We start from the raw sequence: 119,004 nt of genomic DNA on the forward strand, positions 1-119,004 counted from the left end.
TGTGCGTGTGAGCATGTCGCAATTGCGTACATTCAATCACAAGAGGCACAAGCTGGACGAAATCAACAACGAAGATTGGAACGGAGACAAGCGCGCCGGTTCATAAGGTGGGTTCACACGAGGCTTTTTATTGCGCGCAATCGTTGTCTCTCTACTGTTGTCCCTCTATTGTCCCCGTGTGAACAGTTGAGACAACGTTGATGGGACAATGGCTAATAGTTGTCCCGACGGGACAACCATTTGCCATTGTCCCGTTGCAGTCACGTGATTTTCCTGAAGTAGGCGTGACCTTCTATTGCGCGCAATAATAAGCCTCGTCTGAACCCACCTATAGTTAACACACGCAGAGTAAATGACCGACAACGTCAACAAGTACATCGAGCATTTACGTCGCTTCTTTCCTTTGTCTCGCATTCGAGTACGAGCCAGATATTGAATATTCCGCTCATCCGAAAGTGATGATTGGTGTTAAGAACAAAGAATGTCCCCACTGTCATGCGCTCAAATTCAAACATGAGTCAGCCGGGATGTGTTGTGCATCAGGAAAAGTGCAACTACCAGAAAATAAAAAGCCGAGTCCTCGATCGAATGACAACGACGAAATAATGCGCTACAAAATTGGCCGGTACATCAGCTCCAATGAAGCTGTCTGGCGTATCTTTGGTTTCTCAATTCATGAACGGGGCCCAGCAGTTATACATCTAGCCGTCCATCTTGAAAACGGTCAGCGTATTTTTCACCAACGAGAGAGCAATTGCGCGTGCCATAAATCCACCAAAACTCACCGAATTTTCTGAATTGTGCAATCGTGCGGATACTTTTGGTGCCTTTGCACGAACACTGCTCTATTCCGAAGTACCACGATATTTCACATGAAATCAAACAAAAAATAAAATGGATGCCCCGCAAGCAAAGCACACCAATTGATGCGTGCCCCGGCCTATTCAAATCAACACTTTGGGCAGAGTATATGCAGTCAATCCAAGGCATACTGTGTGCTTCTATCTGCGACTGTTGTTGGTTAATGTCACCGGTCCATTTGTCATTCCAAGATATATGCAAAGTGAATTGACAACAGTATCCAACATATAAAGATGCATGCCTTGTACTCGACTTGTTCGAAGACGACAATCACTGGGACGATATGCTTGCTGATGCAGCATTTGGGTCTACAGCAACACAAATTCGTTTACTATTCGCTATACTGTTGACTACATGTTTCCCGGGAGGAGCAGACACGTTGTGGGATAAGCACAAAGATTCAATGACTAACAATATATTGCATCGAATTCGTACACTGTGCAATGATCTAACGATTACATTCATCGCCACTATGTACAATGAAACATTGATTGCTATCGAGGATCTTTGCATTGTCATTGCCAATTTACCACTCAGTCATTTCGGTATGAGTTCTCCAAATCGAACTGCATCTGATTTAATGGACACCGAAATGAATCGTGAACTGCAGCACGATACTGCAGAAATGGTAGCGATTTTTACTCGCAATGTCTCATTATTGACCCATGAACAAAAAATCATTTACGCCGCATTATGCTGGCAGTTTCGGCGGGACAAGGTGGATTCTTTTTTTGGATGCACCAGGGGGAAGTGGGAAAACATTTCTCATTTCGCTAATTCTAGCCGAAATGCGATCTAATAATGGCATCGCATTGGCCGTTGCATCATCTGGCATTGCAGCAACTTTATTGGATGGAGGCAGAACAGCTCATTCAGTATTTAAGCTGCCACTAAATATTCAAAATAACCCAGACGCAGTGCGCAACATAAAAAAAAAAACAATCGTCCATGGCCACGGTACTGAAAAAACGCAAAATTATCATTTGGGATAAATGCACTATAGACACAAACATTCTCTTCAGGAGTTGAACAGACCATTCAAAGATATAAAAAACAACAACAAACTATTCGGCTGCATTCTGTTGCTTCTTTCAGGTGATTTCAGACAAACACTTCCCATCATTCCACGTTCAACGTACGCTGATGAGATCAACGCTTGCTTGAAATCATCATTGTTGCAATATTCTACCATAAATGTGCTTATTTTCCGCAATAGCATTCATATAGATTTCACAAATCTTATAGCCGAGAAAGAAGCCCATATTTTCAAAATTATATCATTATTGAAGAAATTGATTTTTATGATATACTGAGAAATGTAGACAACGCTTCCTACTGAAATGATTTTAATATAATTAAATTTTAATAATTTTATTGGAAGATAAAATACGAATATTTTTATCATACAAATGAAAATTAGCATGACAATCGAAATTTGATATTTTTTTGGAGAGGTTCTGATAAATCTGTATGCCGAGACTGATTATTTATAATTTATTATTGAAATAAATAAAAAATCTTGATATGCCGATAATATCGATTTATTTTGGATGATATAATCATAAGTAAGATCTCCCAGCTCATTCTCTAATAAAGGTGCAGTTCTCATGCATAAAATTTTAGTCCTTGGACAAAAGCGTGAACGCCACGAATGTTCAGCCTTCCATTTTTTCAGAATAACACTTGTGCTTCCTACAATAGTGAATCTTAACTCCCTGTGAACTTAGCTTTTAATTATATAATTTATAAAGCATTTCATTTTATAAAGTGCAAAACTAGATATTTATTATTTATTCAAAGCGTTTTCATAGCTTCGCATACACATTGTAACTTTAATTCTACAATATTATTAATTTTTTTGGTTCCAAAACTTCTAGCTGTTGTTATTCCAATAAATATATTCTCTCTCTATTAACATAAAATACTGTTACAAAATTTTTTCTTCTACAAATACAAGTAATCAATCGCTAGTTCAGCAGCTTGCTTGCTTGCTGTCTAATCCTCTCCAAAATCTGTTACTTGTCGACGACTCCGACTCTCACACACGCAACTTCTGACGATCCACAGAACTTCTTCTGACGCAGCTTGATGACGGGGCGCCTAGCCCCGGCAGGGGCTTATCCCCGGTAAGGAGAGACTTCACAGTTTTTTGCTGTCTATACTTTGCCATGGCCGTCTTCGACGAAATTTGGAGATGACGAGTGTCAGGACTCATTGTGATTGTCTGATATTAGGGTGAGGGTGGGGGGGGGGGGTACGCTGCCGTTGGGCTTAGTAAGTTTTTACTGCTTGTGAGTTAGAATTGGCTATTGAGATACTGTTTAATTTGAGTTTGAAAAAATAAAAGTTAGAAAGAAAAACTAACGGGCTGAGATAAATTAAAGTAGTATATTACGGGGTCTTCAAGAGTTTGTAGAGGGTTTATATTTAGGGATTTTAGCTATTGCTTCATTTTCATTCTTATCCATGCTTTTAAAGAAGTTAGTGGCTAGATTTTTAATGAATTTTTTAAGAGTGGGATAGTTTAGGCATAAGTACATATTTGTATTGGGCATATAGTATTTCATATTGCAGAAATTTCTAATTAAGTTATTTTGCTGGCGTTCAATAAGTCTAAGATTAGTCTTGGCAGCATATCCCCTCACAGGGCAGGCATAAGTTAATACTGGACGCAAGTAGGCAGAGTAAATAAGCATTTTATTTTGTCTACTCATTTTGGAGTTTCGAGAAATTAAGGGATAAAATTTACGAGTTAGGTCTCGAAACTTTTTAGCTGTGTAAATAAAGTGGGGTTTCCAAGTTAATTTACTATCTAGAATAACGCCTAAATATTTGCATTCCTTAGACCACGGGACAGTTTGATTTTTAATTTTAACTGGGGAGAAATTCCTTTTACAGTTATTTTTATTAAAAACTATAGCTTCAGTTTTACTAGCATTTATTTCAATTTTCCATTCGACGAACCAGTCCCCAAGAGATTTAATATGTCGGTTTAAAGCTATGGTAACGAAATTTTGATTTTTGTTTCTAGCTAGTATTGCAATGTCATCAGCGTACATGCACAACATAGTGTTAAATTGCTTGGAGATATCATTAATAAACAAGGAAAATAAAATTGGCCCTAGTTTAGATCCTTGAGGTACACCTGCAAGAATAGGTTTTACTTCAGAAAATTCATTGTTTATCTTTATTTTAAAGGATCTGTAACTGAGGTAAGAAATTATAATTTTGATAAGGTGTGGGGGTATGTTGTAATTAATTAGCTTGTATATATAACTTCTTCTGACGCAGCTTCAGAGTGCTCGTCTTTTATAGTTCCGGAAGGCGGGGCTAGAATCTTCAGACCAATCAGGATGTACCTGGGTGTATCTGGGTTATTACTGGATGGATCGTGAAACTTCTCCAACTTTCCGGTATTATCCATTTAGTCGCCAAACTCGCCAAATTTATCACCAAGCCGCCAAACGCTCGCCAAGTTTGTCGCCAAGCTCTGAGGTCATTGACGCAGCACCCGCTCAGCATGCACAGGACAAATCTTACAACTTTTTTTCCCACGATGACACTATTCATGCCGGGTAGCAAAATTACAGATTTGTAACAATACAATAATACTACCCTGCTTTCTTTATAAATAAAATATGATCCCATTTGCTATTTTGATCTTTCAATTGTTCCCAATGGAATCAAATATTCACATACGTCATGATAATAAAAAAATTAAATATAAATCTACTCTAATAATAAAGATGAATAATGTCTGTGTTGGCGCTTTACAGGCGAGGCCGTTTAATCTACAGCTACATATCTGGCACCTGTATACTTTGGAACATGTTCCTCGGAGTGATTGAAATTTAATTATAATTTTAATTAATTAAAAATTAATCAGAATTTTGATGTTTTTCGGTGAAAACTTCTGAAAATATTAATATGAAAGAATAAATCAGCACCCGATTTGGTGAATAAATTGAAATAAGAATTTTTATATGTTGTAGCTTGTTGATTTAATTTCTGTAAATGATTTTAAAAATATTTAAAACGAGGACTTGAATAATTTAAAATCCTCGCTGGTTGGAAAGGAAGATTCGGAAACTTTGAAGGCGGAACATATTCCACAGGAAATCAAGAATGAAATTAATATTGCATTTTATCAGAAAGGAAATTCTAATAGGGAAACAAATTAAGTAATAGTAGAAAATGCAGGCGTGTTGGGCACAAATGATTGCATTGTTTTTCAGGACAATGTATTCTGACAAATGCAACAGTAAATACTTCTCAGGAAGAAGCAGATTATTCTCTTATTAGAATCCGGTGAAAGAGAATTAGGAATTAGTTTTGGGTACGGAAACTCCAATAGGCTAAAGTCGAAGGTTATTAATAATATGCTATGTAACAAGAAATCAGAAATTGCATGTAAACGAGTTAAAAGGTTCCGGTCAAGTGATGAAAGTAATATGGGGAAAACATGATCCATCTGAGTTTGAACTATATGGTTTCTTTTCTTTTGTGAAACCAGAACTTCCCCCTAGTTATTTAATCTATACTATGTACTATTATAAATGTGAAAGTTTGGATGGATGGATGGATGTTTGTTAGTCACGACAGAACGGTTAAACAGAATTGGATGAAATTTAGCACAGAGATAGATTATAGTCTGGAATAGGACATAGGCTACTATTTATTCAGGTTAATTGAGTGGTTAATTTTTTATTAATTAAAAACTAACTATCCCGCCAAAGATCTGAGGCCAAATCCCGGCAAAAATGAGTAAGGTTTCAGTTTTCTTTCCCACACTAATGAGGTTAGGCTTTTCGAGCGATTATTTCAAAGGATTCTGTTTATTTTCTTGATGTTTGATGCATTTAAAATTAAACATTGTTAATTAATCGATCTTTAGTATTCATTCTGAAATACTTTTAAATTAAAATAAAACAGATTAAAGGAAATTAAAAATTTCTGCGCTACCCCAACTGGCGTAGAAAATTCACGCATTTGCGTTACCCCAACTGGAGTTGAAAATTCATGCATGCTCAGTGTGTTCTGATTTTTGACAACTGTGTTTTCATTTTAATTAAAAGTTAAAAAATTATGTGTATTATACTGTTGTAGCTATCTCAATCTCGATCGATAAATAAAATAGATTTGACTTGATTTTAAAGAAATACGGACTCGCTGTTTTGTTTTATTTCAGGTTACAATGTAAATCAGTTGTTTTTAGGTCAGTTGTGTGTTTTTGTAACTAAATGGTATTCATGTTAATTATATATTTTTCGCATATGCTTATAGTTTTAAGTGCATTAGTTTTTAGGTTAGTTTTAATTTTTTAAAATTTGTTATTATTTGATAGTTTTTCAAAATGCCCAGAAAACACTAATCTAATCTTTCGAAGAGGAGTAATAAAGCTCGGGCTATGAAAGTAGCTAGAAGACCTGTTTGCAATTTTATTGAGCAATTGCGGACTTCAAACCCCCTTCAGCTGTGGGATAAATACAAAGACGCTTTATCAAAAGATATCGTGCATAGGCTGGATGGCACTCACAATAACCTAATCATTAATGAAGCTTTGGTATTGATTGAGGATAAAATGATTTCCATATCTGGAAAATGTCTCACTGATTTCGGCCTACCCTCACCGCAGCGAAGAGGGGAATTATCAAGCGAAGTTGTGAAGGAGCTAAACTACGAAACCGCGGTTTTAGAAGTGCAGGTCAATAAAATGATACCACGATTACTTTCAGAGCAGCGTCAAATCTACGAAACGATTCTGAACCGAGTAAATAATGGAGAGGAGGGATTATTTTTTCTTGACGCACCAGAGGGTACGGGTTAGACGTTTGTGCTGAATCTCCTGCCAGCCCAACTCCGCAAGGACCACAATATAACTCTGGCTGTATCTTCCTCGGGCATTGCTGCAACTTTGCTTAACAGTGGCTATATTGAACATTCCGTTTTCAAATTGCAACTTAATCTTGCAAGCGAACATACCCCAACATGCAACATCACCAAAAACAACGACCGGGGAGTCCTTTTGCAGCAGTACAAGTTAATAGTATGGGACGAGTGCACAATGTCACACAAGCATGCATTAGAGGCGTTAAACCGCAGCCTGCAGGACATCGGCGGCTTTGCCGTTTTGTGATTTTAGACAGACACTGCCGAGTGTTGATCAGACCGTCAGTTCTCATGCATACACATTAAAATTTCCAAGCGAACGAAGTCGCGGGTAAAAGCTAGTGTTTGATATAAATTTAAAGTTACGATATTGCACTGGCGTGAACCAGGGGAGGATGGTCGGAATCGAACAATGGGTCGTAGTTTTGAGAATTTTGTATATATACAGCTAATCTACAACAAAAAGTAACTCGTATTACTTCTGCATATTGTGTATATCCTAATGAAATTTTTGTATGTATTAGTAAGTTATATATTATTATTTCAAAGAGATTACACCAAATTTACGTATTTCTGTCAAAAAATATTTACCGAATAATTTATTAAAAATTGCTATTTTCTTATTGCGTGTTTTGAAAGTGCGTGCTAATTTAATATCTGTATTGACAAATGGATGCAATTAGTTCAAGAGACATAAATTACTTATCTACCATGGTATTTTTCTTTGATATGTTTTTTAAGGTATAAATAATTACGAGTATCAAAATTAATTTTGTGAATTTAGATATTCATAACAATGACGAATTAATTTGTATATCGAAATTACAATAGTGATTATAAAAAGATAATGATAAATATAAACAAGGGATTTATGCAAATTTATGTTTGAATATCAATTTCCATTAAATTATGTACATTTGATCAAATTAACCATATTAACGATGAAAGATGTGATATTTAATCCAAATGAATGATTTATGTTGAATTACCAAATATATTTTGATAATAATATGATTGAATAAGTTAAATTAATTGATCAAATTTATCAAGCTAACCATGCAACATGTGGCATTTAATTAAAATGAATGAAATATGTCTGAATATTAAATATATTTGTGTGCATTTTGATCAAATTGATAATAAGAATTATGTAATACAAAATATTTAAATTAAACCGATTTACGTGGTATTCTTCCGAAATATTTTAATGAAAATTATTTGTGTTTTTATTTGAGCATGTAATCCTTTACCAAAAATTTCAGGAGAGGTTAAATATAAAGTAAGGTGGGACATTTTATGTGCTTCTTCACAAATTACTTATGATTAAAGAAATTTTTTAGTTTTTAAGATAGAACTAATTAGATAATTTTTGATTTGCATAAAGTCACAGTTTGCTTCTTGAATCTGAAACGATAGTTCATTAAAAATGAAGTGAAATGTGAATTTAAAACTCTTTATTGCATTAAAGTTTCCTAAAGGAGGAGGATGCTGTCCTGAAATGAAGCTCCATAGCATTGGATGGATAGTGTGTGTTTATCCTCTCAGGTCTGCTGGGGGTGGGAGGTTATCATGTGGCAAGAGAAGAGAGCCACATGTCTTCGATAAGGGATCTGGAGAGTTTCGGAAAATGTGAAACAAAAACGTCTTGGAGAAACAATTCTACTTGGAGTGAGAATTTCAGAGAGAATGAAGCTGGAGAAGAGTATAAAAACTTAATTTAGAGAAAAAGATTTGTTTAGAAAATTATCCAAGGATTTAAGATGATGATAAATTAATAAGCTGTTAATTCAAAATAAAAAAGCTTAGGCACTATAGAAAGTGTCAGAAATGGTTTAAATGCTTCATTAATATAAAAATTAGGAGCTTTTATATTATCACTTAGCAAAAGATTTCCTCATTGTTTCAGCATGAAACTTAATAAAACATTAAATAAAGATATTTTTTTTTGTTTCATATATAGAAAATAATTAAAAATATTACTTATTCAGCTCAAATTATAATCATAAGCTGTAATATTTTTACATAAATATTATCATTTTTCAAGAATTCTACTTAATTTTTAAGAATTTTTTTTGTTGTTGTATATTACAGTAAATTGTTCATACACTTCTTTCAAAACTAAATTTCTATTGCATTCTGATATTAAAAATAATTATTTTTCCTAGAAAATCACAGACTTTTAGAAAAAATTTTGAAAACTGTCTTTGTTAAATAGCAAAGTGTAAATATAATTTTGTATTCAAGTTTTAAATGATTTTTGACAAGTTTTTTTTTCTGATCCTTCCCATTTATTCAATTCTAGAAAATTTTATATAATTTATTTTAACAGTTAACTTTTAAAACGAATTAATAAGATAAAAATATCATAGATATAAGTAAGATTATGGACAAGATTTATTAAAATCCCTCTACATAAAATTGAATTTGTTGATATATAAAATAAGTAATATTAATATGTTTATATATATTTATTTCATATATATTTAATATATGAAGGAAGTAATATGAATTTATAAAAATTGTAATTCTTTTTAGAGCAAGAAAGTCTTCCTATTATAATTCAATACTTAAAAACAAGGGGGTTGGAAGTTATGTAAGGTTACTTGCATATAAAAATAGAAAAATACTATGCCATATCTTGTTTCAGTATTTAAAATTTAAGTATGCAGTTAAGTTCAGTATTTAAATGCATGATTGCATTTTGAAGCAACAAGGGCTTCAAAAATAAAAAAATCAATTATCAAAAGAAAGTAAAAAATCCATAAGAATTTCTTTGTATTAGAAACAAAAATAATAGAAACAAATGACAAATATTGAGACTTAAGGGGAAAAAAAAAAAAGAAAGAAAAGAAATCGAGAGAGAAAGGTTTAAAAAAGAAAGAACGAATATTTAAACAATTCAATGCAAGTGCCTGATTTAATAAAAAAGGATAATCAAATAAGCAAGAAGAGCAACTACACTTTTTCTTAAAGAACTAGCAAAATCATGAAATGATAATTAGCTTTAAGAATTGAAGTTTATTAACATTTTAGTAATAATTTGGTAAAGCAATGATGTTTCATTGGTTGACAAATTTAAACTGATAAGGCACTAGTGCAATTGACCAGGAATATTTTCTCTACACATAAAAACATTTAAAAAATCCCTCACTTAACAAAATACCTTGCACCCATGCTCAGTGTGTAAATGTAATGGTTTTTGTTTCATTAAAATCCATTTGCAGATAAAAATGAATTGCATACATCACTGCTTAGATATCTTTAATTATACTTCAATTAGTAATATTACAGATCAGGATAACAGCAATAACACAGCATTTGTACAGAAAATTTACACAAACAATATCTAAATCCACAGATGGAGGGAAAATGTCATCTACAAAACAAAACAGAAGAATGTCATGATTCCTTATGTATCACATACAAATAAAATTTAAAAAAAAAGAAAAAAAAAAAAAAGAACTTGTTTCATCTAAAGAAAACTAAAAATCAACAAGACAACATAGCTGCATCAGTTAAATATGATTTTTATAATATCTAAACATTTAAAAGTAAAGAACTCAAACATGGTTTGGTGTAGAGATATAACTACATTGGAATATGAATGAATAAGTTACTTTAAAATTGGCACATTCTCTTTTCTGCTACAATAATGAGCAACTTGCTACTCAGCTGCAACAACGCAACTTTTAAATTCACTTGACAGTTAAAAGCTTCACATTTTTCTTGAAATGCAAACAGTGAATGCTTTTGTCACAAGAAAATAAGTTATAAAATAAATAACTGTATAAACTTTATACAAGTAATTTACATAATTTATAAAATCTAATTAACTGAAATTTAACACATAATGTAAAGAATTATTAGACCAATGACTATTTTCATATGATTCACTTATGCTTTCACAATATGTACTATTTCATTTCATTATGTATCCAATATATTTAAAATAAAAAAAATCAAACACTTTCTGATATAACTGGGAAACAAACAAACCATTGCATGTACTGCAGTGAATCCCCTTTATTGTTATCTTTTATACATGGTCAATTAACAAGTCCTCTCAAATTCAAATATTTAGGAATTAAAAAAATGTATATTCCCTTTTTTTAAATAGATATATATTTTTTCTTTCAAACAACAGTAACAAAAATTAAGCACAAATCCATATTTTCTTTCATTTGTATATTAGTTTTAAAATTAGGAGCAATAATAATAAGAAAGGCAGATAATAATAAAAATATCCTTTTTCAACAAATATAATTTTACATCAATATTTATCGACTGTTACCATTCAGAAAAAAATAATCTCAAATATCCCATTAAAGATAAAAACGGGGGAAAATTCATCTCAATTTAAAAAGTTTAGCTTTCTTATGTAAAAAGTATAATTTATTTTATTTTCAGTTTTGATAAAAAAGAAAAAAAAAATACATATTTAACAACAATTTCATATAACATTCATTTTAGGATAGTCCCATTCAATATAACAGGGATTCACTAATTACAGTAAATTAAAATTTACTGTTTTTTAAAAACAGATAGTAAACTTTTTGTTTAAAAAGAAGGTAAATTTCATATGCATTTTTCAAAATAAGTTGCGAAAATAAAGTAGGAGGGGAGAGGATATATGAAATTATAAAATGATTAATATTGGTACTTTGACATTCATAAAATGTCTAAAAACATTAAAAGATCAATAATAACCATAAAAAAAGAGAAATCTAATAAGACATGTTTTAGTTAAAAATTAATAATTTTGCTTTGAAATAAAAAATACAATGGCAGTACAATTGTGTTCTTTAAGCAATAAATAACAGCTACAACATTTACATACATACAAGTGTACTTAAACATGCACACAGAGAGATTACTCTAAGATAAATATCTCTTATTCCAGATATACTTGCGAGATATTAGTTTCCGACATTAAAAAAAAAAACATAAGCAACGTCATCTGTATATACATAGAAATGAAGTGTAAATATTTTTCTATACTTAAATTTCTACCCATGTACAATTGTAAGCTTTTATCCAAAAGCTTTACACTTCAAGAGATTCAATTTTAATTCAGTTGAAAATCAGTGAAATTGTAAATTCTGCTAAATTGAAACTAAATAAAATGTATTAGAAATTCAAAAGGAAATTTAAAATGTCTGGAAGAAATAAAAAATTTTAAAATCTCATTATATTTTATTATAGCTTACTAAATACTAATTGAATCTCATTAAATCCCTAATTCATTTGAAAATAGGATTAATAACAAAATGAGATTTAATTTAACTTTCTTAATTAAGTTACACCAAGAATAAAATTTTTCCGAATTAAAAATATCATACAAAAAATTTTAGTATTAAATACACTCAATAATAATACATAACATATTTAGAAATACAATAATATTAAAATTAAACTCAGTTCATTTACTTTTTCAAAAATGATTTGAATATAAAGCATATAATTAATTTATCAATAAACACAGGACCTAATTAATAATTCTGATGTTTTTTGGAACAATTTCTCATGAAATCTTTTGGCAAAATGCGCAATTATACTAATTTAGAATTTGTGTAATCTGTAATACTAATTCAATTTTGTCCAAAAATACATAAGGCATCAGGCCCGATTCTGACAGGTATGTGAGCAAACAGTCATAGCAGATCTCAGTAACATGCAAGTTTAACACAGAATTTGTTTCTCCACATCAAATGTCAGGAACTTGCTCCAAAGAAAAGTAGGCAAGCTAAATTGTGGCAGTCCCAGTATGCAGCATATCAAACAAAAGATTCTGTACTGCTCAGCACTTGTTTCTAAAGACTGTTATTGTTAAATCAATGAAATGGTAAGATATCAGTTGGCCTTTTTTTTTTTTAGGATGTTACTGATGAACTAAAACTTGCTGATTAATTTAATGATTCAATTTTCTTAACCCTAAGAACCTATCATTTTTTTTGACATTAAAAGAAATAAAACTATTTAACTGCATATTGAAGGGACAACTATTTGATATAAAATATTAGAAATAAAAAAAAATCAAGCCTTATTCTTTGAATAATTTGAGGAATTAATAACAGCATTCAATGCCTTTTGATAGATTAATATCCAAAATATAGCTTTGTACTAATGGAATTAATTAACATATTTTGTTAAGTTGTTATAACATGGTAAGATTCTAATTAGATTTCCACATTTAAGCTACAACATTTATTCAATATTTAGAAGTTGCATTTAAAGATTTACTTTTAATAAATTACAAATATAATAACATAAATACATTACAAATTCCACATATTTCATAAAGGTGAAAAGGAGAAATAGGTCAGCATTCATCATCAATGATTTGTTGTTGTTGTTCTTAGTGTATTATAGAATTTAAGTTAAACTTTAAAAATACATAATTAAAATGTCACACTGATAAAATAATGAGATATTCAAATTTCAAGAGCATAATTTAAAAATTGCAGCAAAAGGTAAAGTTTGTATATTAAAATAAACTGCCAAAAAAAGTCCACTTAAAGAGCATTAAAAAAGTGAGAAATACAACCTTTTTCTTTGAAAATGAAAACATAAAAATCAAAATAAACTATGAAATAAAATAAAAAGATTAAAAAAAAGAGTATAAAAATTAAAAAAAAAAATGGCATACTTCCATCATTGTAGTTCAATTAATATTTTAAACACTAATCTGAGCATTTTATTTTATAATCACTTCATTTAAAAATTCACAGTGTGATGTTTGGCAAATGTCTTATTCTCTCTACCTCACTCTATTTACAGACTGAATATTAATTAAGATTTGTTCTAAAAATAAATCTCATAAATACGATTCATTATTTATGTCAATTACTTCAAACCTGGTGCAAAATTCTAATATTATAAGCTCCAATGTATGCAAGATGTTGTATTAGTATTAACTTGAAAAGTTGAAACTATGATTAAAAGCAATCTACCATCATTGAAGCCATTTCTCATAAGAAAAATGATGACTAACTACAACTGGTGATAACAAGATTTTGACGTGAATGCATTTTTGTAAAACACACAATTTCAGTTCTTGAAGACATAGTGAATGCTCTAAGTAGATATTTGTGAACCACAGCAATTTCAGCAACAAGATTGACTTCATGTGGGACACAGAACTGTAAATAAATAAATAAATAATAATAATGGTATTTAAAAGTTAATTACAAGGATAATAAAAATAAATTAAACCATTAGCACAGCAAGAAGTTTAAATAATTAAAAATCAAACAACTATAAAGCTAAAACAATGAATCAATAGAAATACTAAAGAATTTAAAAGTATGTATGTGCTATCAGTTAGATTCAAACAAATTTTGAAAAGATTCAGTCATCAATAAAATTTTAAAAGTATACAACTAGCCCTATTGTCAAGCACTAAATTAAAATCAAAATATAGATAAATAGAAAATTGTTGATTCATGCAATCCAAAAGTTACAGAAATTTCATTTTCAGTTAATAGTCAGGGAATTTCTTTAAAAAAATTTGTCTTTTGCATTAACATAAAATGTAGAGTAAATATGCTCAGAATATACATAAAAAAGTAATTCAAATTAATGGAAATGTCCGCAATTAAAACCAAGCTAAAAGGAAACAAAAACATCAAATATTTTTATCCCCCCCCCCCTAAAAAAATCCCTCAGTAACAGTATTTTTCATAATTCACCTATGCACATGTCCAGTAGAAAATGAAAAAGGCATAGATAATAAATTTTTTTTATTCATTAAGAATATATTCTAGTATTCTTCAAACATTTAAAAAAAATACTAATCTTGATAAAAATATTACATAATTTTACCTTTCAAAATATAATCTGTCAGTAGAGCAGGTACAGCTGGATTATCTTCATTGATTGCTTTTAAAACTACAGGAAGGAAAGTATTAGAGGTTATAACAAATGTAAATAAATTAAGAGATTCAGTATAATTTTTGTGAAGATTAATTAATTTTGCCAAAAATTAATCCTATGAGGTTAGAACAGATTATTCATTTTTTCCATTAAATTTCTATTAATTTATCTGAAATTAATTTGATTGATAAGATGATGATACTTCTTATCAATCAACTGTTAAGCTATTGAAATTTTACATTGAAAAAGAGAGAGAAAGAGAAGGGGATGGAAACAAATATTTATGAAATAAAATTTTAAAATTTAAACTACTTTCTCAAATAAAAATACACTTTTAATAATTTATTTATGTTATTGGTATTAAATGTCATTTATGCAAGTGCTAATTTAAAACAAATGTTACAATTAGAAATTTATTAAACATTGGATTCCCATTTCAGTTTGCATTAAATAATATAAACCAGGTCTTCCATGTTTAGAATAACTTGGATGAAAATCAGTTTCAGACAAAGGGACAAAAAAAGGATATTAGAAAAAAGCAATATTGTATATATATATATATATATATATATATATATATATATATATATATATATATATATATATATATATATATATATAAAACAAAAACAGCCTAATGCATGTAAACAAAATTTTTTCATTTTAGTATGTATATTTTGTAATACTTTTAATTGAGCTAATAAACTGAATTTTTTTTAAAAAAAGAAAATATTATTTGAAATAAAAAATGATTTTACTTTACCTTTAAAGATTTCATTAAGATAAACTTAGGAAATCATTTACTGAACAGACAAATAATCTATATCACACAATAATGCAATTTTTTTTATACTTCTATCATATATTCATTAAATTATAAGGCTTTTTATAAAATTTCATTTGACAGTTTTTAAAATCTAGGGGAATGAGGAAACCAACAGTAATATTAATCGATGAATGAAAGAAGCAACTCAAGATGTTTAAAATGTTAAAAATTTGTAGCATTTATGATGATTGCTTATCTGAAACAGACATTTTAGGACAAAAAGTAACAATTATATAATAATATTTTAATAATTAACAATTATATAACAATTTTCCATACATTTATAACTGGCAAAAAAAAAAACCAAAAAACAATCAATTATGAATATAACATCTAAATATTTTTATTTTTTATATGTCTATCTATCTCAACAAAGAAATCGAAATCAATGTCATGTTTAAACTATTGGGAAAAAATTTAAAGAAAGGTGATAAATCAAGGAACTTAAAATGTTCACAGCTGAGGAATTTTCTTACTTTTTATCAAAATTTGCAGCGTTTGGTTGTTAGGTGGTCCATTTTCAATGCTATAAGGAATGACAGTAGTCAGGAACTAGAAAACAGGGAGGAAAATAGTATTTCAAAACACTTTGTAGAAATTAAAAGAACATTTTAATATATTTCTTTTAAAATACATTTAAAAAATATACCTAGCTTAAACAGCAAATGATTTTAATCTTATCATATAATATTGTTAGTACCTAAATACAGGTATAATTTCAAAAATTAGCTTAAATATATTAAAAAAATAAACTGAATAGTAAAAATACCATTAAGGCGATTCTTTGTTAATAAATAGGAAATACACACATAACGATGAATACACAAAACATTTTTGTATATTTATGAAAATGTGATTTTTTTTTAAAGATATAAAGATAGGAAATGGTAAAATTTTAAATAAATCTTTGATTTTTAAGTGGCAAATATGATAAATTCTAAATTTGATGATTTCATATTAATTATTTAAATTACAAAGGAATTTTCAGATGGAAATACGAAATAAAAATATATTTAAGTTATTTTTCAAATATCAACTCATTTCTAATATGCAACCATATTCTATGGTATTGGGTTTCAGTGCAAGCAATATTATAAATTAATCTCATTTATAATTGAGAGAAGATTAATATTTAAACATAGAACTGAAAACAGAAACAAATTATCAGTAGAAAACAGATAATAAGTGGCAATAATTGATTAAATGGTGAAGCACTTAAAACCGTTTTATTCATTAGGCTGAAACTATCCCATATCAAAGCTACAAGACATTACTCAACAAACACTGAGAAACTGACATTTTTAAAAAAATATTTTCTTGCCATTTTGGAAAACTTACTTATTTCATTGTTTTCTCATACATTTATTTAATATTGGTTGAATACTACTTGAAATCACTTTACATGCAAATCTAGAATAGTGCTTGTTATACATAAGTATATTAACAGCAAAAGAAACTTATATGGAAATTAGTATTTCCTTTGAATTATGGCAGCAATAATTTCATGTAAAATAGATAATTTGATGTAATTTTTTGATGAAAAATGTAGTTAATATAATAACATTTTATTTAAGCAGAACAGTTATAAGATAATTAAGTAATAAACTCTTCAGCATAAATAAAGCATATATTTCTAAAAGCATATTTTTCAAACATAACTATGCTAATTTTATATAATATACCTTAGCATCTGAACTGTTCCCTGTAGAAGATCGCCCTCTCCTCTTTTCTGTGCTGTGCTGTCTCTTCTTATTCTGTATTGTAAGTAAATATGAAATGAAAGTATTTTTAAGTTCTTTTTCAAATTCCAGCTCATCTCTTAAAGCCAATTCTTGGATCAGAACTTCAGAATTTTCTTGAATCATTCTTTCCAGTTCCAAATAAACCTCATTCAGCTGGGCATTTGTCAAAGTTTTTAATTCTGAAATATATATAGACAATTACATTTCTTTATTATGTTAAAGATATACATATTAATTAAAAAAACTCACAATAATGATATTGTCAATAAACACATGATTTCGATGAATACTTGCTACTTGTTCAAATATAAAGGATCACAATAAAAACAAGCAACCAAAAAGAGAAATCAGATGCTTTAATTTCTCAATATAGAAGCAAATAAAGGAAATTTTTTTTGGAAAAAAAACTTTAAAAAAATCTTAATTAAACCACATTTAAGAATAATAAAAAAATAAGACTTTAATGATAAATATAAATAAAACCATTTTACATAGTTATCTAGAAAAGTATAATGACATAAAAATATATCCATATAATGAAAAAAACACACAATTTTTAAAGCAGTTTCATGGCCGAAGACAGAGAAGACACTTTGAATTTTTTTTAACTTCGCTTTATTCCATCCCAAGAAACATATTTTGTATACAAGAAGTAAGGACAAACTGACGTCTGTTCATAAGCGAAACAAGAGCAGAAGAGAGAAATATTTATCCTCAGTCGCTATATAATGTGAGATTCTGATAGGAATTTCTTTACATGTGTCGATTTAAGTAAAAGAAATAAAGGTATCTTTTAAAAGAATTCACTTAGCTTGACAGATTTTTATCCCTTCACTTGGCACATGTGAAAGTGCAGATTAACGAAGTTTTATCGAGTTTGTTTAGTATTAAATAAATAAAAAAGGTGGAATTGGATCAGGAAATATGAGAACATTTTAGAATTAAGTTAATATGGGTTAAATTAAGATAAAAATCAGGAAATTAATTAGGATTTTAAAATATTATTACATTCGTATATATATATATATATATATATATATATATATATATATATATATATATATATATATATATATATATATATATATATATATATATATATATATATATATATATATATATATATAAAGGCTAAATCAACATAACAAATATTAATACAAGTGAAAAAAGAAGGAAAACAGAAAATTTCATTACAAGCATTGTTCTATACAATTTCAAATGTATATATAACACAACTCATGGATTTAGAACTTCAAGATAACTATAAATTATAATTAAAAATTCAATTCATAATAATAAATCAAATTACACACAAAAGAAATCTTGAAAATTCATTTCTACTGCTTACTTTCTTCATATAATATGGAAGAAAATGGATTTGTTTCTTTCTGCTCTATTTCACCATCAATTTCATCTTGAGATTCATCAATAGGAATTTCATCTTGCTGTAAAATGAAACAATAAAATAGTAGTAAAGGTAAATGCAAGCCAAATAAATAAACTTATAAAAAATTGGCACTATTCTGAATTCTAAACAAGGGAAATTCAAGAATTCCTTTGTTTTCAAAACACACAAAAGATATAGAAATACATAAAAACGTGTTGCTTTTCACTGCCGAATTTGCAGTCAGTCTTGTATTACTAAATATAGAATTTTATTTTACTTTAGTTTTATTTTTGTTGACATATCAAGCAGACAGTATAAGACAGTTATAGAATATATTATTCACTATGGCTACATTCTTGAAAATCATTGTTATATTTAAAAGTAGTTGATGCATTAGAAAAAAAATCAGGCTCTAAACCACAGTATTCGCCAAAACGAAATTTATTTAATTTCATGGAACTGAATTTATAGTCTTAATGTATGAAAAAAATAATATGTCACGCCCTAACTATGAGGTAATCAGTGGTTTTCAATACACTGTCGACTTGATTTGTCACTGATTATATATACTACCTATACTTTTCCGACAGACTAAAAATCGGGAGAAAAACTGCATGCAAAAATTCACAGCATTTTCACCTGCATTATTTCATCTATTTCTTCCAGCACTTGTTCTGCAGTGAACATTGGCTCTTGCTGTAAACTGGAAATGATTAAAGAATGGAGGTCCAAATCTTTGGCAATTTCATCATCAGAGACATCCAACTCGTCTCCCGATTCTCGATCCTGATATTGGAAATCGCAAATTTAAATCACAAAACTAAGAATAATATTAATGAATCTGAGTTCCAAATAAAAAAAAATAATAATAAAGTACTTACCAATTTTTCATTTAAGTTAAGGCAGTTTATTTGCATTTTTCGTGTATATGATTTTGACCAATCTATTGGAAGCATATTCCCGAAATTTCCCGTTAAAGTCCACCACATTCTGAAAGAACATTAAAAAAAATTATTTTAGAAGACCAGAAAAAAATGGAAAATATAGAGTATAATATCCCCCGAAAAAAGGAAAAAATAAAAATTCCTTAACGTGATCATAACAGGGATAAAATTTATAAATTAAAAAAAAAAAATCCCTGTAAAAGCTATAAGGCGAAAAAAACAAAACCTATCGCGCATAATCATTTTTGATTATATACTCTTGATGCAAATCGGAAACAATTTATGAAACGAATTGATCATATTTAAAACTGATTTAATTAAGATAGTTAAATGATTTTTCAATAAATTTTTATTCTCAAGGAAACTTGCAGTTAACTTGCTTATAGCTCAATTAACTAAGCCAAGCAATAAACACTCATGCAATCAATCAAACTTGTGACTAACTCAAATGTTATAGCATACATAAAAAAACATAAAGCTTACATTTTTTTTTGTTAGGCTATTTTTATAAAATAGATATTACTTAAATCAATAATTTTGTTGAATTTTATTGATTATTCCAGATTTAATATACAAATCTAAATTTACTTCTGAATTTATTATTAAAAATGCTTACTTGTTATAAAGACAGTAAAGTAAGAAAGGAAACGATTTAAAACAATGATTTAAAAAAAGAAAAATAGATTTGGCAATATAACACCATCATAAAAGAAATGAAAAACAAAGAAACTATTTTTCTGTCTTCTTTTGTAGTATAGTTGAAAGAACGATGCATTTTTTTGCATAATTTTCTTGACCAGTTAAACTCAAAATTTGATATATAATCATTTTGATGCCAACATACCATATTTCACTCCTTTAGATTGTGTTCCTCGGTTATCATGTTCTTTACATATGGATAGAAAAACGGACAAGTCTATTCTTTGATGGATTCAATTTTAAAATGATTTAATATCTATACTTTTGATGTAAAAATTATGCTCTAAAATCCACTGGTCTAGCTTGATTATTTTTGAATTTCCACATATAAACGAAGAGACATATCGTCAAACAAACATCATGCCCAAGGAATTTGTTCTGAATTAGAATCTCTATAATTTGAATTCAATTTTAAAAAAAATGATCAAATATCATTTCTCAACTTTGTTGCATCTTTGATTTATCCGCTGAAATGCAATCAAAACACCAAATAGATAGACTATACTAGACGGATTTCGTCAAAAATTTTACAGAAATCTACAATTTTTGCTATAAAGATCATATATCAAATTTTGCAAGTTTAGCTCGTAGTATTTTGGAATTATCATGTACAAAGACATAATTCCAAAAATAGTATTTTCAGTTGCAGTAGTCTATGAAAATTCAATAAAATTTCAAACGTTTCAAAATTTTTTGACGATTACAATATTTTACTCTTTAAACACATCATGTATTAAAAGAATATAAAGAAGTCCATGCTAATAGAACATAAAATTGTTTGTTAATTAATCTTGGTTTTACACAATTGTTTAGAAATTATAAACTATTAGATAAATTAGATTGTATGACGTGAATGATGTACTTTCGGGAAATTGAAATTCATATCTAGGCTTCAAAATTTCTTTAATCATTTTTAAGGCATTTTTTTAAGTCTTTTTTTAAATGAATGGGTCAAAATTTTCAGATTAGCCCTCCTTTTTTTACATAATAACCAAACATTTAAAAATCATTGGGGAATCAATAACAGGTTTTCCCCTATTCGCTTTTAGAAGTACAGCAAGCAATAATTAAAAAGAATATTAATGAAAATAAAGTGTATTTTTTAAAATGAAAAATGTTTTTTGACAATCAACTAAGAACTAGATAAATCTAATACATCAATAACGCCAGCGGGGGAAAAAAGCATTTATTATTTACATTCGCATAGTGCTTAACCCCCCCCCCGTTTCTTTTTAAGCAGTACATAAGGATAAAAAAAAAAAAAAAAAAAAAAAAAAAAACTTTAAGCGCGGAGATCGTAAAACCAGGCAACGCACATTTAAAGCTTTTAGCAACTCGAGAAGAAACTTTTCCAAGTGAAAGGAAGAAAGAAAAGTAGACACGAACACAGAATAATAATGAATGTTTAAAGGGTGCTTCTTCGTCACGTCTCTCCATAAAGTGCATAAAGTGAACACATTACAAGTATAATAAAGTCAGGTAGAAAGCGATGCTACTTGTTATCTAGTACGTGTTTTGCCTTACCTAGAAAACTCTACAAAAATGGTCGAAACCGAGGAGAAGATAAAATTCCAATACAAGCTCTCCAAACGTCAAGAAATGGAAAAGAAGTATGGAGATATCAGAATACATGCAAAAATTCTGAATCAATTTAAATGACAATTTTCGATAAATTTTATGATTCTTATTGGGAATAATAAATTTTTATGGGACTACTGTTTAAATAAATATAGAGTATTATTGTTTTATGTTCATAATAAAATCTCAAAAGCAATAAAAAAACACTATTTCGTATTTCACAATTACTTTCTGTTGAATACTCACTCACACTTTCTAATGCGATTGAAACTTCTTAAAGAATAATACATTTAAGACAGAATATTTTTCTTACTTTTCAAAATTTAATGCCGAATCTTTCTTAGTTCCAGAATAAGTCAATAAAGTCATTTCTTTTAATCTTTTATTAAATTTTGCAATGAGACTTATTGCTGAAAACCAAAATGTGGCCCTAAAATTATTTCTTTTCATCCTTTATTAAATTTTGCAATGATATTTACCGCTTAAAGATGAGAAATGAAACGACAGAGAGATATCTGAAAGAACCTATTCGAATCAGCCTATTCAATCAATTCGTTTTGTTGACTTTATTTATTTTTCACTTAGTAATTGTCAAAGTTGACGCCAGGAAAAAATTTCAAAAGTTAATATTGAAGGATTTTTTTTTCCCTCTAAAGAAACAAGTCAAGTTATCGCTCTTTCAAAATCAAAATGAAAACTTTTTCAATTGTTTTCTTCGGAAACACGACTTAATCAAGCTATCGATTCTTGAAACTAAAAAAAATATTTTATTGACAGCACAAACAATATGATGACATTGTCAAAGAAATTTTAAATTTATGCACTTTTTTCTAATTAATATAGGAAATACAATTTATATGGGACACAATAATTTTACGATGTTTCATGTTTATTTATCCGAATTAAAACAACAAGGTAATCCAGAAATACAATATATCCAGAAAAATGTATATATATATTACATAGTTATTACACAATAAATAACAGACATCAAAGTTTCAACAGCTATAGAAGTGGGGTGACAGTTATAGGAAGTTTTATAATTTAAATCAATACAATCTTTTTTCATTTTTTATAATTAAAAATTTTACACTAACACAATACTTTTTCTTTAATTAAACAGTTCTATTAAAAGCGATCTGATAACTCTTGTTATACAGTGGAGCATCGAGAATTATCAATCATCTGGTTTAATCTGATCTTTAAGAATGCTATGAACGATGAATATTTTAACTTCCCAGAAGAAAACTTATGCTATGCAATCAAGAAATACTGGCGATACAGAGTAAGTAGTACGTCCAACAGGACGGACCAGTTATCATCTTGACGGGAAGGTGAATTCATGTGAACAGATGGTTAAGTCAAAGAGGAGTTTTACTCAGGTCCACACCTCACATCAAACAATGAAACTACGCGACTAAATTGGCATAGGTTTTTCAAAGAATGGAGCCAATTCACGTTTACGTCATAAAAGTTACAAGATACGTGCCAATTCATATTCGGAATCTATTGTTTTCCATAGCTGTTATTTAAAAAATATATTAAAACTACTGTTTATACGTGGTTTTATTGTAATCTCGAACCATTCGTAACCATTGAAATGATAAAACACTTGGTTTCTATGACGCAAAGTTTCAGTAATGGGTGATTTTCAGAGACAAAGAAAACTGAAAACTCGAATCCACTGAAAAGAGAGATCACCTTTAAAGAATTATAAAAACTGTGATACTGATATTTTGATTCCGGAATTATTCACAATTAATGAATAAAAAGAATAAATTATTCCATTTTTTTTTTAAAGACGTAAGAAAATCCATGGCAAAACTTCGCAATTTATTTGTCAAAGCACTTGTGAAAAAACATTCAAAGAATATAATGCTGTAATTCGATATATAATGCTAATGGACAATCAGGGGGTTAAACACCAAATAACGATTTTGTTCAATGAAACGCCAACTTGCATGCTCATAAACTATATAAAAAAAAAGAAAAGAAAAATTAAGTTAATGCATAATATTATGATACAAACATTGAGTATCATGATACTCAAGATATGCAATAAAAATATAAAGAAAGTATAGTAATAGCGCTTTGATATAGAAACATGAAATTTGTTATGGTGCTTTACCTCAAATTTGTTAATTTCTATCAAATTTTGAGTAAAATCCGTTAAAAGGAAGTCTGTCTGTCCGGCTGTTCGAATATAAGTGAACACGATAACTACAAAACGAAGAGAGCTGGATATATAAAATTTAGCGCACTAATTTAACATCTACAATATAGACACCTATCAAATTTTGAGTCAAATCCAACAACAGATTGACTATATTTTGGTCTGTTTTTTCAAATACATTCAAACGCCATAATTCGAAAACGTAATGACTTAAGTATATCAAATTCGGTATGGGATTCTGTGACCACGAGAGTAGTTTTGCATCAAATTTTAGTTTCGATCGGTCGGTAAGAACGTGCCTAAATTGCCACTCACACAGTTTACTTAAATTATGTTTAATCCTTTAAAAAAAAAATTTTTTTTGAGAAACTATGAGAATATCAAAACTCTTTCGTGCATTTGGATTTAAATTTTTTTTGGGAAAAAAAAAAAAAAAAAAAAAGATGGGTGCGAGAGAAAAAAATTGTGCATTATAAGGTTTTATATGAAATGGATAACCTTTTACATTCCAAATAATTTACTCGTAAACCTTTATTTAGGGATTAGCTGAGGTTCAGCGGAATGCCAATAATAAATAGATTTTAACTTTTTTGACGCAACTTAGGTTTCAAATTTTGCTTACAAAAGTGAAGTATCAACCAGATTTTAATTAAGTTCTTGCACAAATTTTTCGTTATTAAAAAACATGAAAATTTTATCCTGAGCAACGTGTGGTTTATCAGATAGTTTTATAATAAAAAAAACACACTCCTCAACACAGTGATATCTATAGCAAATATATTTTTTTTTAAAAACTGCATTCATAAGAAATAAATTTCAGAAATATTTCCATGAATAATTTTTAAGTATTCAGAAACATAACGAATCAAAGAAAGATTATTTAATTTTTCGCTTCGATGCACTTATTGCGAGAAAATCCGCTCTCGCGTTGAGCTTGAAAAAACTTGACCTTCAATTATGATGAAATGCTCTGTACAGATACATGCAACGTAAGTGAAACGATTTACTTGAACTAATTTAGAAATGCCATGATAGTTGAGAAGAAAATTGAACCACCGGAAATTTCCACTCAGCAAATAACAATGCATCAAACGCCGCCGTTTTATATTTTTAAGAACTTTTACCAAAAAATATTAAATAGTAATATTGAATTTATCATAAATAAAAATTAGACTGATTCTTAAAAATTAGTTTGATATCTACCACAAAACACTCTTATTTATTTAGTTTCATTTTCTTTATTAGCTACAAAAAGTCTATTGATTACCAAAGTGATTGAAAGTAGATTGCTACAGTATCCCACTAATTACGCTATTTATGTAATAAATACTAAGGAAACCAGCTGTCTATGCAAATAAATTTCAAAAATTATTAATTTTACAAATGCTGCCTGACCCAGTTTAAGAAAAAAATTTGCAACAAATTTGCAAAAGATATGCTATAAAGGCTGAGCCATCATTTTTATTTTGAATAAAACATAAAATTTTCTTCCATACAGAAAACTATAAAATATAATATTTTTTAGCAATTTTCTGATAGAAGTAAGACTACAGTACTTTTAAAGTTTTATTTTTCAAAGAAGAATAGTAACAACAACAGGTTGAAGTACAATTTAGAACAGACATAACTGGAAGGACCATGCAGAAAAGAACGAGCATAATGGATGTTTTTCATAAAACGTATCACCGATCAAAGATGAAAGCAATTTGAAAAATAAAGAACTGAAGGGGGAAAAAAATCTTAATCCGATTGTTAAAAACAGTATTTAAATCAAGGAGAGAAATCGATTTTGGTCAACTTAAAGCTGTAACATGGGCAATAAAGATAATAAAGTAATATCATTTGTGGAAATCTTTCTTCACTTTTAACTAGAGATCTGACATCGAACCAGATGAACTTAAAAACCAAATTGCGAATTACCTAAATCAGCTATTTTATTTAATGTAAAATAAATCTATAATTTACAATAAATAAATAAAAAATTGCAAAACAGCAGTAATAAGCAAAAATAAACAATCTCGTTTTCCAATAACATCCTCAGCTTTTATTTATAGGAACGGTTAGATAGTTTTTTCCAATTTTTACAAAATACTTAACTGTAACTAACACAATATAAAGAAATATTTTCTTTTGTATATATGACCTGATAAATTACTTAGAGAATTTAAAAATTCTATAAAGTTGAAATTTAGTACCGACTCTAATCTCAAATAACCCGTATTTCCGACACTCATCGAAAAATCAAAACCAATATAATCTACAATTGTTCATAATATGCTTTAAAAAAAAAACTAATATTTCATTTCAAGGTATGGTTTCTATTTCCAGGTGGTTTCAAGGGTAACAATAAACTAAGGAAATAAAAAAAAAAAAAAAAAATGCAGATTTTTTTTTTTTTTTTTTTGAAATTCTTCATGAAATAAACATCAATTTTCTTAATTTAAAGCTGAATAATTGAACTCCTGGAAATAAAAATTATTATTTTTTTTTTTTTTGAAACTTAAGTGCTTTATTCACTCGTTGCTGAGGCAGAACTGCTTCAAGTTCCTAAAACAAAACATGCCACCTAATTAGATAGACGAGTAAAATCTAACCTCAAAAGATTAAGATCCTAAAAAATAAACTATTTTTTTTACTATCATAATTTCTTATTGTTTACAATTTGGGAGTATTAAACTAAAATGGATGATGTTTACAATAGCTTCGATATTTGAAGCCAACCAGATTAGTTCGGAAAACCTTGAAAATTAGTGAACAGAAAACATTTGGCGTTTATAGCTAGTTATTAGCTCTGCGGAGCATCTTTCACTTCTCAATGTAAACAAATACTTTCCACTTATTTCAGCAGCTCGATAGACATAGACGCCAGTTCGTCACATGATATACAACTTCGAGAAAGGGAAATTTCTATCTAGGCAAATCTTGGGAGATACGATGGGACAGAGCCTTTAAAAATAGAGAAATCCCTATTCTTATTAACAAAAAGGATTTTTTTTCCTATTAAATATAAGTCCCCTAAATAACTTCCAACTTAACACAGAACGCTCTAGATATCGCAGAGATGAGGTTCAACGAGCGAGAAAAAAATGTCATAAACAAACTCCCTGGCTAATCAAGGACGTCTGGTTATGAGCCTACACGAAACAAAAATAAACATATTCGTAGGAAGGTATAAAGGATTCTAAAAACTATCAATAATTACAAACATAGTATGTACACAAATAAGAAGAATAAAAATAGGAATTCGGGTCCAAAAGTTTAGCGACAGGGAACGTTGTAAAGACAAAATATTACAAGGGGACTGAAAAATTAATACTTAAGTCACTGTGCATCATTTATCTGTATCAGAAACCGGAATAAGAATAAAATACAGGGACAGTCCCAGCAGATTAAGAATGTAAGGTCACTAAAATTAAAAGTTTTGGCTTACAATGATTAAGCAACATTACTTTTGTATATAATGCATCATAAATTTATCACCCATATTCGGGTGATGTGAGTAAAACACGCCTATGTTTAATTTATATCCTTATTTTAACACGCTGTTCATCTTATGATTTGTGTGTGGTTACCTGCTAACCAATAAGATATCCTCTTTACAAAAATTGAGAAAGCAAAGAGTATGCATCTTAATACGTAAGAGGCAATCATGGCAGCGAACGTGTTGATGAAAGAGAATTGCTTTGAATAAGATTTGGCTTATTGCAAAGATGTTCATAAATGTAGAATTAAAATGGAAATGAGACGTGAAAATAATGATTAAACAAAGATAATAAAAAATTAATAACTATCCAAAACAATTAGAAAATTCTATTTTTTTTTTATTAATATACATTGTTTTAGTTATATGCTGAATGATAAGTAGATTTGAAAATTTTGATTAAAAAATAAAAGGGAAAACAAGAATAGCTCTTATAAAAAGCTAAATTGAATGAAATTTTTATAAAGTGCAACTATATAAGTAAAGTAAAGAAATATACCTGCAAGTAAAAATAATGAAAACAAAATATGTTTATTGCATTAATGTAATGATGCTTAATGATATAAAAATACATGCATATCATACTGAAAATCCTTTATAAGATTGTTATTTTCATACAAAGTGTACAAATATGAATGTATGAACAAAGTGAATTATATCATCTGTCTACATCTTTTATTTCACAAAATAAATATTTTTATGATAAAAAAACAAAAAAACAAGTGACCTTTAGAAAGTGTCATCATAAAGTATGGTTGAGTTCTGACAGCCAGACAGCTTTAAAAGTTCTGCATGTGCACTCAACATTGTTTGGTAATTTAACATGGTTGACAGATTTATTGGGAAATGATACTGTTGTGATATTCAATTTTAGTTTTTATTCATGACAATGTAGCAGAACATTTTTTTTTTTTTTGAAATATAGAACATTTTGCTTTTGAGCCAAAACAAATTTGCTTGAGCAACAGATCCCAATTTACAGAAACATGCGATAACAAACTATGCAATATTAAAGAAATATGAATTCTATAAAAAATAGTCATGCTAAAATCAGAGAGACACTAGAACAAAACCATGAAAATTAAATAGATATATAATCAATAGAAAAAGATATCATTAATAAGTTGATTGCAGATGTATATTACTTAATTATCAACATATCTGCAATATATTAAAAAATATTTTGAATTAATTTATTTATCAGACCAAAATTATGAACAGCTGATAAATGAAAAAATATTTTTATCACAGTATTGTTAAAAAAATTGCATTGAAATTTTCATATATTAATATTATAATTTATATAAAGAAGAGGCAGTTGCAGTTTCATCCATGCTAAAAGACAGAATTCCAGAAGTTTTATATATGCAAGAAACTTGTACTCGTATTCATGGTTATTTTTATTATTTTTAATATTTCATACAAAGCTAAAACTAATGTGAGGTCATGTTATTAATCTGAGTAAGTATAAATTATTATAAACCATCTATTATCAATCAGTGTCAATTTCATAATTTTTGTAATGAAAAATAATTCTAAAGTTTTGATTCAATGCACTATTTTAATTTTTATATACAAACCAGGGGAAAACTTAAATTCTTTGGAATATATAGATTTTTGACAAGAAACACAAACAACAATACAAAATTCATACAATTACAAAATAACTTCTTCCTTCAACAACTAACTAGTTGACTTAATATTCATATATATTTTTTGTAAACTGTTTATCCATCCATCATACAAAGGTAACTGCAAAGTGCCAGCCTATAACAAGATGTAGATTATTTAATCCTTTCACTTCTAAAGACATATATGACCTACTTGAAGTTTTTTTAACACTAAAATTTCTACCAAGATAAAAACTATTTTAAAATCCATAATAAGCATTTGTTTAAGATCAATCCATTTGTATACATTTCATCTTTAATTAACTAGATGGCACAGCTAATTTTTCTGTGAAGCAGCAGAGTGCAATACATTGGCCTCCAGCCAGGGCCTTCAATTGTACCTCTTGAAGTAATGTTTCCTTGGAATTTCTATAGATTATTCTCTTTGTAGAATAAAAACATGAATGAATAAAAATAATCATTTTTTTTCTCTTTTTATAATTTTTAATTAAACAAAAATAAGCTAAAGAAAAATGAGGCAAGAAGGTAAGAATTTAAAGTGATTTTATACTTATAAAGTAGGAAGCAGGATGTTTAGAGGGTGGCATTTGTAGAAATCCAAAAAATTTTGCGGATCAAGCCTAGGTAGGTTTGATGGGAGGAACATTACAGACTGTCTGCATTCTGAAACTACAGCTTATTGATTTATTTAGGGTTTAAGAGTAAGTTAATGATCATCAGAGCACAAAGGGTTTGGATTTTTTTAAAATTAATTAATTATTATTGTTACATTTATTATTAATTATATAAACATTACAAAGAAAGAAAGACTAAAAATTATTACTTGAAAAGAATGGATATGGGATGTTTGCTATTTCTGGTGAAGGTGGGGTTGTAAATGGGAATTTTCTTTATTATTGTGTTTTTAATTTTGTTTACGTTTTCATATAATTGTTAGACAGTTTGACAATGAATTTTTTTATACTAAGAATTTTAAGAGCTTTTCTATTTTCTACATTTCTATAGAACCACTGTGATCTGACTAAAAATCCATTATTTTCTAAATGCTTTTGATCTGTTATTGTATGTTCACTAGTTTGAACTATTGCTAGCAGGGTAAATGTTTTCTTGATAATATTGAAGAAATGTTGTAAATATATAAATAAGTGTTTTTAATCACTAGTAATAGTAAAGTATTATGCATTAAAATGCAATTGTTTGATTTTGAGCTTATTATGTTGCAGTCTTTATTTTTAAAAAATATTTGAAGGGGAAAAGAAAATCCGAACAACAGCTTTGTTATATATAGAAAATATTCCCTTAATATTTACAGAAAATGAAATGAAGAAAAAAATCATAAATAAAAAGTTAAATAGAAGAATAAAATTCTTATTATTTATTGATATAATCAGTACCAAATGGTAAACATTTTAGGAGAAAGTTTTTTTAACCAACTGTAAAGAAAATCTAAAATATTATTCACTGTAAGTAGCATAAAAATTTCTTATTCAAGATTTAACATTTGTTGAGTGCCAATATCAAAGAAATTATAATGCACTTAGAAAGGCAAACAAATTTTTCATTAAAAACTAGTCAATAATAAATAAAATAGAAGAAAATTAAACAATCAAATGAATAAAAATATCACAAATAAATTTTACTATATTCACCTATATCTTTTCCAAGCATGAAAAAAATGGGGAGGAATAGTGTGGGATTAGAAAAAATATTTTTATAAATAATACTTTTAAATTATTACTTTTCTATACAGTGATCATATATACATAAACTCAGAAAAAGTACAAATATTTATTTTAAAGATAATTATCAATTATTATCTAATAAAAACTTGGAAAAAATACCTGCTTCAAATTATATCATATATATATTTTTTAATAAAATTATTTATTTGTAAAATCAGTAAAAATGAAAATAAAAGGGAAAGAAATAGAACTATGATTTTCAATTTTAATAACCCACTAAAAATTCTCATAAAAGTCATTATACATCTTATAATGCAATACCATAATTTATCACATTTATTATGCTTATTTACAAAATAAATATTTCAGATAAACTGTAATTATAAGCAATATATTTAAAGTATATAAATATATATGCAGTATTACACATACACACACAAAAATGCAAAAAAAGTATATTAAGTACTATTACCAAAAGAGAAAAATAGATTATTGCAAATCTCTTAGAATGCATCTTATTTTCCATAAAATTTAAAATGTCACTCAAGATTGTAATGTATTATAAATTTTCAAACTAATATTTGTAAAATTTTGAACTAAAATTACTAATTAAAATTAATAAATAAATTTCATTGCCTGGGAAACAAATAGATTGATTAAAAATTCTGCATCTTTAGATTTTACAGACTAATTTATAAATGTATATATTTAATACAATGTATATATTTTAATACAACGAATGTATCAAAACTAATTTATGCTCACAAAAAATTTATATTACTTCGGGAAATTAATAATGTTTATTGAGATAATATATAGAATTAAGTTTTGATCATCTAATTGAAAGATACAATAAAAATTTAAATTGGTGGGTTAAAGGAAGATTATTTTCCCTTCCCCCAAATAAGAAGAGGAGTAAGCTTTATTATTAAAGATGCTGCTGTTGACATATTTGTTGAAAATATAATCGAACGCAAATACAAATACATTGTCGTTTATTTTATCAAAAATAATATATCCAGAACTGAAAGCGGTTGATTCCTTCAAGATATGTATATTTTAAAATATTTCATTAATAAAATACGACAATTTGTACAAAAACACAAGCAAATTATTGCACGGAAAAAATGTTTTTTATATACCTGCTTCGAAAAAGCAACTGTTAATAAAAAATTTTCAGAATATTTGGAAGACCAAACTATAAATACAAGAAATTTGTATTGATCCCGATTCTGTAACCCAAATGACAACAAATATCTTAAACATTTCAAAAGAGGTCAAGGATGCTAAAATATTGATTAAAATATACATAATTTTTAAAATCTGCGAAAAAATGTCACTAATATGTAAATTTAAGGACAGAAAATACACATTATTAATAGAGTTCCATTTAAATGTAGATAATCAGTGTGACATGCATTGAATATAGCTTATGAAAGCTATATACTAAAAAAAAATTAAATTAAAAAATACTTACTGGCAATCATTCATTATTTCATCCTGTGTTCGAATTTGTACTGGAGCAAATTTTTCCACTTTTTCTTCATAATTACAGAAACACTTGGTAATTTTCTCATCGAAAGTGTTGACTAGATCTTCAAGTGAAGTAGAAAAAGTTTCATTAAAATTATTAGAGAGTCCATTCTCGTTGTTTTCATTTTTTGGTAGATCATTTTTATTTGAGTTCTCAATATCCTCTGAGCTCTGGAAATCACCAAAATCCGACCAATCTTCAGTCATAGCTAACGGAGCCTCAACAGAGAGCTCCGCCATCTTCCAATCTCGCATCCTTCTTCTCTTACTTTATCGTAAATAGACGAGAAATAGCGATATCAGCTGTAGTGACGTAACTTCCGCTGCTGACCTAAAACAGGAAGTAGTTTTGTTATTTCGTTCAATAATGGCAATGAATTCGAAACAAAATGAGTAAAACATTACACACCCACAGTAAATCAAAATTATATGAATGAAAAATTTTTTAAGAAAATAAAAAGTAACACATACATCATATCCATTAAAAACAATTAATTTTCTGAATCATTCAACTACTAAATATTTTTTAAAAAATTATAAAACATTTTATTTTCTAAGTTTATTTATAGCTATCTTTAATTAAAAATTTCCAGTTTAAATAAAACACTCAGTTTAAACATTTACACATTATTCCACTATATTTTTCGATTGAATGTTATTAAAGAACATGCAAGAAATATAACAATATTATTGCAGGAATTTTTTTTTTTTTTAGAAAATATAATATTAAAAAAAAAAAAAATCCATAAATACTAGAATCTTTTTCAACTCTTTCAGTTTTCAAATTGAATTAATTCTAATAAGTCATTTATTTGAGAAGTTGTTTTGTAAACCTTTCTTAAATTAGAGAATGATGAAATATATACATTATGTTTTATTCGTTATCATTATTTAAATTACATATTTTGTGCCTATGTTTATAACTGAAACATACCATATAAATAAATGTTAATCACTGAAATTAAAAATCATACTGTCTATAAATTGTTAGCTATTTAGGTTTCGAGATATTCAGAAAACTTAAATGAAAAAGCAGTTGAATAAAATAATATGTATACACTATATACATAACAATAATTGTATATAGTGTTGATATACAAACTGGAATAATATTTTTTGTGGAATTAACTTACAACAGCAAAATGTTTTAAATTTTATGTAATTTTTACCCCTTAATAATGAGATGAAAAATCAACAGTTTAAAAATTATTCCATTAATACCAAATTCAATATCATCTTTTTTAATAAGAATTTGGGCAGGAGAAATTACATACAAAGTGATTTCCAATTGTGCGTGAAAACTTTTTGAAAGGGTAGGCCTACGCAAATACTATTCAGGATGAGATAGTATTCGGAAATGCAATCGCAACGTTGTAGAGGGCATTGTTAAAGAACCAGTCAAATGTTCAGGCATAAAAAGCATCAACAAAGGCCGACAAAGTAAATAGAACGGAAAGTTTTACAAATGAATTGGTAACAGATTTTCATCAAGCATAAGGACATATTGATTCCAAAGGAAGAGCCACTGTGCGTTGGAAGTACTACTCGATAAAAATGTATCATTATACACAGTGGAAGATTTTGACAATATGAGACCACAGGCAAAAATGAATATATGAAATATTTTGAGTATATTGATAATAAGAACGTGAAACGAACTAAATTTATTTGAGTTTTTTACTTGATTTTATGCTTGTTTTCTAATATCATTTTATAATTTGAGGGCAATTTCTGTACGTTATTTAAAGCACCTATATCTTTTATTCCTCTTCATTTGTATAGAAAACATTCTTTTTATTGATACTATATATATATATATATATATATATATATATATATATATATATATATATATATATATATATGCGTGTGTGTGTGTGTGTGTGCGTGCGTGCGTGAGTATGTAAAAAAGTGATTTTATGAACAACATTCAATCTGAAGCAAGAGACATGGAGTTCCTTAACGATTTTTATTCTTTATATTTTCAAGAAATTAGTCCAGTTTTTATATATTATTAAGATTATCTGTCCAAGCTATGGTGAATACGCTGTAGCATAAGAATAGGTAAGCAGAAAGTAGAAAAGAAAGAGAGATAAATTTTTTCGAATTTATATAGCTTTAGAAAAGAATCTGCGCAGCGTTTTGATACCATTCCGTGATACCCAATGATACGGCGCAACTTCTAAGTTAACGATACAGGAAAAATTTTTTAGAGATTAGATTGATTATTTATTGTAACACACACACACACACACTCACAATTTATACATATATTGGCTGTGAATTGATCGTTTGGGTTTTGTTTTTTTTATCTTGGATATATATGCATATAGTTAAATAGGTAAAAAAACAGATACAGTTCTTTGTTAGCCTTCATTCTTATTTTTTACTCTAAACACTTTTATCAAATCATATAAAAGAATGAAGCGACAATGATTTCTTTTTATCTTTTAATTCGGATGGACACAATAGAGTTCAAACTTTCGAATTTTATATTAAATGGGAACAAAATTAAAAAAAATATACTTAATAAATATATTCTTTTTTTTTCTTGAATTATGTTAAGAAAGGGAGCATATTTAATTTAAATATCAGGAATGGCCTCTCCACAATTTTCCAGTATACTCTCTAATAAAGGTATCATCTACCTCCCACATAAAATCATGGACATCGAGCAATATCTTCAACGCTACAAGTGCTCAGATTTTTATGTTCAGATACCCACATATAAGTTTTGGGCTTCATTACATGGTGAAGAAACCAAATATACATTGTCAATGCTTTCTTTTTAATCGATTGAAATCAAAATTTAACACAGAATGCAGTTTTAATATCACGATCATATATCGAGTTTCATTGCTCTAATGATCTCATTATATTTTTAAATTATCGCGTTTACATGTATGGAAAAGTATAGACCGACAACGGTCAACTCTTTGAAGGATTTAATTTAAAACAGATAATTATATAACTTCCGAAACAAAATCTGTACCCTGATTTCATTCGTATAGCTATTTAATACCTATCGGGCTCATTTGTACTCGAACAGCCAAACAGACAGACTTTATGTTAAAAGATTTCATTTTAAATTTGATAGACATCTACAAATTTGTTGTAAAAACTACGTAAATGTGTTTGAGCTATTGTTTTCACAAACTTATAGACAGAAGTAATTCCTAAACTGTCCTTTATGGACTCAGGGGAGTCTGAAATGTTGAGATTAGTCAAAATCTGGAGTTGAATTTTCGAATATTTCAATACTTCCTTTTTGGGTACTTCGTTGTTCTAGTAAATAAAAATGGGCTTCAATTCCTAAATCACTAATTTTTTTTAATGAATTATAATAAGTTTTATCATAAAGAGAGAATTGTTATGGTAAAATTTTATATTCTTAATGAACTTCGAACTGAAATAAACATTGTCAGCTTTCTATAACCCGAATGGCATATTCTATAATCTAATCTGATAAAGGAATATTAATTTCAAATAACAAACAAAATTAAATTAAATTTTAGAAGGAGATAAAAAAAATGCTTCATTGAATAGCTTTAATATGTTTAAAAAAATTGAAAATAAAATTTTACAATCAAAAAAGGACATTGAAAGACTTTAAAATATCATCATTCTTGCTTTTAATTAAGAAGATTTATCTATAATTCTATAATAATACCACTTTTAATAAATAAGCAAGACATTTAGCTTATACAATTCCGCAAGTAATTCTTGACTTTTTCAGAACAGAAAAAAAGGTCTCTCTCAAATTGAATTACAGATTCAGCATGGCTCTGCATTATATTTCAATTTGGAGATTGAAACATCAACTAAAATACGTTTACATAGCATTACTATGAGAAGAAGGGACGTAATTATTGCTGTTGATGAGTTATCTTTAGTAAACATTGGATCATTAACAAAAAAAATTCAAGTAATTTGACCACAATCAATTGGTTATCTTGTGATGAAAAAGAAATTGAACGGGTCAAGAAAAATTAGATGAAACAATTTTGACCGAAAATCTTATTAAAGTTAAAAATACGAAAAATAATTTCTTTACAATATTCTTTATAGATAGCTAGAGTAATCCATAAATTGATAAATAAAATTTATTTAAATTTAATTAATTTAAAATTAACAATTAATTCATAAGAGTTAAAATAAAGAAAAAATTTTTTCCATAGTATCCTCATACCCAGCTTTTGACATATTCCTGAAATCACCTATAATAGCAGTACGGGGGTGGGGGTGATTAGCATGAATTTACATAGGTTTAATGAGGTTGAATATCAGGATAAAAGTTTATCATCGTTTCCGTGAAATAACAACAGCGAGGTCAAGAAAATTTAGATGTCCTGGGAGTCAATATCTTAGGAAGACTTACAAAGACTTGAGACAAACTTTCGCTTATAAGTTCCTCCATAAAGTTAAAAGTAATGATTTAAGAATACTATATCTGTGGCTTAATTTATTTTTTCTAAGTAATTTATAATGGCTGGAATCCTTTTGTTTATTTTCAACTCTGGACGTTGTTTCAATCAATAAAAATCTCTGTTTTATCACAAATGAAATATTTTTTAAAATTTTAAAATTTATTAAAATGAGTGAAATAACAAAGGATGATACTATTCTAAAATATTTCCTTGTTTTCTACTCAGGGAATCCATAAAACTCACAAATTAAAACCTTATTTAAAATTTATACAATATTAACGCACTAGTAGCTTTTGGCGACCAGCTGATCCTGCTAGGGTATTGATTATATTTAATTCCGATTAAATCGTTTAGATATATTACCATGCACATGATTCTTCCATATTTTCAGACACTATAACCGTGATACTTAAATTGTCTTACTTATATTCTCTTCATTATCTACATAAATCTTTTTATTGGAGACCAGTCCCATGGCATTACAAGGCTATTAAAAACGTAGCTGTATGGTTCACCCATCTTCTAAATTTCGCGATATTATAACTTCATTCTTTTTTTATTCGTTTTGTAAGCCACACAGATATTAAACAGAATCCTTCTCCTTTAGTTTTCAACAACAGAAGAAAATCACATGGTTAAGTATTTTTGAGAAAACAATGAAAATGATTTGAAATTCAGGACAATAATGTATTTTATTGTTGGATATTAAGCAAAAAATAAATAAATAAAAAAATAAATAAATAAAAAAATAATAAAAATTCAGAAAGAAAGAAAAATTGCACGATTCTTAAATAAATATCAACAAAAACCAATTTTTTAAAATTTTTAAACTGTGCGAAATTTATTTTTGTGGAATAATATTTTCCGAAGTTATCGCTTAAAAATGCCAAAATTCAGCTTATTATTATTTAATAATAATTTTAATTAAAGATAATATGTGCCAAATTTGGTAAAGTGCTAACACGCACACACACCACACACATGCGAGCGCGCATATTTGTTATTAGTAGTGATAAAGATATAAAATATTCAGAATTCTTTTGAAAACAATTAAATTTTTTATGCAGGCAGCTAACTGAAAAATAAGTTGTAAGAAAAGCAAATGCATTTAAAAATGCTACTTCCAATCGCATTAATTTAATTTACTTGTAATCTTAATTAAATAAGTTTTATTGGGTTGATTGCAACTGGAAAAAAAAACCCAGTTTTGGAATGCTAAAGACGTTTTTTTTTATGGAATAAAGGGCGGGGGAATGGGCAGAAATGGATAGGAACAATTACTTTTTTTTTTGTTTTTTGTTTTTTGACCTTTTTTCTCGCAGTAAAGGTTTTTAGATTTTCTTGAAAGACAAAATATCTATTAAGTTTTTTCATTTTTTCATGATGGGTTTTATTCATGATTATATTCTTGTATAATTATTCATGATTATATTCTTGTATAATTATTTCATGATTATATTCTTGTATAATTATTTCATGATTATATTCTTGTATAATTATTTCATGATTATATTCTTGTATAATTATTCATGATTATACTCTGAAAACAACGAAAGATCTATGTGTACATTTTTAAAGAATCTCTGTTGCTTTTTGAAATCCCAAGTTGATGAATTTGTAATATATAGTGTCAGCAATTTATTTCCGGCTTCAGAGAGTTTAATATGTATCTACTTTTTAATTCAAGTAAAATCTGATCAACTTAAAATGTCACATTTATTTGGCATTTTATATATTTTTAAAGTAACGTGTCACTTATAAAAGGCATTTTATGCAAAATTTTAATAACTCTTAGTTATAAAAGTAAATGAGAAGATTTAGTAATAATAATCTTAGCAAAGTCATTTTTATTTACAATATTATCATTGATGTTATAAAAAAAATCATTTACATGAGAAACTGCCTCTTCTGAAAGAGCAATTTATCTCGTATGCACATCTCTAGTCCAAAGACTTTACAGTCAGCAGTGAGCTAATATTTCTCCTGGACTGTATTTAAAGGTTCCACTCCCCCCTACCTGTATCACTACGTACTTAGGATTTCTACTCCCTCCGGAACTAATCTGCCTGTTTTCTAATCCTGTAGTTTGCCTGTTTTTAACTTTACTTCCCTGTCTTCTAGTACAGCTTTACGTGTGATGACTAGATAAGGGAAGACTGAAAAGTTAACTCAAAGGGAAAAGAAACTACTGTTTACCCCCTCTCCTTCCAATGACCGGAAAAAGGAAAGAAATACTTACCTATTTCTTCTTAAAAATTCCCATTTTAGATTTTGAAATTTCATTTATCTGTATTCTACTGTTTAGGCTGAAATCAGTTCAAAAACTTTATATGAGCTGCATTTTTGAAATGTTATCTGATACACGTCTCAAATTGCCTCGAAGTCATTTTCATCGATAAACCAAAAATAATTGTGTTATTATTTTCTATATTTCTTATAAGTGTCATGAATTCTTCGAAAATCGAAGGGTAACGAGCTCATCTTATCAAGATTGTAGTATTAATGTTATTGTAAATAGATAAATCACAAAGAGGGAAAAAAATGTATTGTTCATATATTGCGAAATATTGCTAAACAATTTATCTAAAGGAGTTAGAAAATAAATTCCGAAATTCAATAAACAACTGAAACTTGTTTAGTCTGGTTAGCTAACTTGCTAAATTATGTGAGAAAACAAACCCGTTTTAAAGTCGTTTCAACATCATCTGACTCAACCCAGCTAGTTTACACTAAAAGTCACAGAAAAGTTCTTTCAATTTTGATTTAATGATTAAAATCATATTACCTCTAAGAATTAATTTTGCGTAATTAAATAGCTTGGTAACGAATTATTTTTGTTTTATTAACTTTTCTCTTTCAGCCGGTACAGATGCTGTACCAGAAGATTTCTTTCACTAAGAACAGGTTGGTACTCTGCCGTAGCATACTAGTAAATCTAATCACACAATAGATTGCTTTATTCTCTAGTTCTATTGTATCAGCACAAATGTGATGATTAGATTTATTTTTACATCTGAAAGATATGAATAGGTGATACCATACTAGGTTGAAGGGTCGATAAATCTTTACATCCAATGATTTAAACATGGGAAGGCACTTGTTTGTTTCTTTGTTAGAATCCTTATACTATTAAATACTCTTAGTGTGACGATGATTTTTGTTTTAATTGTGGATCCTTTAGGAAAGAGATATTCTTTTAACACGAGAATGGTTTCTAGGCTATCATATCTTCTGTAAATTGCGTGATCCAAAAATCGTTAAAAACATTCTACAAGGAAAACCGTTTGGATCATTAAAAAGCAAAACAAAAACTTTATCGTTCTTGCTGTGTGCATGCTGGAAACAATTGTTATTGTTAACAGACAATGAGAAGAGTTGCATAGTGGCTTCATTTACATAATATGTTTTATAAACTGCAAGAAATTTATTTCCAGCATATGCGAGAATGGTCATAATAGATCGATTGTATTAAACGAAAATGGCAGGAGTAGGCGTACGAAAGGACCAGGGAGCGAAATTCTCTGGTTATGAAAATAATTATATTGTAGAATTTCTAATGTTTCCCAAATGGTACTTAAACTTCTATGTTCTTTTTATTCATGTTAAAATTAAATATAAACTAATATCATTTCGAATTTTACAGTTTTTTTTAAACGAAAAATTTTTTGACAAGAATTTAGATCAATGATTCTCACCTTTTATTACAAATTTTTTGTATAGTAGTAAAAAGTATTTGATACCAATTCGCTAAGAATTTTAGAACAATAAATAATAATAATAATAATAAAAACTTTTCGCTTTATTCATGCATATTTCTCTATCCTTAAGGATTAATATCTCTGGAAGACAGCTTTTTTCTTGTTTTGTAAAATCGTGTTTTTTCGGAGAAGATGTTTAGATATGAATCACATACTGATTACATATGAATATTTTTCAATATCTTACCAACATATGAACTGGTCATTTAAATAAAAAATGAATGCACTTAGTTACAGTTAGTTATAACATGTTATTCGAACCAATTTGCTATTTTACAGTATTCAGTTTACAGTTTATCTATCATGATTTATATTTTTGAACTTACACTCAGTTTTACCATGGTGAAATCGGGTCCGAAATATCACTATATGACATTGTCAGCAAGAGAGCAGATAGAAAAGCTATAATAGTTAGGTATAAAGAATTTTTTTGTATGTAAAATCGCGTTTTTTTAGAAAGACATCTATATAGATAAACTTGAAAAGCAAAAATATTAAATATAAATACATAAGTTAACAAAAAAGAAAAAAATGAAAAGCGTGATTCGAAAAAAGGATTCTCAACACACGCGTTATTTATGTTGTTTTGACCACTATACTACATTTCGAAGCGGGAGTTGAATATACTTATTCTAATACTTAGTTAAAAAAATATTTTGTGTGTGTAAAATCGCGTTTTTTAAAAAAGACATCGATATAGATATACTTAAAAAGCAAAACCTTATATAAATATAAAATTTCATCCAAATCGTTGGAGCCGTTTCTGAGATACACGAAATAAATAAATTAATGTATATACAAGAAATAAATAAATGTAAATAAATAATAAATAATATAATAAATAAATAAATGTATATACAAGAATTGCTCGTTTAAAGATTTGCAGAGTATATCTTACTTCAGTTTGCTTTCAGTAATTAGTGCCATTTTTTAAAAAAATGTCTCGATTTTTGTTTTTTTATACTATTTTTTTATTTTTCATTTTACCCTCCATCTCTAAGAAAATGCACCCCTCCATTTAAGAATACAAGATTTAGATTTTAAGCATAATTTTATAGAATATTTCTTATATTAGTTTGTTAAAGAATAGCACATTTCTTTTGTTCTTATTGCGTCATAATTTCAGAAAACTTGGGACCCAGAGGAATCATAATTTCACCTTTTCTAAGTTAGACAGCAAAATTTCTAGACCTTCCATTAAATTCAAGATACATCCAACATTTTGCACAGTGTACGAGTTGTCTGTCCCTTGTTAAAAGCTTTTCGCCCCTTGAAATCCTCTTTTTGGAAGAGAACAACGAACTTATGCGGCAAATGTTGCCATAGCAGCCTAACAGAAGTTTTGAAACAAAAGCTAATTCGCTTACCGGTTCAGTAACTTCAACAGAAATAAGTACTTAAGGCAATTTTTATAGCTTTTTGGAGTATCCAGACTACCGCGCACGATCTAAAACTGTCCACACGTACAAAAAACAGAAGGGATAAAATATACCATCATAAAAATGAACAAACTTTGTTGATGCCACAATTCTTTATGGCGGAAATATATCTTGTGTAATGATATAGCAGTTATTTATTGTTTTTGAAAAATATTATTTTTTGTTAAATACACATAAGAAAAAGCAGACTAAAAATGTATTTGAAATTAAAGGTTCAGCAAAATACATTTAATAAAAATTATAATGGGTTTCCGTTTGGTAAACTTTTTTGTATAGTAATTTATTTTAAGGAATAGGCAAAATTTTATTTTGTAGTGTTGTTCATATTATTATCGTCAACAGCCTAACTAAAATTAATAAGCTTTATAAATCATCTTTAGATTATATCCTGTAATAATATAACTGGTAGCTATTACTTTTCAGTTTTTGCTCCATAGTCCTTTAATTCGTTGTTTACTTATCAGATATTTTTATTTTCTCAAATAGGAGAAGTATGATAAGCTTAAAAAATTCATTTGAGATTCAAATTTTGAGACCTGCATTGATTTTGTAATTTTGTATTTCACTAAATAAAAAGAGGAATTTCATTTGTGTGTTTGTTTGTATATTGATAGAATAATATATATGCTCATCACCAAAATGGCGAAATTTGGTTTCACAGCCAAATTACAGCTCTGATTCAATTTCAGACCATTTCATCAACAGAAAGAATCATTTCTATGATTACATGTTTAATTGCCTTAACGATATTAGGAAATGCAATATTTAGAAAGATTTAACATGTAAATTGCTAGTTATATTGACTGAGCAATATGACATACATTCCTAACCACTGTATTTAATTAATTGCCGTGTTGCAAAATAAAAAAAAATCTTGTACACATTTTAAATTTTATGTTTATTTAAATGCGTGTCTTCATTTCATTTCAATCGAATAATTAAATAGATTTTGTATATTAAATGTTTGATTTTCTGACGATTATTCTACTTTTCAAGAAACAGAAATTTAGGGAAAAATATCTGCATAATCACAATGTCATCATTAAAATGACATTTTATTTTATTTTTTAATTCTAGATCGCTTATTGCGTTATCTTTTATTGCCTACAAAAGATTTCTAATTTTTAAACTACAATAACTTAAAAAGTTATCTAAAGAAAATATTAAAATTACGAAATAAAAATACATTAAGGACAAACCATCATTGAAAAAGAAAGATAATTTTTTTCATTAATGCTAAGCGAGAACTTTTGATTTTACAACATACTGATACAACCAGCTTTGGTCAAACAATGTAAATAGTATATAATAATTTGAATGTATATTAGAAAGTGGGAGCTAGAACACTGTCAATTTTCGTTTTCATGGAGACGTGCTTTGCTCGAATGCCGCACAAATTTTGGATGAAAGTTATTCATAACACATTATTCAAAGTGATTCACATTAAATGAACTGATTCAAACTTATTCACTTTAAATGAAATCCCTGAATTCTATAGAATCTCAAGTACTGTAATCATTAATCTCAATTATATAAGAAAAACGTAACTTTTCATTTAAAAAGAAAACAATATTCAAAATTCTGATGAACAATATTCGATACTTTTATTTTTTACATAAAAAAAATTTCTTCCCTTTCTTCTTTCGAAACACATGAAAAAGTATTTATTCAATTCAATACATAATAAATTTCAGAATACATTTAACAAATTTATTCAAAATACTGCATTACTTTGAAATATTATGCAGAATCTGTATGATTAATCATAATATACTTTACTGATATTGTATAATTTAAAATTTACTATATAAACAAATATAAACCAATAATAATTTTACAAAAATTGATTTTCCGATGAGTGCGTGGATCGACATTAAAGTTATTTTCTAAAACTTAAAGCAATACTTTCATTAAAGCGTTTTCAAAAACACATAAAAATAAAAGTTTATGAAATGCAAAAGGATTAAAATATTTATTCGCATTAATGCAATATAATAATTTAATTTTAATAAACGAAATAAGTAAAGAAACAGTAATGAGTACCTGAAAAAGAATCATTAGCAAAATTTGGCAGTAATTATAAACTTCATACTTTTTCTCTAATTTAAGCAGGAGTTCTGACACTTTTCCCACTTGCCACTTGAAGAAAATAATGAATACCGGGACCCTTTCTATGCAGAGATAATTGTTTTGCACTCCTCAAGCATGCATATATTAGGTAAATGAAGTAGCTCGTAAAATTTTAATTAACGACTGACATAAAGAAACTCATCTGAAATATATTCATTAAGAAAAGTTTAATGAAATGGTTCAAATAAAGATGGCTTCCCGCCTTGTTTACATAGTATTGAAAAATCTGACAGAAAAAAGCAGAGGCAATTAAAAATGTATGCTGGGGAGCTCAATTAAAGTCAAGAGCAACAATTTTAGGAGTGCTGCTAAAGAATGCATGAAAGAAAATAGTTAAATCTGTGTTATAATGCAACATGGGACGAATCTGTCGTTAACTATTCTAGTAAACTGGTTAGTTACGACACTATCTTCTTGTCGAGAGACAAACCGGAATCCCGAGGAAAACGTTAAAATAATTAAGTAATACAAATCCTTAGGTGTAGTTTATTGCGAAAGTAATACTATTTTTCCTTCCGAATTTTATTGCTTTTATTGTGTGGAGGAAAGAAGATGACCTTGGAAAAGGACAGCTCCTACATAGCCAAGTCTGTTACTTTGAATATCACTTGTTGATTAAATTTCTATAGATTCAGTAGTGTTTAAGAGAAGACGAAGATACCTTTTTGAAATCGTTTTTTGCAATGCTAAGCCAAATTTATATCTCTTTTTTTGTTTTTGCTTTTAAGGACCTCACTTTGTCCGTTCTTCTAAGACTAATCCATTAATTCTGAATCATATTTAAATTTGTTATACGAAAGGACACAGCTTTATACAGGTAAGTGAATTAAATTTTTCGTACAATAAAGATAGGTCAAATACTTTGAATTGAATTCTGAAAATTCAACTCTTTTATGATATTGTTTTCCTAGTAAAAGAAATTTCAAAGATGTACCCGAAATCTATATTAATTTATTTCTGAACTTGGAAAATATATAGTAAGCCCTTGAATTGATTCTGATAATACGAATGCATTCATCGTTGCTACGATATACCTATTCACTTCACTATCTACTGAATTATTATATGCTTCAAAACAATGAGACTTAATAGGTTAGAGTTTTGTAGAACTTAGCGTATTTTTTAGAACTTTAACAAGGAATTTGATTGCCTGTAATCCACTAAAAATGCTTTCTTAAAAAATTGAAATTGAAATTTTTTTCATTTTATACTTTCTTATGAAATAAAAAAAAAAAAGAAGGATCACTTGATCTCTGAGTCTTATAATTTTTTAAATTAGTGTTTTTCAAAATAGACTTCCGCTATTTGAAATCATATGCATGATTAATTTTAGCGGCTATATCATAAACATAAAAAATATGCAAACATTGCTTTTATATGAATATTTTTGAATATTATTCTATATTATGTTATTGTGATATTATGCTATCACGCTATTAGAAATATAATTTTGATTATTAAATTTTTTACACTATGCGATAATACAAAAAGCGATGGCGAGTTAATTATAAGCATGAAACTTTTTATTTTTATTTTTAACGTATTTAAAATTATAATTAAACACATTTTTGAGCTTAAAATCAAAATAAATCCATATAGTAACATTTTAGGTACTTCTGACCTTTGTACTACACCTTTGAGCTTCAACGAATCAGTTATCCAGATTAATATGGCGTTGGCTTCGTTAGCATGAGTTTCGATACTCTGCATAAATTGACTAACGTCATAATTTTTCAAAATCAGTCTGCAAGAGGAAAAACTTCTTTATCATATTAATTTGATAACTTTTTTTTCAATAATAAATTGCATGATTTTTGCTTTCTCGAATATAAACATGAAGTATTGAAATCCTCAAAAAATACGATGCCAAAATTCTGCTGATTCTTCGTGTTTAATATATCCCAAAAATTTTGGTTTTTTTTTTATTTGCTAAGAGATATAATCGACTGAAATTCGATACATTCTTCATTTCTATAAAGGTAGATATGTGTTGAAATTCAAACACGTTCTGTTAACAGTTTCATTACCTATCCGCTTGTATATATGTGAAACTAACTAACAGAAAAAAAATTCCCCTGAACTAGATGAATAAAATTGGACTATGTTGCTCATACTAAATTCTTAAGTGAGTATCAACCAGCTAATCAATTTTGTGAAAGCCTAACCTTCTATTTTACTTTCTCGTAAACGTAGTATAGAGAAAGTATAGTAATCGTTAAAAAAATTCGATCTCGAGATTTTGACGAATCTCCATGTTTTAGATCTACCCGAGTTCGAAAAACACATTTTTGGAAAATGTTCGCCTGTCTGTGAAAAAGATAACTATAAAATGATTGGATACAGTCTTTACATCAAATCTACAGATTTCTAGTAAATTTTGAGTAAAATCTTTTCAGAGGAGGTCCGTTTATCCGGCTATTCGAATATAAATTAACACGAAAACGAAGAGAGCTAAATAGATAAAATTCGGTACATTTCTTTAACATCTATCGTATAGACACATGTCAAATCCAGTATGGGTTGACTGCCTGTATGTCTGTACTTTCAAAAACATGCAAACGTGATAATTCAAAAACGATAACATAATATGTAAAATTTGATATGGGATTTTGTGAATAGTAATTTCGGGTTAAATTTTGGCTTCGATAGGTTGGTAAGAATGCGTTTAAAATACAAATTCAAATACTTTCAAACCCCATACCAGTGATTAATCGCCAAATAATTCGCCAAGTATGACACAATAGTTATAGTAAAAATGCTAAATTCACGCCAAAAGTTAATATTTCGTAACTTGTAGGCCAATGCTATGTAAGGCGTTCTCTGGCGTGACAAGTTCATTAGAGTGTATGTGAGAAAGTTCTGGGAAGACTGCTGTTTTTTTTTTTTTTTTTTTTTTTTTTTGTGTGTGTGTGTGTGATAATTTAAAACCGATGTGAGCTGTAAGATCATAATTTAGTTTAATAACAAGGATAAAAATCTCTATAAAATTGTGAATCATGTCGGTCGATGGAAAGAATTACTGTTAGTATTATACCATATTGGATTCTTCATGAAGCTAAATGTAAAACATCTATAGAAGGGAGAATATTCCTTTTTTTTTTGTTTAGAATTTGAACTGTTCTTCAACCTCTGCTTTTATGAGTCTTTCTTTCTTTCTTTCTTTTTTCATTAAAACTCAAAAGCAAGAAGCCCATTGTTGCAGTAAAGTATATATATATATATATATATATATATATGTAATTATATAATCTTACAAATTTAAAATCTCACCAAATATCATAACAATTTCAAACATTATCTTATAAAATTTTAATTCTGTCTAATCCTATCAGGATCGATGATGTCATTTGATATCATTGGAACATTCTGCCCCGATATGCCGATGTTGATATTTGATAGAACATGGATAGAAGAAGGATTTGTACATGAATGGAGATTCAATTATTTGTACATAAATTCAATTATTTTAGACGCAATTAAGGTATGTGACTACATTTGAGATGATTCTTTCGAAACACGTTCGAAAATTCTTATAATTTTGAATGATGATGTCGCGTGCACATTACCATGGAAAGTGGGTGCAGTAGCTTCTGAGGGTAAGAACCCCTGAGCAACCGAGGACAGAAGTCTGACTTCTAACTCATATGAAGATGAAACTCACACATTCGCTCGCATAAACCCTTTTTACAGGGGGGCACATTTACACACTTCACAGATAGAACACAGATGAAGAACAACCATGCCCGAACAGGTTTACGAACCCGGGACACCCAGATCACGGGGAAGACGCGCTACCCCTTTGCCAGGATAATTGCATAAAAGGTTTGAAGAAACAGCTATGGAACCAAAATATACTAATAAAGTGGCAAAAGGTTTTTAAAAATTGGAAAAAAAGGTTTTTTTTTTTTTTTTTTTTTGGCTAAAATAAGGTATAAAGTGAAAATTCTCTAATTTAGAGATTTATCAAGTGATTTGCTTAAAATTTTGCAGATAAGAAACAAATTATCTAGTTTTTTTACTAAAAATTAAATATTGGCGTTCGACTGATAAATAGCACGAAATTTTCAATTTTTTCACATTATGAAGCACTAAAACAACTATTAAATATTTCTAAATGAATAGATTACTTATTCTCAAATTCAGGAACTGCAGAACATATTAAGAAATTATTATATCAGATTTAAAAAAAAAATTATTTGCTTTAATAATGTTGCCTTATAAATTAAAAATTGCATTAATTTTTAATTCATACGGTTTTTCGTAAGAAAATTCTATCAGAGATTAAAATTTGAGAAAATAGCATTAAAAATATGCAAACACAAATATATAAACCAGTAAAACTTCACCAAAAAATAAACTTAGAAGCAAAATAAGGAAACCTGTTGAAGCACTAAAAATACTAAATAAAAAAAAATCATAATATGGCAAAAATCAACTTTTTAACGTGGTCACCTACCTTAATTAATTAACCTGAAATAAATGAATAATTTCAAAATTGAAATATTCCTTGGTGTTTTTTTTAGTATATATTTTTTTACTCAAAATTATATTTCAAAACAGAAGGAATTAAATATGAGTGAGTTACTCCAAAAAACAAGTGAGACACCGTATCTAACTTCATGGAAATATCACAGCTTAAAAAAAAAAAAAAAAAACTATGTTAAGAAGTGCATTTCAAAAATTAATCAGATGATACAAAAAATAAAACGATCGATCGTGCCTTTCAATCTAGACTACGTCTAAGATATTTTATTTCAGTGTCAATAAAAACGTCATTTCACGCCTTCTGATGTGTCACTGTTTTCACAGGAAGAAATCATAATGAAAAATGATAAGAAACGTGAAATTCTTATCGGAGCACTTGCTCGAGATTTGCGAAAGTGATGAAAGAAAGAAGCTTTTGAATTGAACAATTCAATGTGTTTATTGTCGCAATTTTTATTTTATTTTTTATGCATATTGTTTAATGAAGTCTTTGGCGCGTTCGATATTTTGCAATGAAGCCAATTTAGATAATGCAGAAAATTACTTCGTTTAAAACATGATCGCCTGTTCAGAAGGATAAAATTTTGAAGACATATAAGTAAATAACATTTTATTAGAGAAACATTATAATAAAATTGTTTTCAAATACAGTAAAGCATCTTTTATACTTTTTTTTTATTTATATTTCATTTTATATAGTAAACAGTTTCAGTTCATTCATAACTATCGTGATAGCTTTTCGTTTATATGACACAAAGGAAGGAATGAGGTTTGTTTTCCGGCGTATGCTCCTGAACGGATTCTTAGCTTGTGCCGGGTTCACAAAAATCAAAACTCGAATATCACAAAATATGACACAAAGTTCTATCATGTTGTTCTTTATTGAGTTGAAGAAGATTGAAATCTTCTGGGAGCAGAGACCCCTTTCTTGGAGTACACTAATGATATCAAGATTTGGAATTATTTACAGCTTCTCGCTTTTTACTTCTTCGCTTGGAATATTGGCTTTTCTATATATTAAAGCTTTAATACGGATTCTTTACTTAAAATTTCAGCTTTTTTTTTTGAGAAGAGAGATAAATATGAATTTAATGGAATCAGTATACAGTATTCCCCCGACTATCCTGCCTAATGTGGCGGAAGGGTACCAGACAACAAAAAAAAAGCCGGATAGACCGGAGTTCTATGAATTCATTTCTTTGCCCACCAATGCCAGAAGGCAAAGTTTTTATGCCAAAACTCACTGTAATAATACGTATTTTCTTATTGAGTACTAAGCCCTCCATTTACCTCAATGTGAACACAGCCGCGGCCAGGTGAATCATAGAAGCAGTTGCCGTTAACATGTCTAGTTAAAATAGAAGGCACTGTGGTAGTTTATATATGTTTATATACTGCACTCCACGTTTCAAGAATTTATTAAAGAATAAGTTAAAAGATATAAACTGTTCATATTTTAACATAAATTCTGTAATGCCCAACTTAAATGCAGGAAACAAACAAAACATTAACGTAAATCGTAAGCCTGGTTCTTAAGAAAATTGACTTAAACTGATTTTATTTTTCATTGTTAAATGATTACACAGATATGAAAAGGTAACTCTATAATAAGAATTAAAACTTACAGTTTTTAGGTTTTGAGAAAGTACTTAATAGATGACTTAATAGACGCCTTGCCTTCCTCGTTTAATTACGATAAAAGAAAACTAGGTCGGATAGTCGAGAACAAGATACATGGGAATGTACTGTGCTACAAATTACTGCGGACAAATTGAAAAAAAAAATATTGCACAATGAAAAAACAGTGGAAGCAGTAAGATCTAAATGCTCTTTTTTCTATTTAAAAAAATAAGAATAAATGTGCTAATAAATCGATGTTTAAACAAATCATTTCATGCTTACTTAATTAAATGTTAAATAGATAACGCCAATTCGATTTTGGAACCATCTGTACATCTTGCTAGAGACAATTACAAACATACTCTAAAGCATCATCCAAATAAATATTAAACGACATTCTCAGTGACGTGTTACTCAATACTCAGTGACGTAATTGTAACTCAATATGATTTGATAAGATTTCGGATTAACTCTTTTGAATCGTTGTTAGGAATTATCTCAATAACTTATGAAACAAATCGCGATATTCTTTATCATAGGTATTAAGATTAAATTTGCTATTAATTGAAAATTTATACTACTTCACTAAAAAAAAAAAAGTACAATTTTTTTTTTCCAAGTCAGAAGAAAATTTTAAAAAAATAATGGCCAGGAAATTTATTTTTCATAATATTCTTTTCTTTCATTCTTAACTTTAGAAACATTTATAAGAAAAAAAATTTTAGGTCAAAGAGATACTTAAAGAGAGTTATTTGACTTTTTCCTTCCTAAAAACAAATGACATAAACTTTGAAATAAATAGAGAGAGAGAGAGAGAGAGAACTAAGTGAAAATTTAAGTACTTACTTTCCTAAAAAAACAAATGCAAATCAAAATGATTTGGTCCTTTCTTTCTCAGAGTTAGTTTTGTAGTTTAATTTCGTTACTTTTTTATAAAATTCTTTTACGGTGCTAGAATTTGTAAAGATATAGTCAGTTACTCAAACAAAGAGCGAATATTTTATATAATAATAATTTTTGAAAACATTTTCCTTGTCTTTTTGATTTTTTGAAGCCATTTTGTTAAACCATAGAAATTATAATTAACGGGCCAAAATATATTATCAATTTTAAAATCTTTTTTAAAAGATTCAAAATAAATTAAATTGTAGATATTATACATATACTGCATCTCTATTAATAATGAAGTAAAATCTGTGTCTGCTTGTATGTTGACAGTCAACAGTCCAGATCGTCTGATCTACAGCTACTAATTTTGGCACAAATATATATTGAATAATCTGATTGGGCATCGCGGAGGGATACTTTTTTGAAATCTTCATTGGAATTTCAACCAATTAAAATTTAAGACAGATTGATTTAGGCGTTTTTCTTATATAATTTCTAAATATATTGTTGCAGAAAAATGATATTTGCACCATTTTAAAATTCGAAAAATTATTTTTTAATGAAATTAATTTAGTTATCGGGCAATTTTTTTCTCCATTTTGATAATTTAAAAAAATATTTTATTGCGTGATTTTTCATAATACATTTCATTATTGCAACGAAATGTAAACCTTTTTCATTGCTTCATCAAATGTTTAATAGCGTGATTTCCTTTCATTCTTAAAGTTAAAAAAATATATTGTTTATTATTTGTTCAATTTACACAAATAATAAGAAAATGAAATTGTAACATGACGAAAGATAATGTGTAATTAGATGATAAATTAATTGGCCTGTGAAGTTTTTGATGGCCTAATGGTATCATGGAACTTGGTATCTATTTGGAAGTTTTATGTACACAATAACAAGAACATGTGTAAGGCTATTAAAACAATACGACTTTAATACCTATAACATATTGATCTTTAAAAATATTTTGCTAGAAGTATAATGAAATATCAAATTATCCATTATAATTTAAATTGATATTAAACACAGCCATATTTCAGGCTAACCAAAAGCGGCTATTAACATTAGAATCAATTACAATGTCAATTCCCATAATGCCTAAGTCATATGATAAATGTTAAATATGAATGTCATCTGACATTAATTAATGTCGAAATTGTGAAATAAAAATTTATATTCATCAAAAAAATATACAAAAAAAATTTTATTATAAGAAAAGCCCTCTCTTAAACCTGTTTTAAATATTTTATAGATTATTAGAAGAATATCTGATCAGTTAATCAAAATTTCTTACGTTCCACGAACAGTTCACTTTCTTGTATTTCATTATTTCCAGTACTTTTTAATATTCACTCTTCAGATTCTAAATTATTCATATCAAAAAGTCTTTCTAATTATAGCTTATTCTATATTGATTTTTGAGTCATAAGCAATGAAAAGCATAACGGTAGAAATACGCAGAAATTTACTTCTAACAACAACAACAACAAAGAAAAACTAAGCTTAGCCATAAGCGTTTGTTTTTTAATGTAAAAAACTATAAATCATAAATAACTTTATCAAATAATAAACTAATACATAAAGATTTTTTTCTATTATTTTTTTCAGTAAAGTTTAGAAATTCTATTATGATAAAATTATTTCAGATTATGTTCGGATACAAACATGTTATATATTGATAGATTTATTTGAAATTATGCTGAATTTGTTTTTAGAATGGTAGAAATGGATTCGCTTGCTTTCCAAATATTTTTGCTAGGAAAAGGAATGTTATTTGTATACAACACAACAGGAGCGTTGCTTGCAAAGTTGTATGTAATAACTGAGGCGCTATTCAACATTGTCAGAGGTAAGAGAGTTAGATTTTAAATTAAAAAACAAATCTTCTAAACGAGCCTATACTTTCTAACGGAATCTTTTACGGACCCCAAACAATATCATAACAGCAAAAAACGAGCATTGCCTCTGTCAAACTGAATTTGCCCTCATATTCACTTTGTCTCCACAAAACCCAATTTTCAAAGTCAGACGCAAACGCCTCTCTATGCATAATGAATGGGAAGCCTTAGAACAGAAGCTTCCAAGTCATTTTCTCTCAACAGACAAGTGTTTCTGGTGACTAATCAACACGGTAGTCGTTAGAACGGAGTTGGGGGGATGCGCAACCACCAGCTGAAGCCTCATATGGTAGTCATTGAGTCAGCTGCGGAGGATGCAACTCATTTGGAGCGATATGGAAGATAATCGTCTGTTCTGTGCTCCCCCTTTTCCCGTCAGTCTCGTTAACCTCTTCTGCTACAGTTACAGTGAGTCAAATGTTCCCTTTTTCCGGTCGCTCAAGTGGTGGATGGTTTTGAATGGGAAGTTTCAAGGAGATGGGAACTGTTCAGATCGAAAAGAGTAAGAGGGATTCTTGTTGATATATGGAGGAGATAGGGGTTGATGGTTAGGAGCTCTAAACGAGCTTTATCTGAAACAGAACTTTGAAATGATTCTAATTAACAGAGTGTAAAGATATTTATCAGAAAAGTTATTTTAATATAGACCATTAACAGCGCCTTTGTTTTGAACCGTCGAATTTTCATTAATATTGTCGAAAAATGGCATTAATAGATCGGCATTTGATTGTAAAACACATCACAATAAATGATGAGTTTCAATTTTATTTTTTTAACGCGGATAAAAGTGAATAAATACAAATTCCTTACTAAATGGGAAGTTTAGGTATATAAATGTTTCCCTTTAAAACAAGAGTAAGGTTATTTTGTGATGATTTCACCATTTTATTCTGAGATAGGACGATGAGGATGAAAAGCGTGATTAAAATAAAACATTTTGGAAACACATTTTTTTTATAATGATCCGAAGTTTAAATTCTGCCACAGAAGATTATAATGACAAATAATTTTGAGGAGGGGCACAAGGCCCTTCAGAAAAATCAAATTTTCGTATTCTTAATGATGAATATAAATTATATATAGCTAGGAAAATTATAAACCTCAGTCACCACTTACTCATGTAAGAGGGTTAAGCGATGATAGGGATTACACCAATTACTCCTACAATTACGCTCACCATTTGCCTTCTACTTACGCAACACGGGTAAGTTCTGTCTAAAGTATGGATTTTTTTCATCCCCCATTTTAGTTTCGACATTATAATGTGAAATTAATGTGTAGTTTGTTTTACTTCTTCTTGTGTACAGCCGACCATCTCGCCACCACTGAATGTAGCAGTATCGACAGGATTTGTTATGACCTACTGCTAAATTTAGCATAGTCCGTCCATAATACTGACCAGTTCAAGCTGACATCCTCTTCGAGGCAATTGACCCTTAGCCACAAAGTGGTCAATAATTCAATAAATTTCGAAAAGATGATTTTAAAATCACGGAATTCACTTGCAGGCGTAAACCAAAATAGTAGAATCAGCAACTCCTTTGCCTTTTCAACATTACGCCACTAGTAGGCTTCAAAAAATTACGACACGTGAGTTTACTGAATTTCGAAAATTTGATTTCGAGTTCAAGGATAGAAGACATGATTTTGAGTAAGAGAGAACAGGTATAAACAAAGATGAAAGATAAAGGATTATAATTTTCCTATTCTCATATTCAAGAAGACGGCGATGGTAAGAATTCAAATAAAGCCATTAGAATTTTATAGCAGTGCAAATCGATTATTTGTTAACGTTTGTCATATAGCGAAGAAAATAGCGCCTGGAACTAAGTATTTTTTTCCCGCTCCATCTCAGCTCCATTTGTCATATTATTATATCAGATTAATTTGTCATATTGTATTTAAGCATTAAGAACTTAAAATGACTACAGCATATTGTTTTCGCTGAGCCTTCTTGTAGTTATTGTCTTCCTGTAGTTTACAGCATTTATACCTTTTCTTTCCCATCCCTCATTAAGCAACTGAATAAAAGTCGAGAAAATGACTGTAATATGTTCGCTTTCAACGCATAGTAAGCAAATAAATTATTGTATAAATATTTGAGTCTTTATAAAAGTGTACAAAAATAATGAAAGCACTAGTTATCTTGATTGAAAATTTTGGATTGTTAGTTTTCTATTAAGGTGTCAGCAGCCAAATACGTGCATGGTCGCTTAACATTGTATAAAAGGGTAGCTTTGAAATCGGCGATGAATTGTAAAGCTCGGTATATTGTATTTAAGCATTAAGTAGTATTTTGGCCGAAGTAATGCACACAAAATTTAAATTATATTAAACAAACTAAATTCAATTTTAAATTCTTTCCTATTATACTTTTTATTCAAAATGCTCGTATTTGTTTTAAGGCTTTGTTAAGTTTTTTTTCTCTCTCTCTCTTTTATGAATAGGTTTCGAGTATAACTAAATTCTCACTTCATCAAAAATCCAACTATTGATATTTGTCACTACAAGCTTAAAACTTAATTACATCGATTTGATAATGAAAACTGGAGCGATGTCCATCTATTTTTAAAATAACTTTTACTTCCCATTCACAATTCTTTCTTAATGTTTTTATTCGCAACTTAAAACATCCATCTTTATTCAAACGGCGGTTCTAGATTGGAACTTTTCCAAATACGCCCATGATAATGATACGGGCCATTGATCATTATTGATGGTCTGCTCTTGAACTAAAAATAAAAAGGGAATTTTCTTTAAGCACTTTCAATGCCTCCAGTTACGACTAAAAAAATAAGATGATTGCTTTTTCCTTAATTGATTAAGATCTCGAAAGAAACAATGTTTCAATGAAGTATGAATATTCTACTTTGACTTTATTTTAGAAATGAAGTCAAAGTGAAACAAAATAAACAGATTTGACTATGAAATGATTTCTCTTTGTTTCAAAATGAAAAATTGTAACTTTCAAAATCTATGATTCTTTACAACACGATATGTTTAAAAATTTTTCCCCCCATCAAAATTGTGTAAATTAGTGTTAGCAAGATAATAAAAGTAGTTTTAAAAATTAATCTTGTGAAAATTAAATTTAAAATTAAAATTAATTAAGAAGAAGAGATATCTTAATTAAATTTATGCTAGTTAATTTTGTTGTATCTGATCAAGAAAAGCTAATAGATAAAATTGTTTCATTAAAGCATTAATAAAATGTTTCACATTTTTGATTTTGAAGGGACTTTTGAAGGGAATGATTTTAATACAGATCACCATTCAGCGCAAAATTAACTTTTAAAATCTTCTAAAAGTTAATGTTGCAACAGGCACAAATAAAAACGATTTTAAAAAATAGAATCTTTTGCTATTTTGCTTTCAATTATAATATTAAATTCAATAAAAATAATCTTTAAAATATCTATTTACTCATATTCCGTAAAGTAGACTTCCTACCCTGTCATTTTTCTACTCTTTGGTTCTTTTTTTTTTTTTTTTAATACTGAAATAACTTTTTTCTTTAATTTGATTAACCACATGATACTACTCTCATAATATTAAAATTTAATTAAATTAATATATTAGTTGATAATTAAATTCTGAAAATATCAAAATAGTATATTGATACTGCGAACGCTTAAGTGAACATAATTTCGAAACTCTAGCAGATTAAGAAGGGAATAAAAAAACTGATTATTACAAAATTCCATCATTATAAACAAGTTAAACAAAAATATATAATAAAAATTCTATATAAAGCTAGAATAAAGAAGTCTAGACAGGAGCAGGTTGTTAAATAGTCTAGAATGTTAAACCGTCTTATTATGCGCATCAACAGTGCTTTCGTCTTTAGAGTAAACTTAAATAATGTGAATCACTGTTTTCAAGTTTGTGCGTAAATGTAACCGTACCATGCACACGCACATAAATATTTTCGGACATTGCGAATTTTACATGTATACTGTTTCGGAAAGTTTTTTGAAAAATAATAAAAAGATCGAAATGAATTACATTTAAACATTAACATGCAACAAATTAAATATTTTATTTGATAACCACTCGTTATTTAATGTCCTAAAGACGATTCATAATATTGTCACGTAGGTCCTTTAGCGTGGAACTCAATGACACACGCAAGAAGTAGAGCTAAACCAATTTATTAACTGAACTGAGAATACAGTAACTGACAAATCTTCTGCTTTTATACTAACAGGGAAAGTTCCAGAATACTTTTCTGGAGACAGTAAGAAAAGTCCAGAACACTTGTCTGGTAAACTAAAGAAATGTCCAGAATCTTCTGGAACATGAAATAAAGGAAAACATAAAATCAAGGAATTTAATATTTACACAGACTGCGAATCGCGAGAGACAATTCTCTAGCGGGATTCGAGCTTACGATCTCTTGATTAAGAGACCAGTGCTATGACCATTCGGCCATGGACAGTCGACTGTCTCTTTTCAATGCAGCAATATCCTAGGCTTAGATCACATTAATAGAATTACGCGAAAAGAAGATTACAATAGGATGTAAGAGAAGTAGAGGATAAGAGATCCCTGTTTCCTGTTACATAGGAAAGCTGTTTGTGGGAGAAATATTGAAGCTTGATCTTGATCATACTAAAAGATTTCAGGAAGCATTCCTTAATCACGTAATTAGGCATCAGGATCTGGTCCGAATACTCAATCATTCAAAATAAACGTTCATACTCCTCATTGCTTCAAATATTGCCCACATAATTGAGAAAAAGAACAGAAAACTTACGCAATCATTCTGAAAGAAAGCAGCCTGAAATTTCAAATTTTATTAATTTATTATCAAATTTATTCAATCAAATTTAAACTTTCACAAGAATTGTATTTTTAGTAAATGGTAATCAATTTAGACGCAGCTTGTTCTAATTAATGAATGAAACCATTTGCACATAATCCGAAATAACCTTTTTATTAGTTAACTAATTTCTTAAATAGTGTATTCTATAGTAAGATCTTCATCAGCAAAAAATGAAGCAAATTTCTCAATCAATAAAATTTATGACCCTTTTCAAAAATGATAATAATATTTTAAAATATTATCTTAACTCTTTGATAAAAAGAAGTATAAAGAAATGAAATATTTATTTTTTCATATTACTTAGTTTGTAAATATTTTAAAATTAGCTTATGCTTAATTTTTTCAAGCAAGGTAATTTCTTATAAAAAATGTTTTGAAACTTTTACTATTTTTTTTAATTTTAGTGTTTCAAACAAAACAACTTCTGATAAACATTTCTAACATTTTTACAGTGTGTTCTTTAACTACTGAGAACATAAAATTCGCCAAGCATTCGTACATATTCGTAAGAGTGAATTCATTCTCCAGATGATCTGCGAGAGAGTCAATTCGAAAAATCAATGATTTGCTATAATTAGATTCAAATGAGACCATTAATTTTATAACAGATTTTTATGAAAGCAAATTAGCATCAATATTTAAACTGATAATTCTTTTAAGTTTTTAAAAGTTTTTGCGGATGTCATTATAATTTTGTATTAGAATCTGGTGAAGTAGAAGCTCATAACAATATTCTATATATCCAAAAATTCGAAATAAAAAAAACCAGAAAAGGGAAAATTATTTTTAAACGAAAAAAAGATGATAAGGTTGATAAAGGATAAAGGTAGATAGATGATGATTTATTAAACAGATTTAATAATTAATGTATAACTAGTAAATGATAAAAAATATTATAATATTATTATAAATAGTATAAAATAATAATCATCATAAATCTGCATATTCAAAATGTAACAATATCGATAAAAAAAGTAAGTAATTTTAATAAAAAAAAATGTATTCAGGACTTCGCATACACAATGCATACAGTTGTGAGTAAACAGTATAGTTCATATCTAAAAAGTGAAATATTTTTAACAGTTATTTTATTAAATAGTAAATCGTATAGCACCAAAGTAGTCGAGTGAAATAAGCACCTTAAAAATTGTTCGATAGTGATCAAACAGGATTCGTAATTCACTAACAAAAGGACTTAAAAGGGCATATATCTTTATTTTCGTTTATTATTATTTTTCATTAACAAAAATAAATTGGAATTATAGTCAATATTTTAAAAAATATTTTAAAGAAAATTCCAGAGAATTAAAAGATTCGATAATTTTCTAATTCTTGAAGAATTTAATTTAAAAGTGTCCGATTTACTCCTGCTCCAGTGTACTTAAGTAAAGAATTTTAAGATATTATAATATGAACTTTAAGACATTGAGCAGTTGATTTACAGCATCACAGCTTCTCACTAGATAGTATTATTAAAAAAAAAATTAGTATAATAATTTTCTTTTTTATTATTCCCAATTAAAAAAAGAACTTTTCAGTAAATTAAAAATTACATTTTTTCAAGATTTATTATAAGATTTCTGTCTACGAGTGTCCACAGATGCGATTTATATTATTTCAAAATTTAATTAATTTATGTAAAATCAGCTATTAAATAATATCTTAAGTTTACAACTAAGAAACGAAACATTTTACTTCATTTTGTAAGCAAACTTTTCTGTAAGGAAGTAATAATTGATAAGGAAATTTCGTTAGCAGTGACATAATGGCACAGATCATGATGCATGTCTGACCTTCTAGGATTCCCAGAGCACTCGAAAACGCCTACGATGAGGATGAAATCATTTCAGATTGCTTCCTGATGTAAAGAGTAATTAAAAGAAACCGCCATTGAATAATACAATGATTTTGATTAGTTGTGTTGGTTTTATGGAGAATTTCTTTATTCTTTTAATAACCAGCCTGTATGAATCAGTCTTGGAAATTAATTCTGGTGTGATAAAAATACCAGCAGCGTGAGATTCAAAGAGTTGTTTATGTTTAAATACAGCTTCTTTGAAGAACAGATCATAAATTTGAAAAAATTAATGTAATAATATTTTAAAGCTCTTATAGTGTTCTTAAACTGTGACTTACATGATGCTAGTAGAGGATTTAATATTTTGCGACCTTAATCTAGGGCACATTTTGAATCGCACATTGCCTTCCCAATCTTGAAAAATTTTTAGTGTAGTACTAATAGTAAATTATTGCACAAAACCTATATTTCAACCAAAGTACTACACGCAATTTCTTGAAGAAACAGAATCTACCAAATTATTGGTAAACCGAAGCCAAACCAAACTGATCCGTGTAGACCAGCCATTCGTGACAAATTTAAGCAATTGGGCAAGAATAAATTTCCACCTTATCATAACTTTTACTAGGAATTCAAATGCCTATAACTTAAAAAGAAATATTTATTTAATCGAAATAAATATCGTATAAAACTAAAAAAATAAACAAACAATTGCTCTTTTTCAGCTCCTTAGAATTTTGTATATTGATGCTTTTTGAAGACAGATTCTTCTATTCCTGATCCTATGCCTGATGTTAAAGTTTACAGTGTAAAACATTATTTATTTCCAATGTACTTAATATATTAACTGATACAAAAATACAATTATATATATTTTAGATTCAAATTAATATAACAAATTATATAAAAAATTTGGTATCTTATTTAACTTTTTAAAAGTATGTTCATTTAATATGTATATAATATAAGCTCATTTTCATTTAAGAAAGAAACAAAATATTTATTCTAATCGCATAAAAATGTAAATAATATCTATTATAAAATTAGATCAGATTTTTTTACTCATTATCTTTGCATAAATATTTTAAAATTGATATTGATGTTTACATTACATAACATGTCTCTGGCAAATATATATCGTCCAGATGGCTAGTTGCATCACCGGTATTAAAGGCCATTGCAAATTCCAGTTAAATATTTTGTTTAGTTGTTCTTAATGATTTCTTCAGCGAAGTATTTTTAAACTTCAAATTTTGATAAGTTTATATATATATATAACTTATTTTAACATAAATTTATATATAACATATATAACATAAGTTTATACATATAACATACATTTATAACATATTAGTTTAAAAGCTTTAGACTATTGTGCAAGGCATTTTCCTAATTATCAGTCATATCATGTAAAATTTGAATTTGGAAACGGAAGTGATTAAACTTCAATTAATATAAAAGTTTTCTTCCTGAAATGAATATTTTTATTTAAAATGCGAGAAAAGAGAGCAGAATTGTTTAGCGCAGAAGTTTTATATGTACTACAGAATATTTTTTGTTATTTATGCAATAACTCAAAGGATTATTCAATAAATTTCTTTTGATTTAAATAAATAAATTTAATAGAGAAAAACATAATGTAACATTCAATAAAAGGAGACCGAGAAAATTATTTAATTATCATTGAAAAATCAAAAGCTAAATCATATAACCCCAACCCCTCCCCTTCATTTTCAATAGTGCAGTATCAGTGTCAAAAATTATATTCAAAACAAATGTCTCAAGCAAATTACTTTTATTTATGATAGCAATTTCAAAGTTTTAATCCAAAGATGTGCCTCTTATGCAATGTACTAAAGAAAATATTAATAACATTTTGTTTAACAAATTATTTTGATATGCAAAAATAGCATCAATAATTATATGATAAGCAAATTTTAATCAAAAAATATGTAAATTAACTGAAAAAAATGGATTCTTCTACAGTTATCTCATTTTTTAGCTTCAAGAGCAGATTAAGGCAATGAAAACCGCAAGAGCTAAAATCCCTCCTCCCCCCCAAAAAGCAAACCATTTTGGCATTTTAAGATATGCAAAAGCATTGAGTAGAATGTTGTTGAGTATAAAAGATATTTTTTGCTCAGTTTGGACTTTGCTGAACGCATAGTGTCTTTTTATTAATCCACTACAGTTGAGCTTATCAGGAAAACTGCTTGCTTTGCAAGTGGCTTGTCGAATAAATGGTTGTTTTGTTATAATGGCTTTTCTTTTGATGCCCTACACTTATGTTTAAGTGCATATTCAGCATCTTTTATTTTTATCTGAATACACTTTTAAGGAAAGTAGGGAAAAAAAAGAAGAAAATTTTCTAAATATATATATATATATATATATATATATATATATATATATATATATATAATGGTATCTCTTAATCTAATTTAAATCCTAATTTGTATCTTAATTTAATCCATATTAACTTCATTCTAAAATGGTCTCTTATTTCCTGATCTAATTCGACATCTTATTTAATTACTTTTAATACAGGCTGTTAAAAACTGATGAATTCAGCAAGTTCTCACGCTCTGAGCGAAGGGATAAAATTCCCTAACGATTATCACATTCCTAAAAGGATACCTAAAATTCCCTTGTCAAATCAACACGTGTTAAAGAAATCCCTATCAAAATATCGTAGTAAAATGATCGAAGGGGAAAATTTCTGTCTGTTTTGCTCTTCCTTTTGCGTCGCGATATAGACTGGCGTAACTTTTACTGCTTTTTATCTGTACAAATTATATCTCCCAAGATGAAATAAATCGAAGTTTTAAAATTTCAAAAGTTACTTCTTCTCTATTTCACACAAATATGTTTACACACACACACATAATCGGAAAGCCAAGAACTGTAGATTTTGTAGTTAGAGTAATAATATACGAAATAAATATTTATGGCACTAAAATTTAGGTGACATTTATTCAGAATTTAGGTAATATTACTTTTTAACCACCTGAAAGAATTGATAAATATTCAAGGTTATAGGTAATATTACTTTTTAACCTGAAAGAATTGATAATATTCAAGGTTAAAAATAATTTTAACTGTTGACATTTAAATCAGCTTTGATTGTATTTAAAAAAAGTATTAAATTGCTTTTTTTTGATGATATAAAATTAGAAAACAATTGAATCACAATTTTGATTTATTTTTATTACAATATTTTTATTTTTTCAAGGATAGAATATTTATTAACGGCAACAGAGTTATCGACAATTTTTTATTAATAGTTTGCTATTGCAAATAATGTCAGTTAATACTCTCACGTATTACCATTTTTTCGTTTTATAATTTAAATTTTTCGTTTTTATCGTTTATATATCATTTTTTAAAATTAAAACTTATGAATTAAGTAAATAAATGCTTATCACTTCATTGTTCGTTAAACTGACGTTTCAGAAAATGGGAATCAAAACTCTGATAAACTACAGATAAAAACTTTTTGTTACTGAAACAAAATTAAGGATTAAAGACACTGTTTTATTTTAAATTGTTGGTAGACTAAAACTGCTATGAATAATCTAATGAGTTTCACTGAATTTTAGTTATCTTTTAAATACGCTTCTGAAAGTGAAGCAGACCATTTTTTTAAATAAATAACATAAATTCTCATTATATTTACAACTGGTTGGAATACCAGGCAGAAAATATTTCCACATTATTTATTATTAATAAAATTAAGTAAGATCATTATCATGACTGTTGTGCTATGATTTACTTTCAATTTGAGTATTGGTAAGTAATATTTTAAATAGAAGAGTATACCAAACGTTACAATTATCTTACATCAAATGATTTGTTGACAGCTCCATGACATAAAATCAAATGTAAGAATGGATAGATTTATTTATAATAAGAAATTGGAAAAATTGTCTCCTCTAATCGTCTACAGTGTTATTTTTAATCAAAATATTCTGCATCAAACAATTTTTATATTTATGATTTCTATCTACACTTATGTAATGAAGTGTTTATGACAGATAAATCTATCGCATTTAAAGTCACGAAATTGGTATACAGGTAATCGTAATGGTTATTCAATGCATTTTGAAGCCCGATTTTTAAAATTTAATGGGGGATATTTTTCATTTAATATTTTGGATGATTTTTCTAAAGATGCGTTCTTCAAAAAATATGTGCAGCATAAAAGAGTACAAACAATTATTATTCGAAACAAATTTGCTTTGCACCTTTGCCTTAAAAATATTTTAAAATTCTTAAATTAAAAACTAGTCACTTTTCTCAAGAAATTTTAAGAATCGAAAACAAATTTCCGTATTCAACATTCTATTTGCATTATTATTCAAAATAATTTTAAAGTTCGTATATTCCTCTCTCGTTTAAAGCAAGAACTATCAAAATGTATTTAAATGCTAATGTAAATGGATTTTAAAAGCAATTAATTTTTAATTTTATTGCTTTCTTAATGATTTCAAATATTTTCTTTGCTGATCCGCGACAGAAACGCGGATGCGTGACGATGGGAGTTTTACTTCTCTGATTTGGCAACAAGTCAAAATGGGAAATCAAGCTTCATGAAAATCATATTTATATAATTTTAATTCTAAAGGAATCGTTTGCAACAAACTTTCTCTAATTTTATTGCCTCTTTTCCTTTTTTAGAGCTCATTCACAGTTCATTTATTTTGATTTTGATAATCTGTATTGGCAAGGCAACATCGCCATCAAAAGAAAAATAAATGTATAAAATCATTACTATTTGCCACTTTATTTTCGTAGCTTTAATTTATGTTATTGTGGTCTTGATTTCACTGACATTCAGCATGCTAGGGGCAACGACGTGTGAGTGCTGCGAGAAGATTATGAAAAACATAACCAATATGTTCCTTGAACCGTCTTTCACCATGTCTTATTAAAAGAATTCACTTATTAACATCACTAAAATACCGCGGATAGCTTCATCTAGTACAATTTTTAATTAAGGAATAAATTAACTATTTTAATAATTATTATAAAACCCTCTTTGAAACTTCTCTTTTGGTTCATACCATTTGTAAGCAAAAATAGAACAAATTTATTCAGTAATTTGGATTTTTACAGCTGTCAATGCGTCTCGATTTCATTTATAAATATATACATTTTTCTAAATTAGCTTTAGACATGAAATTTGCAATACCAATTATTAGAGCAAGAAAATGAATTTAAATTTGTTGATTTATTAAAAATATAACGTTTTTCTAACAAATCTAGAAAATTTTATATTTCTTCCTCTTGGACTAGAAATATATACTTATCTTTCCAATAGAAGATATCGAGTCTTACATTCCTTCTAAGCTATTGCGAAAATGCCTTCCCTAAGCAAATAATAGAAATAGAGAAGCCAGACATAAGAATTATCTATATATAGTATGTTTACTATCACAATTCTTCCGGTCTCGGTTATCTTTCTAGAAAATTTTAGTCACTTTCGTGCATTGCTTCTTAGAGTGTCTACACTTTTGAATCAATTTCTTTCCCATTTCTAAGAGTGGTATATACTTCGGCAATACGTCAACAAGTTTCTTTTAAATATGAAAGGCACAAAAAGGATCATTTTTTCCTGTGCATCTTTTTCATATCAATTTTTACTGAAAATCCAGTAACGTCGATTCTCTTCTATTTCGATATATTATCGCTTGGTAAGTTACATTCTTTTACAGTTTTTTTAATCTTATGTATAATATTTTATCTATTGAGACTTTAAAAATATTTAAAGCTCAAACTTAGTTTATATGAAAGTTTGATACAAATTATGATTTTCTACTGGATGGATAGTGTAAAAATAATCATCCTTCAGAAATACAATTCTTATGGATGATAACTGTAATCGTTTAGCAGCATATTAACCTGCTGAATTTCTTATGCGCAATGAATTGTTATCAAATGCAGAATTATAAGATTTTAAGTATTCAAAGCATTGCAGAGAAAAAAGTTTTAGTTGTCTAAGAGCATAATATTAAGTTGCATTAATTTCAGAACATGAAAAAAAGAAATATAAAAGTATAGTTTTTAATATAAACATAATTCGACCTATTACTCTATAAATATTCAATGAGTTTAAATGCATAAGTGTATTAATTATACATTGCTAATCATATAGGAATTTATATATTATATGTAACAATTCTAATAAATAAACATCCAGTCATCAATTTAAATAATGCCTAAGGAAAAGAAACTATCTGTCAAAAGGATGACCATTCTTTTTGTCAGAAGCTTCTTTTCTTTCGGTTTTTATTAGAGTGTGACCTCATATCAAATGAGGTTTCCATAGAGTGTGACCTCATTTTAAATGAATGATTTGTTTCTATGTGCTCTAAAATTAGAGCATAGCTTTATAATTTTACAGTTAAATGATAACTTGTTTTCTTTCTCTATAGTGCTCTGAATAAGAATTCTTTAATTATAACCATCCAGAATATCAAAACATCTTAAAGTTTAGATTTTATGTCACAAATGAATTTGAAAAGAGCTTAACTGAGGTCAATTCCTTAAAAATACACCAAGAAAAGTAAATGATCCCACAGAAGATTATAAACGTACGAATATAAAATTATTCGGACAGTTCAGGTGAGGTATCCTATATATGGTGAGGTATCCTAGTATCATGGTGAGGTATCCTATATAAAGATATTCCTTTATTATACCATATTTTAAGCGGCTGAATTTTTTTCATTTAATCCAACCAATTAGTTTTATTTTAGCACTATAAATTGATCAGAATTTTATCGAAGGTTTGAACAGCATAGATATTTTGTAAGATACCATAACATGTAAATTTTGTGGATAATGAGAGTTATTTGTTTTCTAAAAAGTATATGATAAAAAAAGCAGGATTTATTATTATTATTATTTTGAAATTTAAAAGAAATTTCATGAGGGAATTTAAAATAAGAATCAAAGTATTAACTATTTATCTGATGCACGAAACATATTTAATGCATCTTATGAACTTTCATTAATCTATATATTTAAAGATCTCTGTTTTTTTTTCCTACGTATTTATGTTCATTTTTATAGAAATATCTTTTCCATAATTATGAGTAATTTTAATTGTATTTTTATGAATGGATATTTTCCTCATAATTGGCAAAAAATATAATATATATTTTTTATTATTCATGATTAATTAAAATTTTATTTAGGAACAAAACTATTAACGATAAAAACTTAACACATTCTATCGGCCATATGGTTTTCTAGAATAAAATATTGAAAAATTTTTTTGAATTTTTCTGCAATCATTTTTAGCGTTTTAACTACATTATTAAACTTCATTTTAAAATAATCATGTGATAGAAATGTCTAAAAGTATTCCTTGAGATTTATTTACATTTTCCATCTGTTATCACATCTGCAAAACATTCCGTAATGATAAAACAACAGTTATCACTTAGCTTTTAAGTTCACCCTTTTACGTTTTCCCATTGTTTAAAATATCTTTTATTGATCCTCTAGAATTAAATTTAAGGAGTTATACATGTAAATGTTTTCCGGATGAAATGGATGGATGTGAGTTTTAGTGGTGCAAGAGCCAACCTTGGCAAAATTTCGCCAAAAGTTTTCGGAAATTATTCTTTACCTCGGTGTCACTTGTCTCCTTGAAAAATATAAAAGATGTTATATTATTGTATTATAGATTATTTAAAATATAATAGAGTTTCCATTTAATAATTTGCAAATTTTTACCTGAATCTATACTTTTTTTTAGATAATTTATTTTTAAATTTAAATAAATTAAATGTGACAATTACACATTTAGTAAATACTCAAATGTTTTAAATTAATATCATATTAAATAAAACTTTAATCAAATATATTGTCGTTATTATTATATTACAACAGAAAGTTGATATTTCTTTGTATTTGCACACAATTTAAAGGGAAAATCCTTTTTAAAGTTTAATAAAGTTGCCTTTTTACAAAAACACGAAAAAATGTAAAACTCCAATTTTCTCTCTATATCGTCAATCTATAAAGCAATAGGGATGAAAAATTGGACCATTTCCCTATTTAGCAAAAAATGCCCATTAACGAACTGTAACAGAATGATAACGGTGCTTCGTTACTCTATTTTTGAGCACTTAAATATTAACAATGGCTTACCGTTCTGCTTCAGAAGAACGGGGAAGCGTAACCGAAATCATTAATCAAACTCGAAACCTGAAAGAATAATGGTTTCATACAAAGTATCGAAAATGTGTAGCGAGGTAGCATTGTTTCGAATGACAATATTCTATTATGAGTGAGTCTGTGGGGAAGAGTCATATTAGATGGCCGCGAAATAACAGAAAAGAGATTGGTAATCAAGTATAAAAGACAACTAGCAGGAATAGTCTTCCCGATCGTTTCTCGCATATCCTCCAATAAATATATTCGTGTATTATTAATCTTATGCCATTGGAGAACCATAATTACGAAAGAGTCCATTAATCTTTGGCGTTTTTGGCGAATAATCGTTTTTGGCGATTTTTTGATTTGATTTGGTTATATTAACGTCCCGTTTGAAGCAACACTAGGGCTATTTTGGGACGGACCTCGTAATTTTGAACCACGGTCAGATGACGAGGACGACACCCGTTTTTTGGCGAATAATCGCTAGATTATATTTAATGCAAAAATGCGAGAAAACCGAATGTGCATATTGGACGCCCCCCACCCAACCGATTAAAACCAAAATTTGACACACAGAACTGTAATTGTAGTCACAAAAATCACAGACCAGATTTCATTTGTCTAAGTAATTGTGTTTTTGAGCTATCGTATTTGCATGCTTGTGAAAATATGGTAGACAAACGATCAATCCTTTGACAGATTTTTGACTCGAAATTCATTAAGATTCTAAACTTTAAATGCTAAACCTGTTCACCAAATTTTGTTTATATAGCTTCTTACATCCTTTAGTTAACGAGTTCACATATTCGAACAGTTAGATAGGCAGACTTCAAATAAATGGAATTTGTTCGAAATTTGGTATAAAACTACAAAATGTAGTAGTAGAGACCATATACCAAATTTCACCCATCTTACTTAAAGCATTTCCCAATTCATAGACACACAGAATTCCAAAGATATGTTTTTTCGAAATTGAGAGAGATCTAAAACCTGGATATACCTCTTTATATACTTCATATACGATAAAGTTAAAATGTAAAGAACATCAGGAAAATTAATGATTAAAACCAAATGCATTGGATCCACAAGAGAGAAGAGAAAACAACATCAAATATTTTAATGGAGAGAGCAATTAAGCGAAATTCAAAATTTCTTGCCAATGCACAAATTTTAGCAGTAAAAAATAGCTCGGAACAAACAACGAAAAAGCGTTTAAATTTTTAATCTTTCTGTAGAAAAAAAAAACAACAACAACATGTCTTTCATTTCGTATTTCTTGAATTTTTATATAAATTGTTTGAATAGGAATCATTACCTCATTTTAATGAAAAAGCATTTGTCATTTCATATACTGGCAGCTTATTTTGTAAAATAATTTCGGAAGCTATAGAAAATATTAAAATATAACATACATTTTATACTTTGACACAGTGTGTTAGAGAAAGTTTGAATGTCATATACTGTCGATGATAAAATATATTGTTAAAAGAAAAGAAAACCCCGTTGAAATAAATAAAAAAATGTTTTTTTTTATCTCCTATGTTACGCATTAACTCAAATTTCAATCTATTACATTTTTTGCAATATTTTTCAATTAAATCTGATTAACTTAGAAGAAATTATTTATTAATACATTTTTTTTTTTTTTTGCAAATAAAAAACTTTTAGTAAGATAATTTTATTCAAAGAATAAACTTTTAAATCATTAACTAAAAATTAAATTCGAAATTAAACATTTAAACTTCTTTTCGCCATTACTTGTGTTCATTTAAAAAAAATTACACAATTTGTGTTTAAAAATTAAAAAAAAAAAAAAAAAAACAGCGGTATTCAGGATTAAAATATAAGAATTATGAAAATAAATTTGAAAAAATACTTTTCAAAATCGTATCTAACTTTTTGCAGGACTGAATGCAAACGATTAAATTCTAAAGATTAAATAATATCGCAACAAAAACGGTTTTCTCCGATACCACGTAGCTCATGATAAAGAAAACAGTGTGAATTATTTCGATTGTGGTGGTGGTGACGGTGGGGGGGGGGTATAGTGCGTTCTTTCAGCGAAGGATTTCCTCAAGATAAGGACGAAATATAAGGATAAATGTTCCCCTGCACCTGTTAAGAAAAATCACAGTGACTCGGGCTATAAATCTTAGAATACAAAGATTCTTTTTGCTTCTGGGGATTATTTTTGTTTCTTTTAGACGTCTTCCTCCATCTGAAATGGTTTATTGAAGGATTTAGTTAATTGTCTTTACTCGAGATCCTTTTTTTAAACCAAGAAAATTCCACTTCATTTACTTTTGAATAATTTTCGACGATCTGAAGAATACGGTATAAAAATCGAGAAACTAAACTGAAATCGGAAGAAATTATCATGTCTGCAAAAAACTGATAATTCACAAAACTGTCATAAAATAAAATTCATCATCAAATAATTACCATTATATATATATATATATATATATTCATTTTTGTATTTCTTGTTCTCGAAGTGCATTTTAATCATTTTAATATAATTGAATACATTTGGTTAAGGAAAAATTTTAGAGATAATATTTTTTGCATTGCTTTTTCCATATATTACTTCTTATTAATTATATTATTTTTATTTATTATTCTTTTCATTAAAATTGTAAATTTATTTAATTACTAGCCGCCTCTGGCGACCAGCCGGTTCGCCAATCTTAATGTTCGTTTAAATTTTAATAATTAAATAGCTTGAACCGGAGTTTAACCCCTTTCTTCACCAATTTGCGATAACGCGCCAAAGCTGGCAATCTTTATTATGCACTATGATTAAACATCTCCTCCTTTGCTTTTGAACATTTCGCAAGGCCGTTGTTGGCGATTTTTAAAAGCAGGGGGTTAAACTCCGGTCGTACCATTACATATTTTACGCAATTCCAACTTTAATAGATTCTTCAGCAAAATATTTTAAAACTTCAAATTTTGATAGTCATATAATTCACTCATAATATTATAAAGGCCTTCAGTCATAACGTGATATGTATCTCTCTAATTTTCTGTTACCCCTCGTAGAATTTATGCTTTAAATTAAAGAGAAAATGATTAATCTGCAATTAATATAATAATATTTTTTACTGAAACAAAGCATTTTTTTTAATAATATGATTACTGATAATAGAGTCACTGAGCATTTAAACTTTATGGGCACTAAAGAATATCTTTCTTCATTTATGTAATATCTCAAGAATTTGTCAACAAAATTTTCTCAGATTCATCATGAACAGATCTATTAATTAACAATGTTTAATTTTAAATGCATTAAACACTAAGAAAATAAAATGAATCGTTTAAAATAATCGGTCGAAAACAGGTTTAAAAAAACTACTTAAAAAACGATGTACTTAAAACTATAAGCATATACAAAAAAATATATAACTAACATAAATACAATTTACTTACAAAAGCATGCAACTAACCTAAAAATAATTTGAATCATTGAAAACAGGTTAAAAAAAAACTACTTAAAAAACGATGTACTTAAAACTATAAGCATATACAAAAATATATATAACTAACATAAATACAATTTACTTACAAAAGCATGCAACTAACTTAAAAATAATTTAAATCGTCCGTTGATAATGGTTGTCATGGCAACAATCAGAACACAAAGCGCATGCGTGAATTTTCTTCGCCACTTACTGTAACACAAATGCGTGAATTTTTCTACTCCAGTTGGGGTAACGCTATGCAGATTAGATATTTTTAATTTCCTTTATTCTGTGTTATTTTAATTCAAAAGTACTTCAGAACGAATCTGAAAAATGGATTAATTAACAATGTTTAATTTTAAATGCATAAAACATTAAGAAAATAAACAGAATCGTTTGAAATAATCCGCCGAAAAATGTTAACCCAAGCCTCATTACTGTTGGGAGAAAAAAACAACAACTAAAGCCTTACTCATTTGGCGGTGAGGAAAATGGAAGATTTTTTTTGGCGGAAAAGTTGGCGGTGGGGAAAATGAAAGATTTTTTTGGCGGGAAAGTTAGTTTTTAATTAATAATTAAAATTCTAATTAAAATTTCAAAAAAAGGGACCCCAGGTGCACATTCCCGACCTCTAAGGTATACATGTACCAAATTTGATAGCTATATGTCAAATGACCTGGCCTGTAGAGCGCCAACACACAAACACACACACACACACACACACACACACACACACACACACACACACACACACACACACGCACACACATTGAGCTTTATTATAAGTATAGATAATAAAAATCCTCTTTTTTCTCTATATCAGCTTGTAGTCATTCCAATGTATCAATTGCTTAAAAATACTGCAACTTTTTATCTGTAATTTACATATTTTTGAAATCATCGACCAATACCCAAATCAACAAGAGAGTTGGAACAAGAAATATTAACAAAGAAAAAAAGAAAGAAAATTCAATTAATAAATTGTTTATTTACTTTTTAAAAAATAGACTAAATTAAAACTTTTTTTAAAAAAAATTTCTGTAGTGTGTTAATAGTGAACAATATAACATGAAAAGATTTTATTATTATGTTCGTAGACCAAAAAAAAAAAAAGTATCCGTAAGACTTTATTTAGAAATTGAAAATAAAAAAATAAGATCGAAAATAAGTGAATATGAGATATTTTCCAAAAAGTGAACGAATTATACTTCTTAAATATGAAATGTTTCTGTATCTTTCCTACATGGAGTATTGTTGGAGGGTTTAGACATTTTGTGACTTTAAGTGATGTACTTCATGAAGTCTCTGTTTAAACACATTTCAACATATTTTAATATTACTCAACATATAAAAGATTTTTTTATTTTTATTTTAGTAGCTTTATGAGAACATAGATAATTTTATTTATTTATTTCTTGATATGCATATAATGGAAAATAAGATTCAATTTTTGAAAAATTAACTATAATTGCTGATTTCTTTGTTTGAACAATATTGACAAAAAATTATGATAGATTATAAGGATATAATAGATTTTACATTCAAATACATATAATATAAAAATATTTTATAAGACCTGTCAAGTGGAATATAATATAAATAGTTAAATAAATAATTAATATTTCAAATATTATAAGCAATTATATTTTAAATTGTTTTATTTTAACTGCTTAAAATATTATAAGTAGTTATAATTTATTTATATTTTAAATTGCTTATATTATTCATTACAAATAGCTTAAAATATAAACGCTTATAATAAATATTATAAGTAGTCATGTTTCAATTTGCGTTTCTGTTGGTTTTAAAAATTGAATATAAATACATATTATAGTCAAAAGTTATAATTCACATATTTTGTATTTTCTTACAAATTTATTTATTTGGCAACTAGGTTAATAACATTTTTTAACTGATCAGATCGCTGTTCCATTCAGCAGCCCGGTTGGGAATTTTTCACTATCATATTTATTATAGGAGCGTCAACCTGCTATAGGTTAGGTATACTTTGTTCAATGGGCAGAATTTGGAGTTAATAGCAATTGGTGTCGATTCCTTATGGGAATGATAAAGGATATTAGGAAAACATTTCGTATTCTATATAATCTACGATAAATAACGTAATCAAACATACAGTAATAGCAGAGAGCAGTCTCAAATTTCAACTATTTTTCTCGGAATTAAGCTCAATTTTCCGATTTCTCCCGGATTTTATTTAAAAATAACTTGTTCATATTAAAACAGGCGATATTATTTTTTAAGCTAAAGTAGTGAGCTTTGATAAATGTATTCACTTTAAATAAAACTAAAGAGACATCTTCCCACGATTCTTTAGGAGGGAAGAAACTGCAATTTATTTTTTTATTTATTTAAATAAGTTTTTAGCGTGACATATTGGAACCAATTCAGTGAACCAAATAAAATTGGACAGAATCGAGTGCAATTTCATCCTACAGGTTTATTTATTTTTTTCTGTGGGACTGATTTAAAGCTAAGGAACAATCATATTTTCACATGTGTAACTATCCTTGAAAAGTTTAAAAAAAGATGAGTAATGAGTAAGAATTAATTTTTTTAGAAGGTTATTTTCTGAAGAAGTTCTCTTTTTAATTTTCATTTTACTCAAAATAAGGCCACCTTAATAGGACTAGTGTAAAAAATTCGCCCTGAAGAAAAATAGAAAAAGTAAATTAACGATCTTATTTCTTCATTTTTTTTAAAAAAATATTTTTGGAATTTTGCGAAGACTTATCCAGCGAACCGGATTGTGCGCTTAGTTTCTAGAGCATCTCTGATTTCAAAGATCCTGGTCATTTTATTTAGTGGAGTTGAACAAATGACTTTCTGGCAGTGAAATGTGGACAAAGCAAGCGTCCGTTAGATTCGTCAACCTGAGAAGAATCTGCACTCCAAAAACTAAACTTTAAAATTGATTCGAATGAATTTGTGAGTGCCTGCAGTTTTTGATCAAACTGATTACCATATCTTGTAAATGCATTTTATATAATTAAAAAAATTCTCTTTGAATTTTCTGATCAAACAGTAACCATAAAAAAGAAACATAAACTAGAAATAAGTCCAAGCATTTTCTATATTTGCTGGCAAATATTAAATTTTCAATTCCTTTAATTCTGAATAATATAATTGTAAATTAATTATATTATTCGTCATTCGTTATGAATTATATTATTCGTCATTCGTTATGAATTATATTATTCACCGTTCATTATGAATTATATTATTCGTCATTCGTTATGAATTATATTATTTGTCGCTCGTTATGAATTATATTATTCGTCATTCGTTAAGAATTATATTATTCGTTGTTCGTTATGAATTACATTATTCGTCAGTCGTTATGAATTATATTATTCGTCGTTTGTTATGAATTATATTATTCGTCGTTTGTTATGAATTATATTATTCATCGATCTGTATTAAAATTTTATAATAAACTATTTAAAGAGAGTTAAAGGAATTTTTGTAACATTTTTGTGGAATATAATTTTTTTTCATTTAATCAAACTGTGTGGGGATTAAATTTTTATGTTATTCATTTAAAAATTCATGTTTCTAATAAATCGTCTTATCCAGTGTATTATCATTTATTATTCTAGCATTCCTTAAATTTATCTTCTTCATAACCTTTCTCGAACCGAAAAAATGCTTCGCGATTCATTCTCAAATTTTTCTTTCTTTTTTTTTTAAATCGTGACAAATAAAATTAAATTCAAGTTTTCGAATAAATAAAATTTAAATGTTTCAAGTCAATGTATCTTCTTGACAAATTTTTTAGTAACAAATACTAAGGAATTTGAATGAAGGCGATCATAATTTTTTTTCTCTATCAAAATTTATTTTCCCTGGACCTAAATCCATCCTCATCTTCAGCTTACGATGCCTTGATGTATTTAATTATAGGTTATGAAGTATTGTAATGCAGTAAGGATCGGCCATGGTTCTCTCACTCCACAGGGCGATATTCTGCTAAATTTTGCATTCCGGGTTCCAAGGTCGCCCCCAGAGAGCATTGACCTGAGGGAAAAGAAAGGGACTGGTTGTGAAGAAGCTAGGCGAGAGAAGGAGAGGACGCCATGTCCAATAGTATTTGTTGATGGTTAAGAAAATATTTCTTAAATTACCAAAGCTGTACATTTCACAACAATTAACCCATGTACATAATGTAAATTTATGTAATTAAAACTATAGTCTAGAATCAGGCGCTTGGCTTTCATTTATACTGACAGGCAGTTGGCCACGTCTACATGAAATGACAAACTAACAGAACGGCCAACCTGGGCGTCAGAAAACGCGAGGACTCGTCATAGCTGAAAGGAAAAAACTTTACTGGCGTAGTCGGTAGGATTGAGGTAAGAGCTTTTGATTTCATGCACCCTCCTTAGTATTTGTTATGAATATAGTTTAGTAATAATGGTCAGTAATTTATCTTTAACATGATAGTGTTGTTTTAGTTGTTTTTAAAGAATACGCCAGTATTTAATTATTAGTGCATAGTATCTTGTTTTATTTATTTTACAAGCATGTGGATTTTTCTTTAAAGAATATTTTGAAAGTACACCAGTGCAAATGTGTATTCTTTATGAACAGGTCAGTGTTAATAAGTTTGTAACTTTTGTCAATGCGTCAGCGTTTGAGAAATTTGAAGAATTAATTTGTACATCAGTACAAAAGAAATAAAAAGTTGTTTTCGAGGCAGCGGTAATTTCGTAGAATTGGGTAGTTGTATATACTTGACAAAATATTGTAAAACGGAAGTAAACATCTCGCTTGATTAAATTCTTTTTTTTTTTTGTTTGTTTAATGAATTGCACATCTTGTGTAACTTTAAAAGAATCTTGACATGCGATTTTTGTTAAGCAACATTGCTTATGACAACAAGAATAATAAAAACAGAAATTTTTTCTTGTATGCTAAAATTATTTCTGTAGTGAATATTGTAATACTATTTCGTTTAATACAATCATAACTTTAGCGTTTTGATACTGAAGCAGAGAACCAAGCTTTGAATAAATTGTGGTCATTTGAAGAGTTATTCATTGCGGGTGACTGTATTAGAATCGTATCATATTATTGTCTTTAAGAACGAAATCTAGTAGTAAAACGGAAGCAGGAATGTGAATTGCATGTTAATAACTAGTGAATAATGAATGATTATTTTAAATATTTTGTTTTGTGCATCTGTATTTCACTGGTTCTCGTATAATATTTTATTTATTTTTAAGCATATATTTTAATATGTACGGTGTTTAAATTTGTAATTTTGAGTTCTGGGTATAATTATTATTTTTTTGTGTATGTTTTTAGAGAAAATTTAAATTCTAAAATTAATGCATAAATGAATTTACTTGTTGAATTGGCATATTGTTGAATTTGAATAAGGTTTCCGTAAAGCATTATGTTTATATAGTATTAATAATTCTTAAGGTTTAATTGTCATGCCATCCATTGCATGCTAAAACGAAGGTAATCCATTAATAATTCAGTGAAACTAAATTGATTCTTTTGTTGGTTGAAACTGATAGAGTATACCAGATAAATTTTACTTTTAGTGTGTATATGTGAACGTATTGAAATGCTGAATTTTATTTAGATTATAGTATCTTATTAGAAGGGGTATTCTCTTGAGTAATTGTTTGTTTTGAGTTCATATCATTTAAGACAGGGATGGGCAAACTATGGCCCGCGGGCCAAATCCGGACCGCCAGAAGATTTTATATGCCCCGCGGATAGAATTTTAATTGGTATGTGGCCGTTTTAAGCCCACATTGGAAAAAAAAATTGCCCAAAAATTGTGTAAGAAAAACGAAACAGCCAAAAACAGTGCACAAACATTAATGATTTATTTTTAGCAAATTAAGTAACATATTAAATCTCTTGTTTTTACTTATCCTAAATTCCCAAATAAATTGCATCGAGTAGTCAAAATGCTGATCCTGATGTATTCCTTGTTTGTTACGCAGAAACCTTTTTGTTAAGGACCAAAAACCCTCAATATTCTGCGTATGAACATTTACATCGTTTGGGCTTACAAAATTTTTGGAATGGTTAATTTGTTGGTGACTAAAATATTCGTTATTAGAGAGAGTGCTTCTTTGAACAAACCACTCATCTGTTATTATTGTAGTCCCAGGAAGAACATATTCATCTAAATTCTCAGCATTGTTTTAGTATTTCTATTGGTTACAGGCACAAGAAACGACTTTTTATTTGCCCGTTCGATACCTCCAAATACCATTGGCCTGTAATTACCCGACCTCAATTATACTTTCTTTAAAAAAAAAGACTTTTGTCTAACTCGATGATTTTCGGCCTTCCATTTTCAGTTAGACCACCCTGCCTGTCATTATTACTTGTTATATAACGTACTATTACGTCTCTTATTTTCTTACTATATTCTCCGACTGCTTTTCAACTGATATCTGCCTCATATGCTATATCTGAAAATATGCCACGTTTAATATATTTGTATATAATAATGACAACTTGTTTTAGGCTATGCTTAAAGCCTTTAATAAAGGAACCCGTTCTAATCGTTGCAAGGTTTGCAATCGTTGAAGCGTTGCAAGGTTTTTTACAGTTCCAAGTAAACCCGTAAACATTTTTTGTTTGTTTCACGAGAACCAAACGTGGATTACCAACGCACCGCTTGCACCTCATTTCATTTGCTATTAAAATAGCAAGGGCCAGGAAAATAATCTGACTATTTGCATTCAAAAAATCATTTATATTACTTTCATTCATTTTTTATATATATCTTCTTCTCCGTATCTTTCGTCTTCTTTTATAATTTTAACTTATGAAACTTTTACCATTTTTTTTGGGTAATTTTTTTTTTCTAATGCGGGTTTAAAACTGTCACATACTTTTTAATTCGCCGGTCCGATGGAAAGTTATGGATATTTATTTTATATTTTATATCCATCGCCTTTTCTACTTTGTTAAATATTATTATTATTTTCTTTTTTTCAAAAGACTGGTGATCTTTTTACTTTTTCTATTTTTGTACTACAAAACATAAATCGACAAAATATCAGGCACAGTCAGCTTTCAATCTGTAAAGTGTTAAAAGCGGGTGTTTTTTGTTAGTTATTCCTCGGAAGCAGACATATGTGAATCCATTATCGATGAATTAGACCTCACATGTGGTAGACTGCTCAATTTAAGCTCCAGCCAAGTCCTTTTACCTCCTCTGCAGTAACAGATTTCCAATTAGGCACTTATGTAATTGCCTGAGGCCGTTGGGTTGAGAGGGCAGGCCAAATAAAAAAAAAACTATTAGCTGCTAAACAAATACATTTATAAAAGATGCAAATTTTAGGAATTACAAAATTAATATTTTATAATTTATAAATTAATTAAAAATTGAATGAGAATTAAATTAATTAATTAAAATTAACTTTGTCAAGTAAGTATTGTAAAATATTAGGGTAAAATCAACACTTTGTAAAATATAAATGGCTAGGTTTAATTTCACTTTATTTAGTTTTCTTAATTTATTTTAATTTATATAAAAACCAAACGGAATACTATACATTCATTCATGAATCATAATAAATAAACATATAAAATCAAATATTTTCGGGAAGTTATTACAATGAAAAAAATTAACTAATAATTCATCATCAGCATATCGACTATGTTAAAAAAATTAAAGTAAACTGACCAGTTTGTTAAAAGAAAAGCTTCATACTGTACACTGTTAAGGGCTGCAAAATGCATTAAGCCGTCACTGCACCTTCAAAGCGTATGGAGGATTATAAAATTAAATAGAATACCTATTTTATATGTATCACACATGCTTAATTTGAATGTATTTATTCACACTTATTCTTATATAATCTATAAATCGTGTTGAATGATACTGATTTTTTACATTAATTATTAGGTTAATAGAAAAACAGGTGTCATCTACTTCGTGTAGTTTTTTCATCTGTAAGCAGTAACGGATTTCTAAGTAAGTAGCTGTCCAGAAGCATTTGCCTGGCAGGGAATAAAAACAGTGGTGGATTTCCGATTAAGGATACTAGGCAGCTGCCTAAAGCCACTAAGCTGAGAGAAGGTCGCAACAGCTCATTTAGAGAACGTTATTTTCCTAGTTAGCAAACAAATAAGCTTGTAAAATGTACTAATTATATAAATTATAATAAAAAGTATTAATTCTATGAATTACAGAATATTAGGATATTAATTTATAATAATATTCTAATATTTTATAATCGCCTTTTTAATTTGACGATGCTATACCAAATATAAGTGGTCAAACTCAAATATGATTTATTGTGTTCTCTTTGTTATTAGAATATTTATAAACTTTAAAAATTGGCTTCAGTAACTTTGTGTAAATACCCGCGGGGGTTAAAGTCCTAATAGATAAATGAAAACAAATACACTGTCAGAAAGTTAATAAATAAAAGCAAATTAATCTAAAATAATATTAATATTTTAAAAATGCGTTGAAATATATAAAATTTATTAAAAGAAGGACCTAATAATGCGCCCTGCCTAAAGCCACAAAAAGCGCTACAGTTTAAAAAACGTTTATTGACCTAGTTGCCTTTTGTATAAACAAATTTATAAAAAATACAAATTATAAGAACTATAAAATATTCGGATTTTGTCAAATACACTTGATCAAACACATGTTTCCTTGCATTCAATTTGTTATTAGAGTACACACACACACACACACACACACACACACACACACACACACACACACGCACGCACACATTGTCATGAGTCGTAGCACATAAATAAACGAAAATATATTCACTAAGATACTAAAATAAAGAATTGACCCAAAAATTATTAATATGCTGATTAAATTAAAAGATTATTGAAACAAAATTATTCAACTGCTCATTAAAAAGAGGAGTGGCATCACTGCAATTTGTATACATTTGCCACTGTTTCTAAAGAAAAGCAAACAAAGGACTTACCAAACATACGGAACAGCTAGACAACCAAAAGGTGAGGCCCTACCTCACCTAAAGGGAATGAAAATAAGGCTATTTAATACATCTGTTTTCGGATCAGCAACGCGGCGCCAGACCGAACGGCGACACAAGACTGAACGGTGCCATCATAAAATCGTTTTCCTGCCTCTCATTGGTGCTCACGTGTCTGTTCGATGCCAGGTGTGTTGGAAGGAAACGAACTTACTGGAAATATTGATCCCTACCTTTCCCTGTGCGTCGTGAAATATGTGCAGAGAAGGGGACTTTACAGGCCTCATGCTATCTCTCGGAGACGAAGAGTTTTTAAGGCTCGAAATAGTTGAAATCACTGGTTTAAAAACATTAAGTTTAATGTTATGTTTTTTTTACAAGACAATGTAAACAATAATATGGCGAATTGGTTCAATATGGATTCGCAATGATAGATGAACCAGAGAGGGCCGTCAGATAATCCAAAAAGTAAAGAAATAGGCGCTACATAAATTTAAATATTGAACAGTTTTTATTAGAAATTAGCACGAGTAGTCTTCCTGAAACTTTCTCGCATATTTCTTAATAAAGATATTAATATCCCCTCCCCCTTTATGCACATAAATTGGGCACTTTGAACAAGACCATGAACGCCAAGAATGCAGATCATATGTTGAAAGAAAAATCTTAGATTTTTATTTGAGCACATGAGTGGTTTGTGCTTCTTAATATAGGGAGAAAAACTGAGTATGCGTTTTGGACGTCTTTTTGTTTCCCGTTTGAAACAGGAATTTAACACAAAACTACAATTTTGCTAACAAGACTACATAACAAATTTTGTTTGTCTGAATTGTTGCATCTTTTGAATTATTGCATTTACATGCAAGCGAGTGTATAGAATGGAAAATTCATTGATGAATTCAATTCAAAAACAGAAAATTTTCTCCATCCAGTTTCTTGCATTTTGTAATTATCCAATTTGCTTCATAAGATGTTGGATATCTTATTATCTTCAATAGATGGCAAACTTCTTGTGAATGGATTTCAGTCAAAATTTGATAGAAATATAAAAGTATTAGATTAAAAATCTCCTTTAAATTCTATGCTTCTAACTCAAAGCATTTTGAGTTATCATACACCGACACTTTTCTAAAAATGCATGTTTTTTAGAGTTCAAACAAATCTGAAATGTGTAAATTTGTCAAAAACTTTTTTTTTTTTCTTCGAATTTTTTGACGATTACATTACTTTCTCTTTGCATACCTCATATAAGAGAAAGTAAAAAATATTCGTGAAATGCATTATATAAATTCCAATGAAAATTTTAAACTGTTTTTATCAACATATTCTTTAAAATTTCTCAACTCAGAATTAAAGCTGATTAGTTTTTTTCCCAGCTAATACAATTTAATTAATAATGCTAATCTATATTTGCTCTCTCCAAATTCAGGTTTTTTTTTTAGTTTCTTTTAAAAATTTATTAACCTGATGTTAAAAAAATATCGATTATTTAGCAGTAAAATTGAAATTATTGGTAAAGTTATTCAAATTTTACTAAATTATAACAAATTACAGGGTTGACATAATGTTTAATCATTTTAGTTTTAGATAAATGATGCATGTTAAAAATTCTTTGGATCTATTTTTACGTAAAATTAATAGATATAGCAGAGATTAATTTGGTTTGTTAAATGTATCGTTACGAATCTGTACTATTTCTTCCTTGAGCAGTTAATATAATAATAGTAGTAAAGAGTTTTACATATATTCCTAACGGATGCTGAATGAATACCAGGTCAATAACAGCCGAACTTGGCGACATTTGGCGACAGAAATAAAGGAAACAAAATGCAGGACTTTTAGCGATATCTCTATTAGAGCTGGAAAACTAGGATCTTTCTCGATATTTTAATACCTGCCACAGAAGCTATATATGCGGAGGCGCACAGACGAGAGAAAGTCAGTTGAATGAATTCTTTCTTTGGAAATATTCAGTCGTTTTAAGTTGAACTTTGTTGTGCTGTGCTACTATTTAATTATAAGCTTGCTGTCTGCTAGTTTGTTGTTGATTGTTAAAAGTATTGTCTTTGCGAAAGATTCGGCTATGTTTTCCCTATATGTGTTTCATGTTTCTCTTTCGGAATAAAACATCTTTATTCGTTATCGAGCGTAACGTACTTCTCACCGTACATCCACAAGGCTGATTTTCTGTTACAATATTTTGTGAAATAATGAATTTTGCAAACCTCACATTGTCTCTTTAAATCGAAACAAATGTGCTTTCAAAAGTGGGAACTGTGAAAGAATTAACTCGGTGTTATAAAAAATTCTTTTCTGATGTACAAACTTTATGAAAATAATTCTACTCACTCAGCACTAAACGATAAATCAAATTCTGGCAGTTTCTATAAAAGGTTTTATATTGCTGTTATTTTAAATCTTCCAAATATGAGTTTAGTATCATTCATTTCAGAATTAAACCAAGTTTTATGAGATCTTGTAAAAATTACAAATTTTTGCGTCTTTTTAAAAAAATAAATGTTAAACTAAATATTGTCTGAAATTTTATCTGATTTTAGTTATTGAGCTTATTTACACTCGTGTTGACATTCCGTTCAGTTAAACACTTAAGCTCTTCTATACTAATAATATAAATGAACCTATGTTGTGTGTGTGTGTGTCTATGTTTCTGTGTGCTGGCGCTCTATGGGTCAGACCATCTGGTCTACAGTAATCAAATTCAACATTTTACACTTAAAAGGATGGAAATGCATACCTTGGTAAATTTTTTATAAAATTTTAATTAATTAAAAATTCGCCGTTTTTCTGTGTCGTCGTCATTTTTGTCGTTTTTCCCGCGTAATTCCATAAAAAATGATTGCAAAAATAAAAATTTTACCGTGTTTCGAAATTTTAAAAATTTGTCTTTTTAATGATGTCTATTTTATGCTCGTGCAAGTCGAGCAAATTTTTCCTGAACTTTGACAGTATTTTTAAATTATTTTTTAATCAAATTTTCCTGAAATTGTCCTGAAATTCAAGTCGTTTTCACTGTTTTTTAGTAAGTATTTGATCCACTTATTTTTTCATTGTTGAAAGTTGAAGAAGAATTCTGTTTAATATCTGTTCAGTTTATAAAATGAATAAAAAAAGGAAATTACTCTAATAAGAAATTTAGGAGACGGATGGACAGCACATTTGCGCTTTTAATAGCACAAACATGTCATAAAAGAAGTCGCTAATAGAAAGGTTCATGTGAACAATGTACAGAATTTATGTAAGAATAATACAGCTTTAATGTCTAACAATTTTATGGGATGCTAGAAATGAAATTATATCTAAATTATTTGCCTGAATTTAAAAGTAACAAATATCCCCGGCAAACAAGCTGGTTGCCAAAGATCTTTAATCTAATAATAATAATAAATGTGCTTGTGTGTGTGTGTTGATCTGTATTCCAAACCGACTAACTTAGAGGCACCAAACTTAACATGTATATTTGAAAAATCGGAACTTGGTCAAAGGAGCGATTTTTGTTATCCTAATTAAAATTTTAATAAATTAAAAAATGAAGCGAAATTTTGATTTTTTTTTCAAACTTAAAAGTCAAAAAATATCTTTTCAGTTACAGTAATTTTTTGCCTAATAAATCTTCGATTTTAAATTAATTTTAAAAAAAATTTAAGCATGTTTTACTATAATATATTTCATCGTTGAAGTGAAATTTAGATCGTTGTCAATATTGCCGCTAATATTTCATCATGCTTTTGTTTCTATTGGTGATGATAAAATTAATTTTCTATATTGAGTAGATTTCAATATACACATTATAATAATTATAAAATATTTTTTTTTTTTTTTTCATATTTCGTTGTGCTTACTACATTCAAAGTTTTAACTTCGGAACAAAGCAACGGTGAATTTTTTTTTTAAGTGGTCCATTTTTAAGCACTACTGTTCTTACCTGTGATGAATTGAATGTATAAAGACTGGAAATTGAGAAATTGTACAGCATAATGAACAGAACGATGATAGGCTTTCGAAGTAATATCAGTAACATGTCTTTCAAAATTGAAAATATTTTGCCGAGGAAGCCATTAAATCCAAGTTAATCGAAATATTTAACTGACGTTTTCAGCAACCATTCATAGCGGTAAATCAAATGATCGCTAAAGGTTGTTAATATTCATTTGATTTATTGGTATACATATGTTTGTAGTTTTGATAAAAAAAAAGTATAATAATTGAATTGAGCTATTGAGCATATAATATTTTGAATTTTAAAACCGATTAAAAGTATAAAAAGATGTTTCTAACTGTAGTCCACAAACTACAATCAGGCCATGGTGGCCTGGTGGTAAGGTCTCGACTTCAGAACCGGAGGCTTTCAGGTTTGAGACCAGCTTCTACTGAAGAACCGTCGTATAAGCGCCTTTGGTACACTTTCAATCCGTTTGAGCCAAATACCCTCTCGCTAGTGTGGTGTAGAACTTTCGAGAGGACTGCTAGCTCAGGTGTCATCCGACCACGGTTTAAAATTACATACTCCGTCCCAAAACAGCCCTAGTGTTGCTTAAAAAAAGGGACGTTAATGTAACTAAACTCCAACTACAAAAACCAAATTTCAAAATAAAAAAAAACTATATACTATTAGACTCAACGTTTTATTTCCTTTAGAAACAACAAAATCATAATTATCAAATTCATTATCTTTTTTTTAATCCTATTATTTTTTACTTTCATTGCAGTTATAAAATTTATGTCCCTTCTTTGAAAATTCTGTCGCAAAATAATGATACAACTGAAATTTAAGGGAAAATATTGTTTTCAAGGCTATGAAAATTCTACAATAACCAATGACAGAGTAAAAATAAAAAAAATTATAAAATCAGATTAAACAAAAATTACATAAAGTAAACATAATAAAAAAAATTCTCTTCTTTATTGCACAATTTATTATATACGTATTACTTGGAACATACAGTTGTTTAATCAAATGTAAAAAAAAGAAGCCTTTTTTACAGCAAAAACTAGTGATTTATTCGAAAAATAAAATTATAATTTTTCTCATCAAGGATTAAAATTTTCAAAATTGGATCAATTTAAAAGGGACATTCCAAAATTATTAATTATTATTACAAATGGAATGTTCTCTCTCGTCTTTCTCATATATTTCCGCAATATGACTCGCCAAGTATTTTAACTTCATCGTTTGGTGAAGAGAACCAACGTGGATTTTTGGAACAATGATGCTCTCTCTATTAATTTTATCCAAAAGTTCACCAGAATTGCAAATTCGGATCGTATTCTAAAAATTAAGTATTTAGCTTGAGTCATTGCATTTACGTACAAGCGAATCGATAAATCAACATATTGTGAAACGGATGATAGATTTGGAGAAAAAATTTGATATACATTTAAGATTCTGATGATCTAAACCATCCATCCATAAATCTGGTTAAGTTTTTGAGACATCGTATTCATACAGATTTACAGAAAAGTCTGCCTAGAGGATATAAGTGGAAACGTCCAGCGGATTCAGTAAGCGATAACAATGTTTTATTCTAAAAGAAAACATGATTAAAAAGTAGCAAAACACAGTCAGGGTATGGATAGTGTCCCAAAAAGATTGAAACGCGGTTCAATTTCTTTACCTATTAGAAATAAGTGAGCAATATAAATTACAATGTAGTTCAAAATAAGACCATGTTAATAATAATAATAATAAAATTCTTTAATTTTCAAAAACTTACACTTTTCAAATTTTTATACAACCCCTCCAAACAAATTAAAAAAAAAACTATCATTACAAAAAAAAAAAAAAAAAAAAAAAAAAAAAAAAAAAAAACCGCATACTCGTATCTTTAAAATTGAGTCAGTTGCACATAATTGAAAAATTAACGTGCTTCATAGGGACCATATACTAAAACAGAAATAAAATTTGTTACATATCATAAAAATTTAAAATGTATAATAATATTGACATTAAAACTCTTATTACTTGTCTAGGGCATAGGGCATGTCGTATTCTTAAGAGTTTTTTTTTTTTTTTTTAATTTTATGGTCAGACTGCCATTTTTATTTGTAAAAATTAAAGTAGAAAAGAAATATATGCAAGTAATTTATTTACATTATTAATATTATTTACGCCATTTATTAATATTATTTACAATATTCTAATAGTTTTTTTTTTTTTTTTTTTGCTTCATGTAACTGTAATTTAGCCGTTTCAAATATTTATGTTAAAATATTATTTTTTTAAAAAAAAACTCAATTTTTTTATTTTTTATTACAAGATCTTTCTAGAACATGTTTTAAAAAATATTTATCTATTTAATGCAAGAATTTTTATTATATGTGCCAACTAAGAGACACTTCATACAATGAAACTGAGAGCCGCATGCGCCCGACTTCTCTCACAGGAAAACCTCTCTTTATCTCTAATAAGACTTTATTCAAGGCGTTTGGAATTTTTTTGACACCCGCTATAACATTTTTAATCTAAACATTTCCACTAACAATTTGTATATGGCCTCTATTTCAACAGAAGAAACCGCGTTTTGATTTGAAAAATGGCATTAGTAATTTCTTTCTGCATCATAATTCATTTGGTTTTAAAGATACAGTATGCGGTTTCATCTAATGTAATTGTTAGATGGAAAAGAACTTTCTAATTGACTAAACTTGTCTAGAAGAATCATGTAAAAATTAAAAAAGTGTAGCTTTATATATATATATATATATATATATATTCACGCTTTTTTAATGATTACGTTAAAATAATAATAATATATTATTGTGCAATCAATTATATTTCAGAAAGTAGCAGCAGTGTTTAAAAACGTGTAAGCATAGTGTAAAAAATTTTCTTCAATGTTTTTTTTTTTTCTGAAATTAAAACTTAACTATATTTACTACAAAATTTAAAAAAATGTTCAATAAAAGTTTAAAATATCATCACACACACACACACACACACACACACACATACACACACACGCACACACACACACACACACACATACACACACACGCACATATAAAGTAAGCATAATATTTTGACAGCAGTAGGTAGGTTCGAAAACAATGAAGACATTTTGCATTTTTAAGTTCGCTTTAATCCATCCCGAGAAGGTATAATTTATTAACAAGAAGGCGCGGACAAGGCTCATCCGCTCAGAGCAATAGATTAGGCAAGAAGAGAGGGAAGAGAGAGAAATTAATTATCCCTCCTCTTATATAACATGAGATATTGAAAGGGAAAATATTTTTCACAGTGCTAATACTAGATTCCGATAGGGATTTCCCACACATGCGCGAACCAGGCAAGGAAAACACAGGGATCTTTTTCAAAAGTATTTGTTTAGATCAGCAATTTTTATCCTTTCACTCGCAGCGTGGGAACCGCTGATGAAAGTATTTTTGCAAAGCTTGTCTTGAATTAATTAGATAGAAAAAGTGGAATGGGATCAGGAAATAAGAGAACATTTTAGAATGACTTTGATATGGGCTAAATTAAAATAAAACTTTAGAAATTTATTAGGGTTGAAAGATTTAATATATATATATATATATATATATATATATATATATATATATATATATATATATATATATATATATATATATAATGATATTTTAAACTCTTAATTTAAACCAAATTAATTTCCAAAGCTTATCTTAATTTAACCCATAGTAATTTCATTCTCTCATTTCTTGATCCAATTCCACTTTCGGTTTAATTAATTCAACTGAAGCTGTAAAAATTACTGCGCAATCAATCTACGTAATGGAGTGAAAGTGATACTTCCGTTGCCCTTTTCAAAGGTCAAAACATGTTTTCAATTGACACGTGGCCGGATCCCATGTTATATGAGACTGTCCCATGTTATATAAGGCTAGTGATCATTTGTTTCGTTCCCTTCTTCTTTACTTCTGCTTTTGTGCGCTGCGCCTTCTTGTAAATAATCATACCTGCCACCCGGAAGAGAATAAAACGAAATTAAAAATACTAAGCCTCATCTATGTCCTCAAACCTGCATTATGCTGATATATATATATATATATAAAATATAACATAATATAATATATATATGTTATATATATACAAAATATTAATATTAAGTGCTTAATAAATAAAGTTTTGAGGACTGAATTTTTAAAATTCCATTTGTGATTATATACAATAATTATAATTACGGCGTATGAATCTTAAGAAATTTGAAACTCGTGTAAGAAAACAAACATCAGTAAATTTAAACAAAAACAAATGACCCTTCCTTTTCTTGTTAAAGTACATGGAATTCGTTATCCATAAATTATTAAGATAAATAATTTGTCAGAATGCTTGTAAAATTAAATGGTTCAATCCTTCAAAATATTTATTACGAAATATAAATCCCATTTTTCTGGAATTTGTTATATTTTGTAAGTGAAATTATATGAGCTGATGTGTAAAAATTCTAGAGTATTGCAAGGACAGAGACTAATTCATATTTAAAAGTAGTGACAATTAATAAAACATTATGGCAATAGATTTTTTTTTTACTTTGATTTCATACTTTTTACCGAGGTAGAATTTTTTAAATATATTTTTATATTACAAAAAGCAAAAAAACGCCATTTGCAAATAAAAAGAATATTCTTTATTATTTATTCTGCCGATATTTTGAAATTTGCCAATGTGCCCCTCAATGCATCGTTTTAAGACCAATACAGAAAACTTAATGCAACAGGAAAATTACTCATAGGAATGAACTGACATTTTGAATGTTCCCATAATGTCCTTCAATTTTTGCCAAAATATATGTACGTTATAATTTTAAAACATTTTAAACTCTTAATTTTGTAGCTTCTTTCATATTTGAAAAATTACTTTTTCATGTTAAATATGTATGCAAAAAGGGCAGAATACCTTATGTATTCATAACAAAAAGAGTTTAGGCCATTAATTTTATACAATATGAATAAGAGTTGGAAATTTAATTTTAATTTTAGAAAGTCAAAATTATGTTATCTTGTACTTTCGAAACTAATAAGCCTAAACTAACGAAATTTGGTTTTCGGGAATAACTTTTGATGTAGTTTTAAAATTTAATGAGAAAAATTGGTGTTGCCCTGGAAATTTTGAAATTTGCTCTAATTTCAATATATAGACCTCTCCTTATGAAATTTTTAATTCAAAAAACTTTAAAAGTACGTTAAGCCCTTTCAAATGATACTTTTTTTTTTTATGATTGTACTAATAGCTATGCCAGAATAAAGCTAGTGGCTCCTTTTTTTTTTTTTTTCTGCGACTGTACATATAACATATTTATCAAAAAGTTTAAAATACAATGCTGAAAACTTTCAACGAAAAAATTCTGAATATTTAAAAAAATAAATATTGAATGATTATATCAAGAGGAAAGAAATAATTTATTCCATTTTTTTGCAATGTATCTGCAAAATATGAATTATCGTTTGCAATTACTCTTCTTCCCATTAAATGTGGAGAATTTTGCTAAAAATTAATAATTAACTTATGGATTTTACAACAGAATTTTAATATCTAATATATAAAATTCTCGTGTCACAGTTTTCGTTGCCATACTCCTCCGAAACGGCTTGATCGATTTTGATGAAATTTTTTGTGCATATCCGGTATCTATGAGAATCGGCCAACATCTATTTTTCATCCCCCTAAATGTTAGGGGTAGTCAATTATTAATTAAAAACTAACTTTCCCGCCAAAAAAATCTTCCATTTTTCCCAACGCCAACTTTTCCGCCAAAAAAATCTTCCATTTTCCCCATCGCCAAATAAGTAAGGCATCAGTTGTTTTTTTCTCCCAACAGTAATTAGGCTAGGGTTAACATTTTTCGACGGATTATTTCAAACGATTCTGTTTATTTTCTTAATGTTTTATGCATTTAAAATTAAACATTGTTAATTAATCCATGTTTCACATTCATTCTGAAGTACTTTTGAATTAAAATAACACAGAATAAAGGAAATTAAAAATGTCTAATCTGCATAGCGTTACCCCAACTGGCGTAGAAAAATTTACGCATTTGCGTTGACGTAACTGGCGAAAAAAATCCACGCATGCGCATTGTTCTGATTGTTGGCATGACAACCAACGGACGATTTAAATTATTTTTAGGTTAGTTGCATGCTTTTGTAAGTAAAATGTATTTATGTTAGTTATATATTTTTTGTATATGCTTATAGTTTTAAGTACATCGTTTTTTAAGTAGATTTTTTTAAACCTGTTTTCGACCGATTATTTTAAACGATTCATTTTATTTTCTTAGTGTTTGATGCATTTAAAATTAAACATTGTTAATGAATCGATCTGTTCATGATGAATCTGAGAAATTTTTGTTGACAAATTCTTGAGATATTACATAAATTAAGAAAGATATTCTTTAGTGACCATAAAGTTTAAACGCTCAGTGACTCTATTATCAGTAATCATATTATTAAAAAAAATGCTTTGTTTCAGTAAAAAATATTATATTAATTGCAGATTAATCATTTACACTGTAATTTAAAGCATAATTTCTACGAAGGGTAACAGAAAATTAGAGAGATATATATCACGCTATAACTGAAGGCCTTTATAATATTATGAGTGAATTATATGACTATCAAAATTTGAAGTTTTAAAATATTTTGCTGAAGAATCTATTAAAGTTGGAATTGCGTAAAATGTTTAATGGTACGACCGGAGTTTTATCCCCTGCTTGGCGAAATTTTTAAAAATCGCAAACAACGGCCTTGCGAAATGTTCAAAAGCAAAGAAGCAGATGTTCAATTATAGTGCATAATAAAGATTGCCAGCTTTGGTGCGTTATCGCAACTTGGCGAAGAAGGGGGTTAAACTCCGGTTAAACCTATTTAATTATTAAAATTTAAACGAACATTAAGATTGGCGAACCGGCTGGTCGCCAAAGGCGGCTAGTATATATATATATATGTCATCTTTTTTATTTAATTACAATGGAATTAAAAATTCATTGCTTGCAGTTTTAAATACTTCAGTCAAAAACTTGTGAACAGAATAACGTTTGTTATGAATTATATATTATGTTTTTTAAAACTTACTTATTTTAAGACGTTTATCATTTTTTAATACAGTATATTCTCAGTAATCTGACAGACATCGGACTAGAGGAATTCCAAATTAACGAATGAGTCAGATCAACAGAGATCAATTACATAAAAGCATATTTAAATAACAGATTTAGGTTTATTGTGCAAAATTATATATATAATATTATACTATGTGTTATAAATATTACAAAGTATAATTCAAAATTTTTGCACAACCTTTTGTTTATACCATGCCATGATCATTAACATGTTGCAGCGGCCAAACAGGCGATAAATGACTGTTTGTTTCGCCAACTGGCGATAAGCATCAATCATACCTCTGGAGATGAACTTGGCTCTCCAACGAATACGAGTGACTCACTTCCTGCCTTCACCAGCTGGCTTAGAACTTCTGCCTCGTGCTGGTCGATGGAATTACGGCCAATGTATCATGATTTATATTTGTTAATTTAATTTGTAATTAAAATTTATTTTTGTTATTTACATGGCTGGCAGTTTTTATTAAGTAAAAATGTTTTAATACTTTAATTTAAAGTAAATTTGGCAATGCGTGTTAAACCACGCACCAAAATGTGTAGGCAGTGGCTTGAGCCCTAATGAGTCCTAATCTGAGTTTTTATATATTTGCGGCGGTAGCTAAGCACTCAAAGGTATGGTTTGATGCGAGCTGGACTTTGGGACAGTTTTTACAAATAATATATGATCTTGTTTCATCCGAATGAATTTTCATGCTCCTATAGTAATTTGTTCTTAATCTAGTGATTGTGGATGTTATGTTTCTGGGACAGTTGATATATTGGTCTGTGATATTGGTTTCTTAAAGGTGGGTCATATGTCAACAAATGTCCACCGCATTAGCATTTACAAGCATGAAATGTTCATGTTCTCTCAATGTTTATATGTACAGGTATCCATTATAACATTAGCTTTACAAGCATGAAATGTTCATGTTCTCTCAATGTTTATATGTACAGGTATCCATTATAGCATACTGGAAATACCCTTGCTGTGCAGCCTTTCTGAAAGGATATTTATAGCGTAGGTGATACTAGTCTGTCCGTTTATTATCGAAGACGAACAGACTAGCACCAGAAAGGGTCATCAAACCTTCCGTGGAGTTCATATCTTGCGAATCAATCAGGTGTAAGACAAGGACCTTTTGAATTAGCTATAAATTAACTAATAATTATAACGCTATAAATTCAGTATAATTAGAATTTCGTTTGAAACCATCAAAATCAAGTCACATAAAATATTTAATCGAAAATTTCAGTGTCCATGAACAGTATTGTTGTTGTTGTTTATAATGGCACTTGCCATGAAGGGAGTATGAAACTAGTTAGTGCCTTCAATTATGTATCATCGTGATTGCGTAGCTTTTAACGAATATTAAAAACTTTGGAATCATTTAAAATAAGCACAAATTGTTGAAGCTAAAACATTAATCCACTTAGAGATTAGAACTGTACCAAAATCTGATTCTAAATAAATTTCGAAAAAAGGCAGAGTAAAACTACGGAGGCTCTAAGCACGGTGCATTCCCTTTTTTCAGACCGTTGAGTAAGAATTCATAATGGGAATACATTTGTTTTCTTTACCCTGTGGTGAAAACTTATAAGCCAGGTAAGCAGAGTTTATTTTTGCTTCGTTGTGTAGTGAATAACATATAAGTCAGTTAACAACTACGCTGTAGTTGCACCGCAACCCATTTCCATTTGCGCCAATTTTGTAAAAATAAATAATAAATCCACAAATTAAAGAGACATCCCAATTTCATATTAAAACACTGCTCCTTTTAATTCTAAAAGTTGTAGTTTTGTCCCTGAAACTTAACCACTATAAATGTTCTTATAAATTAGCACTCATTGTGGTTCTAAAGTGACATTAACTGAACAAAAAAAGAATGAAAACTCCTTGAAGTTCTCTACAAACACCTCACCTCAGCTCTACGCATATTAGTTTCGGTTTCGTTTCGTTTAACGTGTATGAATCGAAAATCACTTTTTTAAAATATAAATAACGGAAATATAAATTATAGATGAAATGGAATGAAGAATAAATTTATCATCGGAACGTACGTTTGTATAGAATTTGTTATATAAATTTCTATAAGGTGAAACACTATATTATATGTACTTTATGTTTCACCTTTTAACATAATTCGATTTAAAAAAAAAATCATCATATCAGAAAGTAAAATTTGGTTAATAAGTTTTTTTAAAAATATTATATATATATATATATATAATTGTTTTTTCAGATAATATATTTTTAAGAACTTCATTTTTATATTAATAAGCAGAAATAACCATATGAAAGTATCTCTTAATGTGAGTTGGAATTAAAGAGTGGATTTATGAAGTATTTTGATTTGAACCTCAATTTTGATCGTTCAAAATTTCTTCTTTTTCAGCTTGATTGGTATTTTTTTTTTATGTTTAATTTGTGTTTAAAGTGTAGAACCATTCAATTGTTTTTAATGTCATTATGTTACCCTTTTTATCCTTTATGGAAGTGTGTGTGTGTTAAATGTAAGATTTATTCATGGAATAAATTTGACCTTGATGAAATATTCAATAAAATTTCAATAATCAAAATTATTAACTGCATGACTTTTTTTTAAAAAAAATCTAAATTTGTTACATTAAATTTACTAAAAATGTCAGCAAAATTTTGAAAGAAATAGTTTTTAAGTTTTGTTTTATCTGTTAGTTTTTCATTACTTTTTTGATTATGATTTTGTTCTTAATATATAAACCTATAATGGTACTTTAAGGCTCAAATTTTTAAAAATTTCCAAGATTTGATTTTGGAAATGAGTTTTGATGTAATAGAGATTTTGATGTAAAAATATTATTTTTAACAAAGAATATAATCAAACACTGTATTTTTTTCTTGTTTAATTGTGCTTCAGTTTTATAATTTTTTTGTGTGATAATTTAATGTGTTAACGACATATTTGTTTTCACAGAGAACAGTTTCTGATGTTGATAAAAGCGTTCCATATTATCAAAATTAAGAAAATCAAATTATTAATAATTATTTGAAATTGTGATGATGTTATATATTTGCAGATTTGTAAGGATAAAAATATTAAGTTTATGAAAATATATTTTGTTGCATGAGTTGCTAGAAGATTTAAAAAGAATGCACAATTTGGATTACTAGTTTTCTATTTATATTAATATATTGCAGTTTTCTCTTTGCATGAACCCTGATAAAAATCGTCCAAATCTCAGATCTAATAACTATCATCATCAAATCCTAATAATATCTCTCATTACCATATCATAGCAATGGATGTTAGTGCTAATAGGAATATTATCAACATTCAAGCTTGGCAATGATTGGAGTTGTACTACAGGAAATACAATAATATTTTATTAGATGTTAAGTTGTAATGACTTTTTATATTATCTTATAAATGATTATTCAGGGGTTTCTGTAGATAAATATTTCATTATAATTTTCAATATTCTGCAATATTCAACAATCTAAGATTTTTATATTAAGTTAAAGTATAGATGGGACAACTTTATAATTTAAATTCTTGAACTTATACTTTTTTTAAGTCTGTGTTTGAGATTTGAATCAATTAAAAAAAAAAAAAATCACCTTTCTGCAATAATATCATAGTATATTACATTAATTTTTTTTTGGAGAAATGATAAATGAATGATGTTAGTATAATCTTGTGTTAATTTATATAACTGATGTGAAAAAAAGTGGAATAATTAATATAAAGGACTTTTTTTTAAAAAATTCTTACTTGTAGGTGGTTTGTTTACATTAAATTGAAGGTCCATTGAGAATAATGTTAAACAGTAGATCATAGAAAGTTTATGATTAATTTTAGATAAAAATTCAGATTATTATTTATCCATCTTAGCTTTGCTGAAAATATCCATTATTTATTTTTTACAGTTTATATCTATTTATTTTTAATTTACAGTATAGATACTCATTTGATTGATATTTTTACATATTTCATAGGAAGCCATGTCTTCCAAAGGTCATGGAAAGAAAACCCCTGGGCAGTTTTTTCAAGGAAAACCACCTGATAAAGGAAAAGGATCACAACCTTCAACCTCGCAATCTAATAAGAAAGGAGATAACAAAGCAACTGCTAAATCCGAAGGGAACAAAGGGAAACATGAAACCAAAAAACACCAAATCAATGCCACCCAACAACCAAGTGGTTTTAGTATGGGAGAACCTTCAACACCAAATATTGCCACTTTGCTAAGTGGATTATCTTCAAGAATTCAAATGAATCAAGCAGCCAGTAATTTTCACATGACACATATATCTGTGAATGTGCATAGCTCAAGCACTGCTTCACATGTGAATCAGATTTTAGCAAATCCTGTTGGATTACCGACAACTCAAACAAATCTGGCTCAAAACATGCCTAAAAGAAGGAATAATCCTAAAAAACCAGATTCTCCAGCTGAAATTAGAGTCTTTACTGGTAGCCAAGAATTTAATACTCAAAAGCATGCCAATTTCTTATCATCTCAAAATCGGGGCAGAGGTCAGTTTAATCAGAGAGGTCTTAGAAGCTCTCCTCCAGTGCATAATTCTAACCATAACCAAGAATCTAACTTTGAAAAGCATGTTAATTTCACATCTCAGAATCATGCTAGAGGCAATTTCACTCAGCGAGGGCATAAAAGTTTTCACCCAGTACATGATTCTAATAGAGGTCAGTTTCACAAGGGGTCTAGAAACGTACACAACATTGGGAGAGGCCAGGGCAATAAATCTGTAATCTTTCATCATGGAGAGCAGAACCAAGTTATGTCGTCTAACAAGCTACAAAGTCCTGTCCATTCTCAAAAGCTATTTGTCGATAAATTGTCACAGAAGTTGTTAATGACTAAACCTTCTACACCAGGACCATTTTTTTTCAAAACTTGTGCACCGGAAAATGAATCAAACACCATGAAAAAATTTGTTGATGCAAGTTCCTTGCCAAAAGTTCAACCAAAACCAGCACCTGTATATAAATATACAAAAAATTCCAAGCCAAAAAAAGCAAAGCCCCAATCAAATTTAAATAATGAAAATCAGCTAACCAAAGGTAAATTGGATGGCTCAAAAAAATCAAGAAATCGAAGGAGAAATAGATTTAAACATGATTGGTCTAGAAAAAAGAAGGAAAGTAAAGAAGTTATTCCATTATTTACATTTGCTCGTAATACAATTGAAGAAACAGAATCTACTAAAAATGTAGATTCAGATGAGGATGATGATGCTTCAGTATCTCGTTGTTCTTCAGAAGAGAGTGTTTGGACATCTAATATTTCAGATGATGAAGTTGATAATTCTTCAGATGAAAGTGAAGTCATTAGTGAATTTTCCACTGTTTCAAGTGTAAAGGGTAGTGAATTCTCAGAAGATAGAGATTCAGGTATATCTGTGAGGCAATCTGGAATAATATCTGTATTTTGGGATATAGAGAATTGTCCAGTCCCACGTGAAAAGTCTGCTGTTGATTTTGTTAAACTTGTGAGAACTACCCTTTATGAAGGTCGAACAGAAGGAAGTTTTAGTGTGGTATGTGATGTACAAAACTTGAATAGTATGTATGTTGAAGAACTTGAAGCATCTAATGTCACTGTCTTTCATATGAGCAGCACTAATAAAAATGCTGCTGACACTAAATTAAAATCACTTCTTTTTGAGTTTCGTGACATTTATAAGGAACAAACAGGCTGTGCTATTGTTTTAATATCTGGGGACTCAGATTTTTCCAACATTTTGAATACCTTACGTTTTAAGCACAATATTTATATTAATTTAATATGCAAATCAAATGCCAGACATTCTTTGATAGAAGCAGCCCATAAATGCATTTTTTATGAAGATTTTGTAAAACAGTTACCAACTCGATCACATGCTGATGATACAGAATATTTGATAACTATATCAAATTTCCCAAGGAATATGTCATTAAAGCAACTTAGGGCAACTTTAAATTCTAGATTAAAAAGTGTTAATTGTCGAATAAGGAAAACTAATGAATTTTGTTGCAGCATAGTTCTCCCTGATGAATGTGCTCGTGAGAAGGCTCTGTCTCTTCTGAAAAATTTTAAAATTAATGACTGCGAAGTAAAAATGGAAAGCATGGAAAGAAGAAAAACAGATATTTCAAAGCAGACTGAAAAGACACAAAAATCAAAGCCTAGTAGAAAAACTGCTGCTGCAGAGTCAAAAGCAGAAGAATCGATTTATAAACAGTTTACAGATGCTTCAATTAAAGGAAGTGTTCCTGGCAGTAGAGGTGCCACATTATGCATTTGTGTTGGTATAAAGTTAGGAGATGCTACTTATTGGAAAAATGAGCTTGAAAAACTGTGGAACATATCTGATTTCACTCTTCACTGGGAAGGACAATCCAGTGAAGGTTATTTCTTAGCTAATTTCAAAAGCTTAAGTAAAGCCCAAAAGGCCAAAAAAATTCTTCAGAGATCACAATCTAATGAGCCATTTTCTCCCAAATTTTTAAAGTTAATCAAACAAGATGATATTTTAACCAACTTTAAACTGCCTGATACCATCCAGGATATAAATAAAAAGAAAATTGAAGAGCACATAAAAATAATTGAAACCAAGAAAGAAGTTTGTTTAAATAAACATAAGCAAACTGTTGCAGACCTAAAGGCATCATATAAAATTTCAGTTCCTGAAGCAAATGAAGCTGTAATAGCAAAATTAAATGAACTGAATGAGCAGAAAGTTACTTTCATGAATTACACACATGATGCTGTAAATAAAATAAACAATTTAGATTTAGCATCTAATACTATTGATAAAACTTTGGCTGATATTATACATGATTATTCCAGAGAATGCAATTGTCTAACCACTGGTTTACCAATTTATGCGAAAAAAAATATCATTCTGAAAAAAATAAAAAAGCATCAAGTTGTAATTATTCGAGCTGAAACTGGTTCTGGAAAGAGTACTCAGCTGACACAGTATTTATGGCGTGGAAAGGACCCCTCTCAGAAAAATTTGATAATTTGTACACAACCTCGTAAAATTGCTGCTATTAGCCTAGCGAAACATGTTAGTACTCAAATAGGTTGTACTTTAGGTGATATTGTTGGCTATCAAGTTGGAGCAACGGTTAAAAGGACGGTAAATACAGAAATTTTGTATGTTACTGATTATACCATGTTAAAAATGATGGTTAATAATGATTTAAAAGAAGTTTCGTACATAATTGTTGATGAAGCACATGAGAGAACTGTTTATACTGATCTACTATTGGGAATGATAAAAAAATCTCTTAAAATCCAACCTGACTTGAAGTTGATCATAACATCAGCTACTATTGATACCACTATTTTCAGGAATTATTTTGGAATTTCGGATGATTCAATTCTTGAAGTGTCTGGAAGGACATTTCCTATTGAAGACATTTGGTTAGATTATGATGTTGCTTTGGGATGGGATTATTTCAAGAAAACTATTGAAACTGTTTGCTCAATTTTAGGCAAAGAAACTGGCGATGTTCTAGCTTTTTTAACCACACCTCTTGAAACTGAAAAGGCAGTTAAAGTTCTCAGTGAGAAACTTGATTCAAAATTAGCTCAGCGTGTGAAAATTTTCCAATTGCATGGAAAATTAGATGTACAAGAACAGCAAAAAATATTTGAACGAATGCCTAATGGCATACAAAAAGTTGTATTTGCTACAAATTGTGCTGAAACTTCTGTGACTATACCTGGAATAAAATTTGTTGTTGATTGCGGAATGGTCAAAGAATCCCAATTTGATATTACTAGAAATATGAATATTATGTCTGTTAATTTTGTTAGTCAGAGCTCAGCTGAACAGCGTAGAGGTCGTGCTGGTAGAACACAAGTTGGCAAGTGTTATCGTTTGTACAGTAAAAAAAATTATGAAGGAATGAATAAAACCACAGAACCAGAAATTTTACGAGTCAATTTAGGTCAGGCATTACTTAGATTAATGAAATTAGGCATAAAAGATCCATTGCAATTTGATTTTGTGCAGTCTCCTCCTCAAGAAGTTTTGCGTACAAGTATGCAACAACTTCTGGATTTAAATGCAGTGAATATTTTTGATATGTCTTTGTCAGAATTAGGAGAGCATATGTCTTATTTGCCATTGGAGCCTCGGCTAAGCTTTTTGGTGTTAACAGGTATTGATCTAAGTATTGGTTTTGAAGCTGTTGTTTTGGCATCCCTAGTTACAGTTTCAAGAAACATTTTTTTTCGGACTGCAGAAAATAAATCTGAAGCAGATAGCAAAAAAATGAGGTTCTGCCAAAGTGAAAGTGACTTTCTTACTTACTTACAAGTTTATAGAGAGTGGGTTACAGTTCCTAAACAATTGAAATCTAAGTGGTGTGTTTTGAATTGTATCAATGCTCGATCTCTTAGAACTGCACATGATTTGATTAATGAAATCATTCATATTATCCAAAATGAAATTAAAATGAAAATTCCTAGCAAATTTTGTGAACAGTCTGCACAAGATTCTTTACTTAAACTTATATTTCGCAGTTTCCATCAAAATTTATGTATCTTTTCGGGACACTACAAATTTGGTTATAGATCATTTGGAGTTTCAGGTGACTTGTTGATTCATCCCTCATCATCATTATACACTTATGGTCATTGGAGACCCGAGTTTCTTGTTTATGATACAATTCTTAAAACTGATCAAACTTATCTAATAAATGTGAGTCCTGTGCCTAAAGAAATGATTTTAGAATGCATGAATACATATGGATTAAATGTAAACTTGGCTGGTTTAGAAACTTTACCTTTAACAGCTTATGGAATATCTCCTCTTGGTAAAATAATTCTTCTTCGTGATATTGTGGGAAAGCATGGCATTCAAAGAAGAAAAATTGAAGATCAAATTAAAAAAGCAGTTGGAAGTGATAATACAATTATGGATATAGATGTTCAAAAAGGTGAGATAAAGGTTTATGGGCCACAGGATAAATATGAGGAAATTGCTGCTATCCTTTGTCCTATGATTGAAAAAGCCCAAGAAAAGCTTGCAATAGAAGAAAAAGAAGTATATTTATATCCTGAATTGTGCACTATAATATCTGCTGGAATAGCTGTAAAAGATGTTGTTTTCCCTGGTGAATTTAGGGACTTAAAAGTGAAATTAACATCTGATGTTGATGTTAGTTCGGTTGTAGAAAAATTGCAATCATGTGGACAGATATCTACAGTACGTGAGTGGAAAAATTATTTCAAAGTTACTTTTACTAGCCCACTTGATGCTAAATTGGCATTAGAAACCTATTCAAATGAAAAAGAGTTTGCATTGCAAAAAATAGTGAATTTTAACTCTGATGATAATAGAATTAATCAATATAAGGTATATGTGACATTCCTTAGAAGAGAATGCACTGGAGAAGCATTTGTTACTACTGATCCTCCTGGTCTTCTTCCTATGAATAGTTTATTTTATCGCAATAAATTTTTACAAGCTTCAAATAGTAAAAAAACATTAGATATAAGAATAATTGGTTTGCCACCCAATACTGACAGGCATGATTTTGAAAAATTTATTGTTTCAAAACTTAGTCCTGAAAATAAAATGAAAAAGTGTATTGTTGTTAGAAAGAAGGTTTATGAAAGCACTCCAGCAGAACTGCAAAGTGTTAAATCAAGGTTGTGCCAAATATTCTCTGAATTTACAACTCAAGATAAGTTTACCATTGACCTAAAGAAACCCAATAGTAAAGATTTTAGATGGAATGCTTGTGTTTTTTTTCAAAATCCTTGTGATGGGGAAACTGCTGTGAATGTTTTAAAAAACCGTTCCTACATTGATGATATTTTAGATCTACAATTGAAACCATCATTACAAACAAACCTGTATTGCAAACATGAAGTATTTAGAGCTATTGAAGAGCAAATCACCGAAGCTTTGAATTTTTTTAAAGATAATTCAAAACCTGGATGTATATTAGAAATAAATGCTATTCCAAGTGGAGAAAATAATGTTCAAATCAAAATAACCAGTAATAATATATCTGACATTTCTGATGCAAGGAAAGCCATTTTAAGCTTTTTATTAGGTGATCAGATTGAGTGCAGTGGCAATCCTTCTTTGGAAAAGTTATTTTCTAAAGCAGGACAAGAACATATAAAAAAGATTGCTGAAACCAAATCAAAATGTTATGTAGAATTAAATATTCATAGAAAAGTTTTAACTATTTTTGGTAATGTTTCTGTATGCAATTCATTAAAATTAGAAGTAAATGAATATTTAGATAAGTTGGCTGAAGAAAACTTGGAAGAAATCATGTTAATGCCCAAAAATGGAAAACCAGGTATACTTAGAGAACTGCTCAGTACATATGGTCATAACCTGGAAGAGCTGAAAGCAACTTGTGGTTTAACTAGTATTGAAATTAATTCACGTCAACACATACTGACAGTTCAAGGTAGCAATACTGCTTTAACAGCTGTAAGTATTTTTTTTAAATATTATTTCCTTTAGTAAGAATAAATAAAAGTTTCTTAAACTTGGGAGTTTTACCTGAAGAATTTTTCATCATCTTCAATGAATTTGCAAAGAGCAGTAATAAAGTATTGTAAGCTCTTACAACTCTTACTTTTTGCAATTTTCTAATTTTTGAGGTCATGTAAATAGTGTTTGAATAAAATAATGAACGTGCACTTTTGAAAAATATGATATGCGAAAAAGTTTGAACGTAGAAATGGTGCTTATTATAAAATGAAGTATTTGAAATCAATAAATTGTACAGTTTGGCCTTTAATTGAATTTTTGTTCTTAAAAAATATTTTAGAGACATATTTTTAGAAAAATGTTCAAATAAAATGAATTATATAATTTAGAATTAAATATTAGTTTAAGAAAAGCTAGTTTAGATGTAGGGAAGACTTGACTGCAATTTTTGTTCTTTTTTAATATATACATATATATTAATATTTTCATAATAATGATCTTAATAATTTTTTGATCTTAATAAGTAATTAATTCATTTTTATTGCAGTGCCAAGGCATTATTGAAGATATAAGAGCAAAATTAGAGGATGCAATTTATGAAGAAGATGCGGAACTTTGTCCTGTTTGCTTTGATAAATTTGCTGATCAATTCCATCGATTAGAATTTTGTGGACATGCTTATTGCAAAGAATGTATTTTGCATTGGTTTCAAACTTCCAGTCATTTTCCTTTATGCTGCATTGTAAGTTTTATATTTTTAACTGAGAATTGGATTTAAAATTATTTTGTTAGTTGTTAAATTACTTTTAATTAAGAGTCTTTTTTTTAAAGGGAATTGATAAAGTAACATTTTTCTCTACCCTTACTTAAAGTTTTAGTAACCTTATGATGATTATCTTAGATTATGGTATTCATCATATTTTTATGATGAATCAAATTTTAAATTCCGAATGACAGATCTCTGTTTGAGTTTTGTTTTTATGGAAAGATGTATTATATTATGGGGATTTGTTATACATGAAATTACTCTGGATAATAATTTTTCACTAAGTTCATGTAGTCAGAGGTACTTGATTCTTAATGCTGAACACAGATATCACTATGAACAATGAAGTTTAACTCTTGTTTCGGAGGTGCAAGAGGGCCATGATACAATACACTTAAGGATGAAATATCATGATTGTTAAAAGACTGGGAGGAATAAATTTATTTTTTATGCATTGTAATAAGTAATATTTAATTTGAAATTTTTCCTTGCTTATATGAATGAATAAAACATAATAAAATTTTAAATAAGTGCTAAAATTACAGCAAATGTTTCTCTGAGGAAATAAGAATTTGTTCTCCATATTCCCAATCCATTAATGGTTAGTTATACCATAAAGAAAATATTGTTATGTAAGATAAGTGATTCCAAGTATTTTCTCAAGTATGTGTTAGTCTCTTCATTTCATGACTTTCATATAAAATTTTTCCATTATTTGTGGGAAAATAATAACATTATGTTCTGCTAAAATGTTACTGGTTTGATAAAGGGATTTAGATTGTCACTTGATGTAAACAAGTGGAATCTATTTATTGATTCATCCAAATTAGATCCAAAAATGATTTTACTGTCAAATGGTAATGAATTCTATCCATTCCCAGTGTATATGCTGTGTATATGAAATAAATTTATGTCATATGATTGGAATATCTGTGCTGAAAATTGTGACATTTTTTATATATCTTCAATTAAGCTTTACAAAATTTTGTTGCTTCTTGGAAGAAACATTTTGATTTCTTGTCATTAGTTGAAATTATTTCCTCAAATATTAAAATTACAGAAGATATAATTTGTTACAGTTACTAAAAAAATGAAACCAGAAATATGACTTGGTATAATTACTGAAGAATTTTGAGTTACCTTTGTTTCTATGATGATATCCAGGGTAATTCTTCCATATTTTTGCAACTTATGTGTTACTGAATTATTTGTATGGATATTATTTCTTGCTGATTGGTTGTAGAGTTGAACTTTGATGGTTTTTATTGTAAACTCACAAATTTGGCAGATTTCTGTTCTTTTTATGGATTCTTTGCATTTTATTTCTTCTCTAAATTCATGCTTTTTTGTTTTCCATGTTGGCAGAACAATATTTCTGACACAATAATAAAGAATATATCTTTGCTACCAAAGCTCATGATTCTTATGAATTTCTGCTAACATATTAGATCTAAATGAAATAATTCAAAGATTTATGCATCGATTGCAGACAATCCTATCTGATCTATGCTTGAATATCCAAGAAACTGTATCATATAAGAAAACACTGATGGGATACTGCTAATATAAATGTAACAAAAGTATAAATATATAAAAATTATTTATTAGACTTAAAAATTGAATTTGTATTCATATATAATTAATATATAAGTGAAAAATATACATATACCCTATTGTGTCTTCTGTAAACAAAAATACCACTTCAGTAGTATTGGGTTTTTAGACATTGAATCAATACAAATATTTTTACTTTTTATTAATATATAAATTTTTATTTATTTTCTACATAGTCATGTGAATCCCTGGTTGTTTTGGAAGACATACAGTGGGCAGCTAAGGAAGTGAAATTGTTCGATAAAGAAATTTACAAAAAATCTTTAGTTGCATTTGTTCAAAGTAGGGATGATGTGAGCTATTGTCCAAGTCCTGATTGTCCAATGATCTATCGAATTAGTAATGATGGAACTGTGTTCAACTGCCCTATATGCAATAACTCTATTTGCACTCAGTAAGTTTTTTTTTTTATCTTTATGTTAAATGTCATACTAAATGTCATAATATATATTAATGTCATCATAATGTATATGCCAGTTAAATGTCATCATAATATATATGCTTTTCTATTTTACTTCTGAAAAAACAAGTTCACATGTGAAAGCTACTAGTCACACTAGTAATTATTTCTAGATATCTAGAGATTTTACATTTGGATTTTTTTTTTTAAATTTTTTCTTAGCTGTCTAATTTTTGCAAAAGTGAAGTATCCATATTTAATGGAATTTTACTTTCAAATTCAATATTTTAATTTGAATGCATATTGGTACTAATTCTAATCTTAAAAAATGTTTTCTGAATATTTAAAATCGTTTAAATTTTCTCCCCTGTATATCTTGGAAATGGTGCAATTTTGTTCAAAGTTAGCATGTAAACATTACAGAAGTTTTGCCAAACTTTCATTAAAAATGTTAATAATTTTATTACTAATCCAGAATACTTGCAAAGCTTTTTCTTGTGAAATTTAAGAAGGAAAAGTCCTATTATTCTTTTCATTAAATGATAACTTGGTTATTTTAATATTTTAGTTTATTATATCTCCTCCCCTTATAAAATCTTTTTACATAATTTATTGTCATAAATTATTATGTCAATATATATACTTTAACTTGAACACAATATTCATTTTAGTTTTATATAATCAAATTGTTAATCAGTTTGTCGAAAACATGAACTTCAAAGCAATTTATAAAAAGTTATTGCATTAAAAATTTTAAAATCTAAAATATTTATTAGTTTATTCTTTATTAAATGGTAACAGAATCATTAGTTGATGTTCAGATCACACATTCGTCATCTGTCAAAATTTTGCATTAAAATCTCTAAATAATAATTAAAAAAAAGATTAAAAAATAGTACTATTTAACTAGAAATATACTGCCTATTCATAAGCTGTCATTCTTCCTTAATTTTTATGTATGTCAATTTTTTTTTCTTACACTTCATTTTTTCTTATATAGTTTTTTAATTTAAATTTTATTTCTAAATTAATCTTGTTTTCTCTTTATAATTCTTTTAACTTTATATTAAATTTTGTTAGTCATAAAAATCATGAGTCATTAATATATTTTTTACAGATGCCAAGAGCTGTTTCATTTTGGGATGAGCTGTAACTTGAATAAAGTTTGCAAAGGAGACGAAGACTACGATTTTAAAGTAAGTCTAAATTTTGTGCCAGTTTACATTCTTTTTTTTTGTTTCCTGTTAATCATAATTGATAATATTATTTATAATAAATATCTATAAGTAACGTAATTTAAATTCAGTAAAAATTTGACTTTTACTTATTTTAATTAAACAATATAAATAGGAACAACTAATATACCTTAAAATAAATTCAATATCAGATAATAAAAAATAGTATTAATTTTTTTCAGGGCATGTAGCAATGCTTCTGTAAAAATGAAATTTTTTTTTAATGTCTTAAAAAACCCATTTTGTGCATTTATGCATATGTAGATCCATGCACTTTTTTGAGCATATGATGTTTTTTTTTCTTTTATAACAATGCATACTTTTAATTCAAAATTTTAATATATATCTTTTTAAGTTTAATATTTTTATTACAATATTTGTTTAATATCTTTTATTGTAAAATATAGCTTATCTTTTTTATTTGTTAAATAAAAAATATGAAAATGCAAATTGTCATTAATTAAAATATTGTCAACTTTTATAACATTAAACATAAAATTCTGTGATTGTTTTCAACATTTCTTAAAATTACAAATTATCATTTAATTTCTGTGGATTAACTGTTTCTGGAAACATTGACACCAATATAATCAAAAATTTTAGAAAGGGTAAATTATTTCTGCTATAAAAATTTGTCATGCTTATATCAAAAATGAATAAAAAATTAATAAACATAATATAATTTATATATTTTTTATTATTAATATTGCTTTTTTAATCTTAGTAAATATGGTTTACATATATTGATAGATTTAAATCAATTGACAGTGGTAAGAGAAAGAAAAAATATATCTACACTTATGCAGGGTTGCCACAACACTGGGAGAACTGGAAAAGTGGGAAAATATAGGGAATTTAAAAATCTATAAAATGGGAAATTCAGCAGATTTTTGAAATTTCTCTTAAAAACTTGGAAAGTATGCAGAATTTTAAATTTCTTTTTTTTTTGTAGACAATAGTTCTAAAAACTGAACACCATTCGTGATTGTTAAATCATGGAAATTCAACTCTTTTCTACTCGCTTAACCTTTTATTTGGCATAGATCAGTCTAGTATCAAAAGTAGAAACATATCAATATTATTGGAATAGTGAGTACATCTACTTAAACACTAGTGAAGCTACTGAAAATCGAACAAGACACTTTTTAGCTGAGTGTTTTATATATTTAAAGAATATTACAAAAAATATGCTTGAATGCTTATACTGCTTTTTATTAATGCATCTTGTTTAAATCTACATTTATTGAAAAGTAATCTATCTTTATATGTAAAGCAAATGGCTGATTTGTTTCAATTTTCATATTCCAAAGCACCTGAATTGATTTCCATTGACCTGAATTGAATGAATTTCCATTGCATGTTCAGAATGTGCAAAGATTCAATTTGAAATTTTTTTTAGAAAAACTAAAAAGTGAATACAAAGAACAGTGCTCTTCATTTGATGAAAAAATTCATTTAGATGGTTTCTATTCTACTGTTTTGAGATGCAAAGAATTTTCTGATTTTTGGGCTTTGGGAAAACAAAATATAATCAAACAATTTTTACATAGAAATTTTTATATACAAATTAATTAACTATCTTTTACTCTAGTTTTTTTAATTCTCAACTTTTTTTCAAATATATTTGATAACATTTGTTATCTTCCCTTTTGGCTAGAGATTGATCAAGATGCTGACCACAGAATATTTACTACCCCCAAAAATACTTTCGATTTCAGGTTCATGCCAATTACATTTAGATTCTACTTCTGCTTTTTATAAATGGTCATAGCTAATCATTATTAAGCATTGCAATTACTTGAATTGGAAGTCTGACAATATCAATGGAATTCTCAGTATAAAGGAAGTGGTTGAAACATATGATTTCATAATTATAAAACTAATTTATTACTAAAAATCTCTTATTTTCTCAAAATTAGCTCTCTATCTAAAACAACTACTAATCATATAGCAATAATTAAGTATTTGAATAAATAAAAATTAGGTGTATATTTTAATATTACTATTTTATTTGTGACCCCAATTGTTATTAAGCTTAAATACTGTTGCTGTTCTTTTATGGAATTATTGCCAAGATCTGATATATTTTGTCTGGGGCTGTAACTCTGAAATAGTATTATTTTAGTAGAGAAAGTACTTTTAAAATTCGTTTTTTAGTAAGCATCCACACCCAACACATAACTGCTTACCACAGTTTTAAATTTATAAAGATCATGATTAGAAAGTTTCAATAAATTATAATGAATTTAATAAATAATGGAAACAAATTCACAAAGTTAAAATGAGATCAACTGTGTAGTTAGATGTATCATGAAAATAAAACAAATAGCAGTTATACCATTTATAAAAAGTATTTTTTAAGCCAACATGAGATAACAACAAGTCCCATTATATCCACATTCATCAAGTGAAGAATCTTAATTCAATAAAACTGTTAAAGTCAATGAGCCCAAAGGATGAATTATTTTTATCACAATGTTAAAAGTAGTAAAATCATATGACTAAAAAAAAAATTAAAACCAACATTTGGTGAGATTGGTTTGGTAAGTAATAATTTTTAAAGGATGGGGATATTTAAAGAAAGAAATCATGATCACTGAAAACTTACAGCTACCAATTAAAATTTTATTGCCCTGAATTTTAGGCAGTCGATTAACGTAATTATACACCACAATGCACTAGAATTCAATATAGTACAGTAAAATGCCTTTTGCACATTTTCAAGGGATCACTTGAAAATGATATTAACGAAACTTGTGATTAAATGTCTTAACAGCATACTAAAGGGATTTAATTGCAATAAGAACAAAAATAATGAAATATTATTTTTTAAAATAATCGACCAGAATGACTCTCTGTATTCTCCTTGATCAAGCTATGAAGGATTAAATAGACGCCAGGTAAAAGTTCATCTATAATATGAAAGAAGTTCAAAAAATTTTTGAAATGCAAAATATGTTGCACTGTCTGTATTTTGTATAGACCCTTTGGGATAAATATTCTATTATTTCAACATATGTCAGTACTCATTGTTGAAAAAAATGGGAGCAGAAAAAAAAAAAAAAGAATCATTAAACATTATATTAACATGCGTTACATCCTTGTATCTATCTTCTGTTTCATCGGTTTCCAGTATACACAGCTTTATGTCTGTCTGTGTATTAGATTTATTATATTCAATGTCAGAAGAAATAAAAATAAATCTTAAATCTTTTCAAGAAAATTGAGCACATTTTGAGGATTTTTTTTGAAAATCAAGCACTTGTACCATGCTTGATTTTTAAATTTATGCATTCTTTTTTTTAAAGACTATTATGATTGATAAAATTTTTTATTAAACTAATTATTATGAAATGAATTAGGAAAAAAAATAATACATGAATGCATTATTAGATAAATAAGTTATAAAATTTGTTAATGATATATAAAGATTTAATTGTTTACTCTTAATGTAATTTTAGATGTGGATGGAAGAAGATCCAAATGGCCGTAAAATGTGCCCCAGTTGTTCGGCACCAATTGAAAAAAATGGTGGTTGCAATCATATGACTTGTTGGAAATGTAAATGTCATATGTGCTGGTTATGTCTTCAAGTATTCAAAACTGGAGATATGGTATATGACCACCAACCTGTTTGTCCAAAGAGACAATTATAAACTTTTCTTTTGGTAATGTTTGATAATTTTTTTTTTCTATGTTGTTAAGAACTAAGAAAATGATGAATTAAGAAATAATTTTATTAAATTATAAATCTTCTTCAGTTAGGTTTAATTTTATTAGGTGACAAACCTTCTTCAATTTATTTTTTTCTTGGTTATAATTCAAATCAATGAAAGTCCTAATAATTAACTATATTGCCAAGTGTTAATTGGGTATATTTGGAAGGGTATCTAAATATTATAATTCATATCTGAAATATATTTTTATTAATGTGATTTTTGATACAATGCAATATATTATATATTTGTCAAAGAGCAGTTTAAATTGCAGTGTTGTATATCTATATAAAATCCAAGAATTGCAATTTGTAGAAAATATAGTCCTTATAGAAATGTTATGTGGCTTTTATATCTTTTTTAAAAATATATATCCAAGTGTCTTAATTATTTTATTATATGTAGATTTTTCTAAGATTGAAGATTACATTCAATGCCTTATTAAGTGAAATATTCCAGATTTTCCCTTGTACTGGCATATTCCTTTAATTTATACATTAATCTACTGAATTTTTTATAAAATTTTACTGTACGTTCTTACAATGTATTAAATTATTTTCGCGTATTTTATAAACTACATAATTTATGTACAGTTGATAAATCAACTGCAAAGCTTAGTAGAAAATTATACAACAGCAAAATTCTATTTTTTTTATAAAAAGGCAGAGCTTAATATAAAAAGATTGAAGAATTAAAAAACTCCCAATTTATTTAATATCCAAATTTCTTATTATTTACACTTAATAACGAATTAATTTTTTAAAAAAAAAACTTTAATGAATTGTATTTACTAAAGTTACTAGTTTAATATTTTTGTTAGAGTAGTGATGATAGAGTCGCATTAAATATAAGGATGTTAATTATTACATTGTGAAAGTAATTTTTTTGTGTCATTTAATTGGATTTTATCATTAAATTGTTATGAAATAATTTTTCTGAGTGAATTTTAAATGTTCAAAAGAAAAAGGTAGGAAAAAATATTTTGCTGCTTTATTATTTTCTGTGAAAGATTTCAGTATTTAATGTATTTATTTCTTGTATTTCAAATGACAATAAAAAGGAGAAAAAATTGTGGTGCAGGGTTTTAAGATATGGCAAATTTGTAAATCTTGTTAAAGTAAATAAATTATTTCATTAGAGTTGTTTACTTTTTACATTAATCTTTTTTGCAATTCTTAAAACTTGAATTTAATTTTTTATATCCCAGTAACATGGCAAGCATGAAGATATTGGGTCCAGCAAAGTGCCTCTTTAATGAGGTCAATGCTACTTGCTGTATTCCATAGTAAATGCTATTGTTAAATCTTGAACCTGTAGATAGTTTATTATCTACAGGATGTCATCTATTTTCAACTTTTATGCTTATTGAATTGGAGTCAGATATGTCAAAGATATTCGATTCCTTTTTAACTGTAGCAGGAAGTTGATAGGGATGTATATAAGTGATTTGACTGCATTTATTGCTTTGAAAATGACTTTTTAAATTTTTTTTTTGCAAGCAGTAAAGATGAAATTAAATTGTATGACACATAATGACTTTGTATGATGTCACCAGATTGAATTTTACCACAAAATAAACTTCCTTTATAACTCCAAAAGTTGAAGTCAGAGTCATATATGGTCTACATTTCTTTTAGTTTCATCTTTCATTATCAGCATTGTCATTAATCATTTTATAATGATATTAATATTGCAGCAGACATGCTGTATATGGAGCTTTAGTATTACTTTATTGTCACACTTTATTTGGTGATAAAATTTGAAGATTGAATCTGTTGTTTCACTAGGTGACTTGGTTTGATAAATGCAATGTATTTTCAAATAAATATGAAACTTTCCCCAAAAGTAGGGATTGCAGTATTTATTTGGAAGCATGTCTGGCATTCACACTGCATCAGATAATTCAATGTTTTCAATTCACCAACATAATTAATTTAACCCTGGAAGATCCACGAATCCTGTGGGAAAACTTTTGTTACAATTTAGTACAAAGTTATATTTAGTGACAAGTTTAATTCAGATTATTAGGAGCTGAATTAAAATACTGCAGTCTTCTCTGAATTTCAACTGACAAGAAATTAATCTTTATTAATTAATTCTTCAACTATCAGGAACATAGAAAGTTGTTCCAACAAATCACTTCATCAATGACTGAAATGTTATTATACATTCAGATGTCCTTGTTTGACGAAGATTCAGGTACTGGATAGTTGACCAGTGGATTAATGCTGCAACTGAATTAAAAATATGAAATCATTTTTCTATAATGAAACTTCCACACCAATCTTGATTTAATCAGATTTTTTTCTTCTTTATTGCTGTTGATAACAGTTTGATTTATGTTTGACAATGGCAGATATGACGTTTTTTCATTTAATTTCACTAACTTATTATTTTTTGCAAAAGATGTTGCTCATCCAGTTTTTAGTAATTTAGTTAGTCTTTTCATCAGAATTGGCTTCTCTTTTATACCAGTTGCATGCACACTCGTCCAATATTGTTGAGTTACTTAGCTCGTGAGTATTTTGTATGCATAAAATATTGAATAACACTTTTACAGTAGATGGCACAATGATTATTCTGATGCAGTTCTTATTATTTGATCTTCAAGAATAAAACTGACAACCAGGAAAAAGACCCAACTACAGATGTGTTTTGTGGATGGTTACTAATTTAATCTTTGTGCAAATAATGCAGTTATGCTGTGATGTATCCACTTTCTTTTTGGGAATTAGTTGTCCTGAAAATGTCTTGAGTCATTAATTGGTGACTTAAGCCAGAAACTTTTATATTATTATGAGCATATTTTGGCTACTTCATTATATGAATCTTTCTAATTTTTATAATGTAAGATAAATCAAATAGTTGTGATGAAATCCTTCATTTGCAGCATTTTCTAAATTTGACTCAAAATTAATTCTCTTATGAGGAGTAAGATATATATTATTCCATAAAAGTGTATATTTAAGTTCGTTTCAAATAATATATTAACTTTTTCCTTAGAAATTAATGTAATTGTAGCAATTACGTTTTATTAAGGTCCAAAGGAGCTGTTTTCTCTCTAAATCATTAAATAGAGTTTATCAACTGGAGTAAAAAATATAACCTTACACTTTAGTAAGGTTATATAAAAAATACTTAACACTTTACTTAATAATAATTTTTAAATAAGAGCAATTGTAAAGAAGGATTTTTTTTCCCTATTTAAAATTAAATGGGAATAACAATTTGACTTTTTTTTTCGTCTTATTTAATGATTTATAAATGTCATTCTTCTCTAGAGATTAGTTTACTATTTAAAATTATTACAGTCAAACTTCGCTTAACAAACACCTTATAACAAATCATTCACATGAGCAAAGCAAAATGTTAAAACAATAATTCCGTTAATGAGTGATATTTAGGTAAATGATGATATTTATTTGCAGAATTCTGTCTATCTGGGCAACTAGTGAGTATTTAACACTTGTTTGTTCCAAGTTATTTTTCCTAACTAAAAGCAGAATTCTGTAATGTATAATTAATTAAATCATGAAAAGATTATGTGATAGTTTGGAGACTTTATTTAATACTGTTTATGTGGAGCCACAGCTGATGATTTAATATTACAATACAATGCTGCTGCCATTGAAAGAAATTTTATAAGGAGATGTGGAAATAACGGCCTCAACATAGTAGCAAATTTCCAGTGAAATAAGAGAAATGTTGCAAGCATGAAAAACTGTTGCATGGTATTTTGAAAAACATCCCATACTCCAAATATAACAGTAGTTATGCATGATACGTATTTATTTAGCAATAATATTATGTCTTATTTTTGCCAAATTTTAAAACATATGCAAAAATAAATGTCTAGACAATTTTTGTGCGAAAAGACGTGTATTTATAAATAATTGCTTTATTATGAATTTGAATGGAACTCATTATTCTACTTTATACTGACTGTTTGGAAAATGTTTCACTTTACGAGAAAGATTCGGAAACAAATTATGCTCATTAATTGAAGTTCCACTGCATTTTTAAGGGAGAGATAAATTTAAAAAATCAATTGGTATATTTTTTTTGTAAAATATATTAATGCTAAAATAAAAAAGAATTAATTAGTGATACATTTTTAAAAAGTTTTTAAAAATTTGAGATAATTTGAATTGAAATATTTTATATTATGGAAGAAATCATGGTTTTCTTTTAATGTGAATGACATTAGGAATGTGATACTTTTCTAGTTTTCATATTACGTATATTATTGCAGATTTATTCATAAAGGGCAATGAATTTTGTTTATGGTTGTAAAATTTGTTTGAATTGTCTTGTACAGTGTCCTTTTAATTTAGAATAATTGGGGAGACAGAGTTATATTGTGTACTATTCCAGTAATGTCACTTTTACCTCTTTAGAATGTACTTTTACCTCTTTAGAATGTACTTTTACCTCTTTAGAATGTATGAAGTGGGATTTTTTTTTCCATCAGTCTATTTTTAAGAATATTATAATTATTTTTAAATTTAGACTATAGTTATTTCTGATATTTTGTTTTAATATCTTGCTTGAAAATTTATGACTATATTTCTTATTTCATTTCTATATAAACTAAAACTGATTTATAACTCTTAGGGTTTTTGTTTTATAGATAGCTTTATCAAAAAGATTTTATTCTAATATATACTTTATATGTTTTTTTAATAACTAAATATTCTCTAATACAGAAATATCTTAATATGATTTAAATAAGTTTAAAATAATCTGCCATTTTCTGTTCTCAGCTTGTCATGGGTATTTACATATATAGGAATATTTAATTTTTAAAAAAAGTGTTTATTATAATGCTTTTTTAACTTGATTTTTCTGAATTTATATTATTATTAATAATACTGACATTTTATTAAACTGTTAATATATTCATTAATAATTCTACTAGTGTAATTATTATATGGCTATTAAAAAGCCATTTCTAAATACTTTTCCCATTTCTTTTGTCAAAAATTTTAAACAATAAGTTGAAATTATAAAATTTTAATTTTTTTAAAAATCTAAGAATAGGAATAACATTAATTTTAATATATATTTCCTCATACACTCTGGAAATCAAAATCTTTCCCACCATACTGGAACCAGTCTTTGTAAATGCCATAGCTAAGTATTGTATGGCATTTTGAGTGAATCGATATAAAAATAATGTATTTGAAAATTGCTATATTGGATTATTTAAATAAAATACATGCATTTGATGTAAGCAGCAATATGTGTATATTTAATTATAAATAAAATTCATTTATAAGGCTTTGTTTTATTTTACTTTTTTTGTCTACATATCAACTCATGGTTATAAGGATGGAAAAAATAAAACTATCAAAAATGTGATTTCTGGTAAAATAAGTGCAACTCTAATGATGTAGTGATACAGCATCTGAAAATTCATAGCTCTTTTGCAATTAAGGAGCATTAAGAGTTGATGAAGATGCTGGTAATGGATCCATTACCAGCTAGTCAAGAATTAAAACATACAAGCTGTTTATGAGTTAATTGTTAAATGAAATTATAAATCACTAGAATATATCTTCATGGTTTAAATTGACATCTGTGTATAATTTTTTGTTCATTATCTGCAAAAATATTGAATGTTTAACCAGTTTCTTTGTATAAGTGTAGGGGGAAAAAAACAAAAACAAAAAAAAAAAAAACATGCAATTTATTGTACTATATGTTTTAAAACTGAAATATGTTTTTTGAATACATTAATTAATGCATAATATATAATGCAGGACTAACCAGGCTGAATTGAAAATCATATTTCCTTTTCTATTGATAAAATTGATATGTAAAGTATAAAAAATTAGAATTTTTCATTTACTACATGTATCAGACATATATATCTATTATTTAAAAAAGTAGTGGAATAAAGAATAAATTTGAAAATTTCCTAACTAAAATATATTTTATTTGGAAATTCAAAGACATTTTTACTCATTAACCTATAAAAAAATCTTAATCAGTCCAATATTATATTTGTCCCTAAGTGCTATGAGAGAAATGTTTTTCTTTATTAATTTGATCCCATTTCTATGTTTCTATAATTAATCCACTTGAAATGCATTATATGCCATATGCGTAATGCAGTACATAATTACAAAGATGGGGACTATTTTGAGTGTCTTATTTATTAGAAAGCTATCAGATACGATTTATTAAAACAGAAGGAAATTTAAGTTCATTAAAAAAATGATAATAAATCTCAAGTTGTTCCCATAAATTAAAAGAAATATAAAAAGAAAATTCTTATTTCAAAGAGATAGAAAAACAATTATTGAAATCAACAACATAAGTGTGGAAGGGAAAGACAAAAAATATAAACAAGAAAACAAGTGATAAAGCCATTAAGTGAAATTATTGAAAATAAACTTGATGAAAAAATGAATGAATATGTAAAAATTATTTTAGGGACAGATTTTTTTTAAAGATAACCCAATTTGGAAAAGATGTTAAAGGAAAAGGTTAGATTTTTTTGATTATATAATAATTATTTTAAATCAAAGTGAGTAAAATAATGTTGATGTATTAAATATTTTAGAATTCAAGATACTTTTAAGTAATTTTAATATGGCATGCCATTGAGTTTTCTAAATAAAGACAGTAAGATCAATTTCATAAGCAGTGGATTACTTTATCTTCTTATATCAAGGTATTAAAAATATTTGTAAAATAACTACTTATAAAAACTGGTTTTCCTGCTAAGAATGTATAAAGCATAAGAAGGGAGAGAGAGAAGGATTATTCCTTCTCATTTTTTAAATTTCACACTAAAGATGTATTGTCATAAATGTATAATTTAAATTATGTTTATATCTAATAAGACATAAACATAATTGCAGATTATATAATTTTATAATACTTTCAAATAATTTAGGAGAAATTGTTGTGGTAGAGCAATGATTTAGCTGCCTTAGCAGAAATGGGGAGGGGAATGCTTGTGGAAGAGCTTGGTATATCTTGCATACATCATATGTAGGTAATTAAAATGTGTAACAATTTTAACTTATTACATATCCTAATTAAACTGTCTGCAGATTTGGATAAAACAGACATTAGAGAAGGAGGAGTGATTTTATATACTGTTTATAATTAACATTGAATATATTTTCTGAAATTTCAGTACTCAAAATATTTAATTGTATATACCCATTTAAAATTTATGCTAAATATAATTAATGAAATCATATAGCTTTTTCTAAAAAAACGAAAAAAGAGAGGCAAAATATGATTTACTAAAATCAAATTAAGTCTAAATCAAATTTGAATTCAGTATAAGTTTAGTTTACCTGTATTAATGAGATGTTTTGGAACACACCTTGCAATTCTGAACTGTGGTCAACAACAACTCAATTAACACTTCTTTTCCAAATTTCCATATCACACCGAAGGGAAAATGTTTTGACCTGAATACCTAAATGCACCATGTCAAGTAGATCTTTAATAATCTAGGTTTTGAATTAGGAACTCTAGTCTTGAAGCTCAAACTTTTGCCACCAGATCATTGTGGCCATAAATTCAATCAATATACAAAAGTCATACTGCTTCTATTAGATGTTCAAATGTTAGAAAAATAGAGACTTAACATACTCTTAATGCTATCTGTGCCCCCCTCCTTATTGAATATATAAAAATAATTTTAATTTATTGAAGTTCTTAAAATTAATTATTTTCTTTCATCTTGAATTCAAAATTTACTTTCACTACTTAGTTACACATGTTCTATGTTTCTCTATGCTCTTAAATTTAATTTATGTTAAATGTTCAAAGTGATACTTCAGTATGACATGCTAATTCAGTTAAATTTCAGGTGAAGCTATTATAGAAACTATATACTTTGAATGTGTCACCATATTCTTTTTTTCTTACTTACCTTGTTGTGTGTTGTTCTAATAATGTTCATGGACTTGCCAAAAATTCTTAAAAACATATCGACTTTTTGTTTTGTTTTGTAATTACAAAGGAAATCCAACTGTCATTTAAAGAAATCATCACCTGCTTATTTCCAAGAAGATTCATATCATGTATGTATCTTCCAATTTTGAAACCATTATTAAATTCTTTAATTTTTTTGAAATATATCAACATTTCATTACAAAATACTGTTCTAAACAAAAAGAACAGTATTTTGTAATGAAACTGAAAGGCAAAAACATTTCTTCCTTTTTGCAAGTCGCATTTTGAAGGGGGGGGGGGAGAGAATGTTATTACACTAAGAAAAATATTATTTTGAAAAATTTTGAGCTCTATTTTTGGTGCACTTAATGCAGCATGTACAACAGATAATCTATGGTATATATATGTAGAATCTAGTATGAAAAAGTATCTGAATAGAAGCTTGGATAAAAGTAAAGATTTCACAATGACCAAAAAGCTCCATAAATAATGTTCTATACATTAATAAAATGCCATGACACCTAAAAATATTTTAACATAAAAGCCCTTAGGGAAAGAGAAACTCATAAACTCAGCCATCACCATATATATTATATATATATATATATATACATTACAAAATTATTGCAAATAAACTTTCATAAAAAAAAAAAAATTATTTTAGAACTAATTTTCTGAGGTACCAAACTAGCATTTTTTTTTATGGATAAAAGATTCTAAAGTTTTAAAGATTTCATCACAATTTTTTTTTCAATCCTTTTGTTATGATGCTCAGATATATCAGAATTAATAATACTTACAATATAGGTTATATATATTTGTTAATATAGGCACTTGAACAGTCATTCATTAACATAACATTATAAAAGTTCCCAATTTAAATCTTATTTGATATAAATAATTAACTATTTAGAACATTGAAGTATGTGACAGAATCCTGCAAACCATACTAACTGAGCTAGATAAAAGGAACACACCAGAAAGAAACTATCCCTTGTCATCATACCAGAAGTTTACAAAAGATAATGCAAATAAATCTGCTATATCACGACATTTTGTAATTATTTTAAAAGTTAATACTGATTATCTCAGAATACTTTAAAGTACTTAGTCTTGTATTTACAAGGCAGTAAAATTGCTAAATCTGAGTTTCATGCTGGGAAAAATGGGAAATAACAAGTACTTACATGAAATATGAATTTAAGTTTAACATAATTTGAAGAATGAATGCAATTGAAGTGCATTTTACTGCAACTTTGATATATAGCAGTGAACAATGTTTGAATTGATCTTTCAACATGATAAGAGACCTAAATGCATACAATAGATTTCAAATTATTACTGACAAACAAGTTAACAGCCATTCGCACAGCTCTCACTTAAAATTCAAAAGAACATTCACAGAAGGAAACAAACCAATTTCAAAAAATACAATTCCAGGAAGAAAAAGAAATAATAAATTCCTTACAAGAAATTCAGACTGGACTTACTGAAGAAGGGCCTTAAGTGAAGTTATAAGACAAAAATTACCAACTGACAACAATGGTAAAAAATTATAAAAAATAGATACTAGTGGGCCATTTATTTTATAAATGTATGGAATTTTTTCTATGAATTATGTGTT

General features: G+C 28.0%; 2 protein-coding genes across 7 annotated transcripts; one reads left to right on the forward strand and one right to left on the reverse strand.

Moving 5' to 3' along the window:
- Positions 1-9,994: 9,994 nt before the first annotated feature.
- LOC129958358 (fasciculation and elongation protein zeta-2-like) lies at positions 9,995-80,312 on the reverse strand. The gene is made up of 9 exons (XM_056070795.1): positions 80,166-80,312; positions 32,243-32,629; positions 19,459-19,567; positions 19,217-19,363; positions 18,539-18,635; positions 17,131-17,369; positions 15,925-16,000; positions 14,572-14,637; positions 9,995-13,889 (listed from the first exon to the last, which is right to left on the reverse strand). Exons 2-9 carry the CDS (start codon positions 32,551-32,553, stop codon positions 13,873-13,875), a joined length of 1,062 nt encoding a protein of 353 aa, XP_055926770.1. The 5' UTR covers positions 32,554-32,629; positions 80,166-80,312; the 3' UTR covers positions 9,995-13,872.
- On the forward strand, positions 44,709-114,738 carry LOC129958329 (uncharacterized). 6 transcript variants are annotated; one of them, XM_056070760.1, is made up of 6 exons: positions 44,709-44,869; positions 95,244-101,723; positions 102,274-102,468; positions 104,283-104,500; positions 105,624-105,702; positions 109,203-114,738. In XM_056070760.1, the coding sequence occupies exons 2-6, from the start codon at positions 95,250-95,252 to the stop codon at positions 109,395-109,397; spliced, it is 7,161 nt and encodes a 2,386-aa protein (XP_055926735.1). In that variant the 5' UTR covers positions 44,709-44,869; positions 95,244-95,249; the 3' UTR covers positions 109,398-114,738. The 6 variants fall into 6 exon arrangements, with proteins under 6 accessions (XP_055926735.1, XP_055926752.1, XP_055926758.1 ...); XM_056070777.1 differs by lacking the exon at positions 44,709-44,869 and adding an exon at positions 53,277-53,360; XM_056070783.1 differs by lacking the exon at positions 44,709-44,869 and adding an exon at positions 53,408-53,454.
- The last annotated feature ends 4,266 nt before the right edge of the window (positions 114,739-119,004 follow it).

The sequence above is a fragment of the Argiope bruennichi genome, chromosome 2 (assembly GCF_947563725.1).
Source record: "Argiope bruennichi chromosome 2, qqArgBrue1.1, whole genome shotgun sequence".
Taxonomy (NCBI): Eukaryota; Metazoa; Arthropoda; class Arachnida; order Araneae; family Araneidae; genus Argiope; species Argiope bruennichi.

Bases quoted from the DNA above. Each gene is read 5' to 3' on its own strand.
- LOC129958329 (XM_056070760.1), top strand. From the start codon at position 95,250: ATGTCTTCCAAAGGTCATGGAAAGAAAACCCCTGGGCAGTTTTTTCAA. The intron at 101,724-102,273 runs GTAAGTATTTTT...TTTTTATTGCAG, and splicing joins GCAATACTGCTTTAACAGCT to TGCCAAGGCATTATTGAAGA. The intron at 104,501-105,623 runs GTAAGTTTTTTT...TATTTTTTACAG, and splicing joins AATAACTCTATTTGCACTCA to ATGCCAAGAGCTGTTTCATT.
- LOC129958358 (XM_056070795.1), bottom strand. From the start codon at position 32,553: ATGCGAGATTGGAAGATGGCGGAGCTCTCTGTTGAGGCTCCGTTAGCT. The intron at 18,636-19,216 runs GTGAAAATGCTG...TTCATTTTACAG, and splicing joins AAATAGATGAAATAATGCAG to CAAGATGAAATTCCTATTGA. The intron at 17,370-18,538 runs GTAAGCAGTAGA...TATATATTTCAG, and splicing joins TTCCATATTATATGAAGAAA to AATTAAAAACTTTGACAAAT.